Source organism: Bombina bombina, chromosome 1, assembly GCF_027579735.1.
Source record: "Bombina bombina isolate aBomBom1 chromosome 1, aBomBom1.pri, whole genome shotgun sequence".
NCBI classification, from domain to species: domain Eukaryota; kingdom Metazoa; phylum Chordata; class Amphibia; order Anura; family Bombinatoridae; genus Bombina; species Bombina bombina.
The window spans coordinates 1,125,479,297-1,125,623,475 of NC_069499.1; the positions used below are offsets into that span (position 1 = coordinate 1,125,479,297).

A 144,179-nucleotide genomic window follows, 5' to 3' on the forward strand; every position below is an offset into this window, starting at 1 on the left:
CCCAATAAACAGTAGTAGTCGCATAACCTAGCTGATCGACTACTGCTGCTGTTTGGTTGGCTAGTAGAGCATGTACTTTATTGTATTATTATTATTATTATGCCCTTTAAATTTGAATTCTCTATCTGAATCATAATTTTGACTTTACTGGACTCTATCACTGAACTAGAACCCTTGGCAAAGTTGTGAAATGACTCCACTTCATAAATCTACAATACATTGTTACATACTGTAATTCACTTCCACGTTTAAAGGGACAGGAAAGTCTAAATTAAACCTGCATGATTCAGATAGAGAATGTCATTTTAAATTCACTATTTTCAAATTTACTTTATACTCTTGGTATCCCTTGTTAATAAAAGAATATGTACATATCTTGCTACACTAGTATCCTACAAGCTGCTATTAGTGGCTACACACGCCCCTTGTCATTAGCTGACTAGATATGTTTAGCTCCCAGGATACACTGTTGATACTTCTGCGGAAGATACCAAGAGAATGCAGAACATTTGGAAATAATGGAAGGTACATTTAAACGGTACTATTAAATGTACTGTATATTCGTCTGCCCATTGAGCTATATCTTCCTTAAATACTTCAACAGATTAACAAAATAATAACGTTTATCAAGAGGTTATGACTCTCCTAATATTCGTCTACTTCCGCATATTCTATCACGTCAGTACGCACTGAGCATACGTGCACGTAATTCTACGTACGGTGATGCATGTTTGGGCAGCCTTTTCTCATCATGGTTACCGTTCTCCTCCCACAAGCTGCGAGGTTACGAGTGACGCGACGCGCAAGCACAGCCTCCACCCCCTTGCGGTGACTCCATTTTGTGCTAGTGACTGCACTGTTAGGTTTATTTCCGGGTTGACGGTAATCGTGGGGAAACCGGAAATCATAGTGAGAATCGCAGAAAGGGTGAGTGAAGAGGAGTGGCTTTGGTAAATAATGAGAAAGTGTTAACCGTGAATACAGAGGGGGTTAGGATCCTAAACACCTGAGTGAGAGTGACATTAAGTTCTGGGACAGCTGATGAGGTTTGGGACGTAGGGTTTGCAGGCTGATCGTGTAGAGCCTGGGCACGGATAACTAAATGCATGTAGAGGTAAGCTGTGTTTCACAGGTGATCTGTGCATGTTTTGGTTCATACTCTTGTGATTAACAGTGAGGATGCTGGGGAGACAGCGTGATACAGATATTCATATGTTTACTTGTGACAGGTGTCAGATTGAAACAAGTTTTTGCCTCAGCCCATACATGCCCCTCACTGGCACACATGACCTCCCATCTTCTACCATGCCCAGGAAATTAGCGACCTGTCCATCTCACCGCTGGCACTAAGTTTCTGATCATGGCAAAGGATGGGAGGCCCTGTGTGTTGGACTAAGCACCTGTTACATTGGTGCATAAAAAATAAAGCTAAAAATCTTAGTGTTTGAATCAGTTAGGGTGTGAGGGGTAAAAGTGATACAGGTTGTTATAAGTGAAAAAAGTGACTCGTTTTTCCAGTGTTGTAGATGGACAAAAGCTTGTGTGCAGCCATTACATAATAGTCTGGGACTAGTGAAGCTCTATATTTGTGAGAAATTTGAATGGATTAGTTCAAAGTATAAGAGAAATCATAATTTATCATTGACTGGACTAGTTTTATACCAGATTTGTAAACAGTAGTGATATGCTGTTTGTGTTTGTATATTTCTCAACATTTTCTATGCTGCTTGTAGCTGCTAATGAGTTTATAATGCAAGTTTTATCATTTTAATTCCTTTACTTTTTTTTCCTATCTGCAAAATATTCTAATATTTTTTTTTTAAGTTGCTTTTTTAAAAATACTGTTTGGCTCATAATAAAACTACATGGGACCGGAAAAGGTTTGGATTTTGGAATATTTGTATCTTTAAAATGGGACAGTGTAGAGAGGGGATGGGGACCGAGGGTATACAACAATATCTTCTCTCTTTTAGGCAGCTATTTTTTACAACTATTCCTTTACGAACAGAACCTCATCATAAAGTGTGGGCTACCTGTACAAATTTCATTTGGTATCACTGCAAGCTTATCTCCTCTTAAAGTGATGGTAAATCCATAGCTTTTGTGAAACACTAGGATTTACCATTAGAACAAATACAGGAGACTTTCAGTCATGAAGTATAAGATACTTCATGCTGAAAGCTCCTTTATTTGTTTGCAGCGCTCACCGCACTGAGCTGTTCAGGCAGCTCACAGCAGAACGCTATTATCCTGAGAGGTGACGTTTCCACCTCTGAGCCAAAAGTCGTGCAGGAAATGCGGTGCTAAGAGGTGGAAACGTCACCTCTCAGCCAAATAGCGTTCTGCCATGGGCTGCCTGAGCAGCTCAGTGCTGCAAATACTGCAAACAAATAAAGGAGCTTTCAACATGAAGTATTTTATACTTCTTGACTGAAAGTCCCCCTTTATTTGTTCCAATCGTAAATCCTAGCGTTTCACAGACAATCTTGGCTTGAGCCATAGTCATAATGTTAGTATAAAGTGCATTGTTATGCGTTTGTTATCTGCTAAAGCCAATTAGGGGAAAATAAATAATGAAGTATACTACAACGTTATTTTACTGTGTATAACTAAATGTTATATAAAATAAGTTGTTTATTGTTCCTATTAATGTTTATAGCTGTTCTTCAATTTAAAGAATTGCAAACAGGCATACCGTAACCTAGGGCTTGACAAAACCAGGTGCCAGGGAGCCAATGGCACCTTAAAATTAGGCTAACTTTCCCCTGCCAACACCAATAGCCACACCTAAAAATTAAAGGTTTTCTGGACGCTTTCTAGGCTATGCAGCTGTGAAATACGACTCCTTTTTTTTTTTTTTTTTTATATATATATATATATATATATATATATATATATATATATATATATATATATATATATATATATATATATATATATATATATAAGGTGCGTGTGTTTAAAATATATATTTAAAATATGGCCAAAAGTTTCTAACTCCAGGGAAGGATTATTTTCATAATTGATTCATTGTTCGTTTTTTTTATTTATTTATTGTGTGTAAACAATTTTTACTTGTGATAATCGTGACGTTTTCGAGGATAATATATCCCCTTCCTCAGGCAGCCTGTCTAAGAAAGGAGATATATTATATTATCCTCGAAACGTCACGATTATCACAAGTAAAAATTGTTTAAAAATTCCAGTGAGTGTAAGTTACTTTGACATTATATATATATACTTGTGATAATCGTGACGTTTCAAGGATAATATATCCCCTTCCTCAGACAGCCTGTCTGAGGAAGGAGATATATTATATTATCCTCGAAACGTCATGATTATCACAAGTAAAAATTGTTTAAAATTTCCAGTGAGTGCAAGTTACTTTGACATTATTGATAGATATATATATATATATATATATATATATATTTTCTATCAATACCCTTATTTTGTATATTAAAACATAAAATAAAAATCTTAAACTGAGAGTTACAAATATAAACTTCAGGCTAAACTTTACATTAACACAACTGTTTGTCCAATTTTTAAGCAGCAAAACACCTTTCTATAATTATGAAAACAAAGCTATAAACTGTTTGAAAAGGGGTAGAACTAGAAAGTGGTAGTATATCACTGTTTATAACATTCTGTTATTCACTCTTCCAGAAACTTTGCATTGAAATGCAAAAATGTCAATATGTCCAAATGCTGCTGGCTGAGGCTGGCTCTCTTTTTTTTCAAGCTATGTTGCCTGCAGCAGAAAAGAGGCGCTCAGTTGTTGTTGAGTTGCCTGGGATGCATAAGTAGGATATTGGCAGTTTCACCTAGTGGGGGGTATTTATCTTTGTTAGCTCTTTACTAATGGAAAAGGTTTTCCTCCTTGGCAAGTGGACTCTCAGCAAAGTAAGCCTGGACTTCATTTCTAACTTAAAGGAACAGTCTAGTCAAAATTAAACTTTCATGATTCAGATAGGGCATGACATTTTAACCAACTTCCCAATTTACTTTAATCATCACATTTGCTTTGTTCTTGTTGAAAGCTAAATCTAGTTAGGCTCATGCTAATTTCTAAGCCCTTGAAGGCTGCCTCTTATGTCAGTGAATTTTGAGCTTTTCACAGCTAGACAGTGCTAGTTCATGTGTGCCATATATAACATCGTGCTCACTCCTGTGGAGTTAACTATGAGTAAACACTGACTGGCTAAATGCAAGTCTGTCAAAAGAATTGAAATAAGGGGGCAGGTTGCAGAGGCTTAGGTATAAGGTAATCAGAAGTAAAAAGTATATTAATATAAATAACTGGGATGATTAAGCAAAACTGGGGAAGGGTTAATAAAAAGGTTATCTATCTTTTTAAACAATTCAAATTCTGTAAGAGACGGTGTCCCTTTTTTAAATATCTTTTTAAATATCTGTAAGCAGTGGTAAATAACCGGCTTTTTTTTTTTTATATATATAAAGGTCCAAAGCACTAAGGACTGCATATCAATAACAATAAAGCCTTACACGGTTATGTATACAGTACACATAATCAGCAATAGCAAGCAATCGGCTAATAATTGTGCAAACAGATAATAGTGCACATCAATTTAAATACCAACTCCCATCAATCTAGGGCACTGGTTTTCAAACCAGGCCTCCCTAACAGGCCACATTTTGAGGATATCTGAATTGGAGCACAGGTGAAATAATCAGCTGATTAGTAAACATGGTTATTTTACCTGCTCTCATCCAACATAATCCTGAAAACCTGGCCTGTTGGGGAGGCCTGAGGACAGGTTTGAAAACCAATGATCTAGGGCTAAGAGTAAATAGTAAGCTCGGCACTATCATGCAACACATCATGCCAAATCGCCTGATTTAATATAAACAATCCAAATGATGACTCCTTTTATTCCTGGGTCACACAGGTGATCCACATAGACCAGGAGGAATGGGAAAACTACAATTTACAGATTTAGATTACAAGAAAAGCTGGTATAATGTAACATTTTATGGTGAATCACATTTTATGGATAATATATCTTTAAAGGGATTCTGAACCCAATTATTTTATTTCATGATTCAGATAGAGCAAACAAATTTTAAGCAAATTTCTAATTTACTCCTATTATCATTTTTTTTCCGTTCTCTTGGTATCTTTATTTGAAAAGGCAGGAATGTAAGCTTGCTACCCAGGTGCTGAACCAAAGATGGGATTGGGCTAGCAAGCTTACATTCCTGCTTTTTCAAATAAACATACCAAAGAAGGAAGAAAAATTGATAGGTTTGTCATAGTGAAGGGTGTTGCCAAACAAGCTCTCTGTGCTGTATATCTTTATGTTGAAGTTCTTTTTATTCCGTTCCAATCTAACAGATTATATACATACGTCATACGTTACATCTCATAGAATCTGATCCAGTTTACAAATGTTACATTTTGAAAATATTAAAGGGATATAAAACACGTTTTTTTTTCTTTCATGATTCAGATAGATCATACAATTTTAAAAAAACTTTCCAATTTACTTCTGTTACCAAATTTTCTACGTTTTCTTGTTATCCTTTGTTGAAAAGCTGGGATGTAAGCTCATAAGTGTGCACGTGATCACAACACTATATGACAGCAGTTTTGCAACACTGTTATACATTAGCAGGAGCACTAGATGGCAGCACTATTTCCTGTCATGTAGTGCATCAGGCATGTGTATGCTACCTACCTAGGTATCCCTTCAACAAAGAATAACATGAGAACAAAACTTTGATAATAGAAGTAAATTGGAAACTTATTATCTAAATAATAAAATAACATTTTTGGGTTTACTGTCCCTTTAACAAACAATTTGTGATTATGAAAACAATAACCAAATGAGTTCCTTTCATGAGTCTTATGTTGGTTTCAATTTGTAATATGACTTTTTGTGAAAGTTTCTCATTTAATCCGGATACCTTCACTTTAAGTTGTTATCAACATTGCAATACTGAACTCTTGCATACCCTAATAGATTATAAATTCTTCTCACATGTTATTGGAACATTTTGTCTTTTTTTCTGATTTAACCTTTTAAAGCCGTTATGCCGTTCTATTCCGTCATAATTAGACTGGACTTTAAAGCCGTTATGACGGAATAGAACGTCATAGCTAACGGCTGTCCTGAAACCTTCTGTGCTGTCAGGATTTGATCGCGGCCTGGAGGGTGTTCCTAGGGTTGTAGGGACGCCCGCCAGACGCGATCCAATAATTGAAAATTCGCGATCGTGCACAATCGTTTCAATTTCAATCGTTTCAATTTGTCTACATCGGAACAATTAAAAAGGGTTAAAAAAAAAAAAAAATACAGAACAGAATAAACAATTGAACTAACTAAATGTGGTCTTCAATTATGAGTAAAGAGTCTTCATATCATCTTTTTCTTTTGGGTCTAAAAGCTCACACATGTAATATTCAGCCATTCTATATATTAGATAGTCTTATCTACTATGTGCCTAACTATAACTCTGAATCTCCTAGTACCTGTATCTCTTTTCTTTCAACTTATGGTGAATGATACATATTCCAATAGAACCATATCTTTTGAAATTGGTCGGTCTCGCTTTGAATCCAGGCCACCCTTTCAGTCATACTATAAATATCTTGAATCTTGTCTAGTACTTCCTGCCAAACAGGTGGGCCTACCTTCCAATGTCTCGCTATGCACACTCTAGTTGCTGTGCATAGGATTTTGATAAATTTGTTAATCGGTGGGTTTAGATGAGGGTTTCCTTGGTTCAAGAGTGCCTGGGTAATGGTTAGGGCTATAGGTTTGTCTAGTACACGACAAGGCTTATATAACAGTGTTGGTTATGTAAAACTAGGGAATGGGTAATAAAGGGATTATCGATCTTTTTAAAACAATAACAATTCTGTTGTAGACTGTCCCTTTAAGATGTTCTAATATTTTAATAGTCCCTTTTTTTAAAAAAATTAGATTTTTTTTTTAAAATTAATTTACAAATGTAACTGCTGCATTTGTAGTGTTCTAGAATTAAGCTGTTCAAGATTATCTTAAAGGGACGGTCTGCTCCAGAATTTGTTTTTTAGTTGAAAAAGTTTTTTATTCATTTTTTTCCTCAGAATTACAAAAAAGCATCACATCAACATAACATAGTAAGAATTAAGGCTTACAACAAGTCAGTTTGATTTAAACAAAAATAATTTGTCTATAGTTTCCAGGCCACATTATTAATTAATATGCTATACTGTCTGGCATGATAGTACACAATATCTTCTTCTCTTACTTTATTCAAACCCGTTTCCAGTACGAATACAAGTCAACAGAAAGGTCTATAGGGGTCCATATGGCCCATGATACAGTGGGATTCAAACACTCTCAAGCCTACCAATTTGAACAGCACTCTAAACTAACTAGGCAATATATATTCTTAATAGCATAAATTATTGGTCTGATTGCCTATCAGATCTGGCCTCTGAATACATGATCCATGGTTCCCAGACGGAAATAAACTGCTCTTCGGTGTCTAGCAAATTAGCTGCACTGCTACTCATTTGATAGTAGTATCCAATTTTATTTATAATAAGCTGAAAGTTAGGGATCTCCGCTTTCCAAAACTGGGCTATTGTTAATCTGACTATTGCAAAAATGGTAAATATAAACTTGTTTTGTGCAATATTGAACCCAGGTATGGGTTCATGTAAAAGGGTTTGAGTGGCTGATACCCTTAAAGGGCGTCTGAAGATATCGCTCAATAAACTGAAGGTTTGTAACCAAATTTTAGCGACCTGCGGGCAATTCCACCACATATGTGAATAAGTGCCTAGTGCGTCACACCCTCTTAGACATTTCCTTCTGCCCATCTCCAAATTATGAAGTCTCGAGGGGTGAAAGAACCATTGAAATGCTGTCTTCATGTAATTCTCTTTTAAATGAGCACATATGGAAAAGGAAGGTCCCTTTATCCCTTTATATAAAACAGCGTTCCATTTTTCTAAAGGCCAAGTAAAATTAAATTCCTCTTCCCACTTTTGCATATAGGGAAGCTTACAAGCAGACAGTGGGGAGTTAAAAATGGTATACAGTCTAGTAATGGTGCCTCTCACTCTCTGCCTGGCTAAGCAGATTAGTTCTAGATATGTGGTGCTCCCTTTATATGGGTTACCTATCACCTCAAATACTCTCGCCCTCAGCTGTAGATATTGGTACCAGTTGGGTCTAACTTGTTCATTAAGGCTAGCATATGTGTTAAAGTCCATAAAGTACTGTCCCCTCAAAGTGTAAGCAATTCTGTACAACCCCCTATTAGCCCATTTATTCTGAAGCCCCAAGTCAAGTGTAGTGTATAGCGTTGCTAACGGCATTGCCTTGGATGTGTCCGATATCAGCTTAAATTTAGCGGACAGAGTCCCATAGCGAAATGGAGTGTGCAACCGCTATGTAAGTTTTCCCTATATTGGCTCTATAGGATTTATTAGTCCATAAAAGTTTATAAATTTGTTCTACCCCAACCATATCAGATTCTAATTGTACCCATTGAATATTATCCACTCTATTATGCCACAATGCAGTCTGAGCCATACGAGCTGCGTGGTAATATGCAAGAAAATCCTCCCCCTCCTCTACCTCTACAAAGAGTTTGTTTATTGGTTCTTGCTCTCTTACCTTGCCAAATAAACAAAATTATATGCTTTTGGAGTTGTATAAGCGTTTGGGTGGACAATGAGACAGGCAGGCATCTGAATAGATATAATAATTTTGGGAGAATTGTCATTTTAATTCCAATTATTCTACCATATAGCGAAATTTTCATCTTTTCCCATTTCTGAAGCAAATTTTTAACCTGTGATATTAAGGGAGGATAGTTAAGTTGGTAAAGAGCGTCATCCCTATTCGTGAGCATTACTCCTAAATATCTAATTCCTTTCTCTGCCCAAGAGAAAGAGAAATTAAGCTTTATGAGTTTTTTAGTGTGTGCTGGTAAATTGACACTAAGAGCTTCACATTTATCATTGTTAATTTTATAGCCTGAGAACGCAGCAAACTTATCTATAGTGGAGTATAATATTGGTAGAGAAATAAGTGGCTTGGTGATCGAAAGGATAATATTGTCTGCAAAGAGACTAATTTTGTATTCTTTAGCATTTACGTTTATTCCTGTGATATCTGCATTTCGTCGAATGTTAGCTGCCAAAGGTTCGATACATAGAGCAAATAAAAGCGGGGAGAGAGGGCATCCCTGTCTGGTGCCGTTTGCAATTTCAATGGGCTTTGATTTATATCCCGCTATCTTAACAAATGCAGAGGGATGAGAGTATATCGTGGAGATTGCTTTTCTAAAGTTTCCCGTTATGCCAATTGTGTCTAGTACCCTATCTAGATAGTCCCAATAAATATGGTCGAATGCCTTCTCTGCATCCAAGGAAAGGAACAGAGAAGGCACCCTGTTAACCGACGCAAAGTTAATTAAATCTATCACCTTTCTCACATTGTCTGGGGCCTCCCTGTTTGTTATGAACCCTACCTGGTCCGGATGGACAAGTTTGGGCATTAGCTTGTTGAGTCTGGAGGCTAACATTTTAGAAAAAAATCTTAATATCCTGATTAATTAAGGAGGTAGGACGATAAGTTTTGCAGTTCTGTTTATTTTTACCCGGCTTCGGAATCACCGAAATTCGTGGTAGTAGAAATTATTTCGGGACAAAACCCCCTTCTAACATGTGCAGAATTTGTTTTTTAAACAGATAAACCCTTTATTACCCATTCCCCAGTTTTGCATAACCAACACAGTTATATTAATATACTTTTTACCTCTGTGATTAAACTTAACCTAATTAATCAACACAGGGTTAATTCATACTGCACTTTTAATAATTTAAATGTAGGAAAGCCGCTAGCATTTTAATTTGAGACACTGGTGTCGTTATAAGAATCAATTATTATTTTTTTGTAGTTTTCAATTTATGTGAAAAACTATTGAAGCAATTTCGGATTTAATTTTTAATCTCATGCATAGGGAATTTATTAGTTTGGTTTAAATACTTTTCTTTATATCTTTGACAGATTCAATATTTTTTAAAAATGTTTAAATATTCAGACTTTTAAAACAGACTGCCTTTGGCGCCTCCCTCATCTTTTTTTCATTTTATCTATTTGGCACACATGAATTAGTGCTGCCTATCTGTGAAAAACTGTCAAAATGCTTTGAGATAAGAGGCAGCCTTTAAGGGCTTAGAAATTAGCATATGGCCTACCTAGGAGAGAATACTAAGAAAACAAAGCAAATTTGATGATAAAAGTAAATTGGAAAGGTGTTTGAAATTTCATGCCCTGTCTGAATCCTGAAAGTTTTAATTTTGACTTGTAACTTCCAATCTTTAAACTCTAAATTGAAATAACACGTGAAACTGGTAGTGTAGGTTTGTTGGTAGGGTATTAAAAATGCCAACTGAGCATGTTCTTAAAAATAAAATAAACATTTTTTTTTTTATTTAATGCCTTTTTATTGCGGATCTTCAAATCTATTGCATTTGTTTTTCATCAAATCTAGGAAATTCTATGGTTTGTTTTTTTTCTGTAAAAATTTAGTACTGTAGTTTATCACACACACACATTTTCAGCGTTCTCCACAGAAAATGTTACCCACATCAGATCTTTCTCCAGACGAATACCTCCCACAACCTTTGTGTTAGCTTTATGCCCACATTGACCCAAAGCCAGATGCGTGTCTACCTCTTTATGTCGGTCATATTCACATCAGACCTGAGAGACTATATAATCGCGAACTGCATTTCCATGAAACCATGCTTATGCACACATTAAACCCCATACTTTATTTCTGACTCTGCACAATCTATTTGCCAGGTGTGTGCCAACATCAGACCCCAGACCAGATGTACATCCCCTGCAGAGCTTTATGTCAGGGTTTTATACCTATGTCGGCTCACAAACTAGACGCATCCACATGAAAGTTTATATGCTTGATGAATGCCTACAGACCCCTAACCAGAAGTTAGCAGTTCTTGTCAGCTGTGCTACCTACATAAATATTTACCTTTTAACCACATGAAAAAGGGCATTTTTTCTAGGCTAAGTCATCTGACCTCGCTTATAGTTATGTCATTGAAATTGTAATAATAATGTGACATTCGGGATCTTGATTTAGGTGTGACCTCCTTGCACTCACTCCTTTCATTTCGTGGTGGGGATTTTTGACAGTCAGGGGAGTTTCAGCTGTTCATCGTTTTGAGAGGTAAAGGATTATATATAATCATCTAGAATATGATGCAGGTTGCGTGCCTGTTTTATTTTTAGTTCTTTTCATTATTGTTTTATTTTTAAGTAGCAAGGACAAATATTTGTATGTTTAGCAAAATTACTGTTTTCATATTTATTGTTTTGTAAGGAAGCATTGACACTCGAATGCAAACATGTTTTTGTTAAGTGTTGAGGTGAATGTATACAATTTTGTGAACCTGTAATTGTCACCTTTTGTTGGCACTAGGAAACCTATAAATGGAGAGCTGATTATTTTTTTTGTGTGTGTGGAATTTCCTAGCACATAAAATGTTGGCCTCATGTGTTTGAAGCTTTTCCTTTTTGGCGTTTTGCACAGACGCCCTTACCTTGTTTTCCCCAAAGGTGTTAGAAGTAGAAGAAATGGGGTGGGACAGCATGCTTGCTTCACATACCTTCCTGGAAGGTTGCTTCCAAACCCAAAAAAATGCAGTTTTTCCAGAAAGAGAAAAAAATCTGTCATCTATACTATCCTCCAGGTAAAACAGTTTCTTGCTGCATCTTTTTCCCCACAATGCTTTTAGAACAGTTAAAATTATATTCCTACAAGCAAAACATTTAGTTTTTTTTTTGGGGGGGTAGTCACCCTGAAAATCTGCAAATTATATAATCTTTCTGTGACAGGTTTACGTGATTTTATTTCTGTTCTCTTTATCTTACCTACTGGGGGAGGAATAGTTTCAACGTGCTATAGCTATTAGGAAGCCAGACCCTATGGGCTTGATTTATTAAGCCCTTCTCCTCCCTCACGAGAACCTGCAACCAGGATTTATCAAGCAGCGGTCATCAGACCGCTGTTTCCCTACCCCCTTCTCCACCTCTTAGGTGGAGAATTTCAATCACCCCGGTTTCGTCCGACCAGGGAAATCGACAGCTCCTGCCCACGCGTGATTGGCCTTGCATGGGCAGAGGGCGAGGTTGCACACAAAAGAAAAAATAGCGTTTGTGTGCAATGTTAAATTCGGGCAGCGGATTGCTGCCCTCCAGTGGAGAGCTGGGGCGGACAGGGGCGAATATGTCCATCCCTTGATTGATAAATTAAGCTCTATATGTAGTGGATATTGCAAGGGCCAAGTGACTTTCAGGTAATTGTATAATTTCCTCTTGTGTAATTGAGGTGTGGAGTTTGCCACCCATGTGCATTATTTACACTTGTGAAAATTGTTGATTTAAATATTTTTAAAGTGCATATAATACAGTTTATTCTTGTTTTTTTTTTTTTTTTTTTTTAACCCCTTAACGACTGAGGACGTGCAGGGTACGTCCTCAGAAAAAAGGCAGTTAATGCCTGAGAACGTACCCTGCACGTCCTCAGTGTGGAAAGCAGCTGGAAGCGATCCTGCTCGCTTCCAGCTGCTTTCCGGTTATTGCAGTGATGCCTCGATATGGAGGCATCCTGCAATAACGTTTTTAAGTAATCCGGTGCAGAGAGAGCCACTCTGTGGCCCTCTCTGCACCGGAGATCGGTGGCTACCTGCGTTGGTGGGTGGGAGCCGGACCGGGAGGCGGGTGGCGGCCATCGATGGCCATGTGGATGTGAAGGGGGGCGGGATCGTGGGCGGGGGTGGCTGGGGGCGCGCACGTGCACGGGAGGGTGGGGGCGGGCGCGTGCACGGGGAGGGAGCGGGTGGGAACCGCTACACTACAGAAAATGGGAAATAAAAAATATATCAAAAAGGTCAAACAAAAATGTCAAACAATAAGCAAGGTGGTGGGGGTTAGTCTGTGGGGGGTGGGGGGGGGGGAAGCTACACTACAGAAAAAAAACAAAAAAAACAAAAAAAAAGCATTTTTTTATTGTAAACTGGGTACTGGCAGACAGCTGCCAGTACCCAAGATGGCCCCCAATAAGGCAGAGGGGAGGGTTAGAGAGCGGTTTTGGGGGGGATCAGGGAGGTTGGGGGCTAAGGGGGGGATCCTACACAGTAGCATATGTAAATATGCTAAAAAAAAATTCATTTTTTTTTAAAAACCCTTTTATTTTAGTACTGGCAGACTTTCTGCCAGTACTTAAGATGGCGGGGACAATTGTGGGGTGGGGGAGGGAAGGGAGCTGTTTGGGAGGGATCAGGGGGTGGGATGTGTCAGATGGGAGGCTGATCTCTACACTAAAGCTAAAATTAACCCTGCAAGCTCACTACAAACTCCCTAATTAACCCTTTCACTGCTAGCCATAATACACGTGTGAGGCGCAACAGGATTTAGTGGCCTTCTAATTACCAGAAAGCAACGCCAAAGTCATATATGTCTGCTATTTCTGAACAAAGGGGATCCCAGACAAGCATTTACAACCATTTGTGCCATAATTGCACAAGCTGTTTGTAAATGATTTCAGTGAGAAACCTAAAATTGTGAAAAATTTTACGTTTTTTTTAATTTGATCGCATTTGGCGGTGAAATGGTGGCATGAAATATACCAAAATGTGCCTAGATCAATACTTGGGGTTGTCTACTACACTACACTAAAGCTAAAATTAACCCTACAAGCTCCCTAAAAGCTCCCTAATTAACCCCTTAACTGCTGGGCATGATACACTTGTGGTGCGCAGTGGCATTTAGCGGCCTTCTAATTACCAAAAAGCAACGCCAAAGCCATATATGTGTGCTATTTCTGAACAAAGGGGATCCCAGAGAAGAATTTACAACCATTTATGCCATAATTGCACAAGCTGTTTGTAAATGATTTCAGTGAGAAACCTAAAGTTTGTGAAAAAATTTGTGAAAAAGTGAACAATTTTTTGTATTTGATCGCATTTGGCGGTGAAATGGTGGTATGAAATATACCAAAATTGGCCTAGATCAATACTTTGGGATGTCTACAAAAAAAAAATATATACATGTCAAGGGATATTCAGGGATTCCTGAAAGATATCAGTGTTCTAATGTAACTAGCGCTAATTTTGGAAAAAAATGGTTTGGAAATAGCAAAGTGCTACTTATATTTATGGCCCTATAACTTGCAAAAAAAGCAAAGAACATGTAAACATTGGGTATTTCTAAACTCAGGACAAAATTTAGAAACTATTTAGCATGGGTGTTTTTTGGTGGTTTTAGATATGTAACAGATTTTGGGGGTCAAAGTTAGAAAAAGTGTGTTTTTTTCCATTTTTCCTCATATTTTATCATTTTTTTTATAGTAAATTATAAGATATGATGAAAATAATGGTATCTTTAGAAAGTCCATTTAATGGCGAGAAAAACGGTATATAATATGTGTGGGTACAGTAAATGAGTAAGAAGAAAATTACAGCTAAACACAAACACCGCAAAAATGTAAAAATAGCCTTGGTCCCAAACGGACAGAAAATGGAAAAGTGCTCTGGTCACTAAGGGGTTAAAGAAGTATCATCAGAAAAATTGCTACTGTGTGTGTCACTAATTATTTGTCATTGATTGTCCTATCTAATTTGTTGCATTTTTTTTTTTAACAGCACATCTAAGTCATGACTAGTTGAAAGTCTGCATTTCTTATTTTCATCTATTAAGCAGTTAAATGATTTCAGTTCCACACTGTTCATTGTAATTGGCTGGCCAGAACACATGCTAATCAAGGGTGGTTAAATCACCGTAGTATGACACACACACAACTGTGATTTGGCTTTTTCTTGCCTAAAACAAAGTTAACACCTTACTTTCATTGGCATCACTTGTTGAATTGCTTGCAGCATGACAATAATTGTTTCTATTTTGCAGATGGGAAATAATTTCCCATTATGTGGTGTGCAATTTAGAGCACAATACTGGGGCTTGAGGGGCTTGGATCACCTTCCTACTAGGCCACTGGGTCATGCGCAAGGATAAAACCATTTGTCTAAGTTGCTTGGGACTGGTTTGGCTTTAGGAATATTTGTATATTTGCATCTGTAAGATGGAACAAAGTATAAACAACACTATTTACATGTCCTAAACCAGTTTATACGTGCAATCTAAAGTAGTTTTACCTTTCTTAATACTTTTATGTACATAGTACAGTAAGCAGAAAGGTAATTGTTGTTTTAAATAAATGTAGACTAGCAGAGAAGATTGTGACTTGCTGGTGGGGAGAAATAATAATTTGTGTGTGTGTGGTTTGTTTTTTTTGTTTTTTTGTATTAAAAAAAAAAAAAAAAAAAAAAAAGAATATTTATAAAAAAAAAGTTTGGTTTTCTGAATAATTCTGGATTTTGGAATTCCGGGTTTGGGGATTAGTACCTGTAATTCATGTGTCCATGCAGGTTCTGGGCACTGATGGGGCCCCAAGGCAGAACATACTGTGATCTGAGATGTAATTGTATAAAGAACAGGACACAAGCAGGAACTGGTAGCACTTTCACTTTGCAGCGCTGCTCCACATTACACAGTTCTCTTTTAAACAGCGCTGAGTTTTGGCTGCACTGTAAGTTTTTTCCTTAAAGGGACAGTCTAGTAAAAATTATACTTTCATGATTCAGATAGGGCATGCAATTTTAATCAACTTTCAAATTGACTTTCTCCTACATTGGTGTATCCGGTCCACGGCTTCATCCTTACTTGTGGGATATTCTCAATCCCTACAGGAAGTGGCAAAGAGAGCACACAGCAAAGCTGTCCATATAGCTCCCCTCAGGCTCCGCCCCCCCAGTCATTCTCTTTGCCGCTCTAACTAGTAGCATCTCCCCGGGGTGGTAAAGAGTATGTGGTGTTAGTTGTAGTTTTTTATTTCTTCTATCAAGAGTTTATTTTAAAATAGTGCCGGCTTGTACTATTTACTCTGCAGCAGAAAGTGAAGAAGATTTCTGCTAAGAGGACTATGATTTTAGCACCAGTAACTAAAATCCATTGCTGTTCCCACGCAGGACTGTTGAAACCAGATAACATCAGTTGGGGGGAACAGTTTGCAGGCTTAACTGCTTCAGGTATGATCAGTCATTTTTCTAACAAGACCCAGTAATGCTAGAAGACTGTCAGAAATTCCCTCTGGGATAGGTAAGCCATTGTTATTAGATTCAGCAATAAAAGGATGGCTTATTTTAAGGGCTTATGCTGGTTGACACTATTGTGGGCTAATCGATTGCTTTTTAGCAAGTTTTCAACTTAAATAGGTGGTTTTTTTATCAACTTAAAACACTTTTGGGGATTAATTTGCGCCTGGCACTTAGTTGGACACCTAATCTAGTCAGAAAGGCCCCTCCACTCTGGTATGCAGAGGAAGGAAGCCTCATTTTCGCGCCTCAATTGTGCACTTGTTTTAACTAGCCAGTTCATGCAGCTTCACGTGGGGAGTCCGGAGGCATCAGGAAGGGCTCCAGGGAGGCTTATATTCTTACCAAAATAACCCTAAGGAAGGTAAAAGCCACAGGGCAAGCTGTGGCAGAGTACTGTAGTGTGTTAACCGGTTAACTGCTGTTATTAGCTCCGGTTTGGGCATTAAGGGGTTAATTGGTCTGAAAATTTGTGTGCAACATTTTCAAAGCATTATGACACTGTGGTGAAAATTTCATAAAAATCGGACGTGTTTTTGATGTTTTTTTGATGTTTCAGTAATAAATTGTGCACTTTTATTATTTAAAGAGACAGTTGTTAAAAATAAATTTTATTGCATTGAAGTTACTTTTAAGTCTGTTAAACATGTCTGAACCTTCAGATAGCCTATGTTCTCTATGTTTAAAGGCCAAGGTGGTTCCCCCATTAAATTTATGTGTGAAATGTGCTATAGCGTCCAAACAGCTTAAGGACCGTACAATTACACTTAAAGATATAGCCCAAGATGATTCTTTAGCTGAAGGGTGTGAAGATGGCTCGCTATCCTCCCCTTCTGTGTCAACACCAGCTATGCCCGCGCAAGCGATGCCCAGTACATCTAATGCACCAATTGCGATTACTATGCAACAGTTAGTGGCAGTAATGGATAATTCTCTCTCAGCATTTTTATCCAAACTGCCAGCTTTTCCTAGGAAGCGTGATTGCTCAGTTTTAAACACAGAAAATGAGCAAGCTGACGCAGAGGATAATTTATCTGTAGTGCCCTCACATCAATCTGACTTGGCGGTGAGGGAGGGCCTGTCTGAGGGAGAAATTTCTGACACAGGGAAAGTTTCTCAGCAGGCAGAGCCTGATGCCATAGCATTTAAATTTAAGCTAGAACACCTTCGCGCCCTACTTAAGGAGGTCCTAGCTACACTTGATGATTGTGATCCTTTGGTGATCCCTGAAAAATTGTGTAAAATGAACAAATTCTTAGAGGTCCCAGTACACACTGATGCATTTCCGATACCTAAGAGGGTGGCGGATATCGTGACTAAGGAGTGGGAGAAGTCAGGTGTACCCTTTGTTCCCCCTCCTATATTTAAGAAAATGTTCCCAATTGTTGACCCTAGAAGGGACGCATGGCAGACGGTCCCTAAGGTAGAGGGGGCAGTTTCAACGCTAGCTAAGCGCACGACTATACCAATAGAAGACAGTTGCGCTTTCAAAGATCCTATGGATAAAAAATTGGAAGGTTTACTTAAGAAAATCTTTGTTCAACAGGGTTTTCTTCTTCAACCAATTTCTTGCATTATTCCTGTAACCACTGCAGCGGCTTTTTGGTTTGAGGAACTAGAAAACTCGCTCCAAAAGGAGACTTCTTATGATGAAGTCATGGACAGAATTCACGCCCTGAAGTTGGCTAATTCTTTCATTACAGACGCCGCTTTCCAGTTAGCTAAATTAGCGGCGAAAAATTCTGGTTTTGCAATTGTGGCGCGCAGAGCACTTTGGTTAAAGTCTTGGTCGGCGGATGTGTCGTCCAAAACAAAATTACTTAATATTCCTTTCAAGGGTAAGACCCTATTTGGGCCAGAGTTGAAGGAAATTATTTCAGATATCACTGGGGGAAAGGGCCATGCCCTTCCACAGGATAGACCTTTCAAGGCTAAAAATAAGTCTAATTTTCGTTCCTTTCGCAATTTCAGGAACGGACCGACTTCCACCTCTACAGCCACTAGGCAAGAGGGTAACGCATCCCAGCCCAAACCAGCATGGAAGCCATTGCAAGGCTGGAACAAGGGCAAACAGGCCAAGAAGCCTGCTGCTGCTACCAAGACAGCATGAAGGGGTAGCCCCCGATCCGGGACCGGATCTAGTAGGGGGCAGACTTTCTCTCTTTGCTCAGGCTTGGGCAAGAGATGTTCCGGACCCCTGGGCACTAGAAATTGTTTCTCAGGGGTATCTTCTAGAGTTCAAGGACCTTCCTCCAAGGGGAAGGTTCCACATGTCTCGCTTATCTTTAGACCAGATAAAGAGACAGGCATTCTTACGTTGCGTAGAAGACCTATTAAAGATGGGAGTGATACACCCAGTTCCAACAGCGGAACAAGGACTGGGTTTTTACTCAAACCTGTTTGTAGTTCCCAAAAAAGAAGGAACTTTTCAGGCCAATTCTGGACTTAAAAATTCTAAACAAATTCCTCAGAGTTCCATCATTCAAAATGGAAACCATTCGGACAATTTTACCAATGATCCAGGAGGGTCAATACATGACTACCGTGGACTTAAAGGATGCGTACCTGCATATTCCTATCCACAAAGATCACCATCCGTTCCTGAGGTTCGCCTTTCTGGACAAACATTACCAGTTTGTGGCTCTTCCGTTCTGTTTAGCCACTGCTCACAGAATTTTCACAAAGGTGCTAGGGTCCCTTCTAGCTGTGCTAAGGCCGAGGGGCATTGCAGTAGCACCTTACCTAGACGACATTCTAATACAAGCGTCGTCCCTTCCCAAAGCAAGGGCTCATACAGACATTGTTTTAGCCTTTCTCAGATCTCACGGGTGGAAGGTGAACATAGAAAAAAGTTCCCTGTCCCCGTCCACAAGGGTTCCCTTTCTGGGAACAATAATAGACTCCGTAGAAATGAAGATCTTTCTGACAGAGGTCAGGAAGTTAAAGCTTCTGAACGCTTGTCGAGTTTTTCAATCCATTCCTCAGCCCTCCATAGCTCAGTGCATGGAGGTAATAGGACTAATGGTTGCGGCAATGGACGTGGTTCCTTTTGCTCGAATTCATTTAAGACCATTGCAACTGTGCATGCTCAAACAGTGGAATGGGGATTATGCAGACTTGTCTCCCAAGATTCAAATGGACCAGAAAACCAGTGACTCACTCCTCTAGTGGCTGTCTCTAGATCACCTGTCTCAGGGAATGAGTTTCCGCAGACCGGAGTGGATCATCGTCACGACCGACGCCAGTCTTTTGGGCTGGGGCGCGGTCTGGGAGTCCCTGAAGGCTCAGGGTCTATGGTCTCGGGAAGAATCTCTTCTCCCGATAAACATATTGGAATTGAGAGCGATATTCAATGCGCTCCAGGCATGGCCTCAACTAGCGGAGGCCAGATTCATCAGATTTCAGTCTGACAACATGACGACTGTAGCGTACATCAATCATCAGGGGGGAACGAAGAGTTCCCTGGCGATGAGAGAGGTATCCAAGATAATCAAATGGGCAGAGGATCGCTCCTGCCATCTATAAGCAATTCACATCCCAGGAGTGGACAACTGGGAAGCGGATTATCTGAGTCGTCAGACTTTCCATCCGGGGGAGTGGGAACTTCACCCGGAGGTTTTTGCCCAGTTAACTCAACTATGGGGCATTCTAGATCTGGATCTGATGGCGTCACGTCAGAACTCAAAAGTTCCATGTTACGGGTCCAGGTCCAGGTATCCCAAGGCGACACTGGTAGATGCCTTAGCAGCGCCTTGGTCGTTCAATCTAGCTTATGTTTTTCCACCGTTTCCTCTTCTCCCACGGCTAGTAGCCAGGATCAAACAGGAGAAGGCTTTGGTAATTCTGATAGCTCCTGCGTGGCCACGCAGGACCTGGTATGCAGACCTGATGAATATGTCATCGGTTCCACCATGGAAGCTACCTTTGAGGCAGGACCTTCTAATTCAAGGTCCATTCGTACATCCAAACCTAGTCTCTCTGCAACTGACTGCTTGGAGATTGAATGCTTGATTCTAGCTAAGCGTGGGTTTTCGGATTCAGTTATAGATACCCTGATTCAGGCTAGAAAGCCTGTCACTAGGAAAATTTACCATAAGATATGGCGGAAAAAATATCTTTGTTGGTGCGAATCCAAGGGTTACTCGTGGAGTAAGATTAGGATTCCAAGGATTTTAGCTTTTCTCCAAGAAGGATTGGAGAAAGGTTTGTCAGCTAGTTCCTTAAAAGGACAGATATCAGCTCTGTCTGTTTTGTTACACAAACGTCTGGCAGCAATGCCAGATGTTCAGGAGTTTGTGCAGGCTTTAGTCAGAATCAAGCCTGTCTACAGACCTGTGGCTCCTCCATGGAGTCTAAATCTAGTTCTTTCAGTCAGGGGGTTCCGTTTGAACCTCTACATTCCATAGATATTAAGTTACTATCTTGGAAAGTTTTGTTTTTGGTTGCTATCTCTTCCGCTAGAAGAGTTTCTGAATTGTCTGCTTTGCAGTGTAATTCTCCCTATCTGGTGTTTCATACAGATAAGGTCGTTTTACGTACCAAACCTGGTTTTCTTCCAAAAGTGGTTTCCAATAAGAATATTAACCAGGAAATAGTTGTTCCTTCTGTGTCCTAACCCAGCTTCTAACAAGGAACGTCTGTTACACAATCTCGATGTGGTTCGTGCTTTGAAGTTTTACCTAAAAGCAACTAAAGATTTCAGACAAACTTCGTCCTTGTTTGTCGTCTATTCTGGTAAGAGGAGAGGTCAAAAGGTGACTGCGACCTCTCTGTCTTTCTGGCTAAAAAGCATCATCCGGTTGGCTTATGAGACTGCTGGAAGGCAGCCTCCTTAACGAATTACAGCTCACTCTACTAGAGCTGTGGCTTCCACTTGGGCTTTAAAGAATGAGGCTTCTGTTGAACAGATCTGTAAGGCAGCGACTTGGTCTTCACTGCATACATTTGCCAAATTTTACAAATTCCATACTTTTGCTTCTTCGGAGGCTATTTTTGGGAGAAAGGTTTTGCAAGCAGTGGTGCCTTCCGTTTCGGTTACCTGACTTGTTCCCCTTCTTCATCCGTGTCCTAATGCTTTGGTATTGGTTCCCACAAGTAAGGATGAAGCTGTGGACCGGATACACCAATGTAGGAGAAAACAGAATTTATGTTTACCTGATAAATTTCTTTCTCCTACGGTGTATCCTGTCCACGGCCCACCCTGGCATTTTAGTAGGGTTTAAATTTATTTTTATAAACTACAGTCACTACTGCACCCTATGGTTCTCCTTTTTCTCCTAACCGTCGGTCGAATGACTGGGGGGGCGGAGCCTGAGGGGAGCTATATGGACAGCTTTGCTGTGTGCTCTCTTTGCCACTTCCTGTAGGGATTGAGAATATCCCACAAGTAAGGATGAAGCCGTGGACCGGATACACCGTAGGAGAAAGAAATTTATCAGGTAAACATAATTTCTAATGAAGCATAAAACGCCTTGTAATTAGATGATTTGTCTGCAGCATAACAATAAGTTAGCATCTTATGTGTAGTGTAACATTTATTTTTTGCACATTGAACACATTGCTGCATGTTTTTAAGGTTTCTTATCCCTTTAATAAACGTGCAAGCTTTGTATGATTTAATTACTAGTAAATTAGTGTCTTGAGTTATACAGTCATCTCTTCCCATTACTGCTATCAGTTCCCTATTTGCCTCTTACATCTGTGTTGTATATCTCTCCACAACAGGTTACAAGTGCTCCCCACCCCCCTGTCTAGGGGCTGGCCCAAGGAATCGGTAAGGAGTAGCCAAGTAGAGCAGCAGGATGCCAATCCCTCCTCCTCCGCCACCACCACCTGGCCCTCCTCCACCTCCTACCTTCTCTCATGTAAGTTTGGTTTGGAAGAGAGTAAAAACACGGTAGGGTAGGATTTTCCAGCTTCAGTCCTCATCTCATGTACCTGCAAAATATTCATATTTGAGGAATTGTCCTGCTTCAGTAGATGGGTCATTTACAGTAATTGAGCCACAAATGAACCCAGATTTGGATATCCTAAATTATGCTCTGTGCTATTTAGACAAGATATGAGAACTGGATTGTTAACCCTTGCTATCATTGAAGGTACAAGTGTTGTGCTTCAGGCCAGGGGCAAATCCAGTACGGCGATAGTGTTTCTCCTGTTGTGTGCACACACACATTTATGTATTTGTTTCTGATTATTCTCTCTCTCTCTTTCTCTTTCTCTTTCTCTCTTTCTCTTTCTCTCTTTCTCTCTTTCTCTCTTTCTCTCTTTCTCTCTTTCTCTCTTTCTCTCTTTCTCTCTTTCTCTCTTTCTCTCTTTCTCTCTTTCTCTCTTTCTCTCTTTCTCTCTTTCTCTCTTTCTCTCTTTCTCTCTTTCTCTCTTTCTCTCTTTCTCTCTTTCTCTCTTTCTCTCTTTCTCTCTTTCTCTCATTCTCATTCTCATTCTCATTCTCATTCTCATTCTCATTCTCATTCTCTCTCATTCTCATTCTCTCTCATTCTCATTCTCTCTCATTCTCATTCTCTCTCATTCTCATTCTCATTCTTTCTCATTCTCATTCTCATTCTCATTCTCATTCTCTCTCATTCTCATTCTCTCTCATTCTCATTCTCTCTCATTCTCATTCTCTCTCATTCTCATTCTCTCTCATTCTCATTCTCATTCTCATTCTCTCTCATTCTCATTCTCATTCTCATTCTCTCTCTCTCATTCTCATTCTCTCTCTCTCATTCTCATTCTCTCTCTCTCATTCTCATTCTCTCTCTCTCATTCTCATTCTCTCTCTCTCATTCTCATTCTCTCTCTCTCATTCTCATTCTCTCTCTCTCATTCTCATTCTCTCTCTCTCATTCTCATTCTCTCTCTCTCATTCTCATTCTCTCTCTCTCATTCTCATTCTCTCTCTCTCATTCTCATTCTCTCTCTCTCATTCTCATTCTCTCTCTCTCATTCTCATTCTCTCTCTCTCATTCTCATTCTCTCTCTCTCATTCTCATTCTCTCTCTCTCATTCTCATTCTCTCTCTCTCATTCTCATTCTCTCTCTCTCATTCTCATTCTCTCTCTCTCATTCTCATTCTCTCTCTCTCATTCTCATTCTCTCTCTCTCTCCATGAAACCCAAATATTTTCATGGTTCTGATAAAGCATTTAATTTTTTTTAAAAAACCTTTCTAATTTACTTCTATTATATTTGATTAGTTCTCTTGATATCTTTTGTTGAAAAGCAGGGATGTAAGCTCAGCAACGTGCATGTGTGCTGAGTACTGGCAGCAGTTTTGCAAAACCACTAGATGGCAGCACTATTTCTTGCCATGTAGTGCTCCACACACCTACCTAGGTATCTCCAACAACAAAATAACATGGGAACAAAGCAAATTTGAAGTAAATAAGAAACTTGTTTAAAATGATATTCGCTGTCTGAATCACAAAATGTTTTGGGTTCATATTTCTTTAATAAAACCATAAATCGCTGGTAATCGCGTCGGCCAGACACACACTTTCTAGGAGACCGGAAACGTTTCTATAGATATAAAATCTAAAAGATTATAATGCAAGTCTTGTGTACAGCTGCTGGGCCATGGAAACCCATTTCATAAAACTCTGGGCGCACAGTTCTAGTGCTGTTGGTTCCAGAGGCAGTTTGTGTAGTGTGTGATGCAGCACTCTAGGTGCTTCAGCACTCGGCAGCCCCACTCTGAGTTTGCGTGGTCTACAACTTCACAGCTGATCTGCTGTTGCACCTAGCCACTTCCACACAATTTACAGGGGCAGATCTAGTATAACAATAATTTCACAAACTGACTTGTGGCAAAGAGGGACTTCAAAGTAAACTAGGTGGCGCTCGTTCGTATACAGAGATGTTAAAAACATAAAATGGAGGATTTAGTTACAGCTTTTAGCAAGATATAAGTTCAAAATATCCTTTATGGGTTTTGGGTCCACACTACAGCTATTCTTGTAGTCTCTAGCGCTGCTCCTTTCTGTTCCTGTGACTTGCTGTGCTCTCCCTCTAAGATGAATACAAAACCAGAAAGTGGACTGTACTTGTAGACCGGACTAGTTCACATGCCATATCCTAGGCAGCATAACCAGAATAAACTTTTTTTTATTTATTTTTGGAAAGAATATCAATCAATTTTTAGAGCAGTAGTTCTGAGTACATTTATATTCTGGGTTGTATATAGAATGTTAACTTTCATAACCGTGTCCAAAGTGTAAATGAAGCCCCATGCAGGAAATACCTGGACTTTGCAAATAGAGATCTGGTGCGCAAAGAAAAGGTTTCAAAATAATATGTAGATTTATTTAGTGTTAAAACAGTATATATATATTTTTTTTCTAGAGTATCTTCTATGAGGATTAAAGATCTTGGAAAATGTATCTATATGATTTATAAGTTGACCAGTACATGAGATGCACAATTTAATTCTTTCCTATTTTTACAATTGCAAGTTTGTGACCTATGCTTTGTATATCACTGTCTTTCGAACCCCCACCACTTAAAAATACACATTTTTTTTTCATAAGATGGTAAGAGTCCATGAGTCATCAAGGCTGGAATATTCCCCTCCTGACCACTAGGGGAAGCAAGCGACAGCCCTACACACCAGAGCTTTAAATACCTCCCACTTCCCATTATCCTCAGTCATTGTCTTTTGCCTTCTTGATCAGGAGTGAGGTGAAAGTGAAGTGCAAGATCTACTCATTGTTTGAAAGGGGATACTCTAACCTATCTGAAGCCCAAATCCTCCTCACAGTAACCCGCCATTCAGAGGGACAGACAAGGAGTTATCAGCCAGGCTGTATAGCAGGTCTCCTAGGTGAAATGTGGACTTGTCCACTAATCCCCTCGTCTACAGTGAGCTGCTCTTTGTGGATCCACAGCCCACAAATAAACCTGCTAAATGTCTGCTAGTTACCTTTGTGTTTTTAGCTTTTGTGCTCACCAGTAGTGCAGTCTCGCTAAGGATTAATGGTTTTAGCATGCTTTTTAGCTCACCTTTTGTGTTTTATAATCCTTTCTTGTTCCTGTGTTACTGTAACATTCACAGCGTGTAGGAAGGTTCTCAAGACCGGTGGAAGTGGCAAGGCACTCTGTTCATTAGAGCCTGACTTAAAGTTTGGGGTACAAATTTTATTAAACCCTTTATGTGCTGTGTCAGAGTTGCTCCCAGGAGAGTTCATCTGAACCTTCTCCAAAACTTCCTGCCTCTAACTATTAAGTATAGATGTTTGCAATGATTTGAAGGGGAGATCCATCTTTGGTCGTTAGCTCATCAGGGACTTCCCTTAGGAGCGGCCACTCTAAATTACCCAGAAATGATAGGGGTGTCTCTGACTCAGAAATTATCCTCAGAATAAGAAAGTCATCAGAGTCTCAGGGCCCTGCTTCTGTAGCAGATAATGTGTTTAATTTCAAATGTTCATTCTTATTGCGAGAAGTTTTAATTGCTTTAGAGGTAGAGGATTGTCCTGCTGCAGTCGAGCAACCTATTAAGAGGATTGATCATGTTGCAGAAGCCAGGTATTCCTTTTGTTCCATTAAACAAATGTAAATCTGTTTCCTCTCCCATCTGTTAAAGGACCACTCAACACAGTATATTTTCATAATCAACAAATGCAAGATAACAAGACAATGCAATAGCACTTATTCTGAACTTCAAATAAATAGTAGATTCTTTTTCTGACAATTTTAAAAGTTATGTCTATTTCCACTCCCCCTGTACCATGTGACAGCCTTCAGCCAATCACAAATGTATACACGTACCATGTGATAGCCATCAGCCAATCACAAATGCATATACGCTTATGTGAATTTTTGCACATGCTCAGTAGGAGCTGGTGACTCAAAGTTTAAATATAAAAAGACTACACTTTTTTTTTTTAATGGAAGTAAATTGGAAAGTTGTTTAAAATTGCATGCTCTATGTGAATAATGAAAGTTTAATTTTAACTTGAGTGTCCTTTTTAATTCAGGGATTTGGGAAACTGTTCCTAAGGTAGATGCAGCTATTTCCACATTTCCAGACTTACCACTATTCCCTTGGAAGATAGTTCCTCTTTTAAGGATCTTTTGGATAAAAAAAAACTTGAAGGTTCTCATAGGCGATTCTGTCAGCTTGCAGGTTTTATGTTTAGGCTTAGTCAGTGTAGCCTGTGTCGCCGCTGCCATTGCTATGTGGTAAAATAAGAACTTGTTTCTGGGGAAACCACGCTGGATGAGATCAGTCTCTGTTGGGGGGCAGATTGAGTCTCTTTCGGGAAAGATCTGTTCAGGATCCCTGGGTATTGCAACTCAATCCCCTGGTGTATCGAATAAGCTTTCGTTCTAGTCCTCCTCGGGGAAAATTATTTCTGTTTTGAGTGCCTCGAGATCCATTAACAGGATAGGAAAGTCAAAATGAAACTTGCATGATTCAGATAGAGCATGTCATGTTAAGACGCTTTTAAATTCACTTCTATTTTCATATGTGCTTCGTTCTCTTAATATCCCTTGTTAAAAAATGAATACGCACATATACACTAGTGGGAGCTGCTGCTAATTGGTGCCTGCACACATTTGTCTCTTGTGATTGATTAAATAGATATTCTCAGCTTCCTGTCAGTAGTGCAATGCTGTCCCCTCAGCAATGGATAACAAGAGAATGAAGAAAATTTGATAATATAATTAAATTGGAAAGTTGTTTAAAATTGTATGTTCTATCTGAATCATAAAAGAACATTTTGGGGTTTACTATCCCTTTAAAGGCCCAAGCTTATTTTGACTTGTGTGAGAGATCTGGAAATCATTGGAGTTATTCATCCAGTTTCAACTACATAATTAAAACAGGGGTTTTATTGAAATCTCTTTATAGTACCAAAATGGAAACAATTCACACTTTACTTCCTTTAATGTAGGAGGGTCAGTTTATGTCCACAGGGATCATGTCAAGTTCCTGAGATTTGCTTTTCTAGACACGCATGACCAATTTTGGTCTGGCTACAGCTTCCATAGTGTTTACAAAAGTACTGGGAGCTCTGTTGTCTCTAGTTCAAGCTCAGATAATTTATGTAGTTCCTTACTTTGATGGTGTTCAGGCTCAGAATGTTCTTCAGTTACTTTTCGGTTACAAAATAAATCTTCCAAAAAGCTCTTATTCCTCAGACCCATGTGTCTTTTCTGGGGTTCATAATCAATTCCATGACTATGTATTTGTCTCTGAAAGATCAGTGCAGAATGAAGCTGCAACAGGCCTGTGTCCTTCTGCAGCTGAAACTTCTCCCTTCTGTTGCTTAGTGCATGGAACTTGTGGGTTTCATGGTGGCTTCTTCAGATGCAGTTCCATTTGCCAAATTTAATCTTCGGCCCTCCAATTGCAGATGCAGCATCAATGGAATGGGGGCCACGAGTCTGTCTGAGGATTGTTAGATCACAAGAACAAGATGGTCCTTAACTTGGTGACAGATTAACCAGTCCTTGGTTCCAGGAGCCTCCTTTCTTCATGGTGTTGATAGTAATATCCACAAATGCCAGCCTGTTAGGTTGTGGTGCAATCAGAGGGGGTCTCAGAGAGCACAGGGGAGTTTGGTCTACTCAGACTTGTTCTGTTTTGTTTCATAAGAAAATTTGCTAAAATTCCTGACTATTCACCCAAGGAGTTAGGAAAACAGCACACCTTTATCTTTCTTTTTCATTGGAGCACGGAATAAAGGACTTGCCAGGTCCCAAAAGCAATCCAAGAACAAAGGATATTCCAGCCTCCAAAATTCTTTAAAAGAACCTTTATTTCCACATAGGGTCCTCAACAGCAAACATACAACGTTTCAAGCCAACAGGCTCTTAGTCATGTATAATTGGACATACACAGGTAAATGCCTTTATATACCCTCACCTGTTATTCATCATCCTGTGTTAAACTAATTGCACAACAGTGCCATCTTGTGGATACAAAAATCAATGTATCTCAGAGTTAACACAGGAAGAGAATAAATGTATATACAGAACATATTATTTAAAAAAAAACCCCATAAAACCCATGTATATATATTTAAAAAGAGGTATTGTGCACAACCTTTACAAAAACAATTTGATCAACTCAATAATGTCTTACATATTATGTTAGCAATCTAATAGAAAAGAGATTTATAAAGAATACTTTTTTAGAAAAAAGACTCCAATCAAAATCCTTATTCATCCCTTTTGGCCTCATTGTTTCCAATTTATATATCCAAAACATTTCCCTGGTTTTTAATAATCATTCCCTATCTCCACCTCTTCTAGGCCTGTCTACCTGTTCTAGGATTTGAAACCTAAGTTGGCTGATGTTATGACCCATAGAGAGGAAGTGAGAGGAAACTGGAGCTTCTTTATTTTTACTGTTCCAGCCTATAATTAACTGTTTTATCTGTTCCAGCCTAAAATTACATTGGTCTTTATCTGATACAATACGTTTTACTCTAGTAAATTGGCTTCTTGGAATAGCCTTAAAGGGACACTACACCCAAACATTTTCTTTCATGATTAAGGTAGAGAATATAATTTTAAACAACATTCCAATTTACTTCTATTGCCTAATTTGCTTCATTCTTTAGATATACTTTAATGAAGAAATAGCGATGCACACGGTGAACCAATCACAGGAGGCATCTATGTGCAGCTACCAATCGGCAGCTACTAAGCATATCTAGATATGCTTTTCAGCAAAGAATATCAAGAGAATGAAGCAAAATAGATAATAGAAGTAAATTAGAAAGTTGTTTATAAATGTATGCTCTTTCTAAATCATGAAAGAAAAAATTTGGGTTTCATGTCCCTTTAAACATACTTTCAGGGTGATAACTGCCATATGAACAATTCAGTCACAGGACTTAAGTTTACTCTAAATATGAACGAAATGGGTATTGAATACTTGGATACATATCTATACAATAAAGGAGGATTTTTGAATACAGATCTCTATACCAAGAGTACTGATAGAAATAATCTGCTAAAATATGGCAGTTATCACCCTGAAAGTATATTTAAGGCTATTCCAAGACGCCATTTTACTAGAGTAAAACATATTGTATCAGATAAAGACCAATGTAATTATAGGCTGGAACAGATGGCCAACAAATTCATTAATAGAGACTATCCCCCTACATTAATTGCAGAACAACTAGATGTAATCACTAAGGATATAGATGGAGAGAAGAAAAACAAGAAACAAAGTAAATCGTATGATTTTTGTCACACAATTTAATAGGTTAAGTAATAAAATCACTGGCATATTTTGAAGGACTGTAATGCTGAGGTTATTGATTTTAAAGAGAATCCAATGGTAGCTTACAAGAGGAATCGGAGTATCAGGTACAGGGAGTATTGGTGCATTCAGACATTGGTAGCCGGAAATAAGATAATCAAAGAACTATAGGCCCTAAGAGACATGGTTGCTACCCATGTCTGAATTGCAGCAACTGTGGTTCCATGATAAAAGGAAAGAATTTCAATCACCCCATCAATCTGAAGAAATTTAAAATCAATAAATATTTAACCTGCAGGATAACACATTGTGTTTATCTTATCAAATGCCCATGTGGCCAAATTTATATTGGCGAGACCTGTAGAGAGGTAAGGGAGAGGATAACTGAACATAAGTTTAATATAAGATGTAAAAATAAAGAAGCTCCAGTTTCCTCTCACTTCCTCTCTATGGGTCATAACATCAGCCAACTTAGGTTTCAAATCCTAGAACAGGTAGACAGGCCTAGAAAAGGTGGAGATAGGGAACGATTATTAAAAACCAGGGAAATGTTTTGGATATATAAATTGGAAACAATGAGGCCAAAAGGGATGAATAAGGATTTTGATTGGAGTCTTTTTTTTTTTTTTTTTTCTAAAAAAGTATTCTTTATAAATCTCTTTTCTAGGATATTAGATTGCTAAGATAATATGTAAGACATTACTGAGTTGATCAAATTGTTTTTGTAAAGGTTGTGCACAATACCTTTTTTAAATATATATATATATACATGGGTTTTATGTTTTTTTAAATATGTTCTGTATATACATTTATTCTCTTCCTGTGGTAACTCTGAGATACATTGATTTTTGTATCCACAAGATGGCACTGTTGTGCAATTAGTTTATCACAAGATGATGAATAACAGGTGAGGGTATATAAAGGCATTTACCTGTGTATGTCCAATTATACATGACTAAGAGCCTGTTGGCTTGAAACGTTGTATGTTTGCTGCTGAGGACCCTATGTGTAAATAAAGGTACTTTTAAAGAATTTTGGAGGCTGGAATATCCTTTGTTCTGAAAATTCCTAACTTTCAGGCCAGTTTCCTCTCTTTGGAATCTTAATCTAGTTTTGAGGGTTCTTCAAAACGCCTTATTTTGAGCTGGTACATGGTTTTAACCAGTGTTTCCCAAAAGCTTTCCTCACGTACCCCCCAACAGGCCTGGTTTTCATTATAGCTGAACTAGTGCACAGGTGAAGTAATCAGCTGATCAGTAACCATGGTTACTAACCTGCTTTAACCCATCGGCTGATTATTTCACCTGTGCACTAGTTCAGCTATAGTGAAAACTAGGCCTGTTGGCGGTACGCGAGGACCATGTTTGAGAAACACTGTTGTAGACCTTCAGCTTTTATCCTGGAAGGTTCTTTTTCTTTTAGCTATATCTTTTGCTAGAAGGGTTTCTGAGCTATCAGCTTTGTCATGCAAACCTCTTCTTCTGATTTACTCCCCCCCCCCCCCCCCATCACGATATGGCTGTTCTTCACACTAGTTATTTCTTTCTTACCAAGGTGGTATCTACAGATACTATCAGTCAGGAAATTGTGGATCCTTCTTATTGTTCAGCTCCTAAGAATTCTCCACAACTTGGATGAAGAGCTCGATATTATGTGGAAGCTACAAACTATTTCAGACTTTTTTTTTTTTTTTTTCCCTCCCTTTTTCTGTGCCTTGCAGAGGTCAGAAAATGGCTGTTACTTTAGCAGCTTAGATTAAAGCTTTAAAGGGTCATTGTACACTTGATTTTTTTATTTGCATAAATGTTTTGTAGATGATCCATTTATATGGACCATCTGGTAGTGTTTTTATAAAAATGTATAGGTTTTTCTTATATATTTTAAGAACAGTCTGAAAATCTCTGTTTAGGGGATTTTCAGACTCCTAACCAAGCCCCACAGTATTAGATGTATACACACGTTTACATACTCCTGCAGGCTCCTGTTTATCTTTCTTTTCATATGCAGGGAGGGGGGGTTGGGAAGTGTCTAATCTTTTTGTTTACACGGCCCCTTTCAGTGGGTATCCCAGACTACATCATCAACAATGCTGAAGTGGGAGCTTCTAAGTAAGTTTGTAAAAGGTTTTAAACTGGATTTTTAGATCAGTGTCTGTGCATATTATTCTTTGTAGTAGTGTCTATTACATGCAGTTAAATGAAAATTGATGTACACTAGATTTTTCTTTGCATAAATGTTTTGTAGATCCATTTATATAGCCCATCTGGTAGTGGTTTTTTTTATAAACCTATATAGTTTTGCTTATTTTTAATAACATTGCGATGATTTTCAGAATCCTAACCAAGCCCCACAGTGTCAGATGTATAAACGCGTTCACAGAATCCTGCAGGCTCCGGTTTCTGTCTTTCCACGTGGGGGGGGGGGGGGGGGGGGGTTCTGCTCTTATTGTTTTCCCAGCCCCTTTCAGTGGGTATCCCATTCAACCTAACAGTGTTAAACTGGGAGCTTCTAAGTAAGTTTTATACTAGATGAAAATTGGTGTTTACTGTCCCTTTAATTTCTTTCATGATGGTAAGAGGCCACAAGCTCCGCCCTTTGTTTTTGTTCAGGTGGCAGCAGTACTTGTTTTGCGCTTCTTAGCCCCACTTTATCTTTCCTGCTTTTTTCTTTTTTTCCTCATCTACTTAGCTATATGTGAGGGTCATAGAAGTGGTGTGTTGGGGTGTCTTTTTTGTCTTCTAATGGTCAGGAGGGGAATATTCTGACACGTGATGACTTGTAGACTCTACCCATCATAAAAGAAATTCCTTTATCGGGTAATCCATAAAAAAACAAAATGTGATACATAAAGAACCGCTTTTCACACTTGCTTTTTTCTATCACTAGGCGAATACTGAGCCACCAAAACTGAGCCGTGATGAGCAGAAGGGTCGAGGAGCTCTTCTGAATGACATCTGTAAGGGGGCAAGATTGAAGAAGGTGGCAGCGGTGAATGACAGGAGTGCGCCAATTATTGATAGTATGTGTTAATACTTTGTTTGTATTTTGATTCTCTTGTAAAAGGGACAGTACACTGTAAAATTGTTTTTATATGAAAGTATAACATTTATGAGAAATTGCATTTTTCGGTTTATTTGTGTATATGAAGTAGCTGGTTTTATGCTTTTAAACCACAGCCTATTACAATGGGTTGAGCTTCAGGTAATATCAGATCTCATTATGTTATCACTTTGTGTACACACACTTGCTTCCTTATCTTATATTTGTCTAGAAAACTTAGAGAGAACATTGGAAAATTATTATTTTATTTCTTAACTATCATGCCCCCCACTGAGAGTGTAATCTCTTCTGCTGGCTGTGTTTACTTAGGCTATTCAATAGAATATTCTCCAGTATAGAAACTTTCGGTATAGGTTGGGATACCACAGGCTAAATCGGCTATTTCAAAGGCCAAAATAGGGGTAAAGGAGCTACTTGTAAACAATTTAAAACGCTCCAGCAGGTAAAATGAATCATTGGGAACAATTTAAAGGGGAGACATTTTTTGGGTGAACTGTCCCTTTTAATATTGGCAAAAACAATTCTATCACCTACATTACATCTTGTCTAATAGTTTGCTATGTGCCCTTTTGTTCGTGTTTTAGTTTTTTTTTATACCCGATACAAAACTTCGACACCCAACTTTAGTGGCCTATACTGTAGTTACTTTTTCTCTTGTTAAGTGTGTTCAGTCCACGGGTCATCCATTACTTATGGGATATATTCTCCTTCCCAACAGGAAGTTGCAAGAGGATCACCCAAGGAGAGCTGCTATATAGCTCCTCCCCTCACATGTCATATCCAGTCATTCTCTTGCAACCCTCAACAAAGAAGGAGGTCGCGAGAGGAGCTGGAGTTTTTACTTAACTATTCTTCAATCAAAAGTTTGTTATTTTAAATGGCACCGGAGTGTGCTGTTTTTCTATCTCAGGCAGTATTTGGAAGAAGAAACTGCCTGCGTTTTTTTTCTATGATCTTAGCAGGCGTAACTAAGATCCACTGGCTGTTCTCGACATTCTGAGGAGTGGGGTAACTTCAGAAACTGGGAATAGCATGCGGGGTCCTCCGCAAATGAGGTATGTGCAGTACTTTATTTTCTGGGAATGGAATTGACTAAGAAAATACTGCTGTTACCGTATGATGTAAGTACAGCCTTAAATGCAGTAGTGGCAATTGGTATCAGGCTGATAAATGTATGCGCAGTCGAGTTATTTTCTAGGGACTAGAATTTTACTGAGAAAATACTGTTAAAACTGAAATAATACTTAAGCCTTATCTGCAGTGGTAGCGACTGGTAGCAGGCTTAGTGATAGCTTTGCATGACATTGGAAAATGTTGTTTTTTAATAAAACGTTTACTGGCATGTTATTTGTTTTTGTGAGGTACTTTGGTGATAAATCGCTTTGGGCATGATTTTTTTCCACATGGCTAACATATTTTTCTGCATGGAAACTGTTATATCAGGGCTCCCACTGTTGTGATAGGAGTGGGAGGGACCTTGTTTTAGCGCCTTGTTGCGCAGTTAAAATTCTTGCACAGTCTTCCTGCTTCTTCCTCCTTGATCCAGGACGTCTCTAGAGAGCTCAGGGGTCTGCAAAATTCATTTGTGAGGGAGGTAATCAATCACAGCAGATCTGTGACAGTGTGCTGACTGTGATTAAAAGCGTTAAATCTTAATTGATATCTGTTTTATCCGTTTTGGGTATTGAGGGGTTAATCATCCTTTTGCTAATGGGTGCAATCCTCTGCTAATAATACACTTCTTGTTAAGAATTGTTTAATTATATCTGTATTTTTGAAGCGCTGCAGCGTTTTTTATATTGCTTGTAAACTTATTGAAAGTGATTTCCAAGCTTGCTAGTTTCATTGCTAAGTCTGTTTAAACATGTCTGATTCAGAGGAAACTGTTTGTTCATCATGTTCAAAAGCCAATGTGGAGCCCAATAGAACGATGTGTACCAATTGTATTGATATTGCTTTGAATAAAAGTCAATCTGTACCGATAAAGAAACTATCACCAGACAACGAGGGGGAAGTTATGCCGCCTAACTCTCCTCACGTGTCAGTACCTGCGTCTCCCGCTCGGGAGATGCGTAGGATTGAGACGCCAAGTACATCTAGGCCCTTACAAATCACTTTACATGATATGGCTAATGTTATGAAAGAAGTATTATATAATATGCCCGAATTAAGGGGCAAACGCGATAGCTCTGGGTTAAGGACAGAGCGCGCTGATGACACGAGAGCCATGTCTGATACTGCGTCACAATTTGCAGAACATGAGGACGGTGAGCTTCATTCTGTCGGTGACGGTTCTGATCCGGGGAGACCGGATTCAGAAATTTCAAATTTTAAATTTAAGCTTGAGAACCTCCGTGTGTTACTAGGGGAGGTATTGGCGGCTCTGAATGATTGCGACACGGTGGCAATTCCAGAGAAATTGTGTAGGTTGGATAGATACTATGCGGTACCGGTGTGTACTGACGTTTCTCCAACATAGGTGTGTCCGGTCCACGGCGTCATCCTTACTTGTGGGATATTCTCTTCCCCAACAGGAAATGGCAAAGAGCCCAGCAAAGCTGGTCACATGATCCCTCCTAGGCTCCGCCTTCCCCAGTCATTCTCTTTGCCGTTGCACAGGCAACATCTCCACGGAGATGGCTCAGAGTTTTTTGGTGTTTAAATGTAGTTTTTAGTCTTCTATCAAGAGTTTGTTATTTTAAAATAGTGCTGGTATGTACTATTTACTCTGAAACAGAAAAGAGATGAAGATTTCTGTTTGTAAGAGGAAAATGATTTTAGCAACCGTTACTAAAATCGATGGCTGTTTCCACACAGGACTGTTGAGAGGAATTAACTTCAGTTGGGGGAAACAGTGAGCAGACTTTGGCTGCTTGAGGTATGACACATTTCTAACAAGACTTGGTAATGCTGGAAGCTGTCATTTTCCCTATGGGATCCGGTAAGCCATTTTCTTAATTTTCAATATAAGAATAAAAGGGCTTCACAAGGGCTTTAAAGACTGGTAGACATTTTTCTGGGCCAAAACGATTACTTTATAAGCATATTTAATGGTTTATAACTTTGGAGAGTTATTTTAATCTTGGGAATTTTATTAAAAAAACGGCAGGCTCTGTATTGGACACCTTTTTCACTGGGGGCCTTTTCTAGTCCTAGGCAGAGCCTCATTTTCGCGCCACTAATGCGCAGTTGTTTTTGAGAAGCAAGGCATGCAGATGCATGTGTGAGGAGCTCAGATCCACTGAAAAAGCTTATTGAAGGCGTCATTTGGTATCGTATTCCCCTCTGGGCTTGGTTGGGTCTCAGCAAAGCAGATACCAGGGACTGTATAGGGGTTAAATGTAAAAACGGCTCCGGTTCCGTTATTTTAAGAGTTAAAGCTTTCAAATTTGGTGTGCAATATTTTTAAGGCTTTATGACACTGTGGTGAAATTTTGGTGAATTTTGAACATTTCCTTCATACTTTTGCGTATATTCAGTAAAAAAGTGTGTTCAGTTTAAAATTTAAAGAGACAGTAACGGTTTTATTTTAAAACGTTTTTTGTGCTTTGTTATCAAGTTTATGCCTATTAACATGTCTGAACTATCAGATAGACGATGTTCTGTATGTTCGGAAGCCAAGGTTCCTCTCCATTTAAATATATGTGATGAATGTGACAAACAAAGTAGGGACAATGATGCCACTGATAATAATGTTGCCCAAAATGATTCCTTAAGTGAGGGGAGTAAGCATGGTACTGCATCATCTCCTTCTATGTCTACACCAGTCTTGCCCACTCAGGAGGTCCCTAGTGAATCTAGTGCGCCAATCCTCCTTACTATGCAACAATTAACGGCTGTAATGGATAATTCTATTAAAAACATTTTAGCCAAAATGCCCACTTATCAGCGAAAGCGCGACTGCTCTGTTTTAGATACTGAAGAGCATGAGGACGCTGATGATAATGGTTCTGACATGCCCTTACACCAGTCTGAAGGGGCTAGGGAGGTTTTGTCTGAGGGAGAAATTTCAGATTCAGGAAAAATTTCTCAACAAGCTGAACCTGACGTTATTACATTTAAATTTAAATTGGAACATCTCCGCGCTCTGCTTAAGGAGGTGTTATCTACTCTGGATGATTGTGACAATTTGGTCATTCCAGAGAAATTATGTAAGATGGACAGGTTCCTAGAGGTCCCGGTGCCCCCCGAAGCTTTTCCTATACCCAAGCGGGTGGCGGACATTGTAAATAAAGAATGGGAAAGGCCCGGCATACCTTTTGTCCCTCCCCCTATATTTAAGAAATTATTTCCTATGGTCGACCCCAGGAAGGACTTATGGCAGACAGTCCCCAAGGTCGAGGGGGCGGTTTCTACTCTAAACAAACGCACCACTATCCCTATAGAAGATAGTTGTGCTTTCAAAGATCCTATGGATAAAAAATTAGAGGGTTTGCTTAAAAAGATGTTTGTTCAGCAAGGTTACCTTCTACAACCAATTTCATGCATTGTTCCTTTCACTACAGCAGCGTGTTTCTGGTTCGAGGAACTAGAAAAGTCGCTCAATCAAGCATCCTCTTATGAGGAGGTTATGGTCAGAGTTCAAGCACTTAAGTTGGCTAACTCTTTTACCTTAGACGCCACTTTGCAATTAGCTAGATTAGCGGCGAAAAATTCAGGTTTTGCTATTGTGGCGCGCAGAGCGCTTTGGCTGAAGTCTTGGTCAGCGGATGTGTCCTCCAAGAACAGATTGCTTAACATCCCTTTCAAGGGGAAACGCTGTTTGGCCCTGACTTGAAAGAGATTATTTCAGACATCACTGGGGGAAAGGGCCACGCCCTTCCTCAGGATAGGTCTTTTAAGGCTAAAATTAAAACAAATTTTCGTCCCTTTCGCAGAAACGGACCAGCCTCAAATTCTACATCCTCTAAGCAAGAGGGTAATTCTTCTCAAACCAAGCCAGCCTGGAGACCGATGCAAGGCTGGAACAAAGGTAAGCAGGCCAAGAAGCCCGCTACCGCTACCAAGACAGCATGAGATGCTGGCCCCCGATCCGGGACCGGATCTGGTGGGGGGCAGACTCTCTCTCTTCGCTCAGGCTTGGGCAAGAGATGTTCAGGATCCTTGGGCGCTAGAAATAGTTTCTCAAGGTTATCTCCTGGAATTCAAGGAACTACCCCCAAGGGGAAGGTTCCACAGGTCTCAATTGTCTTCAGACCAAATAAAAAGACAGGCATTCTTACATTGTGTAGAAGACCTGTTAAAAATGGGAGTGATTCATCCTGTTCCATTAGGAGAACAAGGGATGGGGTTTTACTCCAATCTGTTCATAGTTCCCAAAAAAGAGGGAACATTCAGGCCAATTTTGGATCTCAAGATCCTAAACAAATTTCTCAAGGTCCCATCGTTCAAGATGGAAACCATTCGGACAATTCTTCCTACCATCCAGGAAGGTCAATTCATGACCACGGTGGATTTAAAGGATGCGTATCTACATATTCCTATCCACAAGGAACATCATCGGTTCCTAAGATTCGCCTTTCTGGACAAGCATTACCAGTTTGTGGCACTTCCATTCGGACTAGCCACTGCTCCAAGAATTTTCACAAAGGTACTAGGGTCCCTTCTAGCGGTGCTAAGGCCAAGGGGCATTGCAGTAGTACCCTACTTGGACGACATACTGATTCAAGCGTCGTCTCTACCACAAGCAAAGGCTCATACGGACATTGTCCTAGCCTTTCTCAGATCTCACGGGTGGAAAGTGAACGTAGAAAAAAGTTCTCTATTCCCGTCAACAAGAGTTCCCTTCTTGGGAACAATAATAGACTCCTTGGAAATGAAGATTTTTCTGACAGAAGCCAGAAAATCAAAACTTCTAAGCTCTTGTCAAGTACTTCATTCTGTTCTTCTTCCTTCCATAGCGCAGTGCATGGAAGTAATAGGTTTGATGGTTGCGGCAATGGACATAGTTCCTTTTGCGCGAATTCATCTAAGACCATTACAACTGTGCATGCTCAGACAGTGGAATGGGGATTATACAGATTTGTCCCCGACGATCCAAGTAGATCAGAGGACCAGAGATTCACTCCGTTGGTGGCTGACCCTGGACAACCTGTCCCAAGGGATGAGCTTCAGAAGACCAGAGTGGGTCATTGTAACGACCGACGCCAGCCTGGTGGGCTGGGGCGCGGTCTGGAAACACCTGAAGGCTCAGGGTCTATGGTCTCGGGAAGAATCTCTTCTCCCGATAAACATTCTGGAACTGAGAGCGATATTCAATGCTCTCAAGGCTTGGCCTCAACTAGCAAAGGCCAAATTCATAAGGTTTCAATCAGACAACATGACGACTGTTGCATATATCAACCATCAGGGGGGAACAAGGAGTTCCCTGGCGATGGAAGAAGAAGTGACCAAAGTAATTCAATGGGCGGAGCTTCACTCCTGCCACTTGTCTGCAATCCACATCCCAGGAGTGGAAAATTGGGAAGCGGATTTTCTGAGTCGTCAGACATTTCATCCGGGGGAGTGGGAACTCCATCCGGAAATCTTTGCCCAAATAACTCAATTTTGGGGCATTCCAGACATGGATCTGATGGCGTCTCGTCAGAACTTCAAGGTTCCTTGCTACGGGTCCAGATCCAGGGATCCCAAGGCGACTCTAGTAGATGCACTAGTAGCGCCCTGGACCTTCAACCTAGCTTATGTGTTCCCACCGTTTCCTCTCATTCCCAGGCTGGTAGCCAGGATCAATCAAGAGAGGGCTTCGGTGATCTTGATAGCTCCTGCGTGGCCACGCAGAACTTGGTATGCAGACCTGGTGAATATGTCATCGGCTCCACCATGGAAGCTACCTTTGAGACGGGACCTTCTTGTTCAAGGTCCGTTCGAACATCCGAATCTGGCATCACTCCAACTGACTGCTTGGAGATTGAACGCTTGATTTTATCAAAGCGTGGGTTCTCAGATTCTGTCATTAATACTCTTATTCAGGCTAGAAAGCCTGTAACTAGGAAAATTTACCATAAAGTATGGAAGAAATATATCTGTTGGTGCGAATCGAAAGGATTCCCATGGAACAGGGTAAAAATTCCTAAGATTCTATCCTTTCTACAAGAGGGTTTGGAGAAAGGATTATCTGCAAGTTCTTTGAAGGGACAGATTTCTGCTTTATCTGTTTTACTTCACAAGAAGCTGGCGGCTGTGCCAGATGTTCAGGCTTTTGTTCAGGCTCTGGTTAGAATCAAGCCTGTTTACAAACCTTTGACTCCTCCTTGGAGTCTCAATTTAGTTCTTTCAGTTCTTCAAGGGGTTCCGTTTGAACCCTTACATTCCGTAGATATTAAGTTATTATCTTGGAAAGTTTTTATTTTTGGTTGCAATTTCTTCTGCTAGAAGAGTTTCAGAGTTATCTGCTCTGCAGTGTTCTCCTCCTTATCTGGTGTTCCATGCAGATAAGGTGGTTTTGCGTACTAAACCTGGTTTTCTTCCAAAAGTTGTTTCTAACAAAAATATTAACCAGGAGATAGTTGTGCCTTCTTTGTGTCCGAATCCAGTTTCAAAGAAGGAACGTTTGTTGCACAATTTGGATGTAGTTCGTGCTCTAAAATTCTATTTAGAGGCTACAAAGGATTTCAGACAAACATCTTCCTTGTTTGTTGTTTATTCTGGTAAAAGGAGAGGTCAAAAAGCAACTTCTACCTCTCTCTCTTTTTGGCTTAAAAGCATCATCAGATTGGCTTATGAGACTGCCGGACGGCAGCCTCCTGAAAGAATCACAGCTCATTCCACTAGGGCTGTGGCTTCCACATGGGCCTTCAAGAACGAGGCTTCTGTTGATCAGATATGTAAGGCAGCGACTTGGTCTTCACTGCACACTTTTACCAAATTTTACAAATTTGATACTTTTGCTTCTTCTGAGGCTATTTTTGGGAGAGAGGTTTTGCAAACCGTGGTGCCTTCCATCTAGGTGACCTGATTTGCTCCCTCCCATCATCCGTGTCCTAAAGCTTTGGTATTGGTTCCCACAAGTAAGGATGACGCCGTGGACCGGACACACCTATGTTGGAGAAAACAGAATTTATGTTTACCTGATAAATTACTTTCTCCAACGGTGTGTCCGGTCCACGGCCCGCCCTGGTTTTTTAATCAGGTCTGATGATTTAATTTCTCTAACTACAGTCACCACGGTATCATATGATTTCTCCTATGCAAATATTCCTCCTTTACGTCGGTCGAATGACTGGGGAAGGCGGAGCCTAGGAGGGATCATGTGACCAGCTTTGCTGGGCTCTTTGCCATTTCCTGTTGGGGAAGAGAATATCCCACAAGTAAGGATGACGCCGTGGACCGGACACACCGTTGGAGAAAGTAATTTATCAGGTAAACATAAATTCTGTTTTTTCCTATACCAAAAAGACTTACAGAAATTATTAGTAAGGAGTGGGATAGACCCGGTGTGCCTTTTTCCCCTCCCCCGATATTTAGAAAAATGTTCCCTATAGACGCCACCACACGAGACTTATGGCAGACGGTCCCTAAGGTGGAGGGAGCAGTTTCTACGTTAGCCAAGCGTACCACTATCCCGGTGGAGGATAGCTGTGCTTTCTCAGATCCAATGGATAAAAAATTAGAGGGTTATCTTAAGAAAATGTTTGTTCAACAGGGTTTTATATTGCAGCCTCTTGCATGCATTGCGCCTGTCACGGCTGCAGCGGCATTCTGGTTTGAGTCTCTGGAAGAGGCGATTCGCACAAAGCCGTTGGATGAGGCTTTGAGCAAAGTTAGAACCCTTAAGCAAGCTAATGCGTTTGTTTCAGATGCCGTAGTACATCTAACCAAACTTACGGCTAAAAATTCCGGATTCGCCATACAGGCGCGCAGAGCTCTCTGGCTTAAATCATGGTCAGCGGATGTAACTTCCAAGTCTAAGCTACTTAACATTCCTTTCAAAGGGCAGACCTTATTCGGGCCCGGCTTGAAGGAAATTATTGCTGACATTACGGGAGGTAAGGGCCACGCCCTTCCTCAGGACAGGGCCAAACCAAAGGCCAAACAGTCTAATTTTCGTGCCTTTCGTAACTTCAAGGCAGGAGCAGCATCGACTTCCTCCGCTCCAAAACAGGAAGGAACTACTGCTCGTTAGACAGGGTTGGAAAGGCAACCAGTCATGGAACAAGGGCAAGCAGGCCAGAAAGCCTACTCCCGCCCCTAAGACAGCATGAAGACAGGGCCCCCTATCCGGAGACGGATTTAGTGGGGGGCAGACTTTCTCTCTTTGCCCAGGCTTGGGCAAGAGATGTGCAGGATCCCTGGACGTTAAAGATTATATCTCAGGGATACCTTCTGGATTTCAAAACCTCTCCTCCACAAGGGAGGTTCCATCTTTCGAGGTTATCGACAAACCTAGTAAAGAGAGAGGCATTTCTACAATGTGTACAAGACCTCTTAATCATGGGAGTGATCCACTCAGTTCCGCGATCGGAACAGGGACAAGGATTTTACTCAAATCTATTTGTGGTTCCCAAAAAAGAGGGAACCTTCAGACCAATCTTGGACTTAAAGATCTTAAACAAATTCCTAAGGGTACCATCGTTTAAGATGGAAACCATTCGAACCATCCTACCCATGATCCAAGAGGGTCAATATATGACCACAGTGGACTTAAAGGATGCTTACCTTCACATACCGATTCACAAAGATCATTATCGGTACCTAAGGTTTGCCTTTCTAGACAGGCATTACCAGTTTGTGGCTCTTCCCTTCCGGTTAGCCACGGCCCGAGAATTTTTACGAAGGTTCTGGGCTCACTTCTGGCGGTACTAAGACCACGAGGCATAGCGGTGGCTCCGTACCTAGACGACATTCTGATACAAGCGTCAAGTTTTCAGAATGCAAAGTCTCATACAGAGATAGTTCTAGCATTTCTGAGGTTGCATGGGTGGAAAGTGAACGTGGAAAAGAGTTCTCTGTTACCACTCACAAGGGTTCCTTTTCTAGGGACTCTTATAGATTCTGTAGAGATGAAGATTTACCTGACGGAGTCCAGGTTATCAAAGATTCTCAATGCTTGCCGTGTCCTTCATTCCGTTCCAAGCCCATCAGTAGCTCAGTGCATGGAGGTAATCGGCTTAATGGTCGCGGCAATGGACATAGTGCCATTTGCGTGCCTGCATCTCAGACCGCTGCAACTATGCATGCTCAGTCAATGGAACGGGGATTACTCAGATCTGTCCCCTTTGCTAATTCTGGACCAGGAGACCAGAGATTCTCTTCTCTGGTGGTTGTCACCGGTTCATCTGTCCAAAGGAATGACCTTTCGCAGACCAGATTGGACGATTGTAACAACGGATGCCAGCCTTCTAGGCTGGGGAGCAGTCTGGAATTCCCTGAAGGCTCAGGGATCGTGGACTCAGGAGGAGAAACTCCTTCCAATAAACATTCTAGAATTAAGAGCAATATTCAATGCTCTTCTAGCTTGGCCTCAGTTAGCAAAACTGAGGTTCATCAGATTTCAGTCGGACAATATCACGACTGTGGCTTACATCAATCATCAAGGGGGAACCAAGAGTTCCCTAGCGATGTTGGAAGTCTCGAAGATAATTCGCTGGGCAGAGTCTCACTCTTGCCACCTGTCAGCGATTTACATCCCAGGCGTAGAGAACTGGGAGGCGGATTTCCTAAGTCGCCAGACTTTTCATCCGGGAGAGTGGGAACTTCACCCGGAGGTATTTGCTCAACTGATTCGTCGTTGGGGCGAACCGGATCTGGATCTCATGGCATCTCGCCAGAACGCAAAGCTTCCTTGTTACGGATCCAGGTCCAGGGACCCGGGAGCGGTGCTGGTAGATGCATTAGCAGCCCCTTGGGTTTTCAACATAGCTTATGTGTTTCCACCATTTCCGTTGCTACCTCGGCTGATTGCCAGGATCAAATAGGAGAGGGCATCGGTAATTCTGATAGCGCCTACGTGGCCACGCAGGACCTGGTATGCAGACCTAGTGGACATGTCGTCCTGTCCACCATGGTCTCTTCCTCTGAGGCAGGACCTTCTAATTCAGGGTCCTTTCAACCATCCAAACCTAATTTCTCTGAGGCTGACTGCCTGGAAATTGAACGCTAGATTCTATCAAAGCGTGGGTTTTCGGATTCGGTTATTGATACATTAATACAGGCTCGGAAACCTGTGACCAGAAAAATTTACCATAAGATATGGCGTAAATATTTATATTGGTGCGAATCCATGAGTTACTCATAGAGTAAGGTTAGGATTCCTAGGATATTAGCTTTTCTACAAGAGAGTTTAGAAAAGGGTTTATCCGCTAGTTCGCTAAAGGGACAGATTTCAGCTCTGTCTATTCTTTTGCACAAACGTCTGGCAGAGAATCCAGACGTCCAGGCCTTTTGTCAGGCTTTGGCTAGAATTAAGCCTGTGTTTAAAGCTGTTGCTCCTCCGTGGAGCTTAAACTTGGTTCTTAAAGTTCTTCAGGGTGTTCCGTTTAAACCCCTTCATTCCATTGATATTAAGCTTTTATCTTGGAAAGTTTTGTTTTTGATGGCTATTTCCTCGGCTCGAAGAGTCTCTGAGTTATCTGCCTTACATTGTGATTCTCCTTATCTGATCTTTCATTCAGACAAGGTAGTACTGCGTACTAAACCTGGGTTTTTGCCTAAGGCTGTTTCTAACAGGAATATCAATCAAGAGATTGTTGTTCCATCATTATGTCCTAATCCTTCTTCAAAGAAGGAACGTCTCTTGCATAATCTAGACGTGGTCCGTGCTCTGAAGTTCTACTTACAGGCAACTAAAGATTTTAGACAAACTTCTTCTCTGTTTGTCGTTTACTCTGGACAGAGGAGAGGTCAAAAGGCTTCGGCTACCTCTCTCTCTTTTTGGCTTCGTAGCATAATACGTTTAGCCTATGAGACTGCTGGACAGCAGCCTCCTGAAAGAATTACAGCTCATTCCACTAGAGCTGTAGCTTCCACCTAGGCCTTTAAGAATGAGGCCTCTGTTGAACAGATTTGCAAGGCTGCAACTTGGTCTTCACTTCATACTTTTTCCAAATTTTACAAATTTGACACTTTCGCTTCTTCGGAGGCTGGTTTTGGGAGAAAGGTTCTACAGGCAGTGGTTCCTTCTGTTTAATGTTCCTGCCTTGTCCCTCCCATCATCCGTGTACTTAGCTTTGGTATTGGTATCCCATAAGTAATGGATGACCCGTGGACTGAACACACTTAACAAGAGAAAACCTAATTTATGCTTACCTGATAAATTTATTTCTCTTGTAGTGTGTTCAGTCCACGGCCCGCCCTGTCTTTTTAAGGCAGGTTCTAAATTTTAAAATTATAACTCCAGTCACCACTGCACCTTATAGTTTCTCCTTTCTTGTCTTGTTTCGGTCGAATGACTGGATATGACATGTGAGGGGAGGAGCTATATAGCAGCTCTGCTTGGGTGATCCTCTTGCAACTTCCTTTTGGGAAGGAGAATATATCCCATAAGTAATGGATGACCCGTGGACTGAACACACTACAAGAGAAATAAATTTATCAGGTAAGCATAAATTATGTTTTTTTAAAGTGATATTAAAAACTTAAAATTGTATAAAATGTTATACTTCCATAGTTAATTACCACTAAAAATAAAATAAAAAAACCTTTATTACACATTCCCCAGTTTTGTATAATCAGCACTTTTATATTAATACACTTTTTACCTCTGTGATTACCTTGTATCTAAGCCTCTGCAGACGGCCCACTTATTTCAGTTCTTTTGACAGACTTGCATTTTAGCCAATCAGTGCTGATTCTTAAATGGAGCACCTGAACTATCGCTGTGAAAAACTGTCAAGATGCAGTGAGATAAGAGGCGGAAAGAATTTGACATATGAGCCTACCTTGGTTTAGCTTTCAACAAAGAATATCAAGAGAATAAAGTAAATAGGAAAGTTGTTTGCAATTGCTTGGCCTATCTTAACCATGAAAGTTTTTAATTTTAACTAGACTGTCCCTTTAATTTTACTTATCAATTATTTGTATCAATTAGTTTTCTAATAAACCTGTAGCTATAAACAAAGGGTACTTAAAGAGACGGTAAACCTTGAGCTTTTTATATAAAACTTTTATACATAATGAAACAACGTTGCAATATACTTTCAATATTTATTTTGCCCCCTTTTCATGTAATTTAGCTTTGAAAATTGTGCAGTTTCTAATTCTCAGAACTTGAAATGCACACTGCTGACTTCCCAAAGGCTAACCATGCTACATACATGTCCCTAACTGACTTTTCTAGATAACTGCAAAACGGTTTATTTTATACTAACATTATGATCAAGGCTAGCCTTTTCTGTGGACTAAAGCTCAGATTGGCTCCTCCAAATAAGGCAAATGGGTGGGATTTAGCATTAAAAGGGATGTTTGTTTTAAAAACATTAAAACTTGCCTGATATGTTATTCAATGACAACATTGCATAACTGTCTTGTTCCCTTTAACTTATTATTGCCATAGTTCTAAAATGACTGGAGTGTTTTGCTCATGAACAAGCTTTAATTCTAACTTTTTGTAGAAAGGTTAAATCCTTTTATAAAGCACAAATGTTGGATTGCTTGTTTGCAAAGCAACATTTAACACTAAATACATTTGATAAGGTTATTCCGTGCCTCCCTCTGGTCATGAGTGCAGCAACTCTCCTTCAGATACCTGCAGTGTAACCTAGGTGCCAAAATGGTGACATCCATGATTAGAGGGAACTTTATGTATTTAGTGTTTAATGTCCTTTTAAAGTGACAGATACTACTAATATTTCAGTGGCATAACCTTTGTTGTGTGAAGGGGACGCATCATTCCTTTGAGCTATTGTACAAAAGTGTGTTTTATTGTAAATCTTTAATTCAGTACCTGGTCTGCATAAATGCTTTGCATAGACTTTCTTCTTACTAAAATAATCTCTATTATTTTTTTTATTTTTTTTTAGCTAAAAGATCAATTGTGTAATTAGATAACTATAAATATTCCACTGTTCTAATAAATTCCCTTCCAGAACCTAAAGGTGGAGGAGGGACATCCGGTTTCACACCAAGCGCTGGAGCTGCATTACAGCCTAAAGGTGGCCTCTTTCAAGCGGGTGTTCCTAAACTACGCCCTGTGGGGGCCAAGGATAGCCAAGGTATGACACCTAATATCCCTCATCTTGTGACTTTTTTGTGTTGGCTTCTGTCTGCAATCATTAGTAATTAGACATAGTACTTTTATCAACAATTCATTCATTTCGCTGTCATATACTATATTTGTTAGAGCTTGTCATTTTAAAGGGAAGGTAAACCTAAAAAATGTTACATAATTCTGCACTATGTGCAGAATTATGTAAAATTATCTTATCTACACCTTGGGGGGGGGGGGGGCTATTTGTGAGATTTAAGCCCCTAAAGTTATACTTATCTTGCTTTCCTCACCAGCCTCTTCTGATCTGGTCTTCTTTTCAAAAGCGCGTTGCGAGCGTGCTGTCTAATCACGAGCCCAATCGCGCTGTCGAACTAAATGTAGCTTGCTCCCGCTCTGGGTAAAGCTATTGATAAGTAGACCGGGTCAGAAGAGACTGGGGAGGAAAGCAAGGTAAGTTTAACTTTGGGGGCTAAAATCTTGCAAATCTCCCACCCCCCCAAGGTGTTGCTAAGATAATAATTCTGCACCTCTGTTTAACCCACACAATGTACTGCTGGTCTTATTTGGAGACTGCGGCTGATCCATTCAGCAGCACAAGTCAACAGTGTGACTAGCGTTGCTAATTGGGCCAGTGGTATTGCTGCTCTTAAGTGGTACTTCTATGTGTTTTGTTACACACACAGACGTGAAGGGCTGCTAGTCTTAAAAGTATATGCACTAACAAATTAGAGCATGCCGTCTTTTAACTGTAATAGCCCTTTAAGCCACAGGTAACAAACTCCATTATTTGCTGGGTATAAACAGGTCATGCATTCGCTGCCTAAGGAATAATCTATCACTTAATTGGTTATCAGACATCAGAGAGAGAGAGCAAGTGAATGTGTTTATATAATACCACAGATTCATATATGCTATTGTCTATCACATGTTTTTAATTATATTATTTGGTAACAAACTGATTTCCCCTTTAAAGACCAACAATACTGATGTTATTTTTGTTTGTTCCTCTTTTCATTTTTTATTTTTTTATTGCTTCTTTATAAAACAGAGGGCGGCCAGTCTGCTCGTTCACCTCTTCAAGTCCCTAGTGGACGTGCTGCTGCCCCTCGTCCTCCTGTATCAGGGGGGCGTCCACAAGATGATTCTGATAGTTCCAACAGTCGGTCCACTCCTTCTGATATGGGGAGAGCACATCGCCCATCTCTGCCAGATCTTACACGTCCCCCAAGTGCAACAAGCCCTGGCATGAAACACAGCTCCTCTGCCCCTCCTCCACCCCCCCCAGGACGTCGCCAAGCAGGACCTCCTCCCTCCTCACAGAACTCCAAATCCTACAACAGAGATAAGCCGCTACCCCCTACACCCGGGCATAGAGCACCAGCTGCACCACCTGTAAAGCCACCTCCTTCACCCATCAGTAGCCGAAACCCTGCTGGCCATGGACAGCCTCCTCCTCCACCACCATCTAGGCATCATCCTGTCTCCCACAATGGGCCGTCTAGCCCCATGAATGATCCAGCACCAGATCTGCCACAGCGGCATAACTCACTTCACCGTAAGTCTGCTGGGCCTGTGAGGGGACTTGCACCCCCTCCGCCTCCCTCTGCCAATTTATCACCAGGGGGCAACAGACCACCTCCTCCAGCAAGAGACCCTCCAGGGAGGGGAGCAGGTGAGATTACCCAAAACTTGTTTTGCTTTTGTGCTCTATTTTTCTTTTCTGTCACATTGTTGCTACCATTAACAGGAAGGGCAGTATATGAAATAATTGGTTTTGTTAACAGACACCTTTTATCTTATAGCTCCTCCACCTCCTGCAATTCGTAATGGGGGCCGGGATGCCCCACCTCCTCCACCGCCATACCGAATGCATGGCATCACCGAACCTACTCAAAATAGAGCTAAGCATCCTCCTCCACCTCCCTCTCGCACCCCCTCTGGGCCTCCTCCACCGCCACCAGTCAGGAACGGGCACAGAGATTCTGTTTCTGTGGGGCGATCCTTTGCAGGTTAGTATGAGAAGTCCTTGAAATGAACATAAACATATACGGTAGGGATCAATCACATTCCTTTAGAAAGCAGTATTAAATGATTTATCTACTACAATCTCCATAGATTTCAAGTGGTTTATGTAGAAAACATTAGATACAATTCTCTATAGGATTGTGATCAACCCTATAGACAGTAATTGATAAACTGATCATTTTAAGCATCACCATTAATCTGCATTCTAAACTGTATAGTTTGTCTTCCCAAATGTTTTCAATTGCATTTGCTTTTTTGGCAAACTTTCTTCTATTGTATTGGTTGCAGGGATACGATGTAACTAGAATAAATTAGGGGAAACCAACATTTACAAGGTGAATATTAACAAATTAGAGTATATAATTTTTTTTGTTAGACTGTCCAAAAATAGTCTTGGTCTGGTGCTATGAAAGTGGAAAATGCCATGTTTTTTGGTTCTGTAGTTTCTGGCATTTTTTGTTTACCACTACAAAACTGGACAATTCTGAATTGAATCAGTTCAGTAGATTTAAAATAAAATGATGCCACCTTTTATTGTGGGTTCTAGTTGGTGCTATAGCTTATACTGATAAACCCACAAAACTTGACAGTGAGGTAGAATGCCCTCTTGTGCTTTTATAAAGCATTCACATCTTAGCTATATTTCCTGATTTATATTTGGCTTCATAGTGGTGTAATAATTGTTGAGCTTCTATGCATTATATTGGAGTATGGGTTGTGGAAACCTGCCCTATTGTGGACATGCAAAGGGTGATTTTTTTAGTTGTATAATTAAACAAAGTATTTAAAATGGGGATAGTTATTTATAAAATTGATGTCATTTTGTGAATTAAAGATTATATATAGGGGGCACCCTAGGTCAGAATGAAATAGATATGAAATTAATCAAGTCTAAATGTGAATATACAATAAATAATGAATATATAATAAACCATTATAATACAATCTGTCAATAATAATAGATCAGGCAATTATCGGGAATCAAATATCAAATGAATGAGTGTAACTGATAGAAAAGTCCCATGTGTCAGTGAGGGTGTTATGAGAAACAACCCAGGAGTACAGCTCCAGGCAGCTGTCTGTGGATCAATCAAAGGCCAAGATCAGCAATCTGTAGAAAGTAGAAAAGAACAAAAGCACCACATGGCCTAGCACTGTATATATTCGTGTGAGATTGTGCATTAAATGTTTCACTCACATTTGGTAGAGCACCCCTATTGGTGCAAGTGGAGCAGGCTGGATTCAAACAGTCATCCAGCAGACTGGGCTCCGGTGTAGCTCGAACCACAATGGATCAGGATACGATGTCCCAGGAAATTGTACACCATATGATAAGGTGTAAATGATAAAGATGGTATAACAGCAGGTGGTAAGTACAAAACTTACTTTATTAAAATGCAATAAAAATAGCAACACGTTTCTCAGCCAACCAGTGGCTGTTTCATCAGGCTTAATACAATAAGTATAAAACACTTGCTATATATACCATACAAATAATCCATACAATGAGCAACAACTGTAGGGGGTGTTAACCAATTACAAATGTCAAGACAACCCACATAAACAATCCATGCATATATTACCAATAGATCATACACAAAACAAATAATTAATGAATACATGTCCTTATTGTGATCATTTTGTATATTGAAAACTTAGTTCAATGATTAGATATTATATATAAAATTAAATAAAATACTAAACTTTTGCTATCAGAACGCCATTGCTAGTTTTTGTATGTGCTCAAAATCGGAGCTCATAATGATGATGATAATAATAGACTGACAAGCAAACATTTGTGACGACTTTGTCAAAGCTTTTACATGATGTTAGTCTATTCACACAATCTGAGTGGGGGGAGAACTAGGAGATATCAATAAAAGACTTGAAATAGAAAACATTTTGCAATAGTGCAACCTCATTCACTGTTTTACGCTCAGTTTGTCTATTATCAATATGAGCTCCCATTTTTAGCACATACAAAGACTAGCAATGGTGTTCTCTGATAGCAAAAGTTTGGTATTTTATTTCATTTTATATATAATATCTAATCATTGAATTAAGTTTTCAATATACAAAATTATCACAATAAGGACATGTATTTATTATTTGTTTTTCTTTTTAAAGACACGATGAGTCACCGATTTCATCCTTACTTGTGGGATATTCACCTCCTGGTCAGCAGGAGGAGGCAAAGAGCACCACAGCAGAGCTGCTATATATAGCGCCTCCCTTCCCTCCCACTCCAGTCATTCTCTTTGCTTACGTTAGTGATAGGAAGAGGTAAAGTGAGGTGTTGGATTAGATTCTTCAATCAAGAGTTTATTATTTTAAAGTAGTGCCAGAGTGTGCTGCTTTGTTCTAGGGTGTAGCCTTAGTCCATATCAGTCTCTACAGTAGAGCTATTGGTGGCTTTAGAGCAATAGGAACTGGTGGAACATAATTCTCACTGCGCCTCCTATACATTTATGCTACCCTATTCCTGATAGCCTAAGCACATTTAACTAAGGCTTATGATTTTCCACAGGGCTATGGGAGGGAGAGGACCTCGTAAACCTGCTGAGCTGCCCTGCTGTCGGGCAGATTTTAAAGGTAAGTGCCAACTTTTTATTCTGGGTCTGGGAACCTCAGAGGAAGTGGGACACTTGATTGAGATATATCTCTTGTATTAGGATGTTAACCTCCTAGTCTTATTTAGGGGAGGGGATCCTATGACAGCACAGTTTTTTTTGGCAGGCACTGGGGCTAAAGAGGGTCATTGTCACCATGTAATTTATGTGGCGATACTCAGGTACATCAATCACTTGGGGCTTTATAATGTAGGTCTCAGAAGTGTTTTGGGTCACTTTTCAGGCGCTAGAGCTACATGACATGCGGTAGCATACTCGGCTCCAATTTATTTCACTTTGTTTTGTTAATCTAGCTCCCAGTGTCCGATCTATAAGATCTTAATGGCGACTGGGAGATTGAGTACTATGACGCCCACGATGGGCGGAGTTGCTTTCTCCAACATAGGTGTGTCCGGTCCACGGCGTCATCCTTACTTGTGGGATATTCTCTTCCCCAACAGGAAATGGCAAAGAGCCCAGCAAAGCTGGTCACATGATCCCTCCTAGGCTCCGCCTACCCCAGTCATTCTCTTTGCCGTTGTACAGGCAACATCTCCACGGAGATGGCTTAGAGTTTTTTAGTGTTTAACTGTAGTTTTTCATTATTCAATCAAGAGTTTGTTATTTTCAAATAGTGCTGGTACGTACTATTTACTCAGAAACAGAAAAGAGATGAAGAATTCTGTTTGTATGAGGAAAATGATTTTAGCAACCGTAACTAAAATCCATGGCTGTTCCACACAGGACTGTTGAGAGCAATTAACTTCAGTTGGGGGAACAGTTTGCAGTCTCTTGCTGCTTGAGGTATGACACATTCTAACAAGACGATGTAATGCTGGAAGCTGTCATTTTCCCTATGGGATCCGGTAAGCCATGTTTATTACGATTGTAAATAAGGGCTTCACAAGGGCTTATTTAAACTGTAGACTTTTTCTGGGCTAAATCGATTGATTATTAACACATATTTAGCCCTGAGGAATCATTTTATCTGGGTATTTTGATATAATAATATCGGCAGGCACTGTTTTAGACACCTTATTCTTTAGGGGCTTTCCCCAAGCATAGGCAGAGTCTCATTTTCGCGCCGGTGTTGCGCACTTGTTTTTGAGAGGCATGGCATGCAGTCGCATGTGAGAGGAGCTCTGATACTTATAAAAGACTTCTGAAGGCGTCATTTGGTATCGTATTCCCCTTTGGGTTTGGTTGGGTCTCAGCAAAGCAGATACCAGGGACTGTAAAGGGGTTTAAAGCTTAAAACGGCTCCGGTTCCGTTATTTTAAGGGTTAAAGCTTCCAAAATTGGTGTGCAATATTTTCAAGGCTTTAAGACGCTGTGGTGAAAATTTGGTGAATTTTGAACAATTCCTTCATGTTTTTTCGCAATTGCAGTAATAAAGTGTGTTCAGTTTAAAATTTAAAGTGACAGTAACGGTTTTATTTTAAAACGTTTTTTGTACTTTCTGATCGAGTTTATGCCTGTTTAACATGTCTGAACTACCAGATAGACTGTGTTCTGAATGTGGGGAAGCCAGAATTCCTATTCATTTAAATAAATGTGATTTATGTGATAATGACAATGATGCCCAAGATGATTCCTCAAGTGAGGGGAGTAAGCATGGTACTGCATCATTCCCTCCTTCGTCTACACGAGTCTTGCCCACTCAGGAGGCCCCTAGTACATCTAGCGCGCCAATACTCCTTACTATGCAACAATTAACGGCTGTAATGGATAATTCTGTCAAAAACATTTTAGCCAAAATGAACCCTTGTCAGCGTAAGCGTGGCTGCTCTGTTTTAGTTACTGAAGAGCATGACGACGCTGATATTAATATCTCTGAAGGGCCCCTAACCAAATCTGAGGGGGCCAGGGAGGTTTTGTCTGAGGGAGAAATTACTGATTTAGGGAACATTTCTCAGCAGGCTGAATCTGATGTGATTACATTTAAATTTAAATTGGAACATCTCCGCTTTTTGCTTAAGGAGGTATTATCCACTCTGGATGATTGTGAAAATTTAGTCATCCCAGAGAAACTATGTAAAATGGACAAGTTCCTAGAGGTGCCGGGGCTCCCAGAAGCTTTTCCTATACCCAAGCGGGTGGCGGACATTGTTAATAAAGAATGGGAAAGGCCCGGTATTCCTTTCGTCCCTCCCCCCATATTTAAAAAATTGTTTCCTATGGTCGACCCCAGAAAGGACTTATGGCAGTCAGTCCCCAAGGTCGAGGGAGCGGTTTCTACTTTAAACAAACGCACCACTATTCCCATAGAGGATAGTTGTGCTTTCAAAGATCCTATGGATAAAAAATTAGAAGGTTTGCTTAAAAAGATGTTTGTTCAGCAGGGTTACCTTCTACAACCCATTTCATGCATTGTCCCTGTCACTACTGCCGCATATTTCTGGTTTGATGAACTGCTTAAGGTGCTCGATAGTGACTCTCCTCCTTATGAGGAGATTATGGACAGAATCAATGCTCTCAAATTGGCTAATTCTTTCACTCTAGACGCCTCTTTGCAATTGGCTAAGTTAGCGGCTAAGAACTCTGGGTTTGCTATTGTGGCGCGCAGAGCGCTTTGGTTGAAATCTTGGTCGGCTGATGCGTCTTCCAAGAACAAGCTACTAAACATTCCTTTCAAGGGGAAAACGTTGTTTGGTCCTGACTTGAAAGAGATTATCTCTGATATCACTGGGGGTAAGGGCCACGCCCTTCCTCAGGATCGGCCTTTCAAGGCAAAAAATAGACCTAATTTTCGTCCCTTTCGTAAAAACGGACCAGCCCAAGGTGCTACGTCCTCTAAGCAAGAGGGTAATACTTCTCAGGCCAAGCCAGCTTGGAGACCAATGCAAGGCTGGAACAAGGGAAAGCAGGCCAAGAAACCTGCCACTGCTACCAAGACAGCATGAAATATTGGCCCCCGATCCGGGACCGGATCTGGGGGGGGGCAGACTCTCTCTCTTCGCTCAGGCTTGGGCAAGAGATGTTCTGGATCCTTGGGCGCTAGAAATAGTCTCCCAGGGTTATCTTCTGGAATTCAAGGGACTTCCCCCAAGGGGGAGGTTCCACAGGTCTCAGTTGTCTTCAGACCACATAAAAAGACAGGCGTTCTTACATTGTGTAGAAGACCTGTTAAAAATGGGAGTGATTCATCCTGTTCCATTAAGAGAACAAGGGATGGGGTTCTACTCCAATCTGTTCATAGTTCCCAAAAAAGAGGGAACGTTCAGACCAATCCTAGATCTCAAGATCTTAAACAAATTTCTCAAGGTCCCATCGTTCAAGATGGAAACCATTCGAACTATCCTTCCTTCCATCCAGGAAGGTCAATTCATGACCACGGTGGATTTAAAGGATGCGTATCTACATATTCCTATCCACAAGGAACATCATCGGTTCCTAAGGTTTGCATTCCTGGACAAACATTACCAGTTCGTGGCGCTTCCTTTCGGATTAGCCACTGCTCCAAGGATTTTCACAAAGGTACTAGGGTCCCTTCTAGCGGTGCTAAGACCAAGGGGCATTGCAGTAGTACCTTACCTGGACGACATTCTGATTCAAGCGTCGTCCCTTCCTCAAGCAAAGGCTCACACGGACATTGTACTGGCCTTTCTCAGATCTCACGGCTGGAAAGTGAACGTGGAAAAGAGTTCTCTATCCCCGTCAACAAGGGTTCCCTTCTTGGGAACAATTATAGACTCCTTAGAAATGAGGATCTTTCTAACAGAGGCCAGAAAAACAAAGCTTCTGGACTCTTGTCGGATACTTCATTCCGTTCCTCTTCCTTCCATAGCTCAGTGCATGGAAGTGATCGGTTTGATGGTGGCGGCGATGGACATAGTTCCTTTTGCGCGCATTCATCTAAGACCATTACAACTGTGCATGCTCAGTCAGTGGAATGGGGACTATACAGACTTGTCTCCGAAGATACAAGTAAATCAGAGGACCAGAGACTCACTCCGTTGGTGGCTGTCCCTGGACAATCTGTCTCAAGGGATGATGTTCCACAGACCAGAGTGGGTCATTGTCACGACCGACGCCAGTCTGATAGGCTGGGGCGCGGTCTGGGGATCCCTGAAAGCTCAGGGTCTTTGGTCTCGGGAAGAATCTCTTCTACCGATAAATATTCTGGAACTGAGAGCGATATTCAATGCTCTCCAGGCCTGGCCCCAGCTTGCGAGGACCAGGTTCATACGGTTTCAATCAGACAACATGACGACTGTTGCATACATCAACCATCAGGGGGGAACAAGAAGTTCCCTAGCGATGGAAGAAGTAACCAAAATTATTCTTTGGGCGGAGTCTCACTCCTGCCACCTGTCTGCTATCCACATCCCAGGAGTGGAAAATTGGGAAGCGGATTTTCTGAGTCGTCAGACATTGCATCCGGGGGAGTGGGAACTCCATCCGGAAATCTTTGCCCAAGTCACTCACCTGTGGGGCATTCCAGACATGGATCTGATGGCCTCTCGTCAGAACTTCAAAGTTCCTTACTACGGGGCCAGATCCAGGGATCCCAAGGCGGCTCTAGTGGATGCACTAGTAGCACCTTGGACCTTCAAACTAGCTTATGTGTTCCCGCCATTTCCTCTCATCCCCAGGCTGATAGCCAGGATCAAGCAGGAGAGGGCGTCGGTGATCTTGATAGCTCCTGCGTGGCCACGCAGGACTTGGTATGCAGATCTGGTGAATATGTCATCGGCTCCACCTTGGAAGCTACCTTTGAGACGAGACCTTCTTGTTCAGGGTCCGTTCGAACATCCGAATCTGGTTTCACTCCAGCTGACTGCTTGGAGATTGAACGCTTGATTTTATCGAAGCGAGGATTCTCAGATTCTGTTATCGATACTCTTGTTCAGGCCAGAAAGCCTGTGACTAGAAAGATTTACCACAAAATTTGGAAAAAATATATCTGTTGGTGTGAATCTAAAGGATTCCCTTGGGACAAGGTTAAGATTCCTAGGATTCTATCCTTCCTTCAAGAAGGATTGGACAAAGGATTATCTGCTAGTTCCCTGAAGGGACAGATTTCTGCCTTGTCGGTATTACTTCACAAAAAGCTGGCAGCTGTGCCAGATGTTCAAGCCTTTGTTCAGGCTCTGGTTAGAATCAAGCCTGTTTACAAACCTTTGACTCCTCCTTGGAGTCTCAATTTAGTTCTTTCAGTTCTTCAGGGGGTTCCGTTTGAACCCTTACATTCCGTTGATATTAAGTTATTATCTTGGAAAGTTTTGTTTTTAGTTGCGATTTCTTCTGCTAGAAGAGTCTCAGAATTATCTGCTCTGCAGTGTTCTCCTCCTTATCTGGTGTTCCATGCAGATAAGGTGGTTTTACGTACTAAACCTGGTTTTCTTCCAAAAGTTGTTTCTAACAAAAACATTAACCAGGAGATTATCGTACCTTCTCTGTGTCCAAAACCAGTTTCAAAGAAGGAACGTTTGTTGCACAATTTGGATGTTGTTCGCGCTCTAAAATTCTATTTAGATGCTACAAAGGATTTTAGACAAACATCTTCCTTGTTTGTTGTTTATTCAGGTAAAAGGAGAGGTCAAAAAGCAACTTCTACCTCTCTCTCTCTTTGGATTAAAAGCATCATCAGATTGGCTTACGAGACTGCCGGACGGCAGCCTCCCGAAAGAATCACAGCTCATTCCACTAGGGCTGTGGCTTCCACATGGGCCTTCAAGAACGAGGCTTCTGTTGATCAGATATGTAGGGCAGCGACTTGGTCTTCACTGCACACTTTTACCAAATTTTACAAGTTTGATACTTTTGCTTCTTCTGAGGCTATTTTTGGGAGAAAGGTTTTGCAAGCCGTGGTGCCTTCCATTTAGGTGACCTGATTTGCTCCCTCCCTTCATCCGTGTCCTAAAGCTTTGGTATTGGTTCCCACAAGTAAGGATGACGCCGTGGACCGGACACACCTATGTTGGAGAAAACAGAATTTATGTTTACCTGATAAATTTCTTTCTCCAACGGTGTGTCCGGTCCACGGCCCGCCCTGGTTTTTTTAATCAGGTCTGATATTTTATTTTCTTTAACTACAGTCACCACGGTACCATATGGTTTCTCCTATGCAAATATTCCTCCTTAACGTCGGTCGAATGACTGGGGTAGGCGGAGCCTAGGAGGGATCATGTGACCAGCTTTGCTGGGCTCTTTGCCATTTCCTGTTGGGGAAGAGAATATCCCACAAGTAAGGATGACGCCGTGGACCGGACACACCGTTGGAGAAAGAAATTTATCAGGTAAACATAAATTCTGTTTTTTGCGCCTTTTTTGGGCTCATTTCTTCTATGTCAGGGCACAGTCAATCAGGGTGCCGGGAGATGGAGTCCTGTCACGCCCATGAGGGTCGGAGATATGTCGAGGCTTTGTTGGTTTGCGCTCTCCACCTCCATTAGATACCGGAGGGTAGAGCATTTCACACAGCTTTTTAGTGTTTTTTATTGCTCGTGCAGGTGCAGTTAGAAAGTATCAGACTTAAAGGGACACTAAACCCAAAAAATTATTTCTCTTGTAAGGTGTATCCAGTCCACGGATCATCCATTACTTGTGGGATATTCTCATTCCCAACAGGAAGTTGCAAGAGGATCACCCACAGCAGAGCTGTTATATAGCTCCTCCCCTAACTGCCACATCCAGTCATTCTCTTGCAACTCTCAACAAGCATGGAGGTAGTAAGAGAGAAGTGGTGAAATATAGTTAGTTTTTTCTTCAATCAAAAGTTTGTTATTTTTAAATGGTACCGGAGTTGTACTATTTTATCCCAGGCAGTAAATAGAAGAAGAATCTGCCTGTGTTTTCTATGATCTTAGCAGGTTGTAACTAAGATCCATTGCTGTTCTCACATATGACTGAGGAGAGAGGTAACTTCAGCGGGAGAATGGTGTGCAGGTTATCCTGCTATGAGGTATGTGCAGTTAAAACATTTTTCTAGAGATGTAAATGCTAGAAAATGCTGCTGATACCGGATTTATGTAAGGTAAGCCTGGATACAGTGATTTAATAGCGACTGGTATCGTGCTTACTTTCAGAGGTAATACTCTTATAATTTTGCAATATAAAACGTTTGCTGGTATGTTTAAGCGTTTTTATATATGCTTTGGTGATAAAACTTTATTGGGGCCTAGTTTTTCCACATGGCTGGCTTAAATTTTGCCTAGAAACAGTTTCCTGAGGCTTTCCACTGTTGTAGCATGAGTGGGAGGGGCCTAAATTAGCGCTTTTTTGCGCAGTTAAAATTACAGACTGAGACATCCAGCTTCCCTCAGGAGTCCCCTGAATGCTATAGGACATCTCTAAAGGGCTCAAAGGCTTTCCAAAGTCGTTTATTGGGGAAGGTAGGGCCACAGCAGAGCTGTGGCAGTTTTGTTGTGACTGTTAAAAAAGTCTATCGTTTTTTTTATTCGTTTTTTGAACTAAGGGGTTAATCATCCATTTGCAAGTGGGTGCAATGCTCTGTTAGCTTATTATACACACTGTAAAAATTTCGTTTGATTTACTGCCTTTTTTCACTGTTTTTCAAATTCTGACAAAATTTGTTTCTCTTAAAGGCACAGTACCGTTTCTTATATTTGCTTGTTAACTTGATTTAAAGTGTTTTCCAAGCTTGCTAGTCTCATTGCTAGTCTGTACAAACATGTCTGACATAGAGGACACTCCTTGTTCATTATGTTTAAAAGCCATGGTGGAACCCCCTCTTAGAATGTGTACCAAATGTGCTGATTTCACTTTAAGCAATAAAGATCATATTCTGTCTTTAAAAAATTTATCACCAGAGGAATCTGACGAGGGGGATGTTATGCCGACTAACTCTCCCCACGTGTCAGATCCTTTGACTCCCGCTCAAGGGACTCACGCTCAAATGGCGCCAAGTACATCTAGGGCGCCCATGGCGTTTACTTTACAAGACATGGCGGCAGTCATGGATAATACACTGTCAGTGGTATTAGCCAGACTACCTGAATTTAGAGGAAAGCGAGATAGCTCTGGAGTTAGACGAAATACAGAGCATACTGACGCTTTAGGAGCTATGTGTGATAATGCCTCACAATATGCAGAAGCTGAAGGAGAGCTTCTTTCTGTGGGTGATATTTCTTACTCAGGGAAGATGATGCAACCTGATTCTGATATTTCTACATTAAAATTTAAGCTTGAACACCTCCGCGTGTTACTCAGGGAGGTTTTAGCTGCTCTGAATAACTGTGATACAATTGCAGTGCCAGAGAAATTGTGTAGACTGGATAAATACTATGCAGTGCCAGTGTGCACTGATGTTTTTCCAATACCTAAAAGGTTTACAGAAATTATTACTAAGGAATGGGATAGACCAGGTGTGCCGTTCTCTCCCCCTCCTATTTTTAGAAAAATGTTTCCAATAGACGCCACCACACGGGACTTATGGCAGACAGTTCCTAAGGTGGAGGGAGCAGTTTCTACTCTAGCAAAGCGTACTACTATCCCTGTCGAGGACAGTTGTGCTTTCTTAGATCCAATGGATAAAAAGTTAGAGGGTTACCTTAAGAAAATGTTTATTCAACAAGGTTTTATCCTACAGCCCCTTGCATGCATTGCTCCTGTCACTGCTGCTGCGGCGTTCTGGTTTGAGTCTCTGGAAGAGGCTTTACAGGTAGCGACTCCATTGGATGACATACTTGACAAGCTTAGAGCACTTAAGCTAGCCAATTCTTTTGTTTCTGATGCCATTGTTCATTTGACTAAACTAACGGCTAAGAATTCTGGTTTTGCTATCCAGGCGCGCAGAGTGCTATGGCTTAAATCATGGTCAGCTGACGTTACTTCACAGTCTAAGCTGCTTAACATTCCCTTCAAGGGGCAGACCCTATTCGGGCCTGGTTTGAAGGAGATTATTGCTGATATCACTGGAGGAAAGGGTCATGCCCTTCCTCAGGATAGGGCCAAACAGTCTAATTTTCGTGCCTTTCGAAACTTCAAGGCAAGTGCGGCATCAACTTCCTCTAATGCAAAACAAGAGGGAACTTTTGCTCAGTCCAAGACGGTCTGGAGACCTAACCAGACCTGGAACAAAGGTAAGCAGGCCAAAAAGCCTGCTGCTGCCTATAAGACAGCATGAAGGAACGGCCCCCTATCCGGTAACGGATCTAGTAGGGGGCAGACTTTCGCTCTTCGCCCAGGCATGGGCAAGAGATGTCCAGGATCCCTGGGCGTTGGAAATTATATCCCAGGGATATCTTCTGGACTTCAAAGCTTCCCCCCCAAAAGGGAGATTTCACCTTTCACAATTATCTGCAAACAAGATAAAGAGAGAGGCATTCTTACACTGTGTACAAGACCTCCTTGTTATGGGAGTGATGCATCCAGTTCCAAAGGAGGAACAGGGACAAGGATTTTACTCAAATCTGTTTGTGGTTCCCAAAAAAGAGGGAACCTTCAGACCAATTTTGGACCTAAAGATCTTAAACAAATTCCTCAGAGTTCCATCATTCAAGATGGAGACTATTCGTACCATCCTACCTATGATCCAGGAGGGTCAATACATGACTACAGTGGATTTAAAGGATGCTTATCTTCACATTCCGATACACAAAGATCATCATAGGTTTCTCAGGTTTGCCTTCCTAGACGGGCATTTCCAGTTTGTAGCTCTTCCCTTTGGGTTAGCTACAGCCCCAAGAATTTTTACGAAGGTTCTGGGGTCGGTTCTGGCGGTCCTAAGGCCGCGGGGCATAGCAGTGGCCCCTTATTTAGACGACATCCTGATTCAGGCGTTAAACTTCCAAATTGCCAAGTCTCATACGGAAATAGTGTTGGTATTTCTGAGGTCGCATGGGTGGAAGGTGAACGAGGAAAAGAGTTCTCTATTCCCCCTCACAGGAGTTTCCTTCCTAGGGACTCTGATAGATTCTGTAGAAATTAAAATTTACCTGACGGAGTCCAGGTTATCAAAACTTCTAAATTCCTGCCGAGTTCTTTTTTCCATTCCTCGCCCTTCGGTGGCTCAGTGCATGGAAGTAATCGGCTTAATGGTAGCGGCAATGGACATTGTGCCTTTTTGCACGCCTACATCTCAGACCGCTGCAACTATGCATGCTCAGTCAGTGGAATGGGGATTACACAGATTTGTCCCCTCTACTAAATCTGGATCAAGAGACCAGGGATTCTCTTCTCTGGTGGCTATCTCGGGTCCATCTGTCCAAAGGTATGACCTTTCGCAGGCCAGATTGGACAATTGTAACGACAGATGCCAGCCTTCTAGGTTGGGGTGCAGTCTGGAACTCCCTGAAGGCTCAGGGATCGTGGACTCAGGAGTAGACACTCCTTCCAATTAATATTCTGGAACTGAGATCGATATTCAATGCTCTTCAGGCTTGGCCTCAGCTAGCGACAATGAGGTTCATCAGATTTCAGTCGGACAACATCACGACTGTGGCTTACATCATCAAGGGGGAACAAGGAGTTCCCTAGCGATGTTAGAAGTCTCGAAGCTAATTCGCTGGGCAGAGATTCACTCTTGCCACCTATCAGCTATCCATATCCCAGGTGTAGAGAACTGGGAGGCGGATTTTCTAAGTCGTCAGACTTTTCATCCGGGGGAGTGGGAACTCCATCCGGAGGTGTTTTCACAATTGATTCATCGTTGGGGCAAACCAGAACTGGATCTCATGGCGTCTCGCCAGAACGCTAAGATTCCTTGTTACGGATCCAGGTCCAGGGATCCCAGGGCGACGCTGATAGATGCTCTAGCAGCGCCCTGGCCTTTCAACCTGGCTTATGTGTTTACACCGTTTTCTCTGCTCCCTCGTCTGATTGCCAAGATCAAGCAGGAGAGAGCATCGGTGATCTTGATAGCGCCTGCGTGGCCATGCAGGACCTGGTATGCAGATCTAGTGGACATGTCATCCTTTCCACCTTGGACTCTGCCGTTAAGACAAGACCTTCTACTACAAGGTCCTTTCAATCATCCAAATCTAATTTCTCTGAGACTGACTGCCTGGAGATTGAACGCTTGATTCTATCAAAGCGTGGCTTCTCCGAGTCAGTCATTGATACCTTAATACAGGCACGAAAGCCTGTCACCAGGAAAATTTACCATAAGATATGGCGTAAATATCTTTATTGGTGTGAATCCAAGGGTTACTCATGGAGTAAGGTCAGGATTCCCAGGATATTATCCTTTCTCCAAGAAGGTTTGGAAGGAGGATTGTCAGCTAGTTCCTTAAAGGGACAGATTTCTGCCCTGTCTATTCTTTTGCACAAGCGTCTGGCAGATGTTCCAGACGTTCAGGCATTTTGTCAGGCTTTAGTTAGAATCAAGCCTGTGTTTAAACCTGTTGCTCCGCCATGGAGCTTAAATCTGGTTCTTAAAGTTCTTCAAGGAGTTCCGTTTGAACCTCTTCATTCCATAGATATCAAACTTTTATCTTGGAAAGTTCTTTTTTTGGTAGCTATTTCCTCGGCTCGTAGAGTCTCCGAGTTATCTGCTTTACAATGTGATTCTCCTTATCTGATCTTCCATGCGGATAAGGTAGTCCTGCGTACCAAACCTGGGTTTTTACCTAAGGTGGTATCTAACAAGAATATCAATCAAGAGATTGTTGTTCCATCTTTGTGTCCTAATCCTTCTTCAAAGAAGGAACGTCTATTACACAATCTGGACGTGGGTCGTGCTTTAAAGTTTTACTTACAAGCTACTAAAGATTTTCGTCAAACGTCTGCTTTGTTTGTTGTCTACTCTGGACAGAGGAGAGGTCAAAAGGCTTCGGCAACCTCTCTTTCTTTTTGGCTAAGAAGCATAATCCACTTAGCCTATGAGACTGCTGGCTAGCAGCCTCCTGAAAGGATTACAGCTCATTCTACTAGAGCTGTGGCTTCCACATGGGCCTTTAAAAATGAGGCTTCTGTTGAACAGATTTGCAAGGCGGCGACTTGGTCTTCGCTTCATACTTTTTCAAAATTCTATAAATTTGATACTTTTGCTTCTTCAGGAGGCTATTTTTGGGAGAGGTTTTACAGGCAATGGTACCTGCCTTGTCCCTCCCTTCATCCGTGTACTTTAGCTTTGGTATTGGTATCCCACAAGTAATGGAAGATCCGTGGACTGGATGCACCTTACAAGAGAAAACATAATTTATGCTTACCTGATAAATTTATTTCTCTTGTGGTGTATCCAGTCCACGGCCCGCCCTGTCATTTTAAGGCAGGTAATTTTTTAATTTAAACTACAGTCACCTCTGCACCCTAGGGTTTCTCCTTTCTCTGCTTGTTTTTGGTCGAATGACTGGATGTGGCAGTTAGGGGAGGAGCTATATAACAGCTCTGCTGTGGGTGATCCTCTTGCAACTTCCTGTTGGGAATGAGAATATCCCACAAGTAATGGATGATCCGTGGACTGGATACACCACAAGAGAAATAAATTTATCAGGTAAGCATAAATGATGTTTTCATGATTCAGGTAGAGAACACAATTTTAAATAACATTCCAATTTACTTATATTATCTAATTTGCTTAATTATTTAGAAATCCATTGTTGAAGAAATAGCAATGCACATGGGTGAGCCAATCACACGAGGCATCTATATGCAGCCACCAATCAGAAGCTACTGAGCATATCTAGATATGCTTTTCAGCAAAGGATATCAAGGGAATGAAGCAAATTCGATAATAGAAGTAAATTAGAAAGTTGTTTAAAATTGCATGCTCTTTCTAAATCATGGAAGAAAAAATTTAGGTTTCATGTCCCTTTAAGTAAATCGTTTCTCCATGAAAATTTCAGACGGTTTAAAATTGCAGTTTCTGAGTTTTATAGCATTTATATCTTGGACAGATGGGTACCTCAGCACACTAGCTGAGGTTCAGTAGGTCCTGCAAATGTTTGCTTACTAATTTATTTCAATCCTGCACGCATGATGGAAAGGTGACAGTTTGAAATTTAAAGAGAAAAGCACACAAAAAAATGTTGCTTTTAAAATTTAAAGAGACAGTAACGTTTTTATCTGTTATTTTTTATTAAAATAATTTCAGTTGTTTTGTTTACTGCATCCTTTGTGACTTAGGATGGAACAGAAGCACATAAAAGATAATGTTACTTTAAAATTTAAAGGGACAGTAACGTTTTTATGTGTCCCTTTTTATTATAAATACTCCTAAAGAGATTGATGTTTAGGAGTCCGTTGACACTGGTCAATCCATGCCACAAATTTCTCATATAGTGTCCCAATTTTTTTTTTTTATGGCCCACATGCAGTGCTCTGCGGTTCCTTGCAATTTTCAAATGGAATTATTGCACAAGACATAGCTTCTTTAATGTACATAATGTTGTCTATTAACAGCAAGGTTAACTTACTAATTGGATTGTTTCTGCACACAGAAATAAGAAGTTACTTTTAAAAAATTTAAAGAGACAGTAACGTTTTTTTGTGTCAATTTTTATTAAAAAAATTACACTCTTTTTCGGAACCTTCTCCTTTTAAGGCGTTTGCTATTTGGGAGTATGTTGACAATGGTCACTTTATGCCTTGCCCTGCGCTTCTTCTCATACTTTGTCCGGAGTTTTCTCTGCATTTCATGTATTCTATGTTTTTCCCACGTGGAAGCTAACATTACTAGAGGAATTATTTTCAACTTTAGCACTATACCGATGTAATCTATCCTTGTGCGTCTAGTACGTTATAAGGAATGGAAAAGACCGCATTCCCTATACTTAAAGAGATGTTTCCCATATCCGACTCAGCTAAGGAGGCTGGGCAAACATTACCTAGGGTGAAAGGAGTAGTTTCCAGCTTAGCTAAAGAGAACTAATATATCCTTAGAGAATAGTTGGATTTTTCTAAGGTCCCATGGACAAAAATTAGAAAAGGGATTTACACCAGGGTTTACAATGGCATCCAGCTGTGTACTTTACTACCGTCACTAGTGCAACGGCATATTGATTTGATGCGTTGTCTGATGCTATTAAGTCAGAAACTCCCCTGGCTAAAATCCGGAATAAGATAAAGGCTTTTAATTTTGGCTAATTACTTTATTTCAAACTCTTGCCTTTAAGTTATCAAACGGGAGCATAGGTTTTCAGGTTTCTCTATCCCAGCTCACAGAGCCTTTTGGTTAGAGCCTTGTTCTACGGATGTATGCTCTAAGTCTAAGCTTTTAACGATTCATTACAAGGGGAAGATCTTGTTGGAACCTGGCTTGATGGATATAATCTCCTTTTGAAATTTTAGAGTTTAAAAAAAATAATAATAATAATAATAAGGATCCAATTAGCCTGCTGTTGAATCAAAGACAGCATGAAGGACATGGCCCCGATCCGGGATCGGATCTTGTAGGGGACAGACTTTCAGTCTTCATTCAGGCTTGGGTTCGGGATGTTCAGAATCCCTGGGCAATGGAAAATAGTGTTCCAGGGATTCAAAGTGGACAGGTTTCTGCTTTCCAGATTATCTGCAGATCACAAACGGAGAGGCGTTCTTACACTGCGTAAGATACATCTTAGACCTGGGAATGATTGGTCCAGTTCTAATACATTTACTGGGTCTGTTTTTTTTATATCAGTCGGTTTGTGGTTCCCATGGGAACCTTCAGACCACTTTTTAGATCAAGAGTCTAAACAGATTTTCTTAGTGTACCGTCCGTCAAGATGGCAACTATTCGTTCCATTCTTCCCTTGATCCAAGAGGGTCAATTTATGTCAACTTTGGATTTTAAGGACGCGTACCTTCATGTGCCATTCACACGTTGTTCAAACGCTTGCAGTTCGTGGCTCTTCTTTTCGGTCTTGCATCAGCTCTGAGTTTTCACAAAGGCTCTGGGAGCGCTGTTGGCGGTGCTTTGGTTATGGGGCATTGCAGTGGCGTCCTATCTGGACGACATTTTTAGTCCAGGCGCCATCCTTACAGCTAGCAAGATTTCACACCGATTTGGTGTTATCCTTCCCGTGGTCTTACGGGTGAAAGGTGAATTTGGAAAAGAATTCCTTAGTCCCATGCACAGGGGAACCATTATAGATTCCATATCAGGAAATCAGAGATTATTGCTACTTGTTTAGTCGTTCAGTCCATTCCTCAGCCTTCAGTGGCTCAGTGCATGGAGGTAACTGGGCTGATGATGGCGGCAATGGACATCATCCAGTTTGCTTGGTTCCATCTCAGTCCTCTGCAGTTAAACATGCTCAGGCAATGGATCAGAGATTATGCAGATTTGTCTCCTCGAATACTACTGGAGCAGGAGAATAGGGATTCTTTTCAATGGTGGTTGTCTCTGGATTATCTCTCCCAGGGAATCTGCTTCGCAGACAATCTTGGGTATTTATGTCATCAGACGCCAGCCTTCTAGGGTGGGAAGCAGTCTGGGGCCCCCCTACGGGCTCGTGGTTTGGACTCAGCCAGAGTCTGATCTTTCTATAAACATTCTGGAGCGGAGAACGATCTACCATGTTCTTCTGGCCTGGCCTCAGTAGCCTTGGTCCAGTTTATCAGGTTCCAGTCGATTCAGTCGCTTTCATCAATCAAGGAGGAACGAGGAGTTCCTTAGCGATGACAGAGGTAGCCAAGATTATTCGGTGGGCGGAGGCCCATTCTTGTCATCTGTCAGAGATTCAGATCCCTGGGGTGGACAACTGGGAGGCGGATTTTCTGAGCAGACAGACTTTTCATCCGGGAGAGTGGGAACTCCATCCGGAAGTGTTTTCCAATCTGATTCTTAAGTGGGGTCGGCCGGAGTTGGATCTCATGGCATCTCGTCAGAATGCCAAGCTCCCAAGATACGGGTCGAGGTCCAGGGATCCCCAGGCAGTACTGATGGATGCTCTGGCGGTTCCTTGGTCCTTCAATCTTGCATACTTATTTTTCTCAGTTTGCGCTTCTTCCTCGAGTCATTGCCAGAATCAAACAGGAGAGGGCGTCAGTGATCCACATTGCTCCTGCGTGGCCTCGCAGGATTTGGTATGCCTATCTGGTCGACATGTCATCCCTGCCACCTTGGAGACTTCCGTTGAGGAAGGACCTTCTCATTCAAGGACCCTTCCTTCCCCAAATCTAGTTTCTCTGAAGCTGACTGCTTGGTGATTGAACGCTTAATCCTATCCAAGCGGGGGTTTTCTGATTCGGTCATAGAGACCATGATCCAGGCTCGTAAATCTGTGACTAAAAGAATTTACCACAAGATATGGCGTAAATATCTTTATTGGTTTGAATCCAAGGGCTACTCATGGAGTAGAGTTTAGGATTCCAAGAATTTTGTCCTTTCTCCAAGAAGGATTGGAGAAGGGTTTATCGGCAAGTTCCCTAAAGGGTCAGATCTCTGCCTTATCTATTTTGTTACACAAACGTCTGGTGGATGTCCCAGATGTTCATTCCTTTTGTCAGGCTTTGGTTCGAATCAGACCTGTGTTTAAACCAATTGCTCCTCCATGGAGTCTGAATTTAGTTCTTTAAGTTCCTCAAGGGGCTTCGTTTGAGCCTATGCATTCCTTGGATATTAAGTTGTTATCTTGGAAAGTTTTGTTTCTTGTTGCCATTTCTTCAGTTCGAAGAGTGTCTGATCTTTCGGCATTACAATACAATTCGCCTTACCTTATTTTTCATTCGGATAAGGTAGTTTTATGTACTAAACTAGGGTTCCTTCCTAAGGTTGTTTCTAACAGGAACATTAATTAGGAAATTGTTGTTCCTTGCTTGTGTCCTAATCCTTCTTCTGCAAAGGAACGACTAAGGATTTTTGTCAGTCTTCTTCTTTGTTTGTCGTTTTCTCTGGGAAACGTAAAGGTCAGAAAGCTACGGCTACCTCTCTTTTTGGTTGAAGAGTATCATCCGTTTTGCATATGAGACTGCTGGACAGCAGCCTCCTGAAAGAGTTACGGTTCATTCCACTAGGACTGTTGCTTCCTCATGGGCATTCAAGAATGAAGCTTCTGTAGAACAGATTTGCAAGGCTGCAACTTGGTCCTCTCTTCAAACTTTTTCTAAATTTTACAAATTTGATACTTTTGCCTCAGCTGAGACTGCCTTTGGGAGAAAATTTCTTCAAGCAGTGGTGCCTTTCGTTTAGGTTCCCTGTCTTGTCCCTCCCTTATCATCCGTGTACTCTAGCTTTGGGATTGTATCCCACAAGTAAGGATGGAATCCGTGGACTCATCGTGTCTTTAAAAATAAAATAAAATTTATGCTTACCTGATAACTTTATTTCTTTTTAGACACGAGTCCACGGCCCGCCCTGTTCTCTGAGACAGGTTATTATTTTTGTAAACTTCAGACACCTCTGCACCTTGGCTTTTTCCTTTCTCTTCCTAACTTCGGTCGAATGACTGAAGTGGGAAGGAAGGGAGGAGCTATATATAGCAGCAGCTCTGCTGTGGTGCTCTTTGCCGCCTCCTGCTGACCAGGAGGTGAATATCCCACAAGTAAGGATGAAATCCATGGACTTATCGTGTCTAAAAACAAATACATTTTTCAGGTAGGCATAAATTTTCTTTTTTGTGTATGATCTATTGGTAATATATTCATGGATTGTTGGATTGTGTATGTGGGTTGTCTTGACATTTGTAATTGGTTGACACCCCCTATAGGTGTTGCTCATTGTATGGATTACTTGTATGGTGTGTGTATATATAGCAAGTGTTTTATACTTATTGTATTAAGCCTGATGAAACAGCCACTGGTTGGCTGAGAAACGTGTTGCTGTTTTTATTGCGTTTTAATAAAGTAAGTTTTGTACTTACCACCTGCTGTTATACCATCTTTATCATTTACACCTTATCATATGGTGTACAATTTCCTGGGACATCGTATCTTGATCCATTGTGGTTCGAGCTACACCGGAGCCCAGTCTGCTGGATGACTGTTTGATTCCAGCTTGCTTCACTTGCACCAATAGGGGTGCTCTACCAAATGTGAGTGAAACATTTAATGCACAATCCAACACGAATATATACAGTGCTAGGTCTAGTGGCGCTTCTGTTCTTTTCTAATTTCATTTTGTGAATAGTTTTTTTTTTTTTTTTTTTTTTTATATAGATGTTCTTGTGGGGCTGTTAATGCACTGCTTCATATTGCAGCATTTATTTTTTTAATCTGAATATTTTTTTTAAAATAAGTTAAGTTGGGGGAAAAAAAAATATTTTGTAGGTTAGTATTGAACCTTTTTGCTCTTGGGTGGGGAGGTGATGTCGTTTTTTTTTTAATCATCTTTCAATGAGTGTGGTGTGTGTGTATGTATGTATATATATATATGTATATGTATATATGTATGTATGTATGTATATGTGTGTGTATGTATATATTTCTTCTACAAGATACGACGAGTTCACGGATTTCATCCTTCCTTGTGGGATATTATCCTCCTGCCAACAGGAAGTGGCAAAGAGCACCACAGCAGAGCTGTATATATTTCTTCTGTTATGTGTGATCAGTCCACGGGTCATCATTACTTCTGGGATATAACTCCTCCCCAACAGGAAATGCAAGAGGATTCACCCAGCAGAGCTGCATATAGCTCCTCCCCTCTACGTCAGTCCCAGTCATTCTCTTGCACCCAACGACTAGATAGGAGGTGTGAGAGGACTATGGTGATTATACTTAGTTTTTATGACTTCAATCAAAAGTTTGTTATTTTAAAATAGCACCGGAGCGTGTTATTACTTCTCTGGCAGAGTTTGAGGAAGAATCTGACAGAGATTTTTTACTATGATTTTAACCGGAGTCGTTAAGATCATATTGCTGTTCTCGACCATCTGAGGGAGGTAAAGGCTTCAGATCAGGGGACAGCGGGCAGATGAATCTGCATTGAGGTATGTGGCAGTTTTTATTTTCTGAATGGAATTGATGAGAAAAGCCTGCCATACCGTTAAAATGACATGTATGTATACACTTCAGTATTCTGGGGATGGTATTTCACCGGAACTACTGTGTTAAGGTCACTAATCCTTTTAATAACTATTCTCATGTTAAACGTTTTTGCTGGAATGTAGAATCGTTTGCATTGCTGAGGTACTGTGTGAATAAATGTTTGGGCATTATTTTCCACTTGGCAGTTTTTTGCTTTAATTGTGACAGTTTCGTTTCTCTTCACTGCTGTGTGGGAGAGGGAGGGGCCGTTTTTGGCGCTCTTTGCTACGCATCAAAAAATTCCAGTCAGCTACTTTTATATGTCCTGCATGATCCGGTTCATCTCTGACAGATCTCAGGGGTCTTCAAACTTCTTTGAAGGGAGGTAAATTCTCTCAGCAGAGCTGTGAGAATTCTTATAGTGACTGTGTATAAAAAACGTTGTTTTGTTTTCTTATGTACAAATTTAATTAGTGTTGTTTTTTACTAATGGGAACAAACCTTTGCTAAAAGTTGTGTTGTTTTAAAATTTGATGCAATAACTGTTTTTCAGTTCATTATTTCAACTGTCATTTAATCGTTAGTACCTCTTTGAGGCACAGTACGTTTTTTTGCTAAAAAAGATTATAACCAAGTTGTAAGTTTTTTGCTAGTGTGTTAAACATGTCTGACTCAGAGGAAGATATCTGTGTCATTTGTTCCAATGCCAAGGTGGAGCCCAATAGAAATTTATGTACTAACTGTATTGATGCTACTTTAAATAAAAGTCAATCTGTACAATGTGAACAAATTTCACCAAACAGCGAGGGGAGAGTTATGCCGACTAACTCGCCTCACGCGACAGTACCTGCATCTCCCGCCCGGGAGGTGCATGATATTTTGGCGCCTAGTACATCTGGGCGGCCATTACAGATAACATTACAAGATATGGCTACTGTTATGACTGAAGTTTTGTCTAAATTACCTGAACTAAGAGGCAAGCGTGATCACTCTGGGGTGAGAACAGAGTGCGCTGACAATGCTAGGGCCATGTCTGATACTGCGTCACAGCTCGCAGAGCATGAGGACGGAGAGCTTCATTCTGTGGGTAACGGTTCTGATCCAAACAGATTGGACTCAGATATTTCAAATTTTAAATTTAAATTGGAGAACCTCCGTGTACTACTAGGGGAGGTCTTAGCAGCTCTCAACGATTGTAACACTGTTGCAATACCAGAGAAACTGTGTAGGTTGGATAAATACTTTGCGGTACCGGCGAGTACTGACGTTTTTCCTATACCTAAGAGACTAACTGAAATTGTTACTAAGGAGTGGGATAGACCCGGTGTGCCGTTCTCACCCCCTCCAATATTTAGAAAGATGTTTCCCATAGACGCCACCACTCGGGACTTATGGCAAACGGTCCCCAAGGTGGAGGGAGCAGTTTCTACTTTAGCTAAGCGTACCACTATCCCGGTGGAGGATAGCTGTGCTTTCTCAGATCCAATGGATAAAAAATTAGAGGGTTACCTTAAGAAAATGTTTGTTCAACAAGGTTTTATATTACAACCCCTTGCATGTATCGCGCCGATTACGGCTGCGGCAGCATTTTGGATTGAGTCGCTTGAAGAGAACCTTAGTTCCTCTACGCTAGACGACATTACGGACAGGCTTAGAGTCCTTAAACTAGCTAATTCTTTCATTTCGGAGGCCGTAGTACATTTAACCAAACTTACGGCTAAGAACTCAGGATTCGCCATACAGGCACGCAGGGCACTGTGGCTAAAATCCTGGTCAGCTGATGTTACTTCTAAGTCCAAATTACTTAATATACCTTTCAAGGGGCAGTCCTTATTCGGGCCCGGTTTGAAAGAAATTATCGCTGACATTACGGGAGGTAAGGGCCACGCCCTACCTCAAGACAAGGCCAAAGCTAAGGCTAGACAGTCTAATTTTCGTCCCTTTCGGAATTTCAAAACAGGAGCAGCATCAACCTCCACTGCACCAAAACAGGAAGGAGCTGTTGCTCGTTACAGGCAAGGCTGGAAGCCTAACCAGTCCTGGAACAAAAGCAAGCAGGCCAGGAAACCTGCTGCTGCCCCAAAGACAGCATGAACCGAGAGCCCCCGATCCGGGACCGGATCTAGTAGGGGGCAGACTCTCTCTCTTCGCCCAGGCCTGGGCAAGAGATGTTCAGGATCCCTGGGCACTAGAGATCATATCTCAGGGATACCTTCTAGACTTCAAATTATCTCCCCCAAGAGGGAGATTTCATCTGTCAAGGTTGTCAACAAACCAGATAAAGAAAGAAGCGTTTCTACGCTGCGTACAAGATCTGTTAACAATGGGAGTGATCCATCCGGTTCCGTGGTCGGAACAAGGACAAGGGTTCTACTCAAACCTGTTTGTGGTTCCCAAAAAAGAGGGAACTTTCAGGCCAATCTTAGATTTAAAGACTCTAAACAAATTCCTAAGAGTTCCATCGTTCAAAATGGAAACTATTCGGACAATTTTACCCATGATCCAAGAGGGTCAGTACATGACCACAGTGGATTTAAAGGATGCTTACCTTCACATACCGATCCACAAAGATCATCACCGGTATCTAAGGTTTGCCTTCTTAGACAGGCACTACCAGTTTGTAGCTCTTCCATTCGGATTGGCTACGGCTCCAAGAATCTTCACAAAGGTTCTGGGTGCCCTTCTAGCGGTACTAAGACCGCGAGGGATTTCGGTAGCTCCGTACCTAGACGACATTCTAATACAAGCTTCAAGCTTTCAAACTGCCAAGTCTCATACAGAGTTAGTTCTGGCATTTCTAAGGTCGCATGGATGGAAAGTGAACGAAAAGAAGAGTTCTCTCTTTCCTCTCACAAGAGTTCCATTCTTGGGGACTCTTATAGATTCTGTAGAAATGAAGATTTACCTGACAGAAGACAGGTTAACAAAACTTCAAAATGCATGCCGCGTCCTTCATTCCATTCAACACCCGTCAGTAGCTCAATGCATGGAGGTGATCGGCTTAATGGTAGCGGCAATGGACATAGTACCTTTTGCACGCCTACACCTCAGACCGCTGCAACTATGCATGCTAAGTCAGTGGAATGGGGATTACTCAGATTTGTCCCCTACTCTGAATCTGAATCAAGAGACCAGAAATTCTCTTCTATGGTGGCTTCATCGGCCACACCTGTCCAGGGGAATGCCATTCAGCAGGCCAGACTGGACAATTGTAACAACAGACGCCAGCCTACTAGGTTGGGGCGCTGTCTGGAATTCTCTGAAGGCTCAGGGACTATGGAATCAGGAGGAGAGTCTCCTTCCAATAAACATTCTGGAATTGAGAGCAGTTCTCAATGCCCTTCTGGCTTGGCCCCAGTTAATAACTCGGGGGTTCATCAGGTTTCAGTCGGACAACATCACGACTGTAGCTTACATCAACCATCAGGGAGGGACAAGAAGCTCCCTAGCAATGATGGAAGTATCAAAGATAATTCGCTGGGCAGAGTCTCACTCTTGCCACCTGTCAGCAATCCACATCCCGGGAGTGGAGAACTGGGAGGCGGATTTCTTGAGTCGCCAGACTCTTCATCCGGGGGAGTGGGAACTTCATCCGGAGGTCTTTGCCCAAATACTTCGACGTTGGGGCAAACCAGAGATAGATCTCATGGCGTCTCGCCAGAACGCCAAACTTCCTCGCTACGGGTCCAGATCCAGGGATCCGGGAGCAGTTCTGATAGATGCTTTGACAGCACCTTGGAACTTCAGGATGGCTTATGTGTTTCCACCCTTCCCGCTGCTTCCTCGATTGATTGCCAAAATCAAACAGGAGAGAGCATCAGTAATTCTAATAGCACCTGCTTGGCCACGCAGGACTTGGTATGCAGATCTAGTGGACATGTCATCCTGTCCGCCTTGGTCTCTACCTCTAAGACAGGACCTTCTGATACAGGGTCCATTCAGACATCAAAATCTAACTTCTCTGAAGCTGACTGCTTGGAAATTGAACGCTTGATTTTATCAAAACGTGGTTTTTCTGAGTCGGTTATTGATACCCTGATTCAGGCTAGGAAGCCTGTTACCAGAAGGATTTACCATAAAATATGGCGGAAATACCTATACTGGTGCGAATCCAAAGGTTACTCCTGGAGTAAGGTTAGGATCGCTAGGATATTGTCTTTTCTACAAGAAGGTTTAGAAAAGGGTTTATCAGCTAGTTCATTAAAGGGACAGATTTCAGCTCTGTCCATCTTGTTACACAGACGTCTGTCAGAAAATCCAGACGTCCAGTCCTTTTGTCAGGCTTTAGCTAGGATCAAACCTGTGTTTAAAGCTGTTGCTCCACCATGGAGTTTAAACTTAGTTCTTAACGTTTTACAGGGTGTTCCGTTTGAACCCCTTCATTCCATTGATATAAAAATGTTATCTTGGAAAGTTCTGTTTTTAATGGCTATTTCCTCGGCTCGAAGAGTCTCTGAGTTATCAGCCTTACATTGTGATTCCCCTTATCTGATTTTTCACTCAGACAAGGTAGTTCTGCGTACTAAACCTGGGTTCTTACCTAAGGTAGTCACTAACAGGAACATCAATCAAGAGATTGTTGTCCCATCCTTGTGTCCAAATCCTTCTTCAAAGAAGGAACGTCTTTTACACAATCTGGATGTAGTTCGTGCCCTCAAGTTCTACTTGCAGGCAACTAAAGATTTTCGCCAAACTTCTTCCTTGTTTGTCGTTTACTCTGGACAGAGGAGAGGTCAAAAAGCTTCTGCTACCTCTCTCTCTTTTTGGCTTCGTAGCATAATACGTTTAGCCTATGAGACTGCTGGACAGCAGCCTCCTGAAAGAATTACAGCTCACTCCACTAGAGCTGTGGCTTCCACTTGGGCCTTTAAGAATGAGGCCTCTGTTGAACAGATTTGCAAGGCTGCAACTTGGTCTTCGCTTCATACTTTTTCCAAATTTTACAAATTTGACACTTTTGCTTCTTCGGAGGCTATTTTTGGGAGAAAGGTTCTTCAGGCAGTGGTTCCTTCTGTATAATGAGCCTGCCTATCCCTCCCGTCATCCGTGTACTTTTGCTTTGGTATTGGTATCCCAGAAGTAATGATGACCCGTGGACTGATCACACATAACAGAAGAAAACATAATTTATGCTTACCTGATAAATTCCTTTCTTCTGTTGTGTGATCAGTCCACGGCCCGCCCTGTTTTACGGCAGGTAAATATCTTTTAAATTATACTCCAGTCACCACTTCACCCTTGGTTACTCCTTTCTCGTTGTTTCTTGGTCGAATGACTGGGACTGACGTAGAGGGGAGGAGCTATATGCAGCTCTGCTGGGTGAATCCTCTTGCATTTCCTGTTGGGGAGGAGTTATATCCCAGAAGTAATGATGACCCGTGGACTGATCACACAACAGAAGAAAGGAATTTATCAGGTAAGCATAAATTATGTTATAGCTCCTCCCCTCCATCTCCAGTCATTCTCTTTGCCTGTGTTATACTAGGAAGAGGTAAAGTGAGGTGTTAGTGTTAGTTTCTTCAATCAAGAAGTTTTTTATTTTAAATGGTACCGTTGAGTACTGTTTTCCTCAGGAGGATTTGGAAGAAGAATTGTGCCCTGAGGTTGATGATCTTAGCAGTTGTAACTAAGATCCATGTTGGTTGCCACAGATCTGAAGGTAATACAGGAGACATCTTCAGTGTGGAGACCGATTCATGCTTGCAAGCAGCATTGAGGTATGTGCAGCCTTTTTATTTTGGTTTTTATTGGTCTGTTCAATATGTCTGACATTGAGGAATCTCAGTGTTCTATGTGTTTAGATGCCATTGTGGAACCCCCTCTTACATTGTGTACCTCTTGTACTGAAAGGGCCTTACATTGTAAAGAGCATATTCTAAATAAAGATAGTGTGTCTAAGGATGATTCTCAGTTTGAAGAAAATCAGGATATGCCATCCAATTTTCCCCAAGTGTCACAACCTTTAACGCCCACACAAGCGACGCCCAGTACCTCCTAGTGCGTCTAATTCCTTTACTCTGCAGGAGATGGCTGCATTTATGTCAACTACCCTTACAGAGGTATTATCTAAATTACCAGTGTTACAGGGTAAATGCAGTAGGTCAGGTATTAATGTGAATACTGAATCCTCTGATGCTGTATTAGCTATTTCTGATGTACCCTCACAATACTTTGAGTTGGGGGTCAGGGAATTGCTGTCTGAGGGAGAGATTTCAGACTCAGGGAATGTGTTACCTCAGACAGATTCGGACACTATGTCCTTTAAATTTAAGCTTGAACACCTCTGCTTGTTACTTCGGGAGGTTTTAGCGACTCTGGATGATTGTGACCCTATTGTGATACCACCAGAGAAATTGTGTAAGATGGACAAATATCTAGAGGTGCCTACTTACACTGATGTTTTTCCGGTTCCTAAAAGATTTCGGAAATTGTAAAGAAGGAATGGGATAGACCAGGTATACCGTTCTCTCCTCCTCCTACTTTTAAGAAAATGTTTCCCATATCAGACACCATTCGGGACTCTTGGCAAACGGTCCCTAAGGTGGAGGGAGCTATATATCTACCCTGGCTAAGCGTACGACTATACCTATTGAGGACAGTTGTGCTTTCAAAGATCCTATGGATAAAAAATTAGAGGGTCTTTTTAAAGAAATTATTTGTAAATCAGGGGGTTTCTATTACAACCTACGGCTTGCATTGTTCCAGTAACTACTGCAGCAGCCTTTTGGTTGAGACTCCATTAGATGATATTTTGGATAGAATTACGGCTCTTAAGCTAGCTAATTCTTTTATGACTGATGTCGCTTTTCAAATTGCTAAATTAGCGGCGAAAAATGCAGGATTTGCTATTTTAGAGCGTTGTGGCTTAAATCTTGGTCTGCTGATGTGTCATCAAAAACTAAGCTTTTAGCTATTTCCTTTAAAGGTAAGACCCTTTTTGGGCCTGAATTGAAGGAAATCATTTCTGACATTACAGGAGGTAAAGGCCATGCTCTACCTCAGGATAAGTCTGTTAAGATGAGGGGTAAACAAAATAATTTTCGTTTCTTTAGGAATTTTAAAGGAGGGCCTCCTGCTTCCTCTTCCTCCACAAAGCAGGAGTCTGGAGACCCAACCAGAATTGGAATAAAGGTAAGCAATCCAAAAAGCCCGCTGCTGCTACTAAGACAGCATGAAGGGGCGGCCCCCGATCTGGGACCGGATCTAGTAGGGGGCAGACTCTCTTTCTTTGCCCAAGTTTGGGCAAGAGATGTTCAGGACCCCTGGGCACTAGAAATAGTGACCCACGGTTATCAATTGGAATTCAAGGACTTTCTCCCAAGGGGGAGATTTCATGATTTCATCTTTCAAGATTATCTGCAGACCAGATAAAAAGAGGCGTTCTTACGCTGTGTAAAAGACCTTTTTACCATGGGGGTAATTTGTCCCGTTCCAAAATCAGAACAGGGACAGGGGTTTTACTCAAATCTATTCGTGGTTCCCAAAAAAGAGGGAACTTTCAGACCCATCTTAGACCTCAAGTGTCTAAACAAGTTTCTCAGAGTCCCATCATTCAAGATGGAGACTATACGAACAATTTTACCAATGATCCAGGAGGGTCAGTATATGACTACCGTGGACTTAAAGGATGCTTACCTTCATATTCCTATCCACAAGGATCATCATCAGTTTCTAAGGTTTGCCTTCCTGGACAAACATTATCAGTTTGTGACTCTTCCCTTCGTGTTGGCCACAGCACCCAGAATCTTCACAAAGGTTCTAGGGTCTCTTTTGGCGGTTCTCAGACCACGAGGCATAGCAGTGGCGCCTTATCTGGACGATATTCTAATCCAGGCGTTAACTTATCAACTGACAAAGTCTCACACGAACACAGTGTTGTCTTTCCTGAGAACTCACGGTTGGAAGGTGAACATAGAGAAAAGTTCACTTGTTCCACAGACAAGGGTTCCTTTCCTGGGAACTCTGATAGACTCGGTAGCCATTAAAATATTCCTGACGGAGGTCAGAAAATCAAAGATTCTAAATACTTGCCGAGCACTTCAGTCCATTCCTGGCCATCAGTGGCTCAGTGTATGGAAGTAATTGGATTAAAGGTAGCGGCAATGGACATCATTCCGTTTGCTCGCTTTCATCTCAGACCACTGCAGCTGTGCATGCTCGGACAGTGGAATGGGGATTATGCGGATTTATCTAGATCAAGAAACCAGAGACTCTCTTCTTTGGTGGTTGTCGCTGGATCATCTGTCCCAGGGGACTTGTTTCCGCAGACTCTCGTGGGTGATAGTGGCTACCGACGCCAGCCTACTGGGCTGGGGGGCAGTCTGGAATTCCCTGAAGGCTCAGGGTGTTTGGACTCAGGTGGAGTCTCTACTTCCGATCAATATTCTGGAACTGAGAGCAATATTCAATGCGCTTCAGGCGTGGCCTCAGTTGGCTTCGGCCAAATTCATCAGATTCCAGTCGGACAACATCACAACTGTGGCATATATCAATCAAGGGGGAACAAGAAGTTCTTTAGCGATGATAGAAGTATCCAAGATAATCCGATGGGCGGAGGCCCACTCTTCTTATCTGTCAGCAATCTACATCCCAGGAGTAGAGAATTGGGAAGCGGATTTTCTAAGTCGACAGAACTTTCATCCGGGGGAGTGGAAACTCCACCCGGAGGTGTTTGCCTCACTGATTCTCTGATGGGGCAGACCGGAATTGGATCTGATGGCATCTCGACAGAATGCCATTTCTCTGCAGCTGACTGCGTGGAGATTGAACGCTTGATTTTATCGAAGCGAGGGTTCTCCGATTCGGTCATCAATACTTTGATACAGGCTAGAAAGCCTGTCACTAGAAATATCTATCATAAGATATGGCGTAAATATCTTTATTGGTGTGAATCCAAGGGTGACTCATGGAGTAAAGTTAGGATTCCTAGGATTCTGTCTTTTCTCCATGAAGGATTGGAGAAAGGGTTATCGGCAAGTTCCTTAAAGGGACAAATTTCTGCTTGGTCAATTTTGTTTCACAAGCGTTTGGCAGATGTACCATTTTGTTCAATCTTTTTGTCAGGCTCTCTCTAGAATCAAGCCTGTATTTAGACCAATTACTCCTCCCTGGATTTAAATTTAGTTCTTCAAGGGGTTCCGTTTGAACCTATGCATTCCATAGATATTAAATTATTATCTTAAGTTCTGTTTTTAGTTGCTATTTCTTCTGCTCGAAGAGTTTCTGAGCTTTCAGTGTTAGTGTGATTCGCCTTAACTTATATTTCATTCTGATAAGGTGGTTTTACGTACTAAACCTGGTTTTCTTCGCAAGGTTGTTTCCAATAAGAATATTTATCAGGAAATTGTTGTTCCTTCCTTGTGTCCTAATCCTCCTTCTAAGAAGGAGCGTCTGTTACATAATCTACTAAGGATTTCTGTCAATCATTTTCATTATTCATTGTTTATTCTGGAAAGCGTAGGGGTCAGAAAGCTACGACTATCTCCTTTCTTTTCGGCTGAGGAGTATCATCCGCCTGGCATATGAGACTGCTGGACAGCAGCCTCCTGAAAGAATTACGGCTCATTCTACTAGGGCTGTGGCTTCCACATGGGCCTTTAAAAACGATGCATCTTTTGAACAGATTTGTAAGGCTGCGACTTGGTCATCCCTTCATACTTTTTCCAAATTTTATACTTTTGCTTCTTCTGAGGCTGTTTTTGGGAGAAAAGTTCTTCAAGCAGTGGTGCCTTCCGTTAAGGTCTCTGTCATGTCCCTCCCTTTCATCCGTATCCTGTTGCTTTGGTATTGTATCCCACAAGTAAGGATGAAATCCGTGGACTCGTCGTATCTTGTAGAAGAAAAGGAAATTTATGCTTACCTGATAAATTGATTTCTTCTACGATACGACGAGTCCACGGCCCTCCCTGTCAATTTTAGACAGATTATATTTTTTATTTACAACTTCAGTCACCTCTGCACCTTTTAGCTTTTCCTTTCTCTTCCTATAACCTTCAGTCAAATGACTGGAGGTGGAGGGGAGGAGCTATATATACAGCTCTGCTGTGGTACTCTTTGCCACTTCCTGTTGGCAGGAGGATAATATCCCACAAGTAAGGATGAAATCTGTGGACTCGTATCGTAGAAGAAATCAATTTATCAGGTAAGAATACATTTCCTTTATATATGTGTGTGTGTGTGTGTATGTGTATGTATGTATGTATGTATGTATGTATGTATGTGTCACCGCTGACTGCCAGACGCTGTAAACACAGGAAACAGTCTTGACAAAGGTCCCTGCGAGGACCGAAATGTTGACAACCTATGAATCAATAAAAGTACTTTCTCCAACATAGGTGTGTCCGGTCCACGGCGTCATCCTTACTTGTGGGAATATTCTCTTCCCCAACAGGAAATGGCAAAGAGCCCAGCAAAGCTGGTCACATGATCCCTCCTAGGCTCCGCCTTCCCCAGTCATTCTCTTTGCCGTTGTACAGGCAACATCTCCACGGAGATGGCTTAGAGTTTTTTGGTGTTTAACTGTAGTTTTTATTATTCAATCAAGAGTTTGTTATTTTAAAATAGTGCTGGTATGTACTATTTACTCTGAAACAGAAAGGTGATGAAGATTTCTGTTTGTAAGAGGAAAATGATTTTAGCAACCGTTACTAAAATCGATGGCTGTTTCCACACAGGACTGTTGAGAGGAATTAACTTCAGTTGGGGGAAACAGTGAGCAGACTTTTGCTGCTTGAGGTATGACACATTTCTAACAAGACGATGTAATGCTGGAAGCTGTCATTTTCCCTATGGGATCCGGTAAGCCATTTTTATTACATAAGAAAAAAAGGGCTTCACAAGGGCTTTTAAGACTGTAGACATTTTCTGGGCTAAAACGATTGATATATAAACATATTTTATACTTCATAGCTTTGAGGAATTATTTTATTCTTGGGAATTATGTAAAATAACCGGCAGGCACTGTATTGGACACCTTATCCTCTAGGGGCTTTCCCTAATCATAGGCAGAGCCTCATTTTCGCGCCTCTATTGCGCACTTGTTTTTAGGAAGCATGACATGCAGATGCATGTGTGAGGAGCTCTGATACACAGAAAAGACTTTCTGAAGGCGTCATTTGGTATCGTATTCCCCTTTGGGCTTGGTTGGGTCTCAGCAAAGCAGATACCAGGGACTGTAAAGGGGTTAAATATAAAAACGGCTCCAGTTCCGTTATTTTAAGGGTTAAAGCTTTCAAATTTGGTGTGCAATACTTTTAAGGCTTTAAGACACTGTGGTGAAATTTTGGTGAATTTTGAACAATTCCTTCATACTTTTTCACATTTGCAGTAATAAAGTGTGTTCAGTTTAAAATTTAAAGTGACAGTAACGGTTTTATTTTAAAACGTTTTTTGTACTTTGTTATCAAGTTTATGCCTGTTTAACATGTCTGAACTACCAGATAGACTGTGTTCTGTATGTGGGGAAGCCAAGGTTCCTTATTTAAATAGATGTGATTTATGTGACACAAAATTTAGAGAAAATGATGCCCAAGATGATTCCTCAAGTGAGGGGAGTAAGCATGGTACTGCATCATCCCCTCCTTCGTCTACACCAGTCTTGCCCACACAGGAGGCCCCTAGTACATCTAGTGCGCCAATACTCCTTACTATGCAACAATTAACGGCTGTAATGGATAATTCTATCAAAAACATTTTAGCCAAAATGCCCACTTATCAGCGAAAGCGCGACTGCTCTGTTTTAGAAAATACTGAAGAGCATGAGGACGCTGATGATATTGGTTCTGAAGTGCCCCTACACCAGTCTGAGGGGGCCAGGGAGGTTTTGTCTGAGGGAGAAATTTCAGATTCAGGGAAAATTTCTCAACAAGCTGAACCTGATGTGATTACATTTAAATTTAAATTGGAACATCTCCGCGCCCTGCTTAAGGAGGTGTTATCTACTCTGGATGATTGTGAGAATTTGGTCATTCCAGAGAAATTATGTAAAATGGACAAGTTCCTAGAGGTCCCGGGGCCCCCCGAAGCTTTTCCTATACCCAAGCGGGTGGCGGACATTGTAAATAAAGAATGGGAAAGGCCCGGCATACCTTTCGTCCCTCCCCCTATATTTAAGAAATTGTTTCCTATGGTCGACCCCAGAAAGGACTTATGGCAGACAGTCCCCAAGGTCGAGGGGACGGTTTCTACTCTAAACAAACGCACCACTATACCCATAGAAGATAGTTGTGCTTTCAAAGATCCTATGGATAAAAAATTAGAGGGTTTGCTTAAAAAGATGTTTGTTCAGCAAGGTTACCTTCTACAACCAATTTCATGCATTGTTCCTGTCACTACAGCAGCGTGTTTCTGGTTCGATGAACTAGAAAAGGCGCTCAATAAAGATTCTTCTTATGATGAGATTTTGGACAGAATTCATGCTCTCAAATTGGCTAACTCTTTCACCCTAGACGCCACTTTGCAATTGGCTAGATTAGCGGCGAAAAATTCTGGGTTTGCTATTGTGGCGCGCAGAGCGCTTTGGCTAAAATCTTGGTCAGCGGATGCGTCTTCCAAGAACAAATTGCTTAACATTCCTTTCAAGGGGAAAACGCTGTTTGGCCCTGACTTGAAAGAGATTATTTCTGATATCACTGGGGGCAAGGGCCACGCCCTTCCTCAGGATAGGTCTTTCAAGGCCAAAAATAAACCTAATTTTCGTCCCTTTCGCAGAAACGGACCAGCCCCAAGTGCTACGTCCTCTAAGCAAGAGGGTAATACTTCTCAAGCCAAGCCAGCCTGGAGGCCAATGCAAGGCTGGAACAAAGGAAAGCAGGCCAAGAAACCTGCCACTGCTACCAAGACAGCATGAGATGTTGGCCCCCGATCCGGGACCGGATCTGGTGGGGGGCAGACTCTCTCTCTTCGCTCAGGCTTGGGCAAGAGATGTTCTGGATCCTTGGGCGCTAGAAATAGTCTCCCAAGGTTATCTTCTGGAATTCAAGGGGCTTCCCCCAAGGGGGAGGTTCCACAGGTCTCAATTGTCTTCAGACCACATAAAAAAACAGGCATTCTTACATTGTGTAGAAGACCTGTTAAAAATGGGAGTGATTCATCCTGTTCCATTAGGAGAACAAGGGATGGGGTTCTACTCCAATCTGTTCGTAGTTCCCAAAAAAGAGGGAACATTCAGACCAATCTTAGATCTCAAGATCCTAAACAAGTTTCTCAAGGTTCCATCGTTCAAAATGGAAACCATTCGAACAATTCTTCCTTCCATCCAGGAAGGTCAATTCATGACCACGGTGGATTTAAAGGATGCGTATCTACATATTCCTATCCACAAGGAACATCATCGGTTTCTAAGGTTCGCATTCCTGGACAAGCATTACCAGTTTGTGGCACTTCCGTTCGGATTAGCCACTGCTCCAAGAATTTTCACAAAGGTACTAGGGTCCCTTCTAGCGGTGCTAAGACCAAGGGGCATTGCAGTAGTACCTTACTTGGACGACATTCTGATTCAAGCGTCGTCCCTTCCACAAGCAAAGGCTCACACGGACATTGTCCTGGCCTTTCTCAGATCTCACGGGTGGAAAGTGAACGTAGAAAAAAGTTCTCTATCTCCGTCAACAAGGGTTCCCTTCTTGGGAACAATAATAGACTCCTTAGAAATGAGGATTTTTCTGACAGAGGCCAGAAAATCAAAACTTCTAAACTCTTGTCAAGTACTTCATTCTGTTCCTCTTCCTTCCATAGCGCAGTGCATGGAAGTAATAGGTTTGATGGTAGCGGCAATGGACATAGTTCCTTTTGCGCGAATTCATCTAAGACCATTACAACTGTGCATGCTCAGTCAGTGGAATGGGGATTATACAGACTTGTCTCCGATGATACAAGTAGATCAGAGGACCAGAGATTCACTCCGTTGGTGGCTGTCCCTGGACAACCTGTCACAGGGGATGAGCTTCCGCAGACCAGAGTGGGTCATTGTCACGACAGACGCCAGTCTGGTGGGCTGGGGCGCGGTCTGGGGACCCCTGAAAGCTCAGGGTCTTTGGTCTCGGGAAGAATCTCTTCTCCCGATAAATATTCTGGAACTGAGAGCGATATTCAATGCTCTCAAGGCTTGGCCTCAGCTAGCAAAGGCCAAATTCATACGGTTTCAATCAGACAACATGACGACTGTTGCGTACATCAACCATCAGGGGGGAACAAGGAGTTCCCTGGCGATGGAAGAAGTGACCAAAATCATTCAATGGGCGGAGACTCACTCCTGCCACTTGTCTGCAATCCACATCCCAGGAGTGGAAAATTGGGAAGCGGATTTTCTGAGTCGTCAGACATTTCATCCGGGGGAGTGGGAACTCCACCCGGAAATCTTTGCCCAAATTACTCAGTTGTGGGGCATTCCAGACATGGATCTGATGGCCTCTCGTCAGAACTTCAAGGTTCCTTGCTACGGGTCCAGATCCAGGGATCCCAAGGCGACTCTAGTAGATGCACTAGTAGCACCTTGGACCTTCAAACTAGCTTATGTATTCCCGCCGTTTCCTCTCATCCCCAGGCTGGTAGCCAGGATCAATCAGGAGAGGGCATCGGTGATCTTGATAGCTCCTGCGTGGCCACGCAGGACTTGGTATGCCGACCTGGTGAATATGTCATCGGCTCCACCATGGAAGCTACCTTTGAGACGGGACCTTCTTGTTCAAGGTCCGTTCGAACATCCGAATCTGGTCTCACTCCAACTGACTGCCTGGAGATTGAACGCTTGATCTTATCAAAGCGAGGGTTCTCAGATTCTGTCATTGATACTCTTGTTCAGGCCAGAAAGCCTGTAACTAGAAAAATCTACCACAAAATATGGAAAAAATATATCTGTTGGTGTGAATCTAAAGGATTCCCTTGGGACAAGATGAAAATTCCTAAGATTCTATCCTTTCTTCAAGAAGGTTTGGAGAAAGGATTATCTGCAAGTTCTTTGAAGGGACAGATTTCTGCCTTATCTGTGTTACTTCACAAAAAGCTGGCAGCTGTGCCAGATGTTCAAGCCTTTGTTCAGGCTCTGGTTAGAATCAAGCCTGTTTACAAACCTTTGACTCCTCCTTGGAGTCTCAATTTAGTTCTTTCAGTTCTTCAGGGGGTTCCGTTTGAACCCTTACATTCCGTTGATATTAAGTTATTATCTTGGAAAGTTTTGTTTTTGGTTGCAATTTCTTCTGCTAGAAGAGTTTCAGAATTATCTGCTCTGCAGTGTTCTCCTCCTTATCTGGTGTTCCATGCAGATAAGGTGGTTTTGCGTACTAAACCTGGTTTTCTTCCGAAAGTTGTTTCTAACAAAAACATTAACCAGGAGATAGTCGTGCCTTCTTTGTGTCCGAATCCAGTTTCAAAGAAGGAACGTTTGTTGCACAATTTGGATGTAGTTCGTGCTTTAAAATTCTATTTAGGGGGGGGCGGAGCCAACCATGGACTGAAATGGTCGCATAGAGTGAAGCTCTGTAAGTCTAAAGGCACAGTTGGGAAATAAAACCACATTAATCTATGATTCAAGCTGCACAAAATATGCCATAAAGGCACAAAGAACTTCAGCAATCAACATAAGCAGAAAAAGAGAATGTGAGCACCGCTATAGCATAATTTCCAAAGAAGCGCCAAAATCGCCATATCAGGCAAAGAACTTTCCCTGCCTGTAAAGAAAAACTTGACCGTGATTCAGGATCCTTATTAGCGACTTGGACCCAGATTCACCCTCTCAGAGACAGCAGCCCTCCGATCGCTGGAGGAGTAAGCAGGCACTGGAGTGGAACGGGTGAAGAGACGAACCTGTGTGCGGCGGCCATTGCGGCTCCAATACAGTTAAGAGGTGAGCGCCATACCTAACGCAACGCAGCAACAGGCGAAGAGACATACTTCTATTACAGGGGGCTGGGAACCGGAAAGCACAGAGACGATCTTGACTCACAGATATACCGGTGACCCTCCTCTCCTGACCGCACTGCACTCTTGCTGAGGTCCGGTGGCCCTCCACAGTAAATCACACGCAACTTGTAGAAACGATCCCAGAGCACCAACTACAAACTCCCCAGCAGGCCCAGTCACACTGTCTTGGGGGCCTAGAGAACCCCCAGCAGGGCACATATCGCTGAGTCTTTTTAATTATAGATATTTAACACACAGAATCTTCTCTGATTAAACCAGGCTAGATAAAGCCTGCTGAGTATAGCTGCTCTTTCAGTTTATAAGAGGGGTTGTGACTGGAGCATATCTTTTTCTTCTATTCACCACATCTGCCTGAAACACTTGTTGTGGGATTTGGAAATTTGATGAATACATAGTTCTGCAACTTCATCATAGAAAACATAGAGGGAAACAAAAAATAATTAATAAAAAAAAAAAAAAATTAATTAAATTACTCAAATAAATAAAAATAAACACAAAAAAAAACAAAACAAACAAACAAAAAAAAACAGAACAAACAAATACCCTTAAGCATGGCATCAAGGAGATCAACTAAAAGCGATAAGAATTTGAAAAATCACCCCAACAAGATGAATATGTTCTTTAAATCAACACATGCATTAACAATGGACGATGAAGATTCCTCTCAGACTCTAGAGGAGGCGGATAGCCTACAGAATATAACAACGGACATTCCACTCACAAGAGCTGATTTGAAAGACCTTCCCACAAAAGGGGACTTCTCCCAATTTATACAACAGGTAGGCCGCATGATTAAAGACGGGCTGGCGGAAGTAAGGAAAGAGGTAAACGAACTAGGTAATAGAGTGGAATACTTGGAAGAACAGTCAGAAACACAGACCACAGATATGGACTTAATGAATAGAAAACTACTAGCCCAAGAATCCCAAATATCCTTCCTTCAAGAAAAACTGGAGGACCTAGACAATAGGGGAAGGAGGCAGAATATAAGGATTAGAGGCTTACCAGAAAGAATTGCCCCTGAAAATCTGTCCTCCTCCCTCCAAGATTTGTTCAAAACATTGCTGAAAGAGACGGATTATACAGACCTACCTCTAGATAGAGCCCATAGGGCACTGCGCCCACAACCCAAAGACAAAGACCCTCCAAGGGATGTGATCATAAAGTTTCATAAATACCTTGACAAAGAGAGAATAATGAAAGCTGCACGGCAACAGCAATCAATAACCTACCAAGGACACCAACTACAGATCTACTCCGACCTTAGTCCACTCACCCTACAAAATAGAAAAGAAACAAGATTTCTGACACAACACCTCCAAGAACATGGAATTCCTTATAGATGGGGGTTCCCTTTCAGTGTTAAGGTGCTGAAGGACAGCCGAATGCACGTATACAAGTCACTGGAGGATTTAGAATCTTTTTGCACTCAACTAGGAATACCACAACCCTCCTTGCCGTCTCTTCACGAGACAAAAGCCTCAGAAGGATCTAACCCACTACAGCAAAGACCACGCTGGCAAACAGTCCAGCGAAAAAGAACAAGAGCTCCCTCCGTGAATGGTCCATCAACAGCTCAAGATCCTGACAATGATTGATGTGGACTTCCTTGGCTGAGAAATAGAACCTGGAAGATCTCAGAAGCGCTAAAAATAATTCCTGAACTGTAACTATTAAAGAGGTGACTCTACATTCAGGTAATACTGTTTACTGTTACTTTTGTTTCAATGTTTAAAACCCCTTATTAAAGCCCTTTTTAGGAAACAGATAATGGGCCTTGTTGTAAAAGACTAAGAGAGAGGATTTTTCCTTGACCACCTATTGGGTCCACTTATCAATGACTTTGAAAGACTCTGCTTTAAGGACTATGTACCAGAGATATAGAAGTTCTGTAGAATTGTAATTTACTTGCTATAAACATGTGCACTTACTTTTCGCTATACAATCCTAACTGTGCCTAGACCAAGTTAGGTCTTTGGATTCCCCTACCTTTTTATTTTACCCCTCAACCGAGAGTTTGAAGTTAGTGATCATATTTATGGTCAAAATGTGGTTATTGTTTAATTCTGTTAATAGGTATGTATTGTTTCTTGTTTATTGCTGGTCTCCACTTGGTAGCACAAAGTATTATATTGCCCATTTGATCAAAGTAAGGTTTAAGAATGCGCAATTACAGAACAATCATCTAGTCTATGTCTTATGATATAAAGTTGATATCACAAAACTGTAAGGGTTTGAACTCTCCTAATAAAAGGTCCTTAGCCCTGAACTGGTTTAAAAAATTAAAGGGAACGATAATATTTCTACAAGAAACACACTTCCCCAAGAACAATGAACCACCCTTATACTCGAAAATCTACACTCAACAAATCTTTAGCTCTAGTGTTAGGAAAAAGAATGGGGTGGGCATCTTAATTAGTAGAGATCTCCCATTCCAAGTACTAGACAAACATACAGATGAGGATGGCAGGTTCTTGATATTAGTAGGTACATTATATGACACCCAGCTTACGTTAATGAACATATATGCGCCAAATATAGGCCATCAACACTTCTACAATAAAGCTCTAACCAAATTAGGGGAAGTCCAGAGGGGGGTGGTAATAGTAGGCGGAGACTTGAACATTACTTTGAACCCTCATATGGACAGCTCCACAGGGAGAAGCCAAATAGCACAAAAAAATAGAACTCGAATCATCCAAAAAATTGATACATTACTGCTAATGGATGTATGGAGGTTGAACCACCCCAGGTCACGAAGCTACACTTTTTATTCGCACCCAGGCCACTCTTATTCTAGAATAGATTATTGGCTGATAGACCATAACAATATAGCATTAGCCACGGAAACCGAAATCCTGCCGATCTCGTGGTCGGACCACGCTTCCATCACTTTGGAACTTAATTGGCCCTCAATGCCCCAACGCCATATTCCGTGGCGCCTAGACCCCACTATACTGCACAACCCAACCATCAAAACCCATATAGGTGAACGGATAAATGAATTCTTCCAGCACAACACCTCGGCAGATACAAATGGGATTAATAATTGGTTGGCCCATAAGGCGACTATTAGAGGAGAGTTAATTAAACAAAAAGCAACACTACGCAAAAAATACAACGCAGAATATAACAAATTATTCTCCGAACTAAAGCTAGCAGAACAACAACATAAACTTTATCCTATGAGAGAAGACCTTTTACAGTTAGTAAATAAAGCTAGGGAAGCTTTTAGACAACTCTTGCAACAAAATGAAAATAAAAAAGCGTTTTACCTTAAAAAAATGTACTTCCATAACAGCAACAAAGCTGGCACATGGCTAGCAAGAAGTTTAGCAAAAAAAACGTATCAGGCCCACATTTTTAAAATAGATAACGATAAAGGACAAACCGAAACAGAACCCAAAAAAATAGCAAATGTGTTTAGAGATTACTATACTAAACTATACAATATCACAAAAATATGCGATTCGGAAAATCTGAACACACTCAACCAATATTTAGACACTGTTGACACCCCTAAAATCTCCACTCAAGAGGCAGACGACCTGGATTCTCCCTTCACCTTGAAAGAGATCCTGACCGCTATTGAGACACTTCCTAACAATAAAAGCCCAGGCCCAGACGGTTATTCTAACGACTATTATAAAACGTATAAAACCACCATAGCACCACACCTATTAAAGACATTCCAACATATAGATGAATTGGGCTATTTTCCAACTGAGTGCTTGGAAGCCTACATCTCTGTGCTGCCCAAACCAAATAAACCAGCAACCTTACCAGGTAGTTACAGGCCCATTTCCTTGCTTAACACGGACCTTAAACTATTTGCAAAGATTCTAGCAGGGCGAATCAATAAAATCTTACCCCAGATTGTTCACCTGGACCAAGCGGGTTTTGTCCCAGGGAGAGAAGCGAGAGACAACACCATCAGAACGCTACAACTAATTGACTACGCTAAAATTCACAAACTTGGAATGGTGATTGTCTCCGCTAACGCTGAAAAAGCGTTTGACCGCTTAGATTGGAACTTTTTGCAAGCGGTGCTACGTAAAATGGGATTCGGGGAAACTATTATTAAACGAATCTTTAGCCTATATCAGAATCCCTCGGCCAAAGTAAAAGCAAATAATATATTATCAGATCCTTTTCTTATTCGAAATGGAACCAGACAGGGATGCCCCCTATCCCCTCTTTTATTCGTGTTGAGCATGGAAATATTGGCACATAGAATCAGACAAAATACGCAAATCTCCGGTATTAAAATAGGACCAGACAACTACAAACTGTCACTTTACGCGGACGACGTACTGTTTACACTGACCAACCCCACAGAATCGATTGCGGCAGTGCTGAGCGAGTTTAGGGAGTTTGGATCCCATTCCAATTTCCTAATAAACACCCAAAAATCGGAGATCCTAAACATCAATATGCCAAAAGCAGAATATTCTGACCTACTAGAGAAATGCCCATTTAGCTCTCAAAAAAAGGCTATTAAATACCTGGGAATATACCTATCCCCTAAACCTAACATTCTGTTTGAATGGAACTACCAAACCCTATATAATGAACTAAACAAAGACCTAACTAGGTGGAGTGATAAATTAATTTCTTGGTGGGGTCGCATCCAGGCGGTGAAGATGACTGCACTGCCCAGAATCCTTTATTTGCTTCAAACGGTGCCAATTGCCCTGACTAACTCATACCGTAGCAAACTCCAGAAATTGTTAAACAACTATGTTTGGGGTAAAATCAGGCCGAGAATTCTCAAAACAACAATGCACCGACCCACCCACGAGGGAGGCTTGGGTCTGCCCAACATAGAAGTATATTATAAAGCAAAGTGTTTACAAAAAATACTGGATTGGCACCGCAATGTGGAACATAAAGCCTGGGTGGCGCTAGATTCCCACATTTTGAAGACCCCTTCCCCCGGGGTGTTGTGCTGGGTGGAAAGAAAGAGCCGTCCACCTTGGATCAGGGCATACCCATTGTATCATCATGTGTTTGAGACTTGGGATAACATCATAGCTGGTGCGGGCAGCGTATCGTCCCTTAGATCACCGATGTCCCCAGTGTCACCTAATGCAGAATTGCACGGAGGGTTAGAACAAAAACTCACTAAACAACACGAATGGGAGATAGGTTACACGACACCCATCCATAAATTTCTATCCGATGGTAAGCTCAAACAGCGAACCGACCTAAGAGACATAATGGGAGGGGCCTTTTCGAGATGGTTGAAGTACTATCAACTCCAACACCTCCTATCCACTTCACCAGATAAAGATAAGATGACTAGACGCCCCACTTTGTTTGAACAACAATGTCTTAGTGATCAAACATTGAGCCATACATTGGCTTGGGCCAAGAAAGCCCTACTACACGATGAAGTAAAAGACGCTCCTAATTATAGGGAAAGATGGCACAGGGAATTGGGAGGGGAGCTAACAGAAAAAGAGTGGAAATATATAGTTCACAACACCAGAACATCTTCGGTATCTACCAAAGCGTTAGAACTTAATTTTAAAATACTGACAAGGTGGTACCTCACCCCAGTAAGGATTAAGACGATATACCCAACAGCTTCTGACACATGCTGGAGGGGTTGCGGCGACAGGGGCACCATGATCCATATCTGGTGGTCCTGCACTAAACTACAGCCCTTTTGGCAGAGAATAGGGGAATATATTAAATCTATTAGCAATCAAAATATCGAGTATCACATACAACCTACTACAGCACTACTAAACCTACTCCCACATTGTAAATGCAAAATACGCAGGAAGTTAATACAATTAGCCTTAAATACCGCTAGATCCCTGATAGCTGCTAATTGGAGGTCACAAACAATCCCCACATACCGGGCTTGGGAATCGCTCATGGATCACTCGATCCAATTAGAGGAATATGGTTATTTCATTAGAAAAGACATGGAAATGTTTCATAATGTAAAGTTCTATTGGGAAACCCGAATGCACACACACTGAATATTCTACATATTCGATTGGAAAGTCAACAACAGTTAGCGGAGAGACACCCCCATGCAAACTAGGTAAGCGTGACTTCAAAGGTATATCTTTGTATTGAAATGGGTAAAGAGACTCAAGTGTTTAGGCTTAGTTAAGGAGACCAGCTAATGTTCTATTTTATTATTAAGTTGTTTAGTGTTGTTTTAATAATCTATCAATCATAAATGAAAATATCGGATGTTAAACTCATGCATTGTTAAAAATGATACAGCACAGATTATATGTATCCAATGTGATTTTGAAATGCATTATTATGTATTGTTTTCTTTCTTCATCCAATAAAAACACTTTAAAAAAAAAAAAAATTCTATTTAGATGCTACAAAGGATTTTAGACAAACATCTTCCTTGTTTGTTGTTTATTCTGGTAAAAGGAGAGGTCAAAAAGCAACTTCTACCTCTCTCTCCTTTTGGCTTAAAAGCATCATCAGATTGGCTTACGAGACTGCCGGACGGCAGCCTCCTGAAAGAATCACAGCTCATTCCACTAGGGCTGTGGCTTCCACATGGGCCTTCAAGAACGAGGCTTCTGTTGATCAGATATGTAAGGCAGCGACTTGGTCTTCACTGCACACTTTTACTAAATTTTACAAATTTGATACTTTTGCTTCTTCTGAGGCTATTTTTGGGAGAAAGGTTTTGCAAGCCGTGGTGCCTTCCATCTAGGTGACCTGATTTGCTCCCTCCCTTCATCCGTGTCCTAAAGCTTTGGTATTGGTTCCCACAAGTAAGGATGACGCCGTGGACCGGACACACCTATGTTGGAGAAAACAGAATTTATGTTTACCTGATAAATTACTTTCTCCAACGGTGTGTCCGGTCCACGGCCCGCCCTGGTTTTTTAATCAGGTCTGATGATTTATTTTCTTTAACTACAGTCACCACGGTATCATATGATTTCTCCTATGCAAATATTCCTCCTTTACGTCGGTCGAATGACTGGGGAAGGCGGAGCCTAGGAGGGATCATGTGACCAGCTTTGCTGGGCTCTTTGCCATTTCCTGTTGGGGAAGAGAATATTCCCACAAGTAAGGATGACGCCGTGGACCGGACACACCGTTGGAGAAAGTAATTTATCAGGTAAACATAAATTCTGTTTTTGTGCATACTAAGACCTGTGAGTGCCTCTTCCTTTTGAGAAGTTTCTACCTATTTACCATAGAGTGCACCCAGGCGCATACCACTAACAGTGAGTGCTTGGATCCCAGAATTATATATATATATATATATATATATATATATATATATATATATATATATATATATATATATATATATATATATATATATATATATATATATATATATATATATATATATATATATATATTTTACCATTATTCTCATGATTGTTCTGTTTTTACTTTATAGATGACTTTGAATCAAAATATTCCTTCCATTCGGTCGATGAGTTTCCAGACCCTGAGGAATACAAGCACATTGACAAAATTTATCCTAGCAAAATCATAAGAGGTGAGATCTGTGGGCGCTGATTTTCCAAGGAGAAACCTGTGTATAGGTGTTACTTTTTTTTACCCAAAATAACGCTTTCATGGCTACTAACAAAAATAAAATATACATATATATCTTGCTTCATTTTTTTGAAATGTTGACCCATTTTATCACTACTGCTATTTATGGATCTGTATTTGTTTTTTTTTTTCAAAATACTATATCTCATAACTTTCCTCTTCCACTCAAGTGTAATAATTCAAAATAATTTTCTTGATACATATTATATTGGCTAACTTACTTTACTTCATTTTGTTTTATAACCTTTCCCTTTACCTGCAGATGTTTAGAGTGCCTCCAATTACATCCTATTATTTAGACGTACCCTTTTTATCTAACTACTCCCTACAACCCTTCCTTTGTCTCATGTAACTTGTGTTGCTCCTAATAAACCTTAATATGACATTTCCTTTTGCTAACATCTAACTTCTCGTTACTCTTCTGCTACCTACATATACTTAGCTTCTCCGAATGCCGCCCATAACTGCTCCTCATTCACAGCCGCCCGTGGAGCTCCTCCATTGCCTCCCATTCCGAGGTGAAACATCTCATCAGTGTCTGCTGCCTGGACTCTGCATCCCGCTCCTCAACCTGCTCTCCTCCATATTTTCATCATTCCTCGTGGGGGGAGCTGGGAGGGAGGGCCACTCCCGCATGAAGACACTTTGCATTGGGAAACAAGAGAAGCCAGAAACGTTTCCTCCCATCTTCCTATGCATTCTACATCTCTGTCTCCTCCAGAGACTCCCCTATGATCATTTGCACATGAGGGGAAATTATATAACTTAAATTCCCAAGTTTAACAGGCAAATTCAGCCAAATGGTATGTAATCAAACCACTGGTATGGCCAATGCCCCAAATGGATTCTTTCCCAAATATATCTGTACCCAACTAATTCATTTTTTATTCCATTATGCCAGCAGAAGCAGAATGGTGTAACATATAACAAGTGGGTAAACCGTTCTAAATAATACCCACAATGCATACACTACAAGAATAAAAAGATGCACGTAACCCTAAAGGAATACACTACAGAAATGCAAATTGGACATTCCTGCTATGATTTGCTGCTGCTCCTTCTGTATCCTGACTCTTCCAGGCCTGAGCCTTCACATGTCACACTTTCTGACTGTTACTAAGAGATGGGGGGGAAGCTACATTTTCAGGAGAACTTCAGTGCGAAGTGTGGTGTGTCCAGCTGAGCAACTTGATATTTGAATAGTTGGAATTAAGTGGTCAGTGCTGGGCAGAACGGTTTACAGATCAGTAGATTTCATGATTTGGACAACCGACCATAGGAAGGTATAACCGCTGCAATTTGGCTCACAAGTCGCAGCTCTTAGATTTGATAAAGCCATAAAATCTGTGTAATGCCGGGATGTTACAGTGTAAGTCAGGGCTTGAAATATCAGGAGATCCAGGGAGACATGGCTTCTTAAATTTTAGATGTAGCTCCTAACTATTCTGGTTGCTTCTACATGCATCTTTAAATGAAGAAGCTGGCTCCGAAGAAATATGGGTGGCTCCTAAATTTCAAATAAATGTTTAAGTAATAATGTTTCTATGTATTAAGGTGATGGTAACAATCAATATGAAAGTGTTCATTTTCTATCTATGCCGAACACGTGGGTTTTAAAGATGTTGGTTACTATATATGACCTTTTTTTCAACTTGAAGGTAATTAAAATTTCTTCCCGGTCTCTCCACCACACATTTTCTGTCTTCCCTATCTACTCTTTTATCTGTCTATAAAGTAAGGCTGTTTTTTTGTGTACTTGTGCCATTATCCCCTGAAACTCCAGCTTTCTTTGTATATCTCCCTTTTCAACAAAGAAAAGTCTACTACGTTGCCCTGTAGCACACTAAATATTGGAGATGTGAATTATTCTGTACATCATTATCCATGTAAAGAGATACCAATAAGCATGTTGCAGAAGCTGAAAATGGATGGCAGTTCAGGATGTCATAAGTTGCAGCACTATTTTATCTGTGTATAGAGATCCTCCACTGTACATTGCAGCTTGTTCTTGACCAGCACAGGTCTGTTAATCCCTAACACTGCTTGGATTTCCTGAGTTTTTATTTGCCTTATACACTACTTAAACTTTTACTGCTGGGAGAAAGTATTGTGTTGCTCTGCATAGTGAATCTTGGCATATACAATGCACTGCTTTCCCTGTCAGCTGTGAAATGATTTCACATTGAGAGATTTGGTACTATTATTTTGTAATGTATGTTTGACATCTGATAAACCTTTAGTTACTTATGTTTATTTTGTATTTTGTAAAATAGGATTATGAGAAAAGGTTGCAAAAAGAATACTAAAATATAAATATATATATATATAAAGTTTCACTTTGTTCTGTTCTTCTTAAGATTATCAATTGTGGTCTTCTTGTAAAATGGATTTTATGCCACTGTGGTACACACAAAAAAAGGTTAGGGAACTGATTTGTGTAATGGGTGAAAGGGACATTCTACACGTTGAGATTGTAATATAAAATGTTTTAATTATGTGTAGTAAAAACAACTTTGTAATATACTTTTGTTTTTTTGTTTTTTTTTGCCCCTTTTCCTGAAAATATTGGGTTTTCAAATTCCTGTTCCAAGTATACATATTCCAGTTAAAGGGACACTCCAGCCAAAATTGGAATCCACATGGATGCATTTCACTTTTGAATAGAAGCATTTTGGTAATATACATGTTATAGCAAAATAATGCTCCTGATAAATACACTTTTGAAACGGCTATAGTTTTTAATGTGCACCAGCATTTTTAACACCGCACTTACTTGGATAGCCTAATGTGCTTGTGCTATCTGTTAATTACTCAATTTAATTGCTGACATGATACAAGCCTCACTGGCGTTCTGAGCAGCTGCATTATTTGAAATGCTGGTACATTGAGACTATTTAGCTATGCTTCACATGCACGTGCAGAAAAAAATGTGAACACTAAACTAGTAATAACTTTTACTAGAAGCATTTTTGCCAGTACATGTATAATGCAAATAGGTTTCTATTCATCTGTGCATATATATATATATTTTGACTGGAACGTCCCTTTAAACCAAAGTTTTTAGTCCGTTTCAGAGCAGCAGTATATTATTGGTACCTAGCTGAACATGTGTAGTGAAACAATGACAAGAGGCACATGTGGAGCCACCAATCACCTGATAGCTGTCAGTAGTACATTGCTGCTCTTGAGCCTACCTAGGAATGTTTTTCAATAAAGGATACCAAGACAACAAAGTGCATGTGATAATGGAATTAACAAAATGTGCAGTCTTTTTATGTTTACACTTTTTGAGTTACCAGCTCCTACTGAGCATGTGCAAGCGTTCACAGAATATATGCATTTGTGATTGGCTGATGGCTGTCACATGATATAGGAGTGGTATAAATAGACATAACTTTGAAATTTGTCAGCCAGAAAGAAAATGTACAACTCATTTGAAATTCAAAGTGCTATTGCATTTTCTTATCATGTATTTGTTGATTATGTAAATCTACTGTTCCTTTAATTGTAAAGTCTTTTAAAATTGCTCTATCCGAACCATATAAATTAATTTTATGTCCCCCCCCCCTTTTTTTAATATTGTAAAGACCCTGCAAAATAAGATGTTAAACGTATTTACATGAAACAAGTAAACTATGTTTAAACTACCATATTAACATTTATTACCTGATGAAGACAACTTTTGTAATTGTTATTGATGAACAGAGATAAACATGGGGAAAAAACAGGTTTATTAAGCATTAGGATGTAAATATTCTAAAATATGTATTAAAGGAACAGTGTACTGTAAAATTTGTTCCCTTTAAAGGGACAGAAAACACAAAAAAATATATCATATTTTCTTTCTGAATCGCGAAATAATCAACTTTCCAATTTACGCTTATAAAATTTCTCCTGTTATCCTTTGCTAAAGGAACATTGGCAGCTAGCTGAACAGATCTAGTTAGCCAATCAGAGACAAATGTGTGCAGGCACCAATCAGCAGCTAGCTTCCACTAGTGTAGGATATGGTGATATTCTTTTTCAACAAGGGATACTAAGAGAACAAAGCACATTTGAAAAAAGAAGGGATGTTAATTTTCTTAGAGCATGTAATTTTATCTGAATCGTGCAAGTTTAATTTTGACTTGCCTTTTAATGTGTTTCCACTGCTTTGTTATGTCAGTTGTAGAGTATAAAATGTTTTGGAAATTGTTCCTTTAAGTTTATTTTTGTATGTGAAACCGTTGGTTAATCCTTTCCTGCTGTTCCTGATCACTGCCCTGTTTTTTTTTTGTTGTTTTTTTTTTGTGTGTGTGGTTTTTTTTTTCTTGTTTTTTTTTTCTTCTTTTTTTCCTAGTTTATAAAAAAAATTGTGCTAATTGGGAGGGTAAAGTGCAAATTGATTGACATGTTTACTGTTGCAGCACACTATTCAGCAGAAGAGGTTTACGCCACTCTTGCACAAGATTCAGGGCGTGAAACCCTTTCTGCCTTATCCAATAGCAAAATTCTTATGGCATCAGATATAGAGCCCCTTAGTGATACATCTAGCAATGGTGATCGCTGCCTTGTACCAACTAAAAGGAGACGTCCAGCAACAACTGATCAAAATTGTCTACCCCTGAATTAACCCCATTTACTCCAAATCCTGGCATCGCAATCAACATTAAAGATTGTAAGCCAACTAATTATTTAAACCTATTCTTGACAGATACCATGTTTGAAAATATAGTTGTTCAAACAAATGTATATACCAGCCAGTATCTGTAAGATACTCAGTATGTGAGAAAATAAAATGCTTGGCACCCCACTGACCTACCTGAGATTAAAAATTATAGCCACTTAGATCCACCTGGCTGTCCAAATTCAATTAGCACAAATGGCAAAATTGTGTGTGATCTCCTCTTATCCCCTATGGCTGGACAATTATTATACCAGCATAAAGCATTTTAAAAATGTATTTCTTTCATGTAATTGGCAAGAGTCCATGAGCTAGTGACATATGGGATATACAATCCTACCAGGAGGGGCAAAGTTTCCCAAACCCCAAAATGCCTATAAATACACCCCTCACCACACCCACAATTCAGTTTTACAAACTTTGCCTCCTATGGAGGTGGTGAAGTAAGTTTGTGCTAAGATTTCTACGTTGATATGCGCTTCTCAGCATTTTGAAGCCCGATTCCTCTCAGAGTACAGTGAATGTCAGAGGGATGTGAAGGGAGTATCACCTATTGAATGCAATGGCTTTCCTCACGGGAGATCTATTTCATAGGTTCTCTGTTATCGGTTGTAGAGATTCATCGCCTACCTCCCTTTTCAGATAGACTATATACTCTCATATTCCATTACCTCTACTGATAACTGTTTCAGTACTGGTTTGGCTATCTGCTATATGTGGATGGGTGTCTTGGTAAGTATGTTTTCATTACTTAAGGCACTCTCAGCTATGGTTTGGCACTTTATGTATTTATATTCTAAATATATGTATTGTACTTATTTGCCATGATCCAGCTTTTCAGTATATTTCCTTTTGCAGATTGTTAGTTTCATATCTGGGAAATGCTTTTTTTAGGAAAAATATATTTCGTTTACAAGATACGATTAGTCCACGGATTTCATCCTTGTGAGATATCGCCTCCTGGTCAGCAGGAGGGGGCAAAGAGCACCACAGCTGAACTGTGTATATATAGCTCCTCCCTTCCCTCCCACTCCAGTCATTCTCTTTGCCTGTGTTAGTGATAGGAAGAGGTAAAGTGAGGTCTTAGTTTAGATTCTTCAATCAAGAGTTTATTATTTTTAAAATGGTACCAGTGTTGTGCTATTTTACTTAGGGTGTAGCCGTATTCCTTGTCAGCCTCTAGAGTAAAGTCAAATAGGTGGAAGGGATTCAATTCTCTCTGTGCCTCCCAGTATGTGTGCTGCCCTTCACATGATGGTCTGAGCATATTTTAACTAAGACCCTGTATGTCTCCACAGCTCTACAGGAGGGAACTGCAGGACCCCTTGAATGTGGAAGATTATGCTGTCCATCAGCTTTCAGGTACATGCAGCTGTTATATTCTGGGACACTCTTAACTCAGAAAAAGGACTGTAGTTGGTGCCTACTGTATGGGGATTAATCCTTGTGTTTACTGTATGTCAAACCGGACTCTGCAAGGGGTATGATGTTTGAAAGCATACAAGTGTCATGTAGTGGGACTGATTAAGAGAAAATGACAGGCTCCTAATGTGATACTATGTTTATTCAGAGGCTGTTTATGACGCTGGGGACTGATTTTGGAGCTGAGGCTCCGTAATGACTGTGTTCAATGTTTTACTGACAATGTGTTTTTAACTGCTGTGAGCAGTACTAAGTAGCGATCGTAGTTTTAGATTTTAGGTGCGGTCACTTGTTTTGTTTGCTTCCCGGCCATACTTTCCTTGCCGTAGGTCCTCTTACTGATTGCCACCCACGAGGGGCGGGGTTAGTCTTTGCGCGCTTCAGACCGGATACGTCTAGGAGCTGCGCACTTTCTTCCGACGGAGCTCGGGAGTTTTTGCAGTCTGTGTCACTGTGTCGTGGGGGCAGGTAGGCGCCGCAGCGGAGCTGTGGCGAGGTGCACTGGTGTTTAAAGCTTATTCAAGTTTATTTTTCCAACATTCTCCCTAAGTACTAGATGTTGTAAAGCATAAATTGGGATTTTGTCTAGAGCATAGCACTTTTTTGATGTAAAAAATATTGTGATTTTGTTTTTGGAGATTATACTTATTAGTACCATAATCATACTTTTACACATATAGGATTATGGATCTTCAGAGCGTTACATGTTCATTATGTTTGAATGCAGATGTTGAGCCCCCTGTTACTTTTTGTCCTTCATGCACTGAAAGGACTTTACAGTTTAGAGAACACATTTTCTTTAATAAAAGTGTCTCAAGCGGATGCTGCTCAGGATTCTACTGAAGAGGTTCAGAGTATGCCGCAACTTTCTCCCCAAGCGTCACAGCCATTACCGCTCACTCAGGCGACGCCTTGTTCTTCAACGGCGTCTGCAGCGTTCACCCTGCAGGATATTGCTACAGTGATGTTGTCTACTCTTTCAGAGGCGTTGGGTGCTTTGCCAATACTGCAAGGCAAGCGCAGTAGGAAAGAGACCCATGTGGTCCATCCGACTTCTGATGCTTTGATTGCGATTTCCGATGTAGCCTCCCAGGGCTCTGAATTGGGGGGTATGGAAGCTCTGTCTGAGGGGGAACTTTCTGACTCAGGAAGTACAGTGCCCCTGACGGATTCAGACGTGATGTCCTTCAGATTTAAGCTTGAACACCTCCGTCTCTTACTCCTGGATGACTGTGATCCAATTGTGGAGCTATATCCACTTTGGCTAAGCGGACTACTATTCCTATTGAGGATAGTTGTGCTTTCAAAGACCCTATGGATAAAAAACTGGAGGGTCTTCTCAAGAAGATCTGTTCATCAGGGGTGTTATTACAACCGGCGGCCTGCATTGTTACAGTTATGACTGCGGCTGTTTTTTGGTTTGATGCCTTAGAAAAATCTCTTAAGACTGAGACTTCTTTGGAAGAAATACAAGATAGATTGGCGGCTAAGAATTCACGATTTTCCATCTTAGCCCGCAGAGCTTTATGGTTAAAATCTTGGTCTGCGGATGTATCATCTAAATCTAAGCTTTTGGCCATTCCTTACAAGGGGAAGGCCTTGTTTGGGCCTGACTTGAAGGAGATTATTTCTAACATCACGGGAGGCAAGGGTCACCTCCTCCCTCAGGATAAAAAGTCCAAACAAAGAGAGCGACAGAGTAATTTTCGTTCCTTTCGAAATTTCAAGGCAGTGCCCTCTTCCGCTAAACAGGAAGACTCACAAGCCAAGTCCACTTGGAGACGCAACCAGTCTTGGAACAAAGGTAAACAATCCAAGAAGCCAGCTGCTGCTACCAAGACAGCATGAAGGGTCGCCCCCCCGATCCGGGACAGGATCTAGTAGGGGCAGACTTTCTCACTTTATCCAGGCTTGGATAAGAGACGTTCAGGATCCTTGGACACTAGAAATTGTGTCTCAGGGGTATCTGAGTTCAAAAATTCCTTCCCCACAGGAAGGTTTCTTATTTCACGATTATCTGTAGACCATATAAAAAGAGAGGCGTTCTTACGCTGTGTAAGAGATCTCTCCTCCATGGTAATATGTCCCGTTCTAATACAGGGGTTTTATTCAAATCTTTGTAGTTCCCAAAAAAGAGGGAACATTCCGACCTATTTTAGACCTCAAGAGTCTAAACAAGTTTCTCAGAGTTCCATCCTTCAAGATGGAAACTATTCGTACCATTCTTCCATTGATCCAGGAGGGTCCATTTATGCCTACCGTGGATCTAAAGGACGCATATCTTCATGTTCCTATCCAGAGAGATCACAAGTTCCTAAGGTTTCCCTTTCTGAACAAACATTTTCAGTTTGTGGCCCTTCCTTTCGGTCTGGCCACGGCACCCAGGATTTTCACAAAGGTTCTGGGGTCTCTACTGGCGGTTCTAAGACCGTGGGGCATTGCAGTGGCTCCTTATCTGGACGATATTCTGATCCAGGCGTCTTGTCAACTGGCAAAGTCTCATACCGACATCGTTCTGTCCTTTCTGAGGACTCATGGGTGGAAGGTAAATCTGGAGAAGAGTTCGCTAGTTCCACAAACAAGGGTTCCTTTCTTGGGAACTCGAATCGACTCTGTCCATGAAGATCTTTTTGACAAACGTCAGAAAGTTAAAGATTCTGGATACCTGCCGATCCCTTCAGTCCAATCCTCGGCCATCAGTGGCTCAGTGCATGGAGGCCATTGGATTGATGGTGGCGGCAATGGACATCATTCTGTTTGCTCGTTTTCATCTCAGACCTCTACAACTGAGCATGCTCAGACAGTGGAATGGAGATTATGCAAATTTATCTCCTCAAATAGATCTGGATCAGGAGACAAGGGACTCTCTTCTATGGTGGTTGTCGCCAGATCATCTGTCCCAAGGGACGTGCGTCCGCAGACCCTCATGGGTGATGGTGACAATGGACGCCAGCCTGATAGGATGGGGAGCAGTCTGGAACTCCCTGAAGGCTCAGGGTGTGTGGAGTCTCTACTTCCCATCAATATTCTGGAGTTGAGAGCAATATTCAATGCGCTTCAGGCTTGGCCTCAGTTGGCTTCGGCCAAATTCATCAGATTCCAGTCGGACAACATCACGACTGTAGCTTACATCAATCATCAGGGAGGAACAAGGAGTTCCTTAGCGATGACAGAAGTAGCCAAGATAATTCAGTGGGCAGAGGCTCACTCTTGTTATCTGTCGCAATCTACATCCCAGGGGTAGAAAACTGGGAAGCGGATTTTCTGAGCAGGCAGAATTTTCATCCGGGGGAATGGGAACTCCATCCGGAGGTATTTGCCGACCTGATTCTCAAGTGGGGCAGGCCGGAGTTGGATCTTATGGAATCTCGTCAGAATGCCAAGCTTCCGAGATACAGGTCCAGGGATCCCCAGGCCGAACTGATAGATGCCTTGGCAGTGCCTTGGTCGTTCAGCCTAGCTTATGTGTTTCCTCCATTTGCTCTCCTTCCCCGGGTGATTGCTCGAGTCAGATAGGAGAGGGCTTCGGTGATCCTCATTGCTCCGGCGTGGCCTCCCAGGTCTTGGTATGCCGACCTGGTAGACATGTCCTCTCGGCTACCGTGGACGCTTCCATTGAGGAAAGACCTGTTAATTCAGGGACCCTTCCATCATCCAAATCTAATTTCTCTGCAGCTAACTGCTTGGAGATTGAACGCTTGATTTTATCTAAGCGTGGGTTCTCTGATTCGGTCATTGATCCTTTGATTCAGGCACGTAAGCCTGTTACTAGAAAGATTTACCATAAGATATGGCGTAAATATCTTTATTGGTGCGAATCCAAGGGCTACTCATGGAGTAGAGTTAGGATTCCTAGGATTTTGTCTTTTCTCCAAGATGGTTTGGAGAAAGGGTTGTCTGCAAGTTCCTTAAAGGGACAGATTTCTGCTTTGTCTATTTTACTACACAAGCATCTGGCAGATGTTCAATCTTTTTGTCAGGCTCTGACTAGAATCAAGCCTGTATTTAGACCAATTGCTCCTCCTTGGAATTTGAATTTAGTTCTTAATGTTCTTCAAGGGGTTCCGTTTGAACCTATGCATTCCATAGATATTAAGTTATTATCTTGGAAAGTTTTATTTTTGGTTGCTATTTCTTCTGCTCGCAGAGTTTCTGAGCTTTCAGCATTACAATGTGATTCTCCTTATCTTATTTTTCATTCCGATAAGGTGGTGTTACGTACTAAACCAGGTTTTCTTCATAAGGTTGTTTCTACTAAAAATATTAATCAGGAAATTGTTGTTCCTTCCTTGTGTCCGAACCCTTCTTCTAAGAAGGAGCGGCTGTTACATAATTTGGACGTGGTCCGTGCCTTGAAGTTCTACTTACAGGCGACTAAGGATTTTCATCAATTGTCTTCCTTGTTTGTCGTTTTTTCAGGGAAACGTAATGGTCAGAAAGCTACGGCTACCTCTCTCTCTTTTTGCCTGAAGAGTATCATCCGTGGCATATGAGACTGCTGGACAGCAACCTGCTGAAAGAATTACGGCTCATTCCACTAGGGCGGTGGCTTCTTCATGGGCATTCAAAAATGATGCATCTGTTGAACATATTTGCAAAGCTGCGACTTGGTTGTCTCTTCACACTTTTTCCAAATTTTACAAATTCGATACTTTTGCCTCGTCTGAGGCTGTTTTTGGGAGGAAAGTTCTCCAAGCAGTGGTGCCTTCCGTTTAGGTTCCCTGTCTTGTCCCTCCCGTTTCATCCGTGTACTATAACTTTGGTATTGTATCCCACAAGTAAGGATGAAATCCATGGACTCATTGTATCTTGTAAAATAAAATGTATTCTTACCCGATAAATTTGTTTCTTTTACTATACGATGAGTCCATGGCCCACCCTGTTTTTATAAGACAGGTCTTTAATTTGTTAAACTTCAGTCACCTCTGCACCTTGGCTTTTCCGTTCTCTTCCTAACTTCGGTCAAATGACTGAAGTGGGAGGCAAGGGAGGAGCTATATATACAGCTCTGCTGTGGTGCTCTTTGCCTTCTCCTGCTGACCAGGAGGCGATATCCCACAAGTAAGGATGAAATCCGTGGACTCATCGTATTGTAAAAGAAACAAATTTATCAGGTAAGAATAAATTTTCCTTTTCTTACCTGGGGTATAGTCTTTTTCAAATTGACTGTCTTTTAAATTCACGAGAGGGCGAAAAAAGGCCAAAGTTTATTGCGTCATTCTTGGCGCAAGATTTTTTTGGCGCGGGATTATGTTTGTTGACGCAAATTCGTAATTTCCGGCGTCTTAGTCGACTCAGAGTCCTTCACAAGGTTGCGACATCTGTGACCAGAGTGTCATTTCCGGACGTTTTTGGCGGCAACATTTTTTTCCGTTTGTTGTGCTTCATACTTGGCGCCAAATATTTTCATTATTTAAGACCCCATTCCTATGTGCCTCTTGCCGTTTTTCTCTATCAGAGGGCTATGCTGTTTGCATTTTTTCCCATTCCTGAAACTGCCATATAAGGAAATTGATAATTTTGCTTTATATGTTGTTTTTCTTTCATGTAATTGGCAAGAGTCCATGAGCTAGTGACGTATGGGATATACAATCCTACCAGGAGTGGCAAAGTTTCCCAAACCTCAAAATGCCTATACATACACCCCTCACCACACCCACAATTCAGTTTTACAAACTTTGCCTCCTATGGAAGTGGTGAAGTAAGTTTGTGCTAAGATTTCTATGTTGATATGCGCTTCTCAGCATTTTGAAGCCCGATTCCTCTCAGAGTACAGTGAATGTCAGAGGGATGTGAAGGGAGTATCACCTATTGAATGCAATGGTTTTCCTCACGGGAGATCTATTTCATAGGTTCTCTGTTAGCGGTCGTAGAGATTCATCTCCTACCTCCCTTTTCAGGTCGACGATATACTCTCATATTCCATTACCTCTACTGATAACCGTTTCAGTACTGGTTTGGCTATCCGCTATATGTGGATGGGTGTATTGGTAAGTATGTTTTCATTACTTAAAACACTCTCAGCTATGGTTTGGCAATTTATGTATTTATATTCTAAATATATGTATTGTACTTATATTTGCCATGATTCTGGTTTTCAGTATATTTCCTTTTGCAGACTGTTCGTTTCATATCTGGGAAATGCTTTTTTTAGGAAAAATGCATTTCTTACCTGGGGTATAGTCTTTTTTTTAAATTGACTGTCTTTTAAATTCGCGGGCAGAATTAGGCTCACGAGGGTGCAAAATGCCAAAGTTTATCGCGTCATTCTTGGCGCAAGATTTTTTTGGCGCGGGATTATGTTCGTTGACGCAAATTCGTAATTTCCGGCGTCTTAGTCGACTCAGAGTCCTTCACAAGGTTGCGTCATTTGTGACCCGAGTGTCATTTCCGGACTTTTTTGGCGCCAATTTTTTTAACGTAAATAGTCAGTATCCGGTGGAACGAAATATGGCCAGTTCAGACGAACTACCTGGTGGGTAAACTGTTAAAGAAAATAACAAATGAGGCATCATTCATAGCAAATCTGGTTGAATGAGTGGACTATCAACTCCACAAACATTTTTTCCCCATGACCGGAATAACTACATCCGGTTTGTATAATTGACATTTCCGGCAAAGTACTTCCGGTATTAAGAGTTTTTGGCGCCATTGGGAACACAATCTGATTGGTGATACATAGATATAAAAGCTCCTGCTCACCTAACCATATACTAGTCTTGAAAAAGGCCCCAGTTGTGGGCTGAAACGCGTTGGCAATTATATGGTGAGCTATTGATTATTCAATATTTAAACAGTACTATACTATATTTTGATTTTCTGTTTTGAGGATTCCCCAGCTTTCTATTGTTATTCTTATTTTTATTTTTCACTCGATTTTTATGGACATAACTGTCTCTATTGCTGGACACACTAATTAATATTGATTGGATTACAACAAGGTTATTATCATCTGGTTTTTTATAAACATTTCATCTATTTTTGAGCACTCTCCTGGATTTATTTTGAAATTTTTGCATTGATTTGGGACAAAATTAGGACACTATTTGCTTTGTGATCACTTACTTGCCCCCATTTTTTAAACATTCCTCACGGACTCTTACACATTTTTTTATCCACATTTTTTGACACACCACTGAGTGATTTGATCAGCATTATTTTGCATTTTTATTTTTGGAGTAGCACTAGCTTGTGTACACACTAGTTGTTTTTGACCTCATTATTCACTCCACCATCCGGATTATTTGTTTGTCTCACTCTAGAATTTTCCTTTGTTGTATTTTTTTTTTGTATTTATTATTTGTATTGTTTATCACTCTACCTTTAAGCTAACATCCTCACCAGGGTGTACTGATTAGGACCCTTGAGGTAGACGGTAGTGACGTTTACCAACACCCATTATTCTGACCTTAACTGTTTTTAAGATCACTATCTGTTAACTTTTATCAGCCATTGTTTGGGTCACTTCTTTGGAAGGATCATACACATTCATTTTGACATTTTAATATACTACTTCTGTTCATTCATTGCATTATACACCTGTATATTTATATTTCATTGCATTGATTTTATGCATATTTGTTTTTATCTACCATGGATCCATGTTTATTTATATAATCTGTAATAAATTGTGTTTTAATATTTTACTAATTATTGTTGATCAGTTCCTGTAGCCTTTGAGGCTGACTTGCAGTACCTATTAAGTGCTAACATAGGATTATTCACTACTCAAGTTTATTACCACACTGAATCCTACCACCACTTCCACACTCATTAGATCTTGCCTCTTTTGGCGCTCCTCTCTAATCCTAGACACTACATTGTACTTATATTTGCCATGAGTCAGGTTCATGTATTTCCTTTTGCAGACTGTCAGTTTCATATTTGGGGAAAAAAACATATTTAGAAAATATTTTTCTTACCAGGAGTTTAGTCTTTTTTTCAAATTGACTGCTTTTTTCTTTCAAAATTTGCTGGTAAAATTAGGCCCGCGGGTGCGCAGAATTTCAAAGTTTATTGCATAATTTTTGGCGCAGTAATAATTTTGGCGCGAAGGTATGTCCAATGACGAAATTTTGTCATTTCCGGCATTGTTGTTGACGCCGAGTTCTTTGCACAAGGTTGCGTCGTTAGTGACGCGAGTGTGTCATTTCCGGATGTTGTTAGCGGCAAAAAATTTTCAGTTACGTTGTACGTCATACTTGGCGCCAAATAATTTTATTATTTAAATCCCCATTTCTATATGCCTCTTGTTTTTTTTCCTCTTTCAGAGTGCTATGCTGTTTGCATTTTTTTTCCATTCCTGAAACTGCCATATAAGGAAATTGATAATTTTGCTTTATATGTTGTTTTTTCTCTTACATTTTGCAAGATGTCTCAATCTGATCCTGTCTCAGAAGTATCTGTTGGAACTCTGCTGACTGATATCCGTTCTACCAAAGCTAAGTGCATTTGTTGTAAACTTGTGGAGGTTATATCTCCTGCTGTGGTTTGTAATAGTTGTCATGATAAACTTTTACATGCAGATAATGTGTCCATCAGTAATAGTACATTGCCTGTTGCTATTCCTTCAACATCTAATGCACAAGATATACCTGTAAATTTAAAATAATTTGTCTGATTCTATTCAGAAGGCTTTGTCTACCATCCCTCCTTCTAATAAACGTAAAAGGTCTTTTAAAACTTCTCATAAAGTTGATGAAATGTCAAATGACCGGCAACATGCTGAATTATCCTTCTCTGATGGGGATCTATCTGGTTCAGAAGATCCTGCCTCAGATATTGACACTGACAAATCTTCTTATTTATTTAAAATGGAGTATATTCGTTCTTTGTTAAAATAAGTGTTGATTACATTGGATATGGAGGAAACTAGTCCTCTTGATATTAAAACTAGTAAACGTTTAAATTCTGTTTATATCTCCTGTGGTTATTCCAGAGGTTTTTCCAGTTCCTGGTGCTATTTCTGATATGATTTCTAAGGAAAGGAATAGGCTTGGTACTACTTTTATTTCTTCTTCAAGGTTTAAAAAAAATTGTATCCTTTGCCAGCAGTTACTTTAGAGTTTTGGGAAAAGATCCCCAAAGTTGATGGAGCTATCTCTACTCTTGCTAAACGTACTACTATTCCTACTGAAGATAGTACTTCTTTTAAAGATTCTTTAGATAGGAAACTTGAATCTTATCTAAGGAAAGTCTATTTATATTTAGGTCATCTTCTCAGGCCTGCAATTTCTTTGGATGATGTTGCAGCTGCTTCAACTTTTTGGTTGTAAACTTTAGTGCAACAAGTATTGGATCATGATTTGTCTAGCATTGTTAACTTGATTCAACATGCTAATAATTTTATTTGTGATGCCATTTTTGATATCATCAAAATTGATGTTAAATCTATGTATTTAGCTAGAAGAGCTTTGTGGCTTAAATCTTGGAATGCTGACATGACTTCTAAGTCCAGATTGCTATCTCTTTTTTTCCAAGGTAATAAGTTATTTGGTTCTCAGTTGGATTCAATAATTTCAACTGTCAATGGGGGGAAGGGAGTTTTTTTGCCTCAGGATAAAAAAACCTAAGTGTAAATCTAAAGCTTCTAACCGTTTTTGTTCCTTTCGACAAAATAAGGAACAGAAACCTAATCCCTCCCCCAAGGAATCTGTTTCCAATTGGAAGCCTTCCTCGAATTGGAATAAAGTGATGTGAAGAGAAGAGGGTTGGCGCTGACTATAAATCCTAAATGCCTAGCGGAAAGAAACTACTCCTCCTCAGTAGTTTAGGTGAGAATAGAATGTGCAAATGAAGAACACCATTGGCGCTTATAGGAAAATAAGCTAGGATTTATACTACCGTTTCAAAGTTACAACTTGTCTAAGTATAGTGTGTAAATAATTTTCCTGGGTGGGTCAATGTATTAAGGTCTTCGAGATATGATGAATAAGTGAAAATATATAGAGAGAAAATCTATAGACGTGTTTCAATTAAAATATGTGTTCAAAAGACAGGTCTGTGTATACAGACAATATAAATGGTGTCCGTGAAATAAAAATAAAGATGTGATAGATAAAAATAATCTTATTTAATAATCTTAAAACATAAAAAACGAAATACATATGAATTAGAACATAGGGACGTCTCCCAGTAGGAACTAAGCATGTATGTTTATAGGCAGTCAATTTGCCTTTCAAGGGGTAAGGCAATGAGAAGTTAAAACTGGATAAATTTCACCACTTTTTGGTGTGCAACAGTCAAAGTGTGTAAACCGTAAGGTACCTTACAAATGTCCGTTGGAGATTGGAGACACTTCTGAGCTGGTGTGCCGCTTCTTTGAGCGTCCTTGTGTGTCGAACTCTTTCGCGGCTTGATACAAACCCGCAAGCCTCAGAAGCTATTGGCTATTGGGAGTCACACCTCTCTTGATAGGCTGTGAGGGTGCACGCTGGATTTTATACGTGTAAAAGTGTTGAATGTTCTTTAGCGAGATATTTGGATGCGGCTGTAATTCTTCTGCTTCGGCAAGCTTAAGCATAAAAACTTGCACTATTTGGAGTCCGCTGTGATTGCGGTAATGAAGTTTACACTCAGTCGTTTGCTGATCAGATCCTTGGTCCTCAATGTGGCTTTTGCTCCTAAATCATAGAAATTATAGAGTCCACTGGAGGGGCTGGATCGCAGCTTATAGTAGTTAAACAAGTGTAGATATATCCAAATGATGAAGTTGATAGGTCTGGAGTAAATTCTACGCATTTCACCCTCAGAGGGCTTTATCAAGATACTCCAGATAAGTTAGGTTCACCCTTATAAAGGTGATTCTTGCATTCTGATTGGTTTAGTGATTGTGGCGGTTTGATAGGTTCCATGGAGGCAACACCTTCTTCAATTTAAGGTGGACACTATAGTTAAAATCATTTAGTTAAAGGTGGTAATATATAACCATATATACACATATATATATATATATATATATATATATATACACATACATACAGTTGCAAGAAAAAGTATGTGAACCCTTTGGAATGATATGGATTTCTGCACAAATTGGTCATAAAATGTGATCTGATCATCATCTAAGTCTGCTTAAACTAATAACACACAAAGAATGAAATGTTGCCATGTTTTTATTGAACACACCATGTAAACATTCACAGTGCAGGTGGAAAAAGTATGTGAACTCTTGGATTTAATAACTGGTTGAACCTCCTTTGGCAGCAATAACTTCAACCAAACGTTTCCTGTAGTTGCAGATCAGACATGCACAACGGTCAAGAGTAATTCTTGACCATTCCTCTTTACAGAACTGTTTCAGTTCAGCAATATTCTTGGGATGTCTGGTGTGAATCGCTTTCTTGAGGTCATGCCACAGCATCTCAATTGGGTTGAGGTCAGGACTCTGACTGGGCCACTTCAGAAGGCGTATTTTCTTCTGTTTAAGCCATTCTGTTGTTGATTTACTTCTATGCTTTGGGTCATTGTCCTGTTGCAACACCCATCTTCTGTTGAGCTTCAGCTGGTAGACAGATGGCCTTAAGTTCTCCTGCAAAATGTCTTGATAAACTTGGGAATTCATTTTTCCTTCGATGATAGCAATCCGTCCAGGCCCTGACGCAGCAAAGAAGCCCCAAACCATGATGCCCCCACCACCATACTTCACAGTTGGGATGAGGTTTTGATGTTGGTGTGCTGTACCTCTTTTTCGCCACACATAGTGTTGTGTGTTTCTTCCAAACAACTCAACTTTGGTTTCATCTGTCCACAGAATATTTTGCCAGTACTGCTGTGGAACATCCAGGTGCTCTTGTGCACACTGTAAATGTGCAGCAATGTTTTGTTTGGACAGCAGTGGCTTCCTCTGTGGTAACCTCCCATGAAATCCATTTTTGTTTAGTGTTTTATGTATTGTAGATTCGCTAACAGGGATGTTAGCATTTGCCAGTGACTTTTGTAAGTCTTTAGCTGACACTCTAGGATTCAGGATTCTTCTTCACCTCATTGAGCAGTCTGCGCTGTGCTCTTGCAGTCATCTTTACAGGACGGCCACTTCTAGGGAGAGTAGCAGCAGTGCTGAACTTTCTCCATTTATAGACAATTTGTCTTACCGTGGACTGATGAACAGCAAGGCTTTTGGAGATATTTTTATAACCCTTTCCAGCTTTGTGCAAGGCATCATTCACATCAGGCAATGCTTATTGTGAAAAGCAAACCCAGAACTGGTGTGTGTTTTTTATAGGGCAGGTCAGCTGTAACCAACACCTCCAATCTCATCTCATTGATTGGACTCCAGTTGACTGACATCTCACTCCAATTAGCTCTTGGAGATGTCATTAGTCTAGGGGTTCACATACTTTTTCCACCTGCACTGTGAATGTTTACATGGTGTGTTCAATAAAAACATGGCAACATTTCATTCTTTGTGTGTTATTAGTTTAAGCAGACTGTGATTGTCTATTGTTGTGACTTAGATGATGATCAGATCACATTTTATGACCAATTTGTGCAGAAATCCATATCATTCCAAAGGGTTCACATACTTTTTCTTGCAACTGTATATAACGTGTGGATATATATCTCTGTACTTATTGGCATTTCAATTGTGAGTTGTCTTTTAGTGAAGCTTGTTTTTATTTATATGTATGCATATGTGGATATATATATATATACATACATACATACACCTTAAACCCACACATATTTCCATATCACTCTAATTCAGTTATGAGATTATCTACATTTATGCATTTTATTTAAATTTTATATTTCCAATTATATAAGAGTTAATTTTTTATTAGGTCCAGGATTAATAATGCACTTGTAACATATCCATCATCCCTGGTACTAGATATACCTCAGTTGATGTTTTGAACCAACACAGGCATCCCATGTCTGTTTATTTTATTTGTTTTTAATATATAGGTTACTAATCATTGCCGCCACTGCTGTATAGCAAGATAATTGTTTAAACGATCACATAGATATGCAGTTTACCTATATTACCACCTTTTATAGACGAAATGATTTTAACTATAGTGTCCACCTTAAATTGAAGAAGGTGTTGCCTCCATGGAACCTATCAAACCGCCACAATCACTAAACCAATCAGAATGCAAGAATCACCTTTATAAGGGTGCACCTAACTTATCTGGAGTATCTTGATAAAGCCCTCTGAGGGTGAAACGCGTAGAATTTACTCCAGACCTATCAACTTCATCATTTGGATATATCTACACTCGTTTAACTATTATAAGCTGCGATCCAGCCCCTCCAGTGGACTCTATAATTTCTATGATTTAGGAGCAAAAGCCACACTGAGGACCAAGGATCTGATCAGCAAACGATTGAGTGTAAACTTCATTACCGCAATCACAGCGGACTCCAAATAGTGCAAGTTTTTATGCTTAAGCTTGCCGAAGCAGAAGAATTACAGCCACATCCAAATATCTCGCTAAAGAACATTCAACACTTTTACACGTATAAAATCCAGCGTGCACCCTCACAGCCTATCAAGAGAGGTGTGACTCCCAATAGCCAATAGCTTCTGAGGCTTGCGGGTTTGTATCAAGCCGCGAAAGAGTTTGACACACAAGGACGCTCAAAGAAGCGGCACACCAGCTCAGAAGTGTCTCCAATCTCCAACGGACATTTGTAAGGTACCTTACGGTTTACACACTATGACTGTTGCACACCAAAAAGTGGTGAAATTTATCCAGTTTTAACTTCTCATTGCCTTACCCCTTGAAAGGCAAATTGACTGCCTATAAACATACATGCTTAGTTCCTACAGGGAGACGTCCCTATGTTCTAATTCATATGTATTTTGTTTTTATATGTTTTAAGATTATGAAATAAGATTATTTTTATCTATCACATCTTTATTTTTATTTCACGTACACCATTTATATTGCCTGTATACACAGACCTGTCTTTTGAACACATATTTCTCCAACATAGGTGTGTCCGGTCCACGGCGTCATCCTTACTTGTGGGATATTCTCTTCCCCAACAGGAAATGGCAAAGAGCCCAGCAAAGCTGGTCACATGATCCCTCCTAGGCTCCGCCTACCCCAGTCATTCTCTTTGCCGTTGTACAGGCAACATCTCCACGGAGATGGCTTAGAGTTTTTTAGTGTTTAACTGTAGTTTTTCATTATTCAATCAAGAGTTTGTTATTTTCAAATAGTGCTGGTACGTACTATTTACTCAGAAACAGAAAAGAGATGAAGAATTCTGTTTGTATGAGGAAAATGATTTTAGCAACCGTAACTAAAATCCATGGCTGTTCCACACAGGACTGTTGAGAGCAATTAACTTCAGTTGGGGGAACAGTTTGCAGTCTCTTGCTGCTTGAGGTATGACACATTCTAACAAGACGATGTAATGCTGGAAGCTGTCATTTTCCCTATGGGATCCGGTAAGCCATGTTTATTACGATTGTAAATAAGGGCTTCACAAGGGCTTATTTAAACTGTAGATTTTTTCTGGGCTAAATCGATTGATTATTAACACATATTTAGCCTTGAGGAATCATTTTATCTGGGTATTTTGATATAATAATATCGGCAGGCACTGTTTTAGACACCTTATTCTTTAGGGGCTTTCCCCAAGCATAGGCAGAGTCTCATTTTCGCGCCGGTGTTGCGCACTTGTTTTTGAGAGGCATGGCATGCAGTCGCATGTGAGAGGAGCTCTGATACTTATAAAAGACTTCTGAAGGCGTCATTTGGTATCGTATTCCCCTTTGGGTTTGGTTGGGTCTCAGCAAAGCAGATACCAGGGACTGTAAAGGGGTTTAAAGCTTTAAACGGCTCCGGTTCCGTTATTTTAAGGGTTAAAGCTTCCAAAATTGGTGTGCAATATTTTCAAGGCTTTAAGACGCTGTGGTGAAAATTTGGTGAATTTTGAACAATTCCTTCATGTTTTTTCGCAATTGCAGTAATAAAGTGTGTTCAGTTTAAAAATTTAAAGTGACAGTAACGGTTTTATTTTAAAACGTTTTTTGTACTTTCTGATCAAGTTTATGCCTGTTTAACATGTCTGAACTACCAGATAGACTGTGTTCTGAATGTGGGGAAGCCAGAATTCCTATTCATTTAAATAAATGTGATTTATGTGATAATGACAATGATGCCCAAGATGATTCCTCAAGTGAGGGGAGTAAGCATGGTACTGCATCATTCCCTCCTTCGTCTACACGAGTCTTGCCCACTCAGGAGGCCCCTAGTACATCTAGCGCGCCAATACTCCTTACTATGCAACAATTAACGGCTGTAATGGATAATTCTGTCAAAAACATTTTAGCCAAAATGAACCCTTGTCAGCGTAAGCGTGGCTGCTCTGTTTTAGTTAATGAAGAGCATGACGACGCTGATATTAATATCTCTGAAGGGCCCCTAACCCAATCTGAGGGGGCCAGGGAGGTTTTGTCTGAGGGAGAAATTACTGATTTGGGGAACATTTCTCAGCAGGCTGAATCTGATGTGATTACATTTAAATTTAAATTGGAACATCTCCGCATTTTGCTTAAGGAGGTATTATCCACTCTGGATGATTGTGAAAATTTAGTCATCCCAGAGAAACTATGTAAAATGGACAAGTTCCTAGAGGTGCCGGGGCTCCCAGAAGCTTTTCCTATACCCAAGCGGGTGGCGGACATTGTTAATAAAGAATGGGAAAGGCCCGGTATTCCTTTCGTCCCTCCCCCCATATTTAAAAAATTGTTTCCTATGGTCGACCCCAGAAAGGACTTATGGCAGTCAGTCCCCAAGGTCGAGGGAGCGGTTTCTACTTTAAACAAACGCACCACTATTCCAATAGAGGATAGTTGTGCTTTCAAAGATCCTATGGATAAAAAATTAGAAGGTTTGCTTAAAAAGAGGTTTGTTCAGCAGGGTTACCTTCTACAACCCATTTCATGCATTGTCCCTGTCACTACTGCCGCATATTTCTGGTTTGATGAACTGCTTAAGGTGCTCGATAGTGACTCTCCTCCTTATGAGGAGATTATGGACAGAATCAATGCTCTCAAATTGGCTAATTCTTTCACTCTAGACGCCTCTTTGCAATTGGCTAAGTTAGCGGCTAAGAACTCTGGGTTTGCTATTGTGGCGCGCAGAGCGCTTTGGTTGAAATCTTGGTCGGCTGATGCGTCTTCCAAGAACAAGCTACTAAACATTCCTTTCAAGGGGAAAACGTTGTTTGGTCCTGACTTGAAAGAGATTATCTCTGATATCACTGGGGGTAAGGGCCACGCCCTTCCTCAGGATCGGCCTTTCAAGGCAAAAAATAGACCTAATTTTCGTCCCTTTCGTAAAAACGGACCAGCCCAAGGTGCTACGTCCTCTAAGCAAGAGGGTAATACTTCTCAGGCCAAGCCAGCTTGGAGACCAATGCAAGGCTGGAACAAGGGAAAGCAGGCCAAGAAACCTGCCACTGCTACCAAGACAGCATGAAGTATTGGCCCCCGATCCGGGACCGGATCTGGTGGGGGGCAGACTCTCTCTCTTCGCTCAGGCTTGGGCAAGAGATGTTCTGGATCCTTGGGCGCTAGAAATAGTCTCCCAGGGTTATCTTCTGGAATTCAAGGGACTTCCCCCAAGGGGGAGGTTCCACAGGTCGCAGTTGTCTTCAGACCACATAAAAAGACAGGCGTTCTTACATTGTGTAGAAGACCTGTTAAAAATGGGAGTGATTCATCCTGTTCCATTAAGAGAACAAGGGATGGGGTTCTACTCCAATCTGTTCATAGTTCCCAAAAAAGAGGGAACGTTCAGACCAATCCTAGATCTCAAGATCTTAAACAAATTTCTCAAGGTCCCATCGTTCAAGATGGAAACCATTCGAACTATCCTTCCTTCCATCCAGGAAGGTCAATTCATGACCACGGTGGATTTAAAGGATGCGTATCTACATATTCCTATCCACAAGGAACATCATCGGTTCCTAAGGTTTGCATTCCTGGACAAACATTACCAGTTCGTGGCGCTTCCTTTCGGATTAGCCACTGCTCCAAGGATTTTCACAAAGGTACTAGGGTCCCTTCTAGCGGTGCTAAGACCAAGGGGCATTGCAGTAGTACCTTACCTGGACGACATTCTGATTCAAGCGTCGTCCCTTCCTCAAGCAAAGGCTCACACGGACATTGTCCTGGCCTTTCTCAGATCTCACGGCTGGAAAGTGAACGTGGAAAAGAGTTCTCTATCCCCGTCAACAAGGGTTCCCTTCTTGGGAACAATTATAGACTCCTTAGAAATGAGGATCTTTCTAACAGAGGCCAGAAAAACAAAACTTCTGGACTCTTGTCGGATACTTCATTCCGTTCCTCTTCCTTCCATAGCTCAGTGCATGGAAGTGATCGGTTTGATGGTGGCGGCGATGGACATAGTTCCTTTTGCGCGCATTCATCTAAGACCATTACAACTGTGCATGCTCAGTCAGTGGAATGGGGACTATACAGACTTGTCTCCGAAGATACAAGTAAATCAGAGGACCAGAGACTCACTCCGTTGGTGGCTGTCCCTGGACAATCTGTCTCAAGGGATGATGTTCCACAGACCAGAGTGGGTCATTGTCACGACCGATGCCAGTCTGATAGGCTGGGGCGCGGTCTGGGGATCCCTGAAAGCTCAGGGTCTTTGGTCTCGGGAAGAATCTCTTCTACCGATAAATATTCTGGAACTGAGAGCGATATTCAATGCTCTCCAGGCCTGGCCCCAGCTTGCGAGGACCAGGTTCATACGGTTTCAATCAGACAACATGACGACTGTTGCGTACATCAACCATCAGGGGGGAACAAGAAGTTCCCTAGCGATGGAAGAAGTAACCAAAATTATTCTTTGGGCGGAGTCTCACTCCTGCCACCTGTCTGCTATCCACATCCCAGGAGTGGAAAATTGGGAAGCGGATTTTCTGAGTCGGCAGACATTGCATCCGGGGGAGTGGGAACTCCATCCGGAAATCTTTGCCCAAGTCACTCACCTGTGGGGCATTCCAGACATGGATCTGATGGCCTCTCGTCAGAACTTCAAAGTTCCTTGCTACGGGGCCAGATCCAGGGATCCCAAGGCGGCTCTAGTGGATGCACTAGTAGCACCTTGGACCTTCAAACTAGCTTATGTGTTCCCGCCATTTCCTCTCATCCCCAGGCTGATAGCCAGGATCAAGCAGGAGAGGGCGTCGGTGATCTTGATAGCTCCTGCGTGGCCACGCAGGACTTGGTATGCAGATCTGGTGAATATGTCATCGGCTCCACCTTGGAAGCTACCTTTGAGACGAGACCTTCTTGTTCAGGGTCCGTTCGAACATCCGAATCTGGTTTCACTCCAGCTGACTGCTTGGAGATTGAACGCTTGATTTTATCGAAGCGAGGATTCTCAGATTCTGTTATCGATACTCTTGTTCAGGCCAGAAAGCCTGTGACTAGAAAGATTTACCACAAAATTTGGAAAAAATATATCTGTTGGTGTGAATCTAAAGGATTCCCTTGGGACAAGGTTAAGATTCCTAGGATTCTATCCTTCCTTCAAGAAGGATTGGACAAAGGATTATCTGCTAGTTCCCTGAAGGGACAGATTTCTGCCTTGTCGGTATTACTTCACAAAAAGCTGGCAGCTGTGCCAGATGTTCAAGCCTTTGTTCAGGCTCTGGTTAGAATCAAGCCTGTTTACAAACCTTTGACTCCTCCTTGGAGTCTCAATTTAGTTCTTTCAGTTCTTCAGGGGGTTCCGTTTGAACCCTTACATTCCGTTGATATTAAGTTATTATCTTGGAAAGTTTTGTTTTTAGTTGCGATTTCTTCTGCTAGAAGAGTCTCAGAATTATCTGCTCTGCAGTGTTCTCCTCCTTATCTGGTGTTCCATGCAGATAAGGTGGTTTTACGTACTAAACCTGGTTTTCTTCCAAAAGTTGTTTCTAACAAAAACATTAACCAGGAGATTATCGTACCTTCTCTGTGTCCAAAGCCAGTTTCAAAGAAGGAACGTTTGTTGCACAATTTGGATGTTGTTCGCGCTCTAAAATTCTATTTAGATGCTACAAAGGATTTTAGACAAACATCTTCCTTGTTTGTTGTTTATTCAGGTAAAAGGAGAGGTCAAAAAGCAACTTCTACCTCTCTCTCTTTTTGGATTAAAAGCATCATCAGATTGGCTTACGAGACTGCCGGACGGCAGCCTCCCGAAAGAATCACAGCTCATTCCACTAGGGCTGTGGCTTCCACATGGGCCTTCAAGAACGAGGCTTCTGTTGATCAGATATGTAGGGCAGCGACTTGGTCTTCACTGCACACTTTTACCAAATTTTACAAGTTTGATACTTTTGCTTCTTCTGAGGCTATTTTTGGGAGAAAGGTTTTGCAAGCCGTGGTGCCTTCCATTTAGGTGACCTGATTTGCTCCCTCCCTTCATCCGTGTCCTAAAGCTTTGGTATTGGTTCCCACAAGTAAGGATGACGCCGTGGACCGGACACACCTATGTTGGAGAAAACAGAATTTATGTTTACCTGATAAATTTCTTTCTCCAACGGTGTGTCCGGTCCACGGCCCGCCCTGGTTTTTTTAATCAGGTCTGATATTTTATTTTCTTTAACTACAGTCACCACGGTACCATATGGTTTCTCCTATGCAAATATTCCTCCTTAACGTCGGTCGAATGACTGGGGTAGGCGGAGCCTAGGAGGGATCATGTGACCAGCTTTGCTGGGCTCTTTGCCATTTCCTGTTGGGGAAGAGAATATCCCACAAGTAAGGATGACGCCGTGGACCGGACACACCGTTGGAGAAAGAAATTTATCAGGTAAACATAAATTCTGTTTTTAATTGAAACACGTCTATAGATTTTCTCTCTATATATTTTCAATTATTCATCATATCTCATAGAGACCTTAATACGTTGACCCACCCAGGAAAATTATTTACACACTATACTTAGACAAGTTGTAACTTTGAAACGGTAGTATAAATCCTAGCTTATTTTCCTGTAAGCGCCAGTGGTGTTCTTCATTTGCACATTCGAATTGGAATAAATCCAAGCCATTTAAGAGATCATAACCAGCCCCCAAGTCCGCATGAAGGTGCGGCCCTCATTCCAGCTCAGCTGGTAGGGGGCAGATTAATATTTTTCAAAGATGTTTGGACCAATTCGGTCCAAAATCAATGGATTCAGAGTATTGTCTCTCAGGGGTACAGAATAGGATTCATAGTAAGACTGCCTGAGAGAAGTTTTTTTTTTCTCTTGCGCATCCCTGCAAACTCAGTAAAGGCTTAGGCTTTTCTTAAGTGTGTTTTAGATCTGGAGTTATCAGGGGTAATCATGCCAGTTCCGTTACAGGGACTGGGGTTTTATTCAAATCTATTCATTGTCCCAAAGAAATAAAATTAATTCAGACCAGTTTTGGATCTAAAATATTTGAATCGATATGTAAGAGTACCAACTTTCAAAATGGTGACTATAAGGACTATTCTGCCTTTTGTCTAGGAAGGGCATTATATGTCCACAATAGACTTACAGGATGCATATCTTCATATTCCGATTCATCCAGATCACTATCAGTTCCTGAGATTTTCTTTTCTAGATAAGCATTACCAATTTGTTACTCTTCCTTTTTGGCCTAGAGACAGATCCAAGAATCTTTTCAAAGGTTCTCGGTGCCCTACTCTCTGTAATCAGAGAGCGGAGTATTGCAGTGTTTCCTTATTTGGACGATATCTTGGTACTTGCTCAGTCTTTACGTTCTGCAGTATCTCACACAAATCAACTAGTGTTGTTTCTTCAAAAACATGGTTGGAGGATCAATTTACCAAAAAGTTCTTTGATTCCTCAGACAAGGGTAACCTTTTTAGGTTTCCAGATAGATTCAGTGTCCATGACGGACAAGAGATGTTTGAAATTGGTTGCAGCCTGTCGGAACCTTCAGTCTCAGTCATTCCCTTCAGTAGCTATGTGCATGGAAGTTTTAGGTCTCATGACTGCAGCATCGGACGCAATCCCCTTTGCTCGTTTTCATATGAGACCTCTCCAGCTTTGTATGCATACATTTACTAAATTCTACCGTGTTTGTTAAGGCTTCCAGGGATTATACAAGGATATCACAATTAATATCCTTAAATCCCAATGTTTGACTATCTCTGACTTGGTGGTTAGATCACCATCGTATTGTTCTAGGGACCTCTTTCGTTCACCCAACCTGGACTGTGATCACAACAGATGCGAGTCTTTCAGGTTGGGGAGCTGTTTGGGGATCTCTGACAGCACAAGGGCTTTGGAAATCTCAAGAGGCGAGATTACCAATAAATATTTTGGAACTCCGTGCGATTCTCAGGGCTCTTCCGTTTTGGCCTCTATTGAAGAGAGAACCGTTCATTTGTTTTCAGACAGACAATATCACAACATGTGGCATATGTCAATCATCAGGGTGGGACTCACAGTCCTCAAGCTGTATCTCGGATACTTGTTTGGGTGGAATCCAGCTCCTGTCTAATTTCTGCGGTTCATATCCCAAGAAACTTCCCAGGTACCTGTCCAGGTCCAGGGATCCTCAGGCGGAAGTAGTGGATGCGTTGACACTTCCTTGGTGTTATCAACCTGCTTATATTTTCCCGCCTCTAGTTCTTCTTCTAAGTGTGATTTCCAAAATCATCATGGAACAATTGTTTGGGTTGCTGGTGGCTCCAGCATCGCCTCACAGGTTTTGGTATGCGGATCTTGTTCGGATGTCCAGTTGCCAACCTTGGCCACTTCCATTAAGACCGGACCTTCTGTCTCGAGGTCCGTTTTTCCATCAGGATCTCAAATTATTAAATTTGAAGGTATGGAAATGTAACGCCTAGTGCTTAGTCATAGAGGTTTCTCTGATTCAGTGATTAATACTATGTTACAGGTTCGTAAATCTGTTTCTAGAAAGTTTGGAAGACTTACATTTCATGGTGTTCCTCTCATAAATTCTCTCGGCATTCTTTTAGAATTCCTAGAATTTTAAAGTTTCTTAAGGATGGTTTGGATAAAGGTTTGTCTGCAAGTTCCTTGAAAGGACAAATCTCTTCTCTTTCTGTTTTATTGCACAGAAAAATTGCTATTGATATTCACTGTTTTGTACAGGCTTTGGTTCGTATCAAGCCTGTCATTAAATCAATCTCTCCTCCTTGCAGTCTTAATTTGGTTTTGAAGGCTTTATAGACTCCTCCATTTGATCTTATGCATTCTTTGGACATTAAACTACTTTCTTGGAAAGTGTTGTTCCTTTTGGCCATCTCTTCTGCTAGAAGAGTTTCTGAATTATTTGTTCTCTCTTGTGAATCTCCTTTTCTGATTTTTCATCAGGATAAGGCAGTTTTGTGGACTTCATTTAAATTCTTACCTAAGGTTGTGAATTCTAACAACATTAATAGAGAAATTGTTGTCCCTTCTTTGTGTCCTAATCCTAAGAATTCTTTGGGGAGATCTTTACATTCTTTGGATGTGGTGAGAGCTCTGAAATATTATGTTGAAGCTACTAAAGATTTCAGGGAGACTTCTAGTCTATTTGTTATCTTTTCTGGTTCCAGGAAAGGTCAGAAGGCTTCTGCCATTTCTTTGGCATCGTGGTTTAAGCTTTTGATTAATCAAGCTTATTTGGAGTCGGTCAAGCCCGCCTCAGCGAATTACAGCTCATTCTACTAGATTAGTTTCCACTTCGTGGGCTTTTAAGAATGAAGCTTCAGTTGATCAGATTTACAAAGCAGCAACTTGGTCTTCTTTGCATACATTTACTAAATTCTATCATTTTTATGTATTTGCTTCTTCGGAAGCAGTTTTTGGTAGAAAAGTTCTTCAGGCAGCTGTTTCAGTTTGATTATTCTGCTGATGATTTAAAGGGACAGTCAAGTCCCAAAAAAACTTTCATGATTTAAATAGGGCATGCAATTTTAAACAACTTCCCAATTTACTTTTATCACCAATTTGCTTTGTTCTCTTGGTATTCTTAGTTGAAAGCTAAACCTAGGAGGTTCATATGCTAATTTCTTAGACCTTGAAGACTACCTCTAATCTGAATACATTTTGACCACTAGAGGGCATTAGTTCACATGTTTCATATAGATAACATTGAGCTCATGCACGTAAAGTGACCTAGGACTGAGCACTGATTGGCTAAACTGCATGTCTGTCAAAAGAACTGAAATAAGGGGGCAGTCAGCAGAGGCTTACATACAAGATAATTACAGAGGTAAAAAGTGTATTATTATAACTCTGTTGGTTATGCAAAACTGCGGAATGGATAATAAAGGGATTATCTTTCTTTTTAAACAACAAAAATTCTGGTGTTGACTGTCCCTTTAAGTTTTTCCTTTTGTTTATGAGAATAAACTTACATTTGGGTTGTGGATTAATTTTTTCAGCAAAATTGCTGTTTTTATTTTATCCCTCCTCTAGTGACTCTTGCGTGGAGTTCCACTTCTTGGGTATTGCTATCCCATACGTCACTAGCTCATGGACTCTTGACAATTACATGAAAGAAAACATAATTTATGTAAGAACTTAACTGATAAATTAATTTCTTTCATATTGGCAAGAGCCCTTGACGCCCACCCCTTTTATGGTGGTTATTATTTTTTTGTATAAAGTACAATTATCTTTATTATCCAATTTCTTTATCACCCCACTACTTGGCTATTCGTTAAACTGAATTGTGGGTGTGGTGAGGGGTGTATTTATAGGCATTTTGAGGTTTGGGCAACTTTGCCCCTCCTGGTAGGATTGTATATCCCATACGTCACTAGCTCATGGACTCTTGCCAATATGAAAGAAATTAATTTATCAGGTAAGTTTATCCTTCTTAATATAAGGAGAGTCCACAGCATCATTCCTTACTGTTGGGATATACTGAACCTGGCCACCAGGAGGAGGCAAAGACACCCCAGCCAAAGGCTTAAATACCTATCCCCCATCACCCAATTATTCTTTGCCTTTTGTCACAGGAGGATGGCAGAGAAGTGTCAGAAGATTTTGGAGTAGTTACTTAGGGAGGGTATCTCCCCTTCGATACAGGACTGGAGTTTTAAGTAGTCTTGTCAGCCTCTCAGTGAGAGCATTGATGAAAGTTAGAGTCTTTCTGCGAACCCATCCAGACTGCCTGCTAACAGCTCCTAAGCAGTCAGTGTTGACTAGTTTCACTGCCTGCTTGTTGTTTTACTCAAGGCCATGTCAGGAGTGATGCTACAAGACTGTCACACTTGAGAGGCTGTGTTTCTGTTCCACAGCATGGATTCTGGTAAGATCGTTTCAATTTTTCACATGTTGAAAACGCTAGAAGACAGGGTCATAGTGTGGCTCCTTTTATCTTAATAGAATCATGGGTTAATATCTCCTGAGGGGGGATTATTGAACAGAGGGGATTAATCAAATGTGATGCTTTGTTTTATGCTGTTTTGTGTGTGAGATTTTATTGGGCTCATAGGCTATTTGTTATAAAGCTGGTACTTTTCACTTTGAGTGCTGCAGGAACGGTCCTGGCTTGCGCACCATGTGACCGGGAATGGTCTCATTTTCATTTCCTCTTTCCTGACCGAGCTGGCTGTCGGAGAAGATGCTGTTTCTCTGTATTGTCTGGGTCTAAGAGGTGGTGAGTGCCCAAGCCATTGAGAGTATAAGGTGCCTTTTTTGAGAAATAAAGATTGTTTATTTTCTTTGTCCTGCTGTTATTAGCTTAAGCTATGAAGGATTCTGATCTATTAGAGGGTACTCCCTCTGTGCCAAATAGTAATACCTGTTTATATTGTGAGGAGGTTTTGGTATGCCCTCCCTTTGTTATGTTCCTCATGCCTTGACAACGTTATTCGGTCAAAGAAGGTTAACCCTTTTTAGTACCACTGAGCCTTCACGTTCCAATCCACAAGGACCAGTTCCTAAGGTTTGCGTTCCTGGACCAGCCCTTCCAGTTCATTACACTTCCGTTTGGTCTAGCTACTGCTCCAATAATTTTTATGAAGGTTCTAGGGGCTCTTCTAGCCATTGCCAGAACCCAGGGTATAGCAGTAGCTCCCTACTTGGATGATATTCTAGTACAAGCACCATCTTTTCGTTTGGTGGAAAACCATTCAGAATCTCTCCTCTCTCTTCTTTGATCTCATGGATGGAAGATAAACCTAGAACATGAGGATATTTCTAACAGACCAGAGACGTTGCAAGATAGCTTCAGCATGTCTTGCCCTCCGGAGCTCCTTAAGGCCCTCTGTGGCTCAGTATATGGAAGTGATTGGTCTCATGGTGTCCAGCATGGACATCATTCAGTGGGGTATTTAGGCTTTGTGCTGCCCTAGGCACTCAAACTTCTGCTACCCCTGCCCACCCCCTAGGTTGTAGGTCTTTTTAAGACATAATATTTTTATGGTCAGGGTGTAACATGACATTATTTTATTTTTCATGGCATTTCTAAAGTCAATGTTCACCCACATTCCTTGTAATAATGTATGCTGCTTTTATTTCATACATTGGATAAGAAAAACTAATGTAGTGTATACAACTTTTTATCCATATACATTTGTCACACATTAATTGATAAACTGCAAATCTAGAAAAGATTCAGTAAAATTATTTTAATGTAAGCGCCAACCCCAGCTCGTTATCTCTGTTCATTGATTGTGTCTGGGGGCTCATACCGGCTCCTTTTACTACATCACTACCTCCAGTCTTCACATTAAAGTCGTGGTCACATGAACGTTATTCCAGCATGTGACACTTACTACTACTGAGTTCGGTCCTGCTTCTGGTGTCAATTAAAACTTTAACCCTCAAGCGAAAACACTGGACTGCTCACATGACTTAAAACTCAAACAACTTTTTAAATAAAGTTATTTGAGTTTTTAAGTCCAGTAAGCAATCCAGTGTTTTGAGGTCGGATTAAGAATGTTATCTACCCTCACAACCCTACGGCCTCTTCAAATGCTCTAGCGCGGTTCTCAGCTTTGCGCTATCTAGTTCATTAAGGGCAGCGGGCTGTGAACAGAGGCATGGAAACTTGGAAAGAAAACATCTTACCAGTCCACCCGCCTAGCCCTTCAACTACTAGTTCAGCTGCCAGTGCTGTGCTAGTTGATTTAGCCAAGTAGTCAGCAAAATCTGAATGGCGATACGTGCAGAGATTTCACTGTGGTGGGATGAACAAAAAGCGCCGCCCCCCCTAAATCTGCCACATTAGGCCAGTGCCTTGTTTGCCTAGGCCATAATACGCCCCTGACATCATTCCCTTTGCCAGGTTCCGTCTCAGACCGTTGCAACTGTGCATGCTAAGGCAGTGGAATGGCAATCATTCGGATCTGTCTCAACAGATTTCTCTGGACAAACGGTCAAGAGAATCCCTCTCTTGGTGGCTCTGTCAAGATCATCTATCCCGAGGGACATTCTTCTTAAGACCATCCTGGGAGATTGTGACTACGGACACAAGTCTCTATCAGGATGGGGAGCTGTTTGGGGTGCCAATTAGCCACAGGGCCGGTGGACTCAGGAGGAATGCTTCCTCCTGATCAATATTCTGGAACTTCGGGCAATCTTCAATGCTCTGAAGGCTTGGACCCTTCTGGGTTCGTCCCAGTTTCAGATTTCAATCAGACAATATAACCTTCGGTGGCTTACATCAACCACCAGGGGGTAACAAGAAGCTCCCTAGCAATGAGGGAAGTATCTCGAATTCTGGAGTGGGCGGAGACCCACAACTGTTCGCTGTCAGCAATCCACATTCCGGGTGTGGACAACTGGGAAGAGGATTTTCTCAGCAGACAATCCTTTCATCCGAGGGAATGGTCTCTCCATCCTGATGTGTTTGCGGAGATATGCAACAGGTGGGGGACGTCGGAGATAGATCTCATGGTGTCCCGTCTCAATACCAAGCTACCCAGATATAGGACGAGGTCCAGAGATCCTTATGCGGACCTAAATGATGCAATAGCAGTGCCTTGGAGGTTCAGTCTAATTTACCTTTTTCCGCCGTTGCCACTCCTTCCTTGTATAGTGGCCCGTATCAAGCAGGAGCAGGCATCAGTGATACTGATTGCTCCATTGTGGCCGCGAAGGATGTGCTTCGCAGATCTGGTGGGGATCGTGGAAGTTACCTTTTCGCAGGGATCTGCTGGAACCTTTTGTTCATCAAAATCTAGATACTCTGAGGCTGACTGCATGGAGATTGAATGCTTAGTCCTAGCCAAGAGAGGTTTTTCTGTGAGAGTTATTGATACTCTTATTCAAGCTCGTAAACTGGTTACTCGTCGCATCTATCATAAGGTGTGGAGAACCTATTTTTTCTGGTAGAAAGTGCGTGGATTTTCCTGGCATAAAGTTAAGGTTGCTAGGATCCTATTGTTTCTCCAGGATGGACTGGAGAAGGGCCTTTCTGCCAGTTCCCTGAGGGGACAGATTTCGGCCCTGTCTGCTTTACTGCACAAGAGGCTTGCGGAGCTTCCAGATGTACAGTCCTTTATTAAAGGGACATAATACTCATATGCTAAATCACTTGAAACTGATGCAGTATAACTGTAAAAAGCTGACAGACAAATATCACCTGAGCATCTCTATGTAAAAAAAGGAAGATATTTTACCTCACAATCTCCTCAGCTCAGCAGAGTAAGTTCTGTGTAAAAAGTTATACTCAGCTGCTCCCAGTAGCAGGTAAAAATTAAAAAAAAAATAAGAAATGAACTGCAGCCAATCAGCATCAGCAGTGCTGAGGTCATGAACTCTTACTGTGATCTTATGAGATTTGACTTAACTCTCATGAGATTTCATAGTAAGCTTCCTTTACCTGATTGGTGAAATAATATGAGAGTGCATGAGGCTCATCCCCTAAGCTGTCCTAGGACAGACACACTAAAATGCTGCTTAGAAATCCTTTACAATGGGATGTGGCTACTGAGGAACTTTTGAGGTAAAATATCTTTCTTTTTTTACATAGAGATGTTCAGGTGATATTTTCTAGTCGGCTTTTTACAGCTATACTGCATCACTTTCAAGTGTTTAAACATTTGGGTATTATGGCCCTTTAAGGCTCTGATTAGGATCAGACCTGTGTTTAGATCTAATGCTCCTCCTTGGAGTCTAAATCTTGTTCTTAAAGGGACACTGAATCCAATTTTTTTTCTTTCATGATTCAGATAGACTATGTAATTTTAAGCAACTTTCTAATTTACTTCTAGTATAATTTTTTCTTCATTCTCTTGCTATCTTTATTTGAAAAAGGCATCTCAGCTAAGGAGCTAGCACATTTTTGGTTCAGTACCATAGACAGCACTTATTTATTGGTGCTGTCCAATCAGCAAGGACAACCCAGGTTGATCACCAAAAATAGGCCGGCATCTAAACTTACATTGTTGCTTTTCAAATAAACATACCAAGATAATGAAGAAAATTTGATTATAGTAGTAAATTAGAAAGTTGCTTAAAATGTCATACTCTATCTGAATCACGAAAAATAAAATTTGGGTTCTGTGTTCCTTTAAGTCTTTGCCTCCTCGTGGCCAGGTTCAGTATTTCCCAACAGTAAGGAATGATGCCCTAGACTCTCCTTATACAGAAGGAAATGAAATTATCTGGTAAGCATAATTTATGTTTTTATTAATAGGCTTGTGGCACAGTGCTAAAATAAGTTATACAGGTTCCCCCCAAAAGCTGGCATATGGAAAAAAAAAAACTTAGGGGCACAACGTCTGCTTTATGTCACGATGATCTACTGCCCCTTCTGAACACTGACAAAAAGAAAGTTCATGCTCTCCACAATGCATGATGATACTACTTTGCCAGTGTATGTGAAGAGATAGGATGCACAGATCCAAAAACCAAAGTGCATTGTGGAGTACATCAAAAATAGGGGGGGGGGGGGAGTAGATTTAGCTGACCAGTGTGGAACGACCAAAGCTTGGTACAAAATAGTAGCCTTTTACTTTATGCAAATCGCAGTGTATAATGCGTATGTGCTCTATAAAAAAGCAGGCACAGGGACACCATATACTTTTTTGGGGGGAATTTTCATAAATATTATGTCTGCTATTTTGTTAAACCTGACCCCTAATCCTCCCATATTTCAGTCAGAAAATGTCCAATGACTCTGCGTCTAGTATTTTTCCTCAAGGATCACCCACCCCCCAGCCTGGAAAAATGCAGAGTCTGCTATAAAAAAAAAGGATATAGAGAATATACCATACAGAGTTAGACTTTTAATTCAAAACACTCTGTATGTGTTCCTGATTTATTTTATTTTTCTGTCTTCCTGACTTAAAGGGACAGTCAACACCAGAATTTTTGTTGTTTAAAAAGAAAGATAATCCCTTTATTACCCATTCCCCAGTTTTGCATAATTAACACTGTTATAGAAATACACTATTTACCTCTGTGATTACCTTGTATCTAAGCCTCTGCAGACAGCCCCCTTGTTTCAGGTCTTTTGACAGACTTGCATTTTAGCCAATCAGTGCTCACTCCAGGGTAACTTCACGTTCATGAGCTTAATGTTATCTATATGAAACACATGAACTAATGCCCTCTAGTGGTCAAAATGCATTCATATTAGAGGCAATCTTCAAGATCTAAGAAATTAGCATATGAACCTCCTAGGTTTAGCTTTTAACTAAGAAAACCAAGAGAACAAAGCAAAATTAGTGATAAAAGTAAATTGAAAAGTTGTTTAAAATTACATTCCCTATTTAAATCATGAAAGTTTTTTTTTGGACTTGACTGTCCCTTTAATGGATCCCCTGACCCTTTTTATGTTAAGCCCAGACACTCTTAAGCCATGATAAATTAACTAAACAAAACAACTCAAAATACCCTTTTTAGAAAACCCTGAGATATCTCCTTTTGCAAACGGTATGCAAAGATGGGGTATTTTTCATACCTTGGCTGTCATAATGGCGAAATGGACCTAGAAAATCAATGTGCCAAATATCCATATAAATGGGCAGGCCCTACATTTGGCCCTGTAACTTCCCGAAACACCATAAAACCTGTACTTGTGGGACATCACTGAACATAACATATGGGTGTTTTATAACAGTAACATATATAAGGATGGTATAAATAGTGAAAGAGCTGCGTTTCTGTGATTAAACTAAAAAAAAAAAAGGAATTTTTGCCAGGTGTTGTAACTTAAGAGCCTACAAAACAAAACTCAACATAGCTATTTTGGAATACCTTGGTTGTCTACTTTTTGCAAATGGTATGCTATGATGGGGTAATTTTCATTCCTGGCCTGTCATAATGTCTCGAAGCCCAGAAAATCAATGTGCCAAAGTTCCATGTAAATAGGCAGGCCCCATATTTGGCCTGGTAACTTCCCATAAAACATGTAAATGGGGGGTACTTTTGTATTTGTGGGACATCGTTGAACACAATTATGGGTGTTTTATAGCAGTAAAATGATGATAGAAAGTGGCTAAAAAAAAAAAAGTCATAGCCCTTTTGGAATACTCTGGGTTGTCTGCTTTTGCAAAAGGTATGCCATGATGGGGTTATTTTTATTACTGTGTTAAAGGCGACACAGACCCAGGAAATCAATGTGCCAAATTTCCATGTAAATGGGCAGGTTCCATGTTTGACCCTGTAACGTCCTGAAACCCCCATAAAAACTGTACATGAGGGTATCATTGTACTTGTGGGACATTGCTGAACAGAAATATGGGTGTTTTATTGCAGTAAAATCTATCAGGATTATGATATTCACAGTTAAAATTGCTTGGAAAACATAACTTTTCATAATTTCTCACACTTTAGATTTTATTCATAACAAATTATAGTTTTATGTATAAATATTCAACACAAAGAAAGAGAACCATATTTGTCCTATTAAAATATATATATATATATATATACACACACACACACACACGATGCACTCAGAGGACGTTTTCACAAACCAATGTAATGATGTAACGTTTTCGGGGTTCACAATCCCTTCATCAGTATGCAGTAACAAACAATTTCAATCTTTTTATAGTGTGTACATAAGAACATAAACACAAACCTGGTGCTCTCCAAAAGTGCGCCAATAGTTTCAAGATTGGAACGCAAATTGCATTCCACAGTGAGAGCTGAAAACCGGAAGTTCCAATACATCACAGAAAACTAGTAAGTGTGTGTGATTAAACAAATGTTGATCATCACTCTTCATATCACTCCTAGTGTATGTGTATATAGGTAGTCGTGGAAACGGTTGCCTTGGTAACAAGAGTCAACACAGAAATGTGACCAAGCACGGTGTTAGCGTCAGTGTTACACAGGGAAATACACACACATTAATGTGCTTATAAAATAACATAATAAAATTTAAAGTATTGTATACAAACTAGTAGTAGTTATACACATTTATAACTAGTTAAAAACTGAACAAAGTTGGGCTATATTGCAACGCTTAAGGTGGTAGCTGTGTAATGCTGTGATGGCGAATAGTAAGACACTTATATAGTGCAAAGCAGTAGATGGACTGTGGGAATATGTCTGCTTATAGAAACGCCATGTCGCTAGCAGCATCTGATACAAGAGGTATAGAAACAAAGTGTAACATGAATCAAAAGGTTGAACCTATATATAGAATGACATTAAGTCAAGCACTGGTCAAAGTAAAAAGTTATGTAAATGCACAATACACAGACATGTATGGTAAGATGTACATAGATGGAAATTGCCTTGTAGCATATGCAACAACAAAGATGCAAATCCAGGTTGCAGCTTGTAATAACAGTTGTGGACATATATGCTAATCATAGGCCAATATTATTCCTGAACATGATGAACATCAAAGACAATATGGACTGTCCAGCGATCAGAGAGAATGTTCCAAGGAGGTGTGCTTAGAAAATCAAAGGATAATCTGGACTGTCCAGCAATCAGAAGTAATGTTCCAAGAAGTGGTACTTAGAACCGGGTGCCCTATTATACCCAATTATACCCAAAAGATGGATAATGTGTGCGTGAATAAAAGAGTAATTGAACTAGGAGGGCCAGGCTTCCACATAAGAGGATGGAAACAAAATGCTACCACTTCTTAGTGCCATAAGTAACATGCCCTCCCCAAACGAGAAAGATGAGGCATGAAACAAAACCGGAGCCACAGTGTCCCCTAGTCATACCCCAAGTATGTAGCACCACTAGGGTCAGAGGAGGCTCTTGAAATCTGGCATGGTATTCAAGCCACCGGGTTGTATCGTGCCCAATCTAAACATCCACTGTGCTTCACATTTAAGGAGTTGTTTGTTCCGGTCTCCACCCCTGTCAAGGGGGGGGTATATGGTCGATAAAAATGTAACGAATAGACGAAACTGGATGCCCCTTATTAGCGCAGTGCCGCGCCACAGGTTGCTCTGAATCACCATGTTTAAGTGCAGTCCTGATAGCGTGCCGGTGATTTGCCATGCGCTCACGTAATGTGCCAGAGGTCTTGCCTGCATAAAAGCACGAGCATGGACAGAATAAAAGGTACACCACGTGAGTAGTGGTGCACGTGATGGAGTGTTTAATGGAAAAAGTCCGGTTTGTATGAGGATGATGGAAGATTTTGGTGCCAACCAAACCGTTGCAAGTCGTGCAACCCAAACATTGGTAGGAGCCCTTGATGTTTCGTGTGGCATCAGATGTGTAGCACTGTTTAGGGACTGTTTTCATTAGAAGATCCTTGAGGTTGGTTCCCCTCTTGAGGCCCACCATAGGTTGTAGATGGTTCATAAATGGTAGTTTAGGATCAGAGGACATAATAGGCCAATGTTGGCGCAGAATTTGACCTGTGTTCTTAGTTGCTGGAGTGAAAGTGGTTGACATGATCAGCTTGTCGCTTGTATCTCTTTTAGGTGTAGGTATGGTCAGTTCAGTTTGTGTTAATGTGGATACAGATTCCATTGTTTCCTGGATCACCGACATCTTGTAACCCCTTTCACGAAATCTCTCACCCACTCCTAACAGTTGGGAGACACCAGTAGTGGCGTTAGAGTTGTTACGCATAGTTCTGATGAACTGTAATTTCACTATGCCTTTCAGTAGGGCTGGGGGGTGGCAACTGTCTGCCCTCAATATGGAGTTTCGATCAGTTGGTTTGTGATATAATGTGGTGCCAAGGCTACCTGAATTTTTGAAAACTGTCAGTCCAAGAAAGTTGATGTGCTGGTCATCAACCGTCATTTTAAATCTGACATTGCTCGTAGAAATGTTGTAGGCCTCAAACCATTTATGGAGTTCCTCCAGGCCCCCCCGCCACACCAAGAAAATATCTATATATCTGTATGTAATGCAGCGTATCTTTTATGCAAATAAGAGTGGAAGTTTTGGATCTCAACTGCAGATACAGGAGTTACACTTCAATGAACCTTTTTCCTATGTGGATTATGTCCCTTTAAGAGAACTCCTTGTTATTTGGTTACAGGAGAGAAAGTATATTCCTGTAATACTTTAAGTGATTAGAGATGGATATGGATAAGAAATTATTAATTTGCCTGAGAGATTCGGATAATAGATGTTAGAGAAACAAAGTTATTTCATAGTCTTTAGGTTTCAGAGAAATCAAACAGCATGCAATAATAAAGAGAGAAAAACTGTCACTTAGCTCTGTCTGTTACTCTGTGGGTTCCGGTTTGCAGCGTAGTAGAAGAGAAGCTGGAGGTGTGATACGGTCCACCAATCAGGTGAGAATTATCCCAACAGTAAACAGTGATTCTCGTGGCCAGGCCTGGAGCGCTTGTAAGTTGCGCGTGTGACGTCACTGAGAGGGTGTGTGTCAGAGCACCAATCGGGTGCGAGAAAAGTCGGCAGCACAGAACTGCTAAGATTTGCTTAACGGATGGTCTCGGTTGTTGCGGTTATGACCGCGGTCTGTTAAGCTTAGCTGTTAATGAATTGGTAAATCCTCAATCCTTGAAAACAATGTAGCAAATAAACAGAGTTGAATAAACAATGGTAACTTGTCCTCAAATATTCACAAGATGACAGAGTCCTGTTTGAAATCCCCTGCTGAAGCAGGTTACAAAAGCATTGAGATTACTGAGGCAAAAGTTGTTAGATATTCCTTCCAATACAGCTATGCGAAGTCAAGCAATGGTAGATGAGAGAAACACAATGGTGTCTAGCTACACATCAAAATTAATTTACAACTAGGCAGGTTGAATTGTGGGAATTTATAGACTTGATTTAAAGGGACATAGTTTAGCACAGGAATTCCCTGAATTAAAGGGACATAACATAGCACAGAAAAATCCTGACATGTCCCCCCGTCAAAGAAGCTGCACCGCAGCTTTAGGTTCAGGTCTGTCCGGATTAGCTCGGTGGAAGGCTGCCAGCAACCGTGCAGCGTTAAGATTTTCAACTGGTTCCCATGAGTCCTCGTCGGAACCAAATCCTTTCCAGCGAACCAGATACTGAAGACGTCCACGTAAGAGTCTGGAATCACGGATAGAAGTGATTTCATAGATCTCCTCTGGAATGGGAGTGAAAGATCCTTGAGAGAAGTCAGACTGATTTCTAGTTGGAATACGGTTTTAGTAGAGATACATGAAAAGTAGGATGTATTTGAAATTCAGGAGGTAGTTGCAAGGTTACTGCATTTTCATTTACAACTCTTGTGCCTTGGAATGGACCAATAAACAACTGGGAGAATTTTTTGCAAGGTGTTTTTAGGTTGAGATGTCTTGTGGAGAGCCAAACCTTGTCACCTATAGAATAAATGGGTGGTTTCCTCCTTTTAGCATCATAGTATTTCTTCTGCCTTAATTGGGCTTCTTTAATAGTTTCCTTCAAGAAAGAAAAGCAGTCAGCGATGGTATTAGTTGTTTCATCTACCTTAGGTGATATAGCATTGAGCTGCAGATGGACCTGAAAAGTGGGATGGTATCCGTAGTTTGAAAAAAAAGGACTTGTCTTGGTGGAAGAATTGAAGGAGTTGTTATAAGCGTATTCAGCTGTGGCTAAGTTGTCATGCCATTGATCTTGATGAAAAGAACAATAAGACCTCAAGTATTGTTCAAGCCATTGATTGACTCTTTCGGTTTGCCCATTTGTTTGAGGGTGAAAAGCTGTACTATATCGTTGTTCAATTTGTAAAACCTTACATAATGCCTTCCAGAATTTGGAGGTAAATTGAGTCCCCCTGTCGGTGATGACGACAGAAGGAAGGCCATGTAAACGTACGATATTTTGTAGGAATAGTTGTGAAGTTTCTGCAGAGGTTGGAAGTTTTCGATAAGGGATAAAATGAGCCATTTTTGTAAGTAAGTCAACTACTACCAGTATTGTATTGCAGTTTTTTGAGGGTGGAAGATCCACAATGAAGTCCATGCCAATTGTATGCCAAGGGCGATCTGGGATTTGTAGAGATTTTAACAACCCATATGGTCTAGCTTTTTCAGGTTTTAGGATTGCACATTTCTCGCAGGTAGAGACATATTCTTTGACTGAATGATCAATCTTTGGCCACCAGTAGTTCCTCTTCAGAAGGTGCAGAGTTCTTTGAACACCAGGGTGCCCAGCTAAAGGTGCGTCATGATGGGTATATAATATAGATTCTCTGATGGCTGGGGGTATGTACAACTTATCTTTATAATAATAAAGAGAATCAGCTTTTAGTTGTAACTTTGTTTTTGGGAAGGAGAGATCCTTTTGTTGATTTTCTCGTAGATAGGAGTAAGGGTTAAGTATATCACAGAAATGTTCTGGAGAGAGGATATTTTTAGGAGGGTTTTCTGTTGGAGATGGAGTAATCATTCTGGATAAGGCATCCGCTTTGCCATTTTTCGATCCTGGACGGTAGGTGATGTGGAAATTGAAGCGGGTGAAATATAAACTCCAACGGAGTTGGCGAGCTGAGAGGATTTTGCTTGACTGGAGATATTCCAAATTCCTATGATCTGTGAATATCAATATTGGAATCTTGGTTCCTTCAAGTAAATGACGCCAATGTTCGAATGCTTTCCTTATAACCAGGAGCTCTTTATCGCAGATTGAGTAGTTTAATTCTGGTGTTGTCATCAATCTTGAAAAGAATGCCACTGGATGAATTGGATGTGAAGGTGACTCTCTTGGAGAAAGAATAGCTCCTAGAGCGAAGTTGGAGGTGTCCACGTCTAAAATAAACTGTAGAGATGTATTGGGAAATTGTAGGATAGGAGCAGTTGTGAAGGAGGTCTTAAGGGAGTTGAAAGCTTCCTCTGCTTTTGGATTCCAACGGAAAGGGGTCCGAGAACCAGTGAGAGTACTAAGGGGTTTTGCTATATTTGAGAAACCTTTTATGAATTTTCGGTAGAAATTAGCGAATCCCAAAAAACGTTGTACTTCTTTAGTTGATGTGGGTGTTGGCCACTTTTGTATGGCCTCTACCTTGTCATCTTCCATTTTGACTCCCGCAGATGAAATGTGATATCTCAGAAAGGAGATTTCAGAAACGTGGAACAGACATTTCTCTGGCTTGGCATAAAGCTGATGTGTACGTAAACGACCAAGTACCCAACGAACATGTTTTTTGTGATCCTGTAAATTATCTGAATAAATTAGGATATCATCCAGGTAGACCACCATGCACACGTCCAACAGATCTCTAAAGATGTCATTGATGAAATGTTGGAACGTGGCTGGGGCATTACATAGGCCAAAGGGCATGACCATGTACTCGTACAATCCGTAACGAGTCCTGAAGGCGTTGAGCCACTCATCTCCGTCACGAATCCTTACTAGATTATAGGCTCCCCTTAGATCCAACTTAGTGTAAATCTTTGCTTCACTAAGACGCTCGACTAATTCGGGAATTAAAGGGAGAGGGTATCTATTTTTTACAGTTCTTTTATTTCTCTTGTTAAGTGTATCCAGTCCACAGATCATCCATTACTTGTGGGATATTCTCCTTCCCAATAGGAAGTTGCAAGAGGATCACCCACAGCAGAGCTGCTATATAGCTCCTCCCCTAACTGTCATATCCAGTCATTCTCTTGCAAGCCTCAACCAAGATGGAGGTCGTAAGAGGAGTGTGGTGTTTTATACTTAGTTTATTCTTCAATCAAAAGTTTGTTATTTTTAAATGGTGCCGGAGTGCACTGTTTATCTCAGGCAGTATTTAGAAGAAGAATCTGCCTGCGTTTTCTATGATCTTAGCAGAAGTAACTAAGATCCATGGCTGTTCTCACATATTCTGAGGAGTGAGGTAACTTCAGAGAGGGAATGGCGTGCAGGTTTTCCTGCAATAAGGTATGTGCAGTTAATATTTTTCTAGGGATGGAATTTGCTAGAAAATGCTGCTGATACCGAAGTAATGTAAGTAAAGCCTTAAATGCAGTGATAGCGACTGGTATCAGGCTTATTAATAGAGATACATACTCTTATAAAAATGTAATATAAAACGTTTGCTGGCATGTTTAATCGTTTTTATATGTATTTGGTGATAAAACTTATTGGGGCCTAGTTTTTTTCCACATGGCTGGCTTGAATTCTGCCTAGAAACAGTTTCCTTAGGCTTTCCACTGTTGCAATATGAGTGGGAAGTGCCTATTTTAGTGCTTTTCTGTGCAGATAAAAATACTGACAGAGACATCCAGCTTCTTCCTGCATGTTCCAGGACTTCTCTGGAGGGCTCAAAAGGCTTCAAAGTCGTTTTTGAGGGAGGTAAAAAGCCACAGTAGAGCTGTGGCAGTTGTTGTGACTGTTTTGAAAAAAAAAAAAAAAACGTTTTTGTCTTTTATTATTCCGTTTTGGGTATTACGGGGTTAATCATCCATTTGCAAGTGGGTGCAATGCTCTGCTAACTTGTTACATACACTGTAAACATTTTGTTAGTGTAACTGCCTTTTTTCACTGTTATTTCAAATTTTGACAAAATTTGTGTTTCTTAAAGGTGCAGTAACGTTTTTTATATTGCTTGTAAACTTGTTTAAAGTGTTTTCCAAGCTTGCTAGTCTCATTGCTAGTCTGTTTAAACATGTCTGACATAGAGGAAACTACTTGTTCATTATGTTTGAAAGCCATGGTGGAGCCCCATAGGAGAATGTGTACTAAATGTATTGATTTCACCTTAAACAGTAAAGATCAGTCTTTAACTATAAAAGAAATATCACCAGAAGATTCTGACGAGGGGGAAGTTATGCCGACTAAGTCTCCCCACGTGTCAGACCCTTCGCCTCCCGCTCAGGGGATGCACGCTAATATAGCGCCAATTACATCAGGGACGCCCATAGCGATTACCTTGCAGGACATGGCTGCAATCATGAATAATACCCTGTCAGAGGTATTATCCAGGTTGCCTGAATTAAGAGGCAAGCGCGATTGCTCTGGGGTTAGGAGAAATACAGAGCGCGTAGATGCTGTAAGGGCCATGTCTGATACTGCGTCACAATATGCAGATCATGAGGACGGAGAGCTTCAGTCTGTGGGTGACATCTCTGATTCGGGGAAACCTGATTCAGAGATTTCTAATTTTAAATTTAAGCTTGAGAACCTCCGTGTGTTGCTTGGGGAGGTATTAGCTGCTCTGAATGACTGTAACACAGTTGCAGTACCAGAGAAATTGTGTAGGCTGGATAAATACTATGCGGTACCGGTTTGTACTGATGTTTTTCCTATACCTAAAAGGCTTACAGAAATTATTAGCAAGGAGTGGGATAGACCGGGTGTGCCTTTTTCCCCACCTCCTATATTTAGAAAAATGTTTCCAATAGACGCCACTACACGGGACTTATGGCAGACGGTCCCTAAGGTGGAGGGAGCAGTTTCTACTTTAGCAAAGCGTACCACTATCCCGGTTGAGGACAGTTGTGCTTTTTCAGATCCAATGGATAAAAAATTGGAGGGTTACCTTAAGAAAATGTTTATTCAACAAGGTTTTATTTTACAGCCCCTTGCATGCATTGCGCCTGTCACGGCCGCGGCGGCATTCTGGTTTGAGGCCCTGGAAAAGGCCATCCATACAGCTCCATTGACTGAAATTATTGACTAGCTTAGAACACTTAAGCTAGCTAACTCATTTGTTTCTGATGCCATTGTTCATTTGACTAAACTAACGGCTAAGAATTCCGGATTCGCCATCCAGGCGCGTAGGGCGCTATGACTTAAATCCTGGTCAGCTGACGTGACTTCGAAGTCTAAATTACTCAACATTCCTTTCAAGGGGCAGACCTTATTCGGGCCTGGTTTGAAGGAAATTATTGCTGACATTACTGGAGGTAAGGGTCACACCCTTCCTCAGGACAGGGCCAAAGCAAAGGCCAAACAGTTTAATTTTCGTGCCTTTCGAAATTTCAAGGCAGGTGCAGCATCAACTTCCTCCGCTTCAAAACAAGAGGGAACTTTTGCTCAATCTAAGCAGGCCTGGAAACCTAACCAGTCCTGGAACAAAGGCAAGCAGGCCAGAAAGCCTGCTGCTGCCTCTAAGACAGCATGAAGGAACGGCCCCCTATCCGGTGACGGATCTAGTAGGGGGCAGACTTTCTCTCTTCGCCCAGGCGTGGGCAAGAGATGTTCAGGATCCCTGGGCGTTGGAGATCATATCTCAGGGATATCTTCTGGACTTCAAAGCTTCCCCTCCACAAGGGAGATTTCATCTTTCAAGGCTATCTGCAAATCAGATAAAGAAAGAGGAATTCCTACGCTGTGTGCAAGACCTCCTAGTTATGGGAGTGATCCATCCAGTTCCGCGGACGGAACAAGGACAGGGTTTTTAGTCGAATCTGTTTGTGGTTCCCAAAAAAGAGGGAACCTTCAGACCAATTTTGGATCTAAAGACCTTAAACAAATTCCTCAGAGTTCCATCTTTCAAAATGGAAACTATTCAGACCATCCTACCCATGATCCAAGAAGGTCAGTACATGACCACAGTAGACTTAAAGGATGCCTACCTTCACATACCGATTCACAAGGATCATCATCGGTTTCTAAGGTTTGCCTTTCTAGACAGGCATTACCAATTTGTAGCTCTTCCCTTCGGGTTGGCTACAGCCCCGAGAATCTTTACAAAGGTTCTGGGCTCACTTCTGGCTGTTCTAAGACCACGAGGCATAGCGGTGGCTCCGTATCTAGACGACATCCTTAACAGGCGTCAAGCTTTCAAGTTGCCAAGTCTCATACAGAGATAGTTCTGGCATTTCTGAGGTCGCATGGGTGGAAAGTGAACAAGGAAAAGAGTTCTCTATCCCCACTCACAAGAGTCTCCTTCTTAGGGACTCTTATAGATTCTGTAGAAATGAAAATTTACCTGACGGAGTCCAGGTTATCAAAACTTCTAAATGCTTGCCATGTTCTTCACTCCATTCCGCGCCCTTCGGTAGCTCAGTGTATGGAGGTAATCGGCTTAATGGTAGCGGCAATGGACATAGTGCCATTTGCGCGCCTTCATCTCAGACCGCTGCAATTATGCATGCTGAGTCAGTGGAATGGGGATTACACAGATTTGTCCCCTCTGCTAAATCTGGATCAAGAGACCAGAGATTCTCTTCTCTGGTGGTTGTCTCGGGTACACCTGTCCAAGGGTATGACCTTTCGCAGGCCAGATTGGACAATTGTAACAACAGATGCCAGCCTTCTAGGTTGGGGTGTAGTCTGGAATTCCCTGAAGGCACAGGGATCGTGGACTCAGGAGGAGAAACTCCTTCGAATAAATATTCTGGAGTTAAGAGCGATATTCAATGCTCTTCTGGTTTGGCCTCAGTTAGCAACACTGAGGTTCATCAGATTTCAGTCGGACAACATCACGACTGTGGCTTACATCAACCATCAAGGGGGAACCAGGAGTTCCCTAGCGATGTTAGAAGTCTCAAAAATAATTCGCTGGGCAGAGTACCACTCTTGCCACCTGTCAGCAATCCATATCCCAGGCGTGGAGAACTGGGAGGCGGATTTTCTAAGTCGTCAGACTTTCCATCCGGGGGAGTGGGAACTCCATCCGGAGGTGTTTGCTCAGTTGATTCATCGTTGGGGCAAACCAGAGTTGGATCTCATGGCGTCTCGCCAGAACGCTAAAGCTTCCTTGTTACGGATCCAGGTCCAGGGACCCAGAAGCGACGCTGATAGATGCTCTAGCAGCGCCTTGGTTCTTCAACCTGGCTTATGTGTTTCCACCGTTTCCTCTGCTCCCTCGACTGATTGCCAAAATCAAACAGGAGAGAGCATCTGTGATTCTGATAGCACCTGCGTGGCCACGCAGGACTTGGTATGCAGACCTAGTGGACATGTCATCCTTTCCACCATGGACTCTGCCTCTAAGTCATTGATACTTTAATACAGGCACGAAAGCCTGTTACCAGGAAAATCTACCACAAGATATGGAGTAAATATCTTTATTGGTGTGAATCCAAGAATTACTCATGGAGTAAGGTTAGGATTCCTAGAATATTGTCTTTTCTCCAAGAGGGCTTGGACAAAGGATTATCAGCTAGTTCCTTAAAGGGACAGATTTCTGCTCTGTCTATTCTTTTGCACAATCGTCTGGCAGAGGTTCCAGACGTCCAGGCACGCAGGACTTGGTATGCAGACCTAGTGGACATGTCAACCTTTCCACCATGGACTCTGCCTCTAAGTCATTGATACTTTAATACAGGCACGAAAGCCTGTTACCAGGAAAATCTACCACAAGATATGGAGTAAATATCTTTATTGGTGTGAATCCAAGAATTACTCATGGAGTAAGGTTAGGATTCCTAGAATATTGTCTTTTCTCCAAGAGCGCTTGGACAAAGGATTATCAGCTAGTTCCTTAAAGGGACAGATTTCTGCTCTGTCTATTCTTTTGCACAAGCGTCTGGCAGAGGTTCCAGATGTCCAGGCACACAGGACTTGGTATGCAGACCTAGTGGACATGTCATCCTTTCCACCATGGACGCTGCCTCTAAGTCATTGATACTTTAATACAGGCACGAAAGCCTGTTACCAGGAAAATCTACCACAAAATATGGAGTAAATATCTTTATTGGTGTGAATCCAAGAATTACTCATGGAGTAAGGTTAGGATTCCTAGAATATTGTCTTTTCTCCAAGAGGACTTGGACAAAGGATTATCAGCTAGTTCCTTAAAGGGACAGATTTCTGCTCTGTCTATTCTTTTGCACAAGCGTCTGGCAGAGGTTCCAGACGTCCAGGCATTTTGCCAGGCTTTGGTTAGAATTAACCCTGTGTTTAAACCTGTTGCTCCCCCATGGAGCTTAAACTTGGTTCTTAAGGTTCTTCAAGGAGTTCCGTTTGAACCCCTTCATTCCATTGATATTAAACTTTTATCTTGGAAAGTTCTGTTTTTGATGGTTATTTCCTCGGCTCGGAGAGTCTCTGAGCTATCTGCCTTACAATGTGATTCTCCTTATCTGATTTTTCATGCAGATAAGGTAGTTCTGCGTACCAAACCTGGGTTTTTACCTAAGGTGGTTTCTAACAAGAATATCAATCAAGAGATTGTTGTTCCATCGTTGTGCCCTAATCCTTCTTCAAAGAAGGAACGTCTTTTACATAATCTGGACGTAGTCCGTGCCTTGAAGTTTTACTTACAAGCTACTAAAGATTTTCGTCAAACATCTTCCCTGTTTGTCGTTTACTCTGGACAGAGGAGAGGTCAAATAAGCTTTGACAACCTCTCTTTCCTTTTGGCTTCGGAGCGTAATACGCCTAGCCTATGAGACTGCTGGACAGCAGCCCCCTGAAAGGATTACAGCTCATTCTACTAGAGCTGTGGCTTCCACCTGGGCCTTCAAAAATGAGGCCTCTGTTGAACAGATTTGCAAGGCTGCGACTTGGTCTTCGCTTCACACTTTTTCAAAATTTTACAAATTTGATACTTTTGCTTCTTCGGAGGCTGTGTTTGGGAGAAAGGTTCTTCAGGCAGTGGTTCCTTCCGCTTAATCCTGCCTTGTCCCTCCCATCATCCGTGTACTTTAGCTTTGGTATTGGTATCTCACAAGTAATGGATGATCCATGGACTGGATACACTTAACAAGAGAAAACATAATTTATGCTTACCTGATAAATTTATTTCTCTTGTAGTGTATCCAGTCCACGGCCCGCCCTGTCCTTTTAAGGCAGGTCTACATTTTAATTAAACTAGAGTCACCACTGCACCCTATGGTTTTTCCTTTCTCTGTTTGTTTTCGGTCGAATGACTGGATATGACAGTTAGGGGAGGAGCTATATAGCAGCTCTGCTGTGGGTGATCCTCTTGCAACTTCCTGTTGGGAAGGAGAATATCCCACAAGTAATGGATGATCCGTGGACTGGATACACTACAAGAGAAATAAATTTATCAGGTAAGCATAAATTATGTTTTAATTCGCGATAATCGATGATTGGTCTCAATGAATCATCTTTGTTTCGGACAAAGAAGATGCCAGCTCCAGCAGGTGAAGTGGAAGGTCTAATGAAACCTTTCTTGAGGTTGTCTTCGATGTAGGTTTTGAGGTGTTCCAGTTCTGGCTGGGACAATGGATATATATGCCCATAAGGAATTGTTGCACCTGGCAGGAGCTCTATAGGGCAATCATAGATACGGTGAGGTGGTAAGGTCTCTGCCTCCTTTTTACTGAAAACGTCCAGGAAATCATGATATTCCTCTGGTAAAGTAAATTCATTGAGTTGTAGAATCTTGTGTGTGGGATGACAAGTCTGCTGACAGAAGTTGGAATCGAATGTCACCTGAAGGGTTCCCCAGTTGATCTTTGGTTGATGCAGTTGCAACCAGGATAAACCTAAAACAATTGGGAACATAGGAGAAGGTATTATGTCGAATGAAATGAACTCTACATGTCCTGTGTCAGTTGTTATTTTAATAGGAATAGTTTGGTGTGTAATTGGACCAGTATTTACAAATAACCCATCAATGACACGTATAGAGACTGGATAAGGTTTCAAACATAAAGGTATTTTATTTTTCTTAGCTAAATCTGCGTCTAAGAAATTGGAGTAAGCCCCGGAATCAATAATTGCTTCAGTACGGAGTGTTTGACGTTCCCACTGTAGAGAGAGAGAGATTGTACAATAAGCAGAATTCGTGATTTTATTGGTAAAACAATTATTTATGATGGATGACTTACTATTCTTCTGGCGGAGTAGGATGGGACAGTCTTTCACGGCATGAGCGGGAGAGGCGCAATACATACAGAGATTAGCCCTCTTTCTGCGCAGTCTCTCCTCTGGTTGGAGTGGTCCTTTAGTGAACCCCAGATCCATGGGAACAGGAAGGTCCTTAGAAGTAGAAGTAGAGGAACTTGTTGGAGAGAATTTATGTGATGGCTCTAGATGTGAGCGTTCGGCATGCCTTTCTCTTAATCTTCTGTCTACATGAATAGATAGATCAATTAATCCTTCCAAGGTCCTTGGTAGTTCTGTGCGGGCTAGCTCATCCTTGAGTGGTTCGCTCAATCCAAGTCTGTATTGATTGCGGAGAGACACATCACTCCATTCAGAATCTTGAGCATATAGTTTAAACTCTGTTAAATATTCTTCAACGGGTCTGCGACCCTGTTTAAGTGAACGCATACTTGTTTCAGCAGTAAGCTGTTTCTGAGTGTCTTCGTAGAGTGTACCCATTTTGGGAAAAAAATCTGAGAGAGATGCAAGTATAGGATCATCTGTCTCAAAAAAAACATCTGCCCACTTCCTGGGTTCTCCTCTTAAGAAAGAT

General features: G+C 41.1%; 1 protein-coding gene across 3 annotated transcripts; it reads left to right on the forward strand.

Annotated features, from left to right (window-relative positions):
- The first annotated feature begins 796 nt into the window (after nt 1–796).
- On the forward strand, nt 797–96,067 carry WIPF2 (WAS/WASL interacting protein family member 2). Of its 3 annotated transcripts, none has more exons than XM_053698338.1 (8): nt 797–927; nt 21,935–22,074; nt 32,318–32,450; nt 46,513–46,638; nt 47,683–48,306; nt 48,437–48,643; nt 93,384–93,485; nt 93,987–96,067. In XM_053698338.1, the coding sequence occupies exons 2-8, from the start codon at nt 22,012–22,014 to the stop codon at nt 94,064–94,066; spliced, it is 1,335 nt and encodes a 444-aa protein (XP_053554313.1). In that variant the 5' UTR covers nt 797–927; nt 21,935–22,011; the 3' UTR covers nt 94,067–96,067. The 3 variants fall into 3 exon arrangements, with proteins under 3 accessions (XP_053554313.1, XP_053554333.1, XP_053554323.1); XM_053698358.1 differs by having other exon boundaries at nt 94,026–96,067; XM_053698348.1 differs by lacking the exon at nt 797–927 and adding an exon at nt 942–1,114.
- Nucleotides 96,068–144,179: the final 48,112 nt, after the last annotated feature.

What these genes read in the sequence shown, in the direction of transcription:
- WIPF2 (XM_053698338.1), top strand. Translation starts at nt 22,012, where the DNA reads ATGCCAATCCCTCCTCCTCCGCCACCACCACCTGGCCCTCCTCCACCT. An exon ending in TGTGGGGCGATCCTTTGCAG is followed by an intron (nt 48,644 to 93,383) that starts GTTAGTATGAGA and finishes TTTACTTTATAG; the next exon opens with ATGACTTTGAATCAAAATAT. An exon ending in TCCTAGCAAAATCATAAGAG is followed by an intron (nt 93,486 to 93,986) that starts GTGAGATCTGTG and finishes ACATATACTTAG; the next exon opens with CTTCTCCGAATGCCGCCCAT.